At 39.2% G+C, this 144,179-nt stretch overlaps 3 protein-coding genes across 10 annotated transcripts; all 3 read left to right on the forward strand.

Annotated features, from left to right (window-relative positions):
• Nucleotides 1-2,998: 2,998 nt before the first annotated feature.
• On the forward strand, nucleotides 2,999-23,402 carry PDCD4 (programmed cell death 4). Its single transcript, XM_081954283.1, has 12 exons — nucleotides 2,999-3,139; nucleotides 4,232-4,341; nucleotides 5,741-6,040; nucleotides 6,728-6,822; nucleotides 8,820-8,933; nucleotides 9,519-9,740; nucleotides 11,130-11,227; nucleotides 12,183-12,297; nucleotides 14,814-14,921; nucleotides 21,662-21,772; nucleotides 22,172-22,311; nucleotides 22,600-23,402. The coding sequence occupies exons 2-12, from the start codon at nucleotides 4,296-4,298 to the stop codon at nucleotides 22,658-22,660; spliced, it is 1,410 nt and encodes a 469-aa protein (XP_081810409.1). The 5' UTR covers nucleotides 2,999-3,139; nucleotides 4,232-4,295; the 3' UTR covers nucleotides 22,661-23,402.
• A 14,195-nt stretch (nucleotides 23,403-37,597) lies between these two features.
• On the forward strand, nucleotides 37,598-101,491 carry SHOC2 (SHOC2 leucine rich repeat scaffold protein). Of its 5 annotated transcripts, XM_081954797.1 has the most exons (10): nucleotides 38,009-38,123; nucleotides 49,458-49,570; nucleotides 73,330-74,275; nucleotides 81,970-82,107; nucleotides 88,031-88,161; nucleotides 90,412-90,600; nucleotides 91,331-91,453; nucleotides 93,213-93,350; nucleotides 94,167-94,284; nucleotides 95,418-101,491. In XM_081954797.1, the coding sequence occupies exons 3-10, from the start codon at nucleotides 73,579-73,581 to the stop codon at nucleotides 95,624-95,626; spliced, it is 1,743 nt and encodes a 580-aa protein (XP_081810923.1). In that variant the 5' UTR covers nucleotides 38,009-38,123; nucleotides 49,458-49,570; nucleotides 73,330-73,578; the 3' UTR covers nucleotides 95,627-101,491. The 5 variants fall into 5 exon arrangements, with proteins under 5 accessions (XP_081810921.1, XP_081810920.1, XP_081810923.1 ...); XM_081954795.1 differs by lacking the exons at nucleotides 38,009-38,123; nucleotides 49,458-49,570 and adding an exon at nucleotides 37,598-37,989; XM_081954794.1 differs by lacking the exon at nucleotides 49,458-49,570 and having other exon boundaries at nucleotides 37,990-38,123.
• A 37,436-nt stretch (nucleotides 101,492-138,927) lies between these two features.
• ADRA2A (adrenoceptor alpha 2A) lies at nucleotides 138,928-143,815 on the forward strand. 4 transcript variants are annotated; one of them, XM_081953732.1, is made up of 3 exons: nucleotides 138,928-141,259; nucleotides 141,368-141,400; nucleotides 142,315-143,815. In XM_081953732.1, the coding sequence occupies exon 1, from the start codon at nucleotides 139,788-139,790 to the stop codon at nucleotides 141,150-141,152; it is 1,365 nt and encodes a 454-aa protein (XP_081809858.1). In that variant the 5' UTR covers nucleotides 138,928-139,787; the 3' UTR covers nucleotides 141,153-141,259; nucleotides 141,368-141,400; nucleotides 142,315-143,815. The 4 variants fall into 4 exon arrangements, with proteins under 4 accessions (XP_081809858.1, XP_081809856.1, XP_081809857.1 ...); XM_081953730.1 differs by having other exon boundaries at nucleotides 138,928-141,400; XM_081953731.1 differs by having other exon boundaries at nucleotides 141,368-143,815.
• The last annotated feature ends 364 nt before the right edge of the window (nucleotides 143,816-144,179 follow it).

Raw genomic sequence — 144,179 nt, forward strand, 5'->3', positions numbered from 1 at the left:
GGTTGATGTTTTTCAAATCTTCCTGAAATGTTTGGAACCATGGTTTTTTTGGCCTTCCTCATTTTCTCTGAACATCTGGTGGTATCCAATTGATTGCGGACGTTGCTCACTTACGTGGATCACCAGTCCAGAAAAGCAGATTCTACATTCTGTCACTATCCCAGAGAGTCTTCAGAAATTATTTCTTTGTAGAATTTCCTTATTTGTGACATAGTTCCAATATGATATACGAAGAATCCTTCTGAAACAATGTTATTGGAAGATATCTTTTGAATAATTCCTGTAGATTTCCAGGTCTCACTGACATAGATGGCAGTTGGTATGACAATGACACACCACAGGTGTGGTTCAATTGAGCACATTTGTTGGAAGACAGAAGTTGCTTTACCTATTTGGCATTTTACATCTCCTTCCCCCATTTGTATCCATGATGCTACTAAGGTAGTTACATTTTTCCACAAAGTTTTAAGGCCTGTCCTCCTAATGTAAAATACATAGCCAAGATGCTAAACGTTTGCAGCACTTTCAGAGCTGTAAACTGATTATATTTGTTACTGCTAAAAAGAGTGGCAGTATATTTTATGTGCTGTTCAAAGCACTGTAGATGGGAAAATAAACTTTGTTAAATTTAAATTTATGCTTAAATGAGCAAAAGATATGCAGTGGTTCAGTGGTTAGGACACTGTGTCTTACACCATTAAAGGTCTACAGTTCTGTAGTTTGAGACCCAAGTGCTGTGAGATGGACTGAGCTCCTGTTACTTGTCCCAGCTCCTAGCAGTTTGAAAGAATACACATTCAAGTAGATGAATAGGTACCACATATAACCATATGGGAACGTAACAGCGTTCTGTGTTGTGCCATATGCTTTGTGCTGTGGCGGGATGTCATGTAAGCCACATGACTGCAGAAACGTCTCCAGACAATGCTGGCTTTTTGACTTAAGAAACAGAGCACTTCTCTCTAAAGTTGGTCATGAGTAGGAGGGTAAAACCCGCAGGGACACTTTTAACTTTACCCTTTAAAAGAGCAAACTCAAAATATACTGTAAGCCATAGTTTTCTTAATATTTAAAAATGTAGCAGCAAATATGACTTGATTTTAAAATATCAGCCAAATTATATTTTCTTCTTTATTTTATTTTTAAATGTATTTAGCAGGTGCCAGACTTTCCCTATTGGTCTATAATGCTTAGCAGAGATTGAATCTTGTCCTTCCCTTGGTAATAATGCAATATTGGTTTTTCTTCACAATTCGGGCATTGGAATGCCCTGTAAAATAGAACTCACTGCTGTCTAAACTGGTTGCAAAAGTTGATCTTCAAAAGATTTATAATAAGAACATGGTAATCCATTTGTTCCTGTTGCCTTTCCTATTTTAGTTTTTTTTACAGCTTCTAATATCTGCCTAATAGTTATAGGGGTATTCATAATTTGTCTCTAAGATTGTGAAAATTTAGGTAAGTTCTATTTTTAAAATACTCTGCTATCTGTTCCAAGGAAATAGCTTATATGTTATACAAATTGAAACAGAAGTCATGAATTTTTAATCTATATATGCATTATTCAATAATACAGTGCTGGCATCCTGAATTTTCAATTGGCTTTTTCCTTTCTCGATTGATAAGCAAACCATTTCCTTGATTTATTAGCAAACTCAAAATTCTTGTTTTGCATAGTTCAATTTAGTCTATTTTTCTTATATTTAACATAGGTAATTGTCGTAAAATGTTGATCTGATACACAATAATTGAATTTGCCAGTGTTTTTTGTAAACTATTTTTTTAAAAAAAAATCATCCAAAATAGCCTGCAATTTTTCTTGGGACTGCTTTTTCAAATGCATTACATTGAATAAAGTAAGTAACCTCCCAAAAAGGCTTTACTTGTATCCCAATCAATCCTGAAATCAATATCTTTATTTAAACGTTATCAAAAAATATTTTCTTTTTACAGTCATCTACCACTAATTCCTTTTGTAATATCCCTTCATTTTATATCTGTAGATTTTCTCTTAAATATTAAACTAGCAGTTGTAGATTTTCTCTTAAATATTAAACTAACAGTTATGGTTAGAAAAAATTTAGGTAAAATATTCACCTTAGAAATCTTTATTTGAAAAATAAACATATTGTTTAGCAGTACTATTCATCTATCACTAAGTCTCTAACAAAGTCAGATTATTTATTAAATAATTTTAAAAAAGTAATTTTAACTGTTGTCCTTTCTTTTGACATTTTAGTTTTAACTAATTACTATTATTGTCTCTGCAAAAGTCAAATAAAGAAATATAGTGTTACCTCAGTTTAGCTGACCCCAGCGGATTTCATATGCAACAGGTCAAACAATTCAGTGACTAGTACAAATGAGGCAAATACTCCATTTGAATCAGTATAGGTAACGCAAATGATTTAATAATCAAAATAACATATTTTCCATATTTATGTAACATTTGTGAAAAATGGTCACCCTTCTTTTCCAATCAATACAATTCTTTTAGGTGCTGTGATGATGTGTTTATTGAATAACCTATGTATGCTTATACACTATATTTGCTGCACAGATGTTCCTTCAAGTTCAAGGCTTTTAGATTAATGCTTATAAGATCAGTCATAAGTATAAATCTTAGAAATATGTTATTTTTCAGTTTTCAACTCTTAAGCTAGTGGATATTTTTCCTTCCTGTGGGGAGGGGCAGATGCATGCTCATTCCTTATTTTAATAAATAACGTGAACAAGATGTTATTTTCTAAGTTGTTGTGATTATATTTGGGTGTAAAATCTTACTATCAAGCAAGGTTGATAGTCCCCCAGCCTGAGTTTGATTTAACTATTATAACAATGGTGCATTTTGTATAACACACATTCAAGTTAATAAAATTAAACAGTATATAAAAATCATATTGGGTTCACAAAGCACTGTTCTGTTGTTACTGATTTTGCTAGTTAATTGTGTTTTTTCTTTTGCTTTCAAGGAGACTGACTTTATGTAATGGAAGACATTATCAAGAGGAAAGGAATTAATTTTACAAACTAATCAGTTACTTGGACATCTTGAGTTTTTGAAAAAGATCTAAGTGAATTTTTCTAGCAAAAAGAAAATATATCAGCAACCTGTATAACTCGTGCATGATTGGCTGAGGTAATGCAGAAAAACTCCTTGCTGTGAGGTATGAAGTAAGACACCTGATGTCATAATATGAGCCCTTAGCAATACATGGTATTTACTTGTTAAAGGTAGAGGAAGAATGTGGAGAAAGAAGATATATTGGTCAAATATTGACTGAGAATTTTACTGAGATTTCTTAATACATAATAAAAGGTTCCCAGGTAAAATTTAAAATTCTGTTGGGATGGTTGTCTGCTTTTTCTCTGATATATGTATTATTACCATGCTATCTAAACTCAACGTGATTAGAAATAAAACTTTGTCAATGGTTTTAAAGTATTATGTTAAAATTGTCATACAGGCTGAGATTCAAAGTTGACAAGTGAACATAATAGAAATTCCTGAAGTCCAATTATCTACTTTTATGGTAAAATAATGCATACATACAAAATGATATATGTATAATGTTTTGAGAACTACAAAAGAGCCTCATATAGACAAATTAGTTAACCAGTATTGGTCATCAATTTCTATTAAAATAATGGTAATAAAATTCTATTCGAGACATAGAGTTTTCTTATATGTGCTAAACTATACATATATGAGGTACAGAGCCTACAATTGATCTTACTTGTATTGAAGTGCACAAATATGTGCATATATTATATTGGTTTGTTAAAAAGGTTACTCAATTGGTGAAATAAAAATATATTACCAATCCAAGTTTTAAACGGATAACAAGTAGCCAAAGGAATTTTTTTTAAATCATGAGAATGTATTCATCTTGCTAACTCATTGTTAAATAACACTTCAGTTATCTTAATTTAATATTCACTAAGTAGATTTTGTCATTTTGGCAGAGAATATGTTCTCATTAACAAGCATAATTAGGACCAGCCAATTAGGATTGGTCATTAGGCAAAGCAGTCACTAAGTGAAACCCTGACTCTGCTTGTGATCTTACTTAAACGTTTTGTTTATAGACCTGTGAATGCTGTAAATGTGAGGATTGAAAGCGTTACTTTTTCAGCCCCAATTGATGACTACCTGTACAGGATTTTCACAAGTTACTAAAACTGACGGAATTGTGCTAAATTTTTCTTAATTCCCCTTTCCCTTAACTAGGTCAGAAACAAACAAAAAAAAACTTCATTTATATTCAGTGTACTTGAAATACTGTTGAACAACTATGGAAGTAGAAAATGAACAGACAGACATCATCAATACAACAACAGGTAAGAAACTAAAAAAAACACACAGTTAAAAAGCAGAAAATATTATATTCACCTTTTATACAAGTATCTATTAATAAATATATGTTATTGTACATTTTCATAAAAAAATATTCAGGAAAGGAAAAGCATAAAAAAGGGGGAAAGAGTAGGAAAAGTAAAAAAGGGATTCATAAGTACAAAGAAATTAAAGCTTTTCAACATTTCATTAATTAATTGTAACTAAACATATTTTAACATTTAAAAACATGAAAATTGCTCTTAAACTCCACTTAGATTATAAATAATAGGAACAGTAGTCAATACAAAATGAATCATAAAATGAAATTGTAAACTATTATAAATCTTGTCCCTGCTACTAGAAATCTACTTTAATATAAGGCAACCTATAAAACTGAATATTAACATTATATAAAGAGGACTTCATATTTTGGATCTCATTTGTGATACAAATGCATATATAAAATTGTAATCTAGGAAGGGTCTCTAAATTGAATTAAGTTATTCTCCATATAATCGACTGGACATATTTTCTATAGGATTTTTTGATATAACATTTTTTTCCACATTGGCATGCCAGCTGTGTACGAGAAGCTCATAAACATCCAACCCCTCCCCCCCACTCTCCAAGGATTTCAAGAAAAAAAGACATATTTTGACAAGCTCCCTAGCGTAATATATGATTTAGACCTGAAAGTAGTAGATAATGCATGCAGTAGGAATGTCTAAAATTTTTAGAATGCAAAATATTTCATGTATGAAATCCCACATTTTGAATTCAAAGCAATTGCTTTGTTTAAAATTTGGAACAAGTTATTTGAAATGCACACACACATATGCATACAAAATTAAGCATAATTGGCCACCAAATTTTTGAAGAACTAATAGATCCAGAGCAATTGGGATCTATCAGTCGACCATTCTAACTAGTCCTATTGTTGAAACAGCTTTCCATCCTTCCGAGATCAGTAAAATGAGGACCCAGATTGTTGGGGGCAATATGCTGACTCTGTAAACTGCTTAGAGAGGGCTGTAAAGTGGTATATATGTCTATTGCTATTGCATGGATCCAGGGGATCTGTGATCTATAATTTGATGAGGTAGCAATTTCTCTGTGGCAAAATATTGATACTAATGTCCTCCATGTTCAGGTCATGCCTCATCTACATAGAAGTAATGGTCCAAGTATTTAATTTGTTTCAGCTATAACATAAAGTTAAAACCATCAAGAAATTCTAAATTTACAACATAAATAATTTTAAATATACTGTGCTGAATTGTATGCTCCATCATGACTATAATGTACTCCTCAGAACATTATGTGTTTTCAGGTTTGTGTTCTTTTCAAAGGAATAGTTTATGTTGACAGCTAATGTGTGTGTGTGTGTGTTTCTCTTTTTAGAAGTGGATAATCTTAGTGATACTCCTTTTTCTGGTGAGGAGGAAAATGTTGGACCTGATGAAATAAAAGTTGAAATCAATGGCAAATGGATCCCTGCAACATCTATTAATGAAGCTAAAATCAATGCCAGAGCAAAGAGAAGACTGAGAAAAAATTCCTCTAGAGACTCTGGAAGAGGTGACTCAGTGAGTGATACTGGTGAAGCCCTGAAAAGTGGAGTTGTTGTGCCAACAAGTCCAAAGGGAAAATACCTGGATAGGCGGTCTCGTTCTGGAAAGGGAAGGGGCCTACCAAAGAAAGGTGAGTGTTCTTTGGGTGGTTTTTTTTAGCAAATAGCAATAAGAGGGTGGTTTTTATTTTGCTTTTTTCTTCCCGTCAGTCCTTTGTTGCTTTTACTTATTTTAAGTAATAAGAAGATGAGCAGCAAATATATTTGAAAATCTAGAACTCTTAAATTTATTATTTGCCTTAGAATTTTTGAAAAAAAGTTAAGATTCCTAGTTTTAATATTGACAAATATTGATACGGTTAATTTAAATGAAATGGTGATTTAAAACAAGCATGTTTAATGTATTAAAATTATGGAATGTCATCTTGTCCAAAACACTGAAGAATTGTCAGTTAGGCAATGACTTTTGAAGTTTTTATCTATCTATCTATCTATCTATCTATCTATCTATCTATCTATCTATCATCGTCTGTCTGTCTGTCTATCGGTCCCTTCCAACTCTGCTATTGTATTGTATTGTATTGTATTTGTATTGTATTGTATTGTAATCTATCTATCTATCTATCTATCTATCTATCTATCTATCATCTACCTACCTACCTACCTACCTACCTACCTACCTACCTACCTACCTATCAATCATCTTTGAGAAATGGGTTCTGAGGATATTAGAGTGAGATAATAAGAAAATTGCTATGTTCATCATTATAATTTGGTTTTTACATTTGGTCTTAAACTCACCCAATCTATTTGGCCAGGTGGTGCAGGAGGCAAAGGTGTTTGGGGAACACCAGGGCAAGTATATGATTTGGAGGAAGTGGATATTAAAGATCCCAACTATGATGATGATCAGGTAAAAATATGCTTAGTTTGTTACTTGATTGTTCAGAATGAGTTCATATAATCTGCTTCCCTATTATGTGTGATGCTACTGTGACCACTAATTTATGCTTATGCAGAGTTCTTCTGTGATTATTATATGTGTAACTGGCTGTGCAGGGCTTCAGAATTAATTTTCAAGAGATTTTTGGAATGTGCAGGAATAAGAATATATTGTATTTTTTACTTTCTGCTTTGACTGATCCCTTTCTTATCCCCAATTTTTAAAATGTGATGTCATTTTGAGTCTACTCCTAGTAACTTCATGGAAATGCCCCTGTACATGTAGTCTTCCACTTACGACCATTTGTTTATTGACTACTAAAAATTATATTGGTGCTAGACGAAGGGATTTATGACCCAGGCCTGCAGTGTGCCTACACTTAATGTGCATGGGAGTGCTGCAACTCCATCCTTTTCCACAATTACCCGTGAGGCTTTGGTTGTTTAGATCCAGTGATATGCAGAAATCTGACAAGATCTACTGATATGCTGGGCATAACTGACTCAGGAAGGCTTCAGTCGTTAACGCCCAGCAATGTGCGGGCCTTCTCTCTCCCCCCTGGCACTGTTTAGAAATCTGGTCTTTTTGCTGCTGCGCCACTCCTGGAAGGCCCAGTGTTGCACAAGCCGCCTCCTTCCCCTCCCACTGCTCTTGAGAAGGCTCCCTTCTCTTTAATTTCCCGTACCTGAAAAGCTTCAGACATGTAGGCCCAGCAGTACATGAGCCTCTTCCAGGGGTGGGATCCTACGAGTTTAACAACTGGTTCGCTTCGTGCACTAACACATCTAATGTGCCTGATGTGCGCTGTGTGCGCATGCGCAGTTCACAGAAAACAGTTGAGGCACGGCAATCCACTCTTCCTATATCAGCTGGGCTAAAAAACAAGGAAATATAGGTGAGTATAGCCCAGGGACGGACGAGTAGGCCCACCTGAAGGTCGGAGCGAACTGGTTCGCTCTCAGCTGATGTCTGGAGCTACCGGTTCGCTCAAACTGGACTGAGCTGGTAGAAACTTATCCCTGGCCTCCTCCCTCTCCCCTAACTCCTGTTCCAAGCCAACCTTGAGAAAAATTGCTTCTCTAACCTTGAGGAAGTTTGCCTTCGCTATCTTTCTAGCTGAACCTCACATTAGCTGGCTGCACCTATCAGCACCTGCAGAAAAGGGAAGGGAAGTAGACCCATGTTTTAAGGGGCAGGAATAAGGCCGGGCATTTTGGGAGTGGAGGGCAGGGATGAAGCCAACATGTTGCTGTGTCTAACTGGCTGAGGCCTTATGACCTGAGTTGTTTCTATATGTTGATGGGCACTGGTCCTCCAAAGACATCCCTGACCTGCTCAGTCAGTTAATGATTGCAACAGGGAGAGCTGGGATTGTTCGTTGAGCGAGGCAGTTGTGGATATTTCGCTTACAACTACAATGACTTACGACTAAAATTACAGATTCAATTGTCATAAATTGAGGACTAACTATAGTTTTGGGGCAAACATATGAAAATATTTTTCCATTCCCTTGTCCCAGGATGTTTGTTTTGACTTCCCAGTTTAATTTATAGCCTGATATTTGTTGGTTATCTTATATTTAAGTAATATACTGTTGAAGCCTGTTTGATTTTTGAGATCAGCTAAGCAAGGCTATGTGCAATGCCCCAAAACACTTAACAAGTTTGTACAAAGCCTTGACTTCAAAATAATTAAGTACCCTTGTTTTAAAATTCGTATATGTAGCAGGAGAGGTATTCAGCACACTGAGGTTTATAAAGGTCTTTTTCCTGGCCCCAGAATTGTGATAAGTTCAGATATATTTGGTAGTATACCTTCAGGACTTCAACATTTTGTTAATTTGCCATAAGAGATTATGGTAAAGAGAAGCAAAGTGGTGGCAGAAACCGCTAAGTAGTAGCAAAATAAATATTCTTAATATCCAAATATGTTTGTTTAGTAAAGTATTATGTCTTTGTTTGAAATAGGATAACTGTGTGTACGAAACTGTAGTTCCAGCTTTGGATGAAAAAGCATGTGAAAAAACACTAACTCCAATAATTCAAGAATATTTTGAACACGGTGATACTAATGAAGTGGCGGTATGTCTAATTACTTTTCAAAGGAAGATGATGATCAATGAAGTTTAGAATGTCTCTAAAGAATGGAGTCTCTTAGTCACTTAAATTTTACTGTATAATTTTAGTATATGTATTAAGTACTAGTATAAATAAGCTTTTTAAAAGAGTTTTGTCCTGCTGTTCCCAATCCTTTATACTTTAGAACATAGCCATCCAGTTGAATATGTTTGTTGTTACTATTAGATTTGAAATAGTTTATACCTGAAGTTGCACTTCAAGTCCACTTCAAATTCAGGACAATTAATTTATTATGTATTACTAGAGATGGACCAGTCTCATTCTGAGTATCCCAAAGTGTTCTGAACTCAAAAGTGCCATGTTTTTAGTTTAAATCACCTTCTGTTTGTTCCCATCCAAAAGATAAATCTTGAAGTAAAATATTTTCTGTCCACCAAATAAATTGACTCATCAAAAGTTTTTCTGCACAAAATTGTCTAGTAAAAGAGGTAGCCTCATGAACTAATTTATTATGTTGTGTTTATTATGTAGAATATTCAAATTATAACACCCAAAAATAAAATGAGAGTTTATTTTCTACTTTTCTAGGAAATGCTGAAAGACCTCAATCTTGGTGAAATGAAATATAGTGTTCCAGTGTTGGCTGTGTCATTGGCATTGGAGGGAAAGGCTAGTCACAGAGAAATGACTTCAAAACTTCTTTCTGACTTATGTGGGACACTTATCTCCAAACATGATGTGGAAAAGTCATTTGACAGGCTTTTAAAAGACTTGCCAGAATTGGTACTGGACACTCCTAGAGCTCCACAGGTTGGTTTAGTACATCTGTGTTTAACAGCTGCTTCAATCCTAATCTACATTGCTACTTGAAATAAAAGTATTTTAGATGTAAATATGAGCAGTAGAATCTTCTTCAACTAAAGGTTTGGTTTCTGAAATGGATGCCACATCTACCCAGTTTCAGAAGGTAAACTCTAGTGTGTGATCATGGATTGTATCTCAAATTTGTATTTTTTGATATAAATTATACTGAATGTTCATTTCATTCTTACATAGACCACCTGCATTTGAATACTCTCTACTTACAGTATCTCTTTGTCTTAGTATGTTTGGGTTGAAGATGTATTAGCTTGGGCTACCAAACTGACAATTTACATTCTAACCACTCAGAACCATATTTTAGTATTGTAAATATATGCATACCACTTAAAAAAACCATTAGAAAAATTACTTATAACAGAATGAAATGGAATTTGCTATATTTACTTGCAAATTTTTTCTAAATGAAGTTCTAATAATACTTTTAGGTGAAAAAGTGCATGAATTCATTTGAAATGAAAATGTTTTCATTTGGCAACTTGGCTCTTGTTTTACACTGACTTCCCTGTACACATATTTCCTTCTGTTTTGTCTTATACAATTGAATTGGAGGGAAAATCCATGTTGGAATATGATCTGGAGTTAAGAGATGCGAGTAAAAATAAACATATCTTTTTTCCTGTAGCCTGAGCATTTCCAAATGTATGTTAAGCAACATTTTATATACACCTTATATACATTTTATATACACTTTATAGCAGTCATACGATTTGTATTAAGAACATTTTCACCATCTCTCTTTGGTAAATCCCTACTGTCCCTAAATTGTAGATGGAGAGGTGGAAGGGTGTTTACATTTATTTGTGGATCTACTAACATAGAGTTATTATTCATCTTGTACCTCTGTTAAGCTATGACTTGTTTAACACTATAGAATATTGACTAAGTCACAATTGATTAATTGCAGTGATTGAAGTGGTATTCAAGCATGTGTATAAAATAGATGATGGTTTACAAATTATAATATCTGGTTTCAGACAACCTGTTAAGCTCAAACCAAACAAAACCTCATAGTGGCTTCCTTAGATATTTCACCTAGTTTTAAATTAACTGAAAGTAATTTACTTAAAATGTATATATTTAGTTTTTGTTTTGAGAGGATAATGCTGAAAATGGACGGGTTACCTTGAGTGAGAGATGCAAGCTAACATGTTTTCTTTGCTTATGCTGCTGCATATGCCCAGCAAGGAAAACCAGTCTCTGTTTATTAAATTCTCCACCACCACCACCAACCCCACATTTTATGGGTATATTCTTGTTTGGTACAGTATTGTATCTGTCTCAAGTTGGTCTGAAAAAAATGTTCCTTTTTCTTGGTAGTTGGTGGGTCAGTTTATTGCAAGATCAGTTGGAGATGGAATATTATGCAATACTTACATAGATGGTTACAAGGGTACTGTGGATTGTGTTCAGGCTCGGTAAGTGGTCTGCCTTTCATATTTCAGTCATGCATTACATACATTAGTTTTTAAATGCTTTATAATATTAATTACAAAGAAAAAAGGTAGTGATTATTTTTGTGATTTTGCAACAAAGTAAATATTCCAAACAGCAATAGCTAAAAGGACAAGATACAGGGAAAGGCATGAACTTAATGGAAGAGATAATGATAATGGAGTTAAAATCCATTTAGATTTATTAGATTTGTATGAAAATTATGGCAAAAATGTGGTGTAAGATATATTAATATGAAATTGTCAAATGAGAACAGAAAATTCAGAGTACAAAATAAAGTTCTAACCAGGTTCAGACATATTATGCACTATGTTAAATATTTTTATTTTTGCCTTGATTAAAGAATACAGAGTATTTTATCTTAATTTCATTACTACAAAACCCAAACTAAGCTGTTCAAACTTGTACCACAAACTAGTCAGGTTTGGCTTTAATCATGCTTTCTCAAAGCCAAAACCGGATTGGTTTTCACTTAAACAACTTGGAGTTTGTGGGGGTTATGATGTTGATTGGTAGTAGAAAGATTCTAGTTCAAATCCTTACTTGAACTGGAATTCATTAGACATGAACTTGGAACCAGCTATTACTTTTAATTGTATCTTACCTAACAGGATTGTTGTTCTGAAAATAAAGTTGGGGAAAATTCTTATATGATGTCTGTATTTAAACTCTGAGAAGAGACAATGATATTTTGGAAGGCAAATTATACCTAATTTAAAAGCTGGATAAAAAACCCCTTTCTTAATGACTCCTTGCCATATTGCAGTAATGTGTGATACTGAGAAGATTGCTAAACTATACTGTGCCTGACCTAATTGGTAATTTAAGATTTTCAGATAAAATTGTGATTATATTTATTTACAATTGCTTGCTCTGCATATTAAGAAACACATTATATAAAACCAATTTCTTTCATAGGGCTGCTCTGGATCGAGCTACTGTACTGCTGAGCATGAGCAAAGGAGGAAAACGCATAGACAATGTATGGGGCTCAGGTGGTGGGCAGCAGTCTGTGAAACATCTTGTTAAAGAGGTAATTAACACCCAATGGTTTGTAATTGGGCCTATATTTAATCATGGATTCAAGATAATTCTGGCCTCAAGCAACACATTTTTAAGCATTTTCATTCTTCTCCACTCCTTGCCTAGGTTCTTACCTGATCATTCAGATAAAGAAAGTGTCTCCTACAACTTCTCACTTGTCCACTAATTCTTTAGGCAACATTGCTTTGTGCAGTTCTTCCTGCTGCCTCATTCAAAGAAAGTATTAAAAAGCAAAGAAGATAGTAGTTAATTGTTCCACTTCTCTGTTTTTTCAGAGGTTGGACCTTATACAGTACTGTTGCAAAAGTGAAAGTACAAGGGGAAAAGAACAGCAAGATGACATTTTAGGAAGTACAATAGCTGCTGCTTCCTTTTTCTGTATTTAATAAATAATAATAATATTTATTTATTTATTTATTTATAATCAGTAACTTGAACTTGCTGCCCAAAGAGACAAGTCAGGCAGCCTCATTTTTCTTGCATGGTTCTATGGGAAGATCTGTTGAATGTTTTTCTTTTTCTTTTATTAGTTTGCATTACCACAAAACCCATAGTAAACTGAACTTCAAATTTTGGTTGAAGTGTATTAGCTGGCCATAGATATGTGATAATTGTTATTAACAAAATCAGTTGGAGAATTGTTACAGACATTTTATATTTCTTTGTTTTTGTTACATTTTACTGTTTCTGCAGCTTTAAGAAGAAAAACAGTAAGAAGACGCAGCAATAGTTCTGTGCTTCTTGCTGTGAATTGGGTGGTAGGGAAAGAACACAGCATGTATTTGTGATGTTGCATGAAGTAATCTTGTAACTTGTAATGGTGCAACCAATCAAGGAGTAGCACGGTGTGTTTGTGCCTTATTGGTTCCTATATCAAAGTCAGATCTGACAATAGAGAAAAAAACCAGCCCTGTGAAACATATATGCAGTCCCCCATGAAGAACAAGTTCCATTCTCAGTCTATCCTCAAATTTACATTCTATGTAAGTCAAAACTCATACCTAAGAATGGATAACATTCCCTTCCTTGAGATGAGGAACCGCTGAAACTATGCAATTTGTTTATGCACTGCTGAAAACAGGCTTTATATTAAAAATGTGTGGCATATACATACTATATATTTAATGTTGATTATATTTGTTAATTATATATATTTATTGTTATTTAATTATTATACACCACTTAAAGTCAGTGCTTGTTGAGATGGACAGCTATGCAAATTTGATTAATAATTTAAATTTAATATTTGATAAATTATATGCATGCATTTATAGAAAGTATGTTGATAACCTATATACCGTATTTTTCGGAGTATAAGACACACCAGGATTTTGAAGAGGCAAATTAAAAAAAAGTTTTTGAACTCTGCAGACCTCCCAAAAATGGCCCGTTTTTCACGAAAACGGACCTGTTTTGCCAAAAAAAGGGCATCCATAGCCTTTAGGAGGCTTGTAGAGTGCTCCCGGGGACTGAGGGAGGCGGGAGGCAAAAAGAGCAAAAAATAGCCCGGTTTGTCAAAAAAGGGCATGCATAGCCTTTAGGAAGCTTATGGTGTTCCTGGGGGCTGGGGGGAAGCAAAAATTGCCTGTTTTTCACTCATATTTCCCCTCTCCAGCCCCCAGGAGCACTCTGGAAGCCTCCTAAAGGCTATGCACAGCCATTTTTGCAAAGGGAGGCCAGAAATGCTGTATCAAGTGTATAAGGCACACCCAGATTTTCAGCCTCTTTTTTGAGGGAAAAAGGTGCATCATATACTCTGAAAAATTCGGTAAAATTATAATTTTGACTAGAAAATGATTCTTGTAATTTGAACTTCTAGCACCTAGGCATACTGACATTTTAAAAAGAATAAAACACTAACAAGCATGGATTTTTATGACTTCCTATTAATTATATATGGTATATCAAAAATCATGATCTATATATAGACAGTTTATTACATAAAAATACAATAAATGTTTGAATTGATTGCTATTTTCTTCTAAACACATGCTTGTTCATTTAATGCATGAGCTCTGAACATTCCTAAGTACAATAATATTTTATTTGAATGATGTTCATACAATATGTTAATAAAATAATATTAATAAAACATGGTGACTGTCTGTGGGATCTGACTTTTGAACATTCCTAAGTACAATAATATTTTATTTGAATGATGTTCATACAATATATTAATAAAATAATAATAAAACATGGTGACTGTGGGATCTGACTTTTATAAATACGCCCTATATAATTATTTGTTTGCAAGTTGGGAGTGAGAAATTCAAAGAAAATAGAAACCTGCAGCTGAAACATAATAAAAAATATAATTTTATTTGATAGACTGTGTGAAGGTATGTGTATAATAAATGCATAAATATTACTCTGTTGTTTGCATTTTATGGTTCTGTTTTTTTACCTCTTGCTTGTGGAATGGAAATGTAGATTTACATCCTTATAGGTTTTAGAAAAACCCTAGGTTTTTTAGCCTAATATAGTGTTATCTTTTTAATCCAATAGATTGATATGCTGTTGAAGGAGTACCTTCTTTCAGGAGATGTTTCTGAAGCGGAACGTTGTCTTCAAGAGTTAGAAGTACCTCATTTTCACCATGAACTTGTATATGAAGTAAGGCAGGAATAAAACATAAAAATTGGTACCAGAAATTTAATTGTTTAGTAATCAAAAAATACAAACATACAGGAAAGATTATGACTTTTCATGGGTAGTTTAAATAATTATACCATCTCTAATGGTTGTCAAGCTGATACTCCTAAGTGACCTAGGCTACATAATTCTATTTTAAGAGCTTATTTTGATAAACAATACATTTTAAGTAGGTTCATTTTTCCTGTACACCGCTTGGAGAGTCCAAGCAATGGGTTAATTCAGTCTGCTTGCCCTTAGGACTGAGGAACTATTTTTCCTTAAGCCACACCTCCTCCTGGTGTGCTCAATCCCCCAGAATTCTTCCTCAGTCAGCCCGTTTGGACGTATTTAGTTAGAGCTCTGAGCTAAATTGATCTTTTTTTTTTTTGGCTTGGACTCTCTAATTGCGTTTAAAGTTTTTTCTCTAATATTCCCCAACCTCGTGAGACGTTTCTCTCTTCAATTCTGCGACTTTCTTCAATAGAATCTGCACTTGAAGGCCAGGAGGTAAGCTACAAGGTGGTGGGGGGTGCCCCTCAGCCGATCCTCTTGGGACGGCTTCGGAGGCCTGCCGCTTGTCGTTTAAAACGGCGCGGCTGCAGCGGCGAGGTTCCTAAGTCCCCAGGCCCCTCGTTTGTTATTTTCGTCGAAGTTTTTTCGCTCCCCGGCCTGCTAGAGGACCTCTGCCGCAGGGAGGAGTGGGCGATCGTCGCCATTGCGAGGCGCGTTCGCCCCTCGCTCTCCCTTAGCCCCACGCTGTTGCGGCGGCCATTTTTAGGCGCGAAAATAGCGCGCCCAGCCATGGCCGCCATTTTGCATCAGCCTCGTTGTCAGGAGGCCGCTGGAGGTGGCAGGGCCTAGCAAGGGTTTCTCGGGCTAGGATCGCCACCTTCGCCATTTGTCTATTTTTGCGAGCGGCGCTGGTTCCTGTGCCATTCCAACGGTCATCATACCGGCTCAGGGAGGAGGCCTAAGTAAGCGCAGGCCTGAAGATTTTTTCTATAGTCATTCTCCTCCCTGCTTCTCCTGCGGAGCCTTGCACCTCGGTGCAGGCCCCAATCCTACCCCTGGGCCTCCGACTGGTGTGAAACATGGGATGATTTCATAGTATTGATTCGATTAATTGTATATATGGCAATTTTAACGATCATTTCGTTTTGTTTCCCATTACAGCACCCAGTCTATATCTATCCTTCTGCCTTATCATAGCCTTGCTCCATCTTGTGTGGTCATTGACTATGGACCTGCCCAGTCCTCCCGATTCCCAAGACGCTAGGCCGAGCCTCTCGCAGGCCCCTAGCAAGGGTTCCTCCTCTTCGGGGAGTGGGGGTGCGGGCAAGAGTGGTGGGGGTAGCTCTGGGAAACAGCGTTCCAGAACCCCTTCGGTAGCTGAGGCCAAGGATGCTGAAAGGCGCCAGCGGGCCCTTGACAAGCAATTCGAGAAGGCCAGACGCCAGGCAGACAGGGTGCAGTCCCTTTCAGGAGCCCCTCCCTCCCGGGAAGATCTCCAGTCGGTCCTCGCCGAGGAGGTGGAATCCCAGGACCTATCCCCTAATAGGTCATTTGCAGAGCCGGCTTCCCCGGTCCCTTCTTGGGCCTGTGAACAGGTTCCTCCCCCTGGGGATGCTAGCATAGACGATATGCAGGGTGAGGCTTCACCCCCCCTAGAAGAGGGCTTGGATCCCGATTCTGACTCTGAGGAGTTATCGCCCCGCATGCAGGAGCTAATGGCCCGCGCCATTGCCAAGGGCATCACGGAGGCCATGAAATTTAAAAGCCCTACCGCAGCGGCCCCTAGGGGTCCCAAGCCCGATCAGGCAGCTCCGCCCCCAAGCAAGCGTGCTCGCCATCCTTCCCTGGAATCCTCGGTGGTCAGCGAGGCCTCTGCCATTGAGGACCCTGACCCGGAGGTGCTAGGCCTCTCGGACGACGAGGACCTTCCCCCCGAAGCGCCCGCCTTTGCGGGTCTCTTCAAGCCCAGCCTTTTTAAATCGGTCCTTCACAAGGTCAAGGCTGCCACCAGGGTGGGGATCAAGCCCAAGCCGACCGCGCCGGCGGATGATGCCCCTCCGGCTAATCCCAATGCGGTCATGTTTGATGTGCCAGCGCCCCAGCAAGAGCTGGTTCCGGTCCCGGGGCTGTTCCTCGACTTAATCCAGCGCCAGTGGGCTCAGCCAGCCACGCAATCCTCTCCCAGTGGGGTAGATAGGAAGCTTTATACTATGGAGCCAGTGTTGGAGGACCTTCTGGCCCTTCCCACTGTCGACCCGCCCATCGCTGCGCTCACTTCCAACTCCTCGCTACCGGCCGACCTCCTGGAAGGCCTTAAGGCGGAGGACAAGAAGGCGGAAAAGGCGTGCCACAAGACCCATCTGGCGGCTGCCTGGGCCATCAGGGCCTCTTCTTCCGCTTCCTTTTTTAATAGGGCTTCTGTGATCTGGCTGCGCGAGCTCCTAAACAAGCTCCCGGCGGGAGACATCCGTCTCCACCAGGACGTGTCAAAAATAATCGCGGCCTCCCAGTATGCCGCTGACGCGTCCCTCAATGCCACCAAATTTGCCTCCAGGGCCCTCGGTTCTAACATAACTTCCCGTCGACTGATCTGGCTCCGACATTGGCAAGCGGACCAGAAAAACAAATGGAAACTGGCTTCCGCCCCCTTTAAGGGGTCCAAATTGTTTGGCGAGTCCCTGGATCCTCTCCTCATTGAGTCCAAGGACAAGAGGAAGATCCTACCTTCTCTAAATAAAAAGCAGGAACGTAAGGCCGCTCCCTACTCTAGGAGGCAGTCCTTTCGTGCCTCCGAGCCTTCCACCTCTGCCTCTTCCTTCTCTCCCTCTAATAGGTCCTTCGGCCAGCAGGGCGACAGGTCCCAAGACAGAGCGCCCTTTCGGGACAGAGGCAGGCAGCAGTTCGGCTTCCGCAAGTATAACCGCGGTGGGGCCTCCAACAGGCCGTTCCGTAAGTCAAAGTGACTGCCAGGGCTTGGCGCCCATCGGGGGTCGCCTACAGCTGTTCGCCTCCCATTGGGTCCAGAACACCGAGGATGCTTGGGTTCTGCAGACAGTCAGGGAAGGCCTCTCCTTGGAATTCCTGTCCCTTCCCCCTCGGACCTTCATCCGATGCCCTGTCCCGTCCTGCCCCCAAAAGAGGCAGCGTATGGACCAGGAAGTCCGTCATCTCCTGGACATCAGGGCCGTGGAACCAGTTCCCCAAGGCGAAGAGGGGAAGGGGTTTTACTCCATCCTCTTCCTGGTACCAAAGAACTCGGGGGGGTGGAGAGCCATCTTGGACCTCAAGAACCTCAACAGGCATATCGCCTACCGGAGGTTCAAGATGCAGTCTCTGCAGTCCATTCTGGCGGGGATTCGACAGGGAGATCTTCTCACATCTATAGATCTCAAAGAGGCATACCTCCACATCCCCATCCGTCCTCAGCACAGGAAGTTCCTGCGCTTCTATTATGCGGGTCGCCACTTCCAGTACAAAGCTCTTCCATTCGGCCTCTCGTCCGCTCCTCGGACGTTTACCAAAGTGCTGGCGGTAGTGGCGGCTCAGCTAAGACGCAGGCCCATAAGGCTCCAGTGCTACCTGGACGACATCCTGATCCAGTCGTCGTCCAGGCAGCAGGCCCTTCGGGATCTCCAAACCACTATGAGATCCCTCAGAAATCACGGCTTCACTCTAAACATAGAGAAGAGCCATCTCACTCCAACCAACAGACTTGTACACCTGGGGGCGGTGATAGATACCAACTTGTGCAGGGTTTTCCTTTCCCGAGACAGGTTGACCGGTCTAAGGTCCATGACCCACAAGGTGTTGAGCTTGAGGCAGGCTCCAGTGGTCCTTCTGTCGCAGCTGCTGGGAAAAATGATCTCCTGCATTTCCATCGTGCCGTGGGCCCGCCTGCATTCCAGGTCTCTTCAGTGGCTGCTGCTGCCGCACCAGAGGGCATCCAGGAGCAACTCTACCAGGCCGATTCGAGTTCCCCCGGACGTGAAGAGGTCTCTCCGCTGGTGGGTGTCTCCGGCCATCCTCAAGGGCCACCTATTCAAGGAACCCGAGAGGTTGATCATCACCACAGACGCCAGCCTCTCCGGCTGGGGAGCCCACATGGGGTCCCTGGTTGTTCAAGGCAAGTGGTCCCAAGTGGAATCCAGCTACAGCATCAACCTGCTGGAACTGAGAGCTGCTCGCCTGGCCCTGCGACATTTCAGCCGGCCCATCCATCGTCAACATGTGCTTCTGATGACGGACAATGTGGCCACCAAGGCCCACATCAACCGTCAGGGCGGCACCAGATCCAGAGCACTGATGAGAGAGGCGGAGTCCCTGGGACGCTGGGCGGAGCGCCATCTGGAATCCCTTCGCTCCGACCATATCTCCGGAGTGGACAACACACAGGCCGACTGGCTGAGCAGGACGACCATAGATCCTGCGGAGTGGAAACTGGACCCTCGCCTGTTCCACCAGATGTCCGACAGATTCGGGACTCCGGCCGTAGACCTGTTTGCGTCAAGGGACAACAAGCAGCTCGACCGCTTCTACTCCCGGTTCTTCACCCCGGGGGCGGAGGGGACAGACGCACTGCGTTGCAAGTGGCCCCGCGAGCTACTGTATGCCTTCCCTCCCCTGCCTCTCCTTCCTCAATTCATCTCCAAAGTCATCGCAGAGGGAGCAGAGGTCCTTCTCGTGGCCCCGCATTGGCCCCGCAGGTCGTGGTTTGCCGACCTTGTCCACCTGTCGGTGTCTCCTCCGTGGCGCATTCCTCCGGACCAGATCTCCCTCAGCCAGGGGGCCGTGATTCACCCAGAGCCCCAGTGGCTCCAGTTGGCCGTCTGGCACTTGAGGGGGACCAACTAAAAGACCAAGGCCTGTCGGAGGAGGTAGTGAACACCATTCAGGCGGCTAGACGCCCTTCAACCACTAGGATTTATGATGCGTCCTGGGCCGCCTTCGCCAAGTGGTGTGAGGAGCTGCTCATCGAGCCGACGACCGCGCCTGTTCCCAGAGTGCTTGACTTCCTTCAAGCGGGACTCAACAAGGGCCTGGCCCCGAACACCCTTCGACGCCAAGTGGCGGCTTTGTCTACTGTCTGGTCGGGCGACCACCTTTTGCCTCTCAGCAAAATCCCGAAGGTGCGTCTTTTCCTCAAGGGCGCTTCTAACCTTCGCCCTCCCACCGTTCATCGCTATCCTACTTGGCAGCTGTCCGTGGTCCTGCGGGCCCTCTCTGGCCCTCCATTCGAGCCTTTACGCACTACTTCTCTTCGATTCCTGACGCTGAAGACGGCCTTCTTGATTGCCATCACGTCAGCTCGCCGGATTTCGGAGCTGGCGGCTCTCTCTGTTCGCCAGGATCTGTGCGTCATCCACCCTGACAGGGTCATTTTGAGGCTGGACCCGACCTTTACCCCCAAAGTAAACTCATGGTTCCATAGAGCGCAAGACATTGTGTTGCCAAATTTTTGTCCTCATCCGTCGCATCCCAGAGAGCGATCCTGGCACAATCTTGATGTCAGGAGGGCCCTGAAGGTCTACATCGCTCGTACTGCGGAATTCAGGAAATCAGAGGCTCTTTTCCTCTCCTTCCAGCCCGGTTCCCTAGGGAAGAAGGTCACTTCCTCCACAATTGGCAGGTGGCTTCGCGCTTGCATTGCGACTGCCTATGAAAGTCAATCCAAAGCCGTTCCGCGCGGCATCACTGCACACTCCACACGAAGTGCTGCTACTTCAGCGGCCTGGGCCACCCAGGCCTCGATCCTGGACATCTGCAGGGCCGCTACGTGGTCCTCTCCTTCTCCATTTGTGCGACACTATAAACTGGACATTTTCGCCTCGGCTGAGGCGTCTTTCGGCAGGCGTGTGCTCCAGGCGGTTGTGTCAGAGACCGAATCCCGGGAGCCTTCTTCTGCCCACCCAGATGGACAATAACTTTGGTATGTCCCATTGCTTGGACTCTCCAAGCGGTGTACAGGAAAATGACCATTGGCTTACCTGAAGGGTCCTTTTCTGTACACCGCGGGAGAGTCCAACCCACCCTGGCTCTCAAGGCCGGGATTCGGGTTCCTCGTGTCAACAGTACATCATCTTGGACGCTTCGCTCCGTCCGCACGAACTGACTCCTTCAAAGAATTCTGGGGGATTGAGCACACCAGGAGGAGGTGTGGCTTAAGGAAAAATAGTTCCTCAGTCCTAAGGGCAAGCAGACTGAATTAACCCATTGCTTGGACTCTCCCGCGGTGTACAGAAAAGGACCCTTCAGGTAAGCCAATGGTCATTCTGCAATAGTTGATCCTCCAAGCTCATTCATATGTAATGCTCAAACTAATGCTGAATATCCTAGATTTAGCCTCTGGTATCTGCAAGTAAGATGGAAAGACCTACTACCTAAAATCATGGAGGGCAGCTGTCAGTAATGTTGACATATTCTCAGTGCACTGGTGAATATGACACAACAACCTTGCCTGAATTCTTTCATATATTTTAAATGTTTATAAACATTTCATATATGCGTGTATTTTATATACTTGAAGCAATTTTTTTGCCAAAAGTGAACCTGAATAACAAAGTGTGATTGGATAGCACCAGCCTCTTGGACTCTAGTCTCTTTTTGACCCTGATGCAATAGCTAGGGCCCACTCTGTAGTGCAGCAATTTAAAAATAGACATTTTTTTTTACCACTGTAATTAAAAATTAACTTTGAGTTTACATTTTAGGCCGTTGTGATGGTTTTGGAATCAACTGGAGAAACAAACTTTAAAATGATGCTCAGTTTGTTGAAATCCCTCTGGAGATCTGCTGTCATTACTATGGACCAAATGAAAAGAGTAAATGTGCATTATACGTTTCTAAGTATTTTCCATTAATATTTTAATATTAATGTTTGATAGATTGCACTTATTTGTATTCACCAAGTGACATTAATAGCTCTGTTCTAAATTAAGCTAACACAAAATGTTGGTTTTGTTACATAATTTGAAAGGGTACATTAAAAAAATGGAAACTGCTTTGCAGAAGATCAATGTTAGAACATCTAAGTTTATTTTGATTGGGCAGAGATCTTTGCCATTATTTGCTACTTGACCTATTTATTTGAAAATGCTCTGTTTTAGAGCTTTATTTATTTATTGAGGTGAAAATTTAAAGTTAATATGAAGATTTGACTCTTTGTACAGAATCGGTCTGTGATAAATCCTAAATATTTCCACCTAATATTGATGTTGCAGGGTTATGAACGTGTTTATCATGAAATCCCAGACATTAATCTTGATGTTCCACATTCATATTCTGTACTTGAGCGATTTGTAGAGGAATGCTTTAGTGCTGGAATAATTTCAAAACCATTAAGGGATCTCTGTCCTTCCAGGTAAACATTTAAGTATATGTGTATTTGCGTGTATATATTTATGTTCATATGTTTTAGAAATAACTAATAACAAGTAAATTACATAAGGTTCTTATTTAGTTATTCATGTGAATAACCCTTTTAAAGCTAGTATTTATATGTGTATAATGTAGACTTGTTCATATTTTGTTGGTAATACCCAATTTTTATGTCCAAAACTATGTTACTTAAAACTGTCTATAAAACCATTTATAAGACTACCTAAAAGAATAATGGAATTGCTGAAATGTTATCTGCATTTTATTTTAGGGGAAGGAAACGCTTTGTAAGTGAAGGAGATGGAGGACGCCTGAAGTCTGAGAGCTACTGAATATGTGAATGAACTCTTGCAGCTGTAGATGTTTAAAGGGAATATATGTGTATATATTCTATATTAATAGTTGCTTAGCACAGTTCATTTATTTTTAGAAGATGCACTTGTTTGGGGCACTAATAATTTCTGACGGTTATATAAACTTGTGTTCATGCAAGAAATCTTCCAACTTTCATTTGTCTGAACCTATAGTTGGACAAAACAAATAACCACATTTTTATGGAAATTTGCAGAAACAAGGCAATCTTTTATTAAGTGCCATAAATTCAATCCAATCATTCCATGTTTTGCATTAATGCTGCTTGCCGCTCCTTTCTTTTGAGGACAGCGTTTTGTGATAAAATCACTGGTTTATTCAAAGCAATGGGTTATATTAAGCTGTTAGACCTCTATTTTGCTGCTACCAAGACATTAAAAAGTTACTTGTTTTAAAGGAGCTAAGAAATTTAGTATGATCAAAACATATATTTTTCAGGGGAAGATCTTGGTCTTTAGTTCAGCAAATGGTGGCTGGAACATCTATTCTTTTTCTATAAAACTGGAAAAAGGGCAGTTATAGTGTGTATTGTAAAATAAATTTGTGGAGTAGATTCTTAACTTCTAGAAGTACCTGTTGATTTACATTGAAAACGATATCTAAATCTCTCATCTTGGTCCTAAAAGGAGCTACATGTTCGTATATTACTTGATATCATCAGTGAACTAAATTTGGGAATAAACAAGCACAATGCATGTATAATTACATTCTTCCTTTTTTTACATACTTGTATGTTGGGAATATGCTTTAAACTAGGTTCCATTGAGACTACAGTAATGCTATGTAGTCATGATGTCTCTGGTGTTTCTTTTTTCATAAACATTGTTCCCTTTACCTGAAGCTGCAATTTATTAATCTGAGCAATTGTGGACCCATAAAAATTCTTCCAGTAATATGCCAGAAGGGTTGGGGTTGAATGCTTAGAGGTTTAAGGCTGGATCTGGGAAGAGGAAGCCTCTGGAAAGCATACCACTACTCCCTTTTCCACTAATACATTTCAATAGCATTTGAGGTTCCTGCAATGCATTTGCATTTTAGAAATACACTATATTGCCAAAAATATTCGCTCACCTGCCTTTACTCGCATATGAATTTACTGTAAGTGACATCCCATTCCTAATCCATAGGGTTCAATATGATGTCGGTCCACCCTTCACAGCTATAACAGCTTAAACTCTTCTGGGAAGGCTGTCCATAAGGTTTAGGAGTGTGTTTATGGGAATTTTTGACCATTCTTCCAGAAGCGCATTTGTGAGGTCACACACTGATGTTGGACAAGTTTATGTGGCCTACCACTTCGTAGCTGAGTTGTTGTCATTCCCAAACACTTCCATGTTCTTATAATACAGCTGAGAGTTGACTGTGGAATATTTAGGAGCGAGGAAATTTCCTGACTGGATTTGTTGCACAGGTGGCATCCTATCACAGTTCCACGCTGGAATTCACTGAGCTCCTGAGAGCGACCCATTCTTTCATAAATGTTTGTAAAAACAGTCTGCATGCTTAGGTACTTGATTTTATACACCTGTGGCCATGGAAGTGATTGGAACACCTGTTTCTGATTATTTGGATGGGTAAGCAAATACTTTTGGCAATATAGTGTACCTTTATATTGAGACCGGAATGCTGCAAGCCTACTAGCTAAACTAATTTAATTTAATTACAATAATTGTTAAGTAGGGACTGATTAGTTTTTCTAAAGCACCCTCTTACTCCCTTTATGCACAAGAATAGTGTATGTTTGTGTCTTGTGATGACATTCCAGATGAATATTCAATACATCATGAGGCCTCTAATAACAATCATTAGACACTTGAACTTTCTAAATCTGGTTTACACGTTGCACTAAGTCATGATTTAAAAGCTGTATTCATGTAACACATAAAGCCAACATCAAGAAATCACTATGGTTCTGCATATATGAACCTTGGTAGCATAACCGTTTATTCAGAAATTCTACTAATATTACAACAAGATACGCAGCTTGTACAGCAAGAAGCTGAATGTAATTTTGATAGTTTTCCAGATATTTACAAAATTTAACACAAACATGTAGACATTTATCAAAAATGCATTTGATAAAAATACTTCACCTTGCTATCCATAAGTCATTTATATTGTTATGTACACTACTATAGACCAGTAGGAAAATCATGTAGGTTTCTTATTGATCAAGAGCAGATGTTGAACACTGCTGTGCATCTTGTTCCTGTTGTTGAATAATTTCTTGTGCTTCACGTTGCATTTTCTCAAGTTTTTCCAAAGTAACAGATTTTAATGGCAGCAGTTTGGGCTTGCACATCACCATGGTAGTTATGTCTTCTACTGCTAACATCCCTAAAACAATGCAAATAGGATGTCCAATAATGTCAAAGAATAAATTCAGATATATCAATTAAACAGATTCAAATATTACAGTTCCTATTTGGATCCCAATAAAATTATCTGTTTGTATATCAGGTTATACGTAAATACTGAAAAATAGATGATTTTTCACACAAGACAATCTACACAGAGATTTCAAATTTGATACTTTCCAATTTCATTCTCAAAATAGAATACACAGCATTTTAGCTGGCAAAATCTACTTCAGAAGAGCATTATTTAAAAGACAGAAGTCATCTGTAGCACTGGAAAGATTGGTGACTGCTGCTTTAGGACAAAAGGGAAAAATAAGCTTGTTTTTGTAACTGATAAATTGGAAAATAGAAACCATCCAATCTAACTCTTGGCTATCTTTGGTCTAAACCAGGTTCTAGTAGGTGAATCTTGCTATTTGAACAAAATCACTCAGATCTTTAGTCTGAAATAGGCTCCCATCTATCTATGCTATATAGACTCTTTTAAAAGGAAATGGTATTAGTGCCAGGAAGGAAACATTACGAGTGTGTATTTTTCATATAATACAGAATGGTAAATTATACAGATACTAGTTATCTGTAATTTGTTATTATTTATTAAACTAATTTTTATAGCTTCCCAACTCACACAGAGATGATTCCGGACAGTTTACAACATTTAAAAATCTACCACATAATCCCCTACCTTTAATTTAAAGTAAGAATAAGTGCAGAATTCTTACAAAGGACTCTAGAGAACATTAAGGTGGATTTTGCTTTTTTCCCCCCGTTCCTAGTAATAAATGCTGCTTACCGTGCTTGGGCAAAACCTCCCGAAACTTTGATTCAGACATTATGAAGGTGACAAAGGTGTAATATAAATTTCTGATTACAAATAAGAAAATTCCTGTAAAGATAAATTGCATTAATTACTCAATTTAGTATTGAGTATTAAAAATTAAATTACATGATTTGGAACTTTTAAAAAAATGCGCCAATTAATCAATTGGGCCTGGCATCTCATCTGAAAAATTACACAATTCAAATGCCTAGAAACGAGGCTTCAAGCTTACAGCAGCCAGAAACGCAAACACTTGGCCACTTCATATGATCCACGGCTTCTCTGGCTCCGGTTTTTGGGCTCCCTTTTGGCGTGGAAAGCAGGAACCCTCTAGTTCAAAGGTAACAAACTGCTGCCACCCCCCTCCCCTCTCCTCTTTCTTTGTTCTCGCCCCCTTATTATCTTATTCCGCGATTCTTGGTCCGTCTTACTGGCTTTTCCCTACGGGCACCGAGCTTGGCCTTGGAAAGCTTCCCCAAGTTATTAACCGCAGACAGCGATCTCCCTGCTTGCGAATATCCTTGTCTCGCAGCGCTCTCCTTTTTCCTACGGGCTGCTGTCAACGGAATTCCTTGCCCGCCACGGTAACGATAGAGAGCTAGAGCACCGGCGCCCCAAACTCAACCAGGGCGCTGCCATATTGGCCAGAAGCGGAAAAGGCTTGGTTGCTCTTAGCAACAGACGAGCACCGCCGATGACTGAAAGAGAGAGAAGAAAGGAACTGTCACAGCGGCATCGCGAGAAGACGGCAGTTTATCCTACTTTAGAGCGCAGTTGGATTACGATGTCGAGTCCGAGTCCCGCATTACGGATTATAAACGTGGAGAACGGGGAGCCAACTCAGAAAATGCCTACGAAGGCCTACTTAAGGAAGCTGGAAATGTTTATCTTAACCCAGAGGTCTTCAAACTTAGCAACTTTAAGACTTGTGGACTTCAACTCCCAGAATTCTCCAGCCAGCATATCATAGGTGGTTGGAGAATTCTGGGAGTTGAAGTCCACTAATCTTAAAGTTGTCAAGTTTGGGGACCCCCGATCTTAACCAAAGAGAAAGTTGAAGGCAGCATACGATCGCCGTGCTTTGTGCTTTGTATAGTTTGACTTCGATCAGTGTTCTTCAAACTTGGCCCCTGTAAGATAAGTGGACTCAGCAGGCTGGCTGTGGAATTCTGGGAGTTGAAATCCACATATCTTAAAATTGCCAAGTTTAAAAAGAACTGATTTAGATTATCCTCCAGTGCTATTGTTCTATTAGATTGTTCAGTGTTATCTTTCTCCTTTGTTGCTTTTAATTCTGTGCTTGGAAATGGACAGATCTAATGGTCTAACTCTAAACATTTTTAAAGAGCCATTTTGTGACCATGCCTAATTAATGTCATATTAATTTGTTGACATCTTGAAACTCTTTTTAGAATCCATACTTTTCCTTTTCTCACTTTGGAAGGAACAATGAGCAAAGAAGTAGGCTATTCCATAGCTTTCAAGAAGCAAATATTCTAGTACATGTAGAAAAGTAGCTTGAATGAATTGCTGTTTCAATTCAAATGAAACAAAAGTAAGCAATTTTTTTTTCTTCCTATCTGGTATTGTAGGCTTCTTCATGATTTGAAGAATAAAAAAAAAGATTGGGAATAGGCAAAAACAAACACACAATCTTGAACAAAATATATGATATCATGGGAAAGATGGAACTGGGTATCAATGACAGGTACCTATGTATCTCCAAAGCTTCCAAATCTAATTTTGCCCTTTGAATCTGGATCTTTGCAGAGCCTTACAGGCCAATTGTTTTGGGCTACGTTTTGGACAAATTTAAAGCAGAATGCTTGCTCCCTCAACCTTTGTAGTCATTGTTTTTCCTGATATCCTCTTACCAAAGTGTTGAAGGAAAAATACATAGCTGTGAATTTATATAGCTGTCCATCCTGCAATTACAACTCTGACCCTTGATCTTTTCTAGAGGGATAATGGGATAAAGCTAAAGCTTGCAGGTATTTTACTGCATAAGTGCAGCAAAACATGATGTACTTGCTAACGCTGTCAAGCCAGTAATTGCTTTGTGTATGAAAAACTTGTCCTATGCTATATGCATTTTGACTGTTATGTAGTAGGTGAAGCCTTTCAGTCTTATTAAAAGATATAATTAAGAGTTATTTATAAACCATTAGGAATTAATCAGGAGGACCATCATGTAATAACATGAGTATTTTCCCCCTGAAAACATTTGTATAAATAGATCAATTCAAGATATACAAACAGTTCATGTCCAAAATAGCAAAGTTAATATAGTCTCCCTAATTTAGCTCAGAGAGGTATGAATGCCATGATTCTGAATATGTTCCATTTTCAGAAGTCTTAGTTTTACTTAACAACTCCACCTCCTTTTTTGCATACTTGTAAGTATAAGAATAAAAAATGGTAGGCTGAAGTCCTGTGCATATTTGCTTGGGAGAAAGTATTTCTGAACTCAATAGAGATGCACAGATTTATGCTATGAAAAATGTTTCTAGTGTTTGGAAATTGGTTTCTGAAGATCAGTTTATTTCTCATCTTTCCCTATGGGAAAAATATAAAATAATAAAAAATAGTATTAAAATGTTTATACAATCTTTATGAATAGTAATTATCAATTTAAAATTGTTAAAACAACTCCAGTGCGCTATGGGTGAGGTACAAAACTAGACAAAAGACAATATTAAATGAAACATCCCAGACCAAAATATCAGAGAGAGCAACATCAACACAACGAACAAATAAACTATCAAAAAACGGGCTATTGAATAAACAATAGACCTTAATCTGGGCCTGGAACCAAATCCAGGTTTTCAAAAGAAATCTAAAAAGTTCTATTAATTTGCATGGGGTTTTCAATATTTGTATGAGTTATAGAATTTAAAAATCCAGCTCCAAACTAAGAGTCCACATGAATAATTTCATTAACCTCTGTATTTTAGGATAGGGGTTGTGGTTATAAATGCTGCATGATTAGTTCATCAGCCTAAAAATTAAAAGAATGCAGTCTTTCCAGATAAGGAGAAGCTATGGTGGTGATGGTGGCACGGGGAACAGGCAAGTGCAAAAAAACACGTGCTGCCCTTGGGTCTAGCTGTGGTGGTGTCTCGATGCAGGGCCATTCTTCATCTTCCCTGGGGCAGAACCATGCTTTCTTCTTAGCTTGGATCCGTTGGCCTCAGTGACTGATGAACCCAATGAATGTCACAGTGCTGCAATATCTGCCAGTTCCTCTTGCTCAACTATGTTCCCAGAGAGGATCAAGTTTTTGATCATGACAGGCAACCTTCTGTTGTAATTCTGGCAGTTGCTCTCTTGCTAGGTACAATGAGTGGGAGCTCTCTATTGTTCTGGGCCACAGATGATATTCTCCCCTTTCTTCCCTCTTTGTCTCTGTCTAGACCATCTGTCTACTTTGCTCTTGCTTCTCCCTACATCCAGAGAAATGGGTAGGGAGCATGCAACCTCACCAGCCAAGAAAAGTATAGTCCAGAGGGCTTATCTTTCATTGTTGCTTGCCACCAAAATGTCATAAGCTGGATGTGGCGTGCGAGTTTAACATCCCCAACCACACATTCATATTTCACTTCTTTTTATCTTTTGCTTCTGCATATCTTTGCAAAAGGAAACAGCAAAGAAAGACCAGCTGATTACTATATACTATAGAGTAATCCATATTACTGGTAGTCCTCGACTTACAACAGTTCACTTAGTGACTGTTTGAAGTTACAATGGCACTTGAAAAAGTGACTTATGACCATTTTTCACACTTATGACCATTGCAGCACCTCCATGGTCACCTGATTTACATTCGGATGCTTGATAACTGACTCACATTTATGACGGTTGCAGTGTCCAGGGGTCATGTGATCACCTTTTGTGACCTGATAAGCAAAATCAATGGGGAAACCAGATTCACTTAACAACTGTGTTACTAATTTAACAACTGCAGTGATTCACTTAATAAATATGGCAAGAAAAGTTGTAAAATGAGACAAAACTCACTTAACAAATCTCACTCAGCAACCTAAATTTTGGACTCAATTGTGGTCACAAGTTGAAGACTCCCTGTATATAATGTCTTATAAGTGTCACTTGCAGCACAATCCAAATGGTTCTACTTATGATAGATTCAAGTCTGACTAGTGTTTTCTAACAGCTACGAAATAGCTACAGGAAGAGGCAGGCCACAGTTTGAAGCCGACAGCAGATTTATCTATTCTATAGATCCTGGTATATATTTATTTTAAATATGTGCTGTATGTGGATCTCAGTTAAAATAAAAAATACCATATAAACAGATGCACTTACTATAATTACAAATAATAATTTATACAGTTTTTAACCTGACATGTTCATAGTTTAATCACTCTACTTTAAGGTGTACAATAATGGATATGATATAGAAATATGTTAAATTCAACATTCAATATAGGTGTTAAAAGTCGGAGAAGGCAATTGCTTGTAACTTTCATACCTAACATCCTTCTAGCATGCCAGATAATTCTAACCATATCTAGTAAAATCTAGACAATGGCAAGGGAGTGGGAGTGGGAGTGGGGAGAGCTCTTTCAAATGCAGACAGATAGAACCACCCTACAATTCAGTTAAATCCCCTATGTACAGTACTGCAGTAAATTTGTTTTGATCAAATTTACTAAATTTTGCCCAAGAAGCATAGAATTAGCAATAAGCTTCTTAAATAATGAAAGTACTCATTTTTTGTCTTTGGTTAAATGAACCCAACTAAAGGGAGTTCTTTGAAAAGGAATTAACTTGCTGCCAAGCCTTACAATATGCTTGAATGCTGATTAACTGCTTGCCGAATTAAGAACACTCTGATACAGGAAGCTTGCCCAAGAATCCAGCTTGGCTTCTGTCTTATGTTAAAAGTATCCTTTAAATGATACTGCCAGATCCAAAGTAAAATTTAGCGTTCTATTAAAACATGCAGCAAATGCTTATATAATCATCTACAGCACTGTTTCGATCTTAGTATTGATAAATCTTTTTGGTTCTGCAATATCCCAAAAATATTTTGCTATTTCAGTTTGTTTTCGTTTTAATACAAAAATTACACCTTGCCGTCCTATGTAAATTATGGTTTTGTACTATATATGGTGGTGCAGTGGTTAGAGTGGTTGCAGTTGGGCAGTTCGAACGTGACCAGTTCAAAGTTGATTCAACCTTCCATCCCTTCCAAGGTCAGTAAAATGAGGACCCAGATTGTTGGGGCAATATGCTGACTGTAAACTGCTTAGAGACGGTAAAGCACTATGAAGATGTATATAAGTCTCAATGCCATTGCTATATTAAAAAAAAAATCAAGTTAATAATAATTAATAATACATCAGATATTCTTCCATCAGTATTAGATTAAATAGTAATGCCCTAATGCATTTGACACCTGAGCAAAAAAAAATCCAAACATTCAAATTCATATACTCCGGAATACAAATGTAATAAATTAATCAACTCTCTTTTAATATCACTTTTTTGTCTGTTTCTTCAAACAAGTCAATTGATAAGGCTAATGTTAGAAATCTGACTTTCCCTTCCTAGAAGTGTCTATTCCATTCAGAATGATTCCATTTTACTTTTGAAGTTGCCCACAAAATCATTTGTGGCAGTTTTAAGGCAACTTGGAAAAGGGTGAGGTCAAACATTTTATTTCCTGTCTTTGTTCAGTTAATGCTAAACTCAGGGTACACAAGAGAATGTAAAATTAACCAACAGTGCCAACACCCACTTGCTATAAAATTTAAACATTCTTAAAAGTTGTTGCAACAATATTTCTATACTTTAAAAACTATTTATGGCAACGAAAACATAATACTTTAGCTGTCACAGGAACTTCTGGAGATGCCTCTAAATTTTATTGCAATTTCCCCGGTAAGTCATCCCAAAAAGTTTTTTTTTGCTAGTTCTTAACCAAGATTCTTAGGTATATTAGACAATGGTGTTTTAGATCCTGGTGTACAACTTAAAACTCTCAATATTTCCAGCCAACATGTTATCTGCAAACTATTAAGAGTTCAGATACTGTTTATTTGATGCATACCAGACTATATGGAGCCCTAGTAATAGTGGGCAATTTCTTTTTTAAACTAGAACATTGCATTACAGAGTTTCTGAGTAGGCAATAACAGTAAAAATCCTTCTACCAGTCTGTGCAGTAGAGGAAAGGTTGAACTGAGGAGCTAGCTTTTTTTCTTCCACATCCAGAATGGAAATCAAAAGGATTTGTTGAGAAGAAATGCTAAAATCGGTTCCAGTTTCAACAATCAACATTTGTGAGAGGTTCTTTCACATTATCCAAACTAGGTGACTTCATCAGTGCTACTCTGATGATGTTACCTAGATTGGGTAATGAAAAGTCTGCACTAAGCCCCCTCATTTCAACCCTGAGCTACAAATAACCTCCTTTATTGGTACTACTCATGTATAGCATTCTAATCATCTGTGATGTAAGGAACACAGTGGCTCACATAGTTAGAATGCTGGGTAGAGTAGACAATCAACAAATCCGCATTTGAGACCTGAGTGCTGCTGTGTGATGGGGTGAGCTCCCATCACTCACTCCAGCTCCTGCCCACTTAGCAGTTCAAAAGTATGCAAATGTGAGTAGATAAATAGATACCACTTTGGTGGGCACATTAACAGGGACATGAAAGGAGCCCCCAACTGGGAGTCCCGCAGACAACAGTGATGTTACCGGCTAATTCTTTCGATGTGAAACCAACTTCGTGCTTCTGACGTGAACGGGACAGGGATCACCCATGACAATCAGGCTAATTATTAAATATAAGTACATTTTCAGTGCCACTTTTTTATAACTCCAAAGGTCTCTTTTATAACTCTGGTAGCATAAGTGTATTTATAATGCATTTCTATAATGTATTAATTGTACATGTTAATTAAATATTAGTTGGTATTTACCTAGTCACAAACTGAAATATAATCATTAAAGTGAATTTTAGAGGTCCTCTAAATGGGGTAAATGAGTAAATGGGGCCATACATATATCTTTCCAATATTGCAATATCAGTTTAACTATAATAAAGGCATGGAGAGAATTCATTTATGTTACCCAGTTGTCAAATTCCATGTACTAGGTATGTAATTCCAGAAAAGATTTTCTGAAAATTTTAGCTTTTGTCACACAATTCTGTTTTTACTTGTTTCCCTCAAAACCTAGCTAAGTATAGGACATAGCTCCAGATATGGAAAACCAAATCCTCCTTCATTAATTTGGAATTGCGTTTCTGTAAAGTTATTCTCAGAATTAAAGAACCACATAAAATGTTCTAAACAAATAATATATTTTCTGAAAATATTACAATATGAAACCAACAATTTTTAAAAGCAACAGAAACAAAACAAGGCTCATTTAAAAAATAATGGTATTAAGAGAAGAAAATCTAACGGACAATCTTAATCTACAAATGCCTGGGTGAATAGCATATTTTAAGTTATTTTGTTAAAAAAGACGAAACTTTGTCGTCAAGGTTTTTTAAAGAGAGAATTAAATAATAGTACTGTAAAACAAATTTTTTTGTATACATGATGTACAATGACAATAAAGGCTATAGCCGCTATACTATACTATACTGTAACTGCGTTGCATGAATCAGAGAATTGTATGAGAAACGAAGAGCCTTTAGTGAACAGGTGGAGGAAGTGATCTTTTAAGGGATTGGTTGCAAAACCAATAGTATTAATACTTAATAATATTTTAAATTTGCTGATAGCTGATAAAAGATTTTTTCTTGCCATGCAAATACACATAATTCAGGGACATATAAGCATACACAATACACACACACACACACACACACACTCTACACCCAGATCTGCTGAACAACATTGTGGCAATGAACAATAAATTTGTTCTTCCTTGGAGGATAATTGCTGGTTTGTTTGATGCTAGTAAATCAAGGTTTTTTTTCAAATGTAAGGAAAAATGGAATGTTAAAAAAATATATTTTCAGATATCTATCTCTTTGTGCACATTATTTTATTAAAATGAATTTGAGGTAGCTTATTTACATACCCGAATAATAAAAATACATTTCTGTAAAGATTGCTGTTAGTATTTAAATCCATCCATTCTCAAACATCAAGAATTCCCAGAATTAGTAATTGCTTCTGGTTTTATCCAGAGCCCTAATTTGTAAAAAGCTTTCTAACTAACTCTAAATCATTTGATGTACTCTACAGGCAGAAAAACAGTTATTTTACGTTACTTATATATTCCCTACCCCTATATAATAAGAATCGTAATTAAGCTCCAATGTGTATCTATCTATGTAGCCTTTCCTCTTGTGGCCTCAGATACAATAGTTATTTATATTATCACATTGAAGAATAATACAAGTTTTTAAAACAAGCAAATAATCACAAAATAGTATATAATAGGTTGTTTTGTTTTCAACGTTTTCTTTTCATTAAGAATTCCCTCCCTTTTTATTTAAAAACATAAAGCATAAGAATGTTAATAAATGTGCAATTTTATACTAATTTATGTAAGATTAACTTGGCATGCTTTTTAGAAGCGCATTTATAATTGCAGTTTAGCAGTCTTTGCTAATATTGCTTCTACTGTTATGGGATTTATTAAGATTTGTATCTTGCCTAGCTCCAGACATATCAAATAACTCCTAAAATTACCACAAACGTCCCTGCACATTTGCCCATTAAACAACCAAGAGATTACCTAATCTTGTTTATTCCATTCTTCCGAGGTGGATAAAATGAGGACCCAGATTGTTGGGGGCAAAATGCTGACTCTGCAAACTGCTTAGAGTGGGCTGCAAAGCACTGTGAAGTGGTATATAAGTGCTATTGCTATTGCTATCATCAATGAGAATACAACACAGGAAATTTATAATACTGAAACATAGAATGTACATTAAAATTATGCTTTACCATAGGAAGAACATCATTTTCTTAAAACTGGTCTCATCAATAGTGTAAAGCACTGTGAAGCGGTATGTAAGTCTAAATGCTATTGCTATTCCCTGATTGGTTTTGACCATTCACTTAAATATTTCATTTATCCTCACGTTTTACTTCTACCACCTATTGCTTTTGTTGCATCCAACAACCAATGTACAACTCCATCCTTTATTTTGAATTTAGAACAGCATATACAATCCAAGATTATTTGCTGTACTCTGTACTTTCGTAAAATCAATTAAAGTAGAACACATTTCCTTTGCTCCTTTATTTCTTAAAGCCTTGAAGCAGTACACAGTGGTGGTGATTACTCTTACAGTACTAAGAAAATACGGGTATATAAAACATTCATATAGCAAACATTTATGAATATGACAAACCCTAATAAAAACAGTGGTTGTGGCCTTCCTAAATCGCATGTAAAGAGACATGTAGAGACGTACAGGTAGTCATTGACTTAAAACAATTCATTTAGTGACCGCTCAAAGCTACAATGGCATAGGGAAAAGTGACTTGTAACAATTTTTCACAGTTACTATCTTTACAGCATTCCCACAATCATGTGATCAAAATTCAGATGTTTGGAAATTGATTTCATGTTTATGACAGTTGCTGTGTCCCAAGGTAAGGTAGTCATTTTTTGCGACAGGACAAGCAAAGTCAGTGGGAAATCCAGATTCACTTAACAACCAGGTTACTAACTTATCAACCGCAGTGATTCACTTAACAACTTTGGCAAAAAAGATCATAAAATGGGGCAAAATGAACTTAATAAATGTCTCACTGAACATGAGAAATTTGGGGGACTTCTGGTTGATGTCACATTGGGAACGGCTGGAATATAGCGCCGCCCCATCGGGCTCTATGAAATGCAGCTGGCAACTGCTTGCTAGGAGACCCTACGGGATTAAGCTGCCCTAGAGGGGTGGTGAAGAAAGGAGAAGGGCTTTGTTGATTATGAGGAACCTGCAATTTCCCCCTTGATCCAAAGAAAGCTCTCCCGAACGGCAGCAATGACGATGGCCATTTTTGATAAGTCACAAACTGGGACAACCGGGACACTAAGATCTTGTGCTGGAGCGGTATATGGACAGAGCAGTGAAACTGAGTGAGAAAATTTCCAACTGTTGCCTTAGAGATTTAACCTAAATTAAAAGTTCCAAAAAATGATCTCCAAAAGTTAAAAAAGTAGCGATTGGATTTATGGAGAAATATTAAAACTCAAAACTAAAGAGGAAGATTAAAGGTTTAGAAGTAAAAGAAAAACCTAAAGAATGATTTAAAACATAGAAAGCCTGAAAAAGCCAAACAATATTGTGAAAAGTGACTATTGGGAGAAATTGCTTTTCTAAATTCTATCTCCACCCCCACCCCCCACCCCCCACTGGATGACAATCAGCTATGTTTGACTTCTACTCTCTGTGGAACTTTGAATTGGGAACAGGGGAGCCATCTATTGGAGGAAGATTACTGCAATGTGTAAAATTCAAAGGAAAGCAGTGAGAGAAAGTAAATATCTGGAAAGTTACTTGACCTTTACTTTTATCTTAGTAGGCAATTTGGATGCTGGGAAATATTTAATGAGATTTTTGAAAATTTACGAGGCAAATTAAATTAAATCTTTATTGGAACTGTACATTGAAAAGCAGATTTGAAAGATTTGAAGAAACTTGGTAGGCTAAGTTGGATTTGGGTTATCAACATCATGGGGGGGAAAAAGAAAAGATAAATAAGACTTTAAAATCTGGACAACTGGAAAGGTGAGAAATTGGAAATTATAAAGATTGAAAAACACAAATTTATAGCATCTAAGGATTAGGAAATTAGGGGACTTGGAGGAATGACTAGGGGAATCTTATTAACAACTGATTTCTTTTGGAGTTTTAAGATATTGGGATAAGGGGATATTAGAAGTATATTAACTTCTTGTTACAAAGGAGACAATAAAGTTTTATGAAGAAATGTTAGAAATAACGACAAAGAATTATAAGAATTAGATGGGAATATTTAAAGATAAATATGTGAAAATAGAAGGCTCTCAACAAATGGTGGGAAAAGATGAATATAACACAAAGAAGACAGCTAAGAAATTAGAAGGAGTGGTGGAGGGGACAAAATAAATTACAAAAAGATAAAAATAGGTTAAAAACAGATAAAACCACTAAAAAGAAAGCAATAATACTAAAAATCAAACAGGCAATCCCCCAAGAGCGTATAATAGAATAGAGAGAGAAAAAAGGAAGATGTTTCAAAAATAATGAAAGGGTTATTGGATGGATATTCAAAAGATGCAGCAGAAGGAGAGTAAGGATAAGGCAGAGGGAGCAATCAGTCTGTGTAAGAATGCTAGAAAGTCATAGGGTTCTCATGCTTGAGCAGGCGGCTGGACTAGAAGACCTCCAAAGTCCCTTCCAGCTCTATTCTAAAGAATCGAATTGGAAGGGAGAGGTCGTAGGCTCCCCCAAACGGTTTATTTAGGAATCTCGATCCGAGCTGAAGTCGGCAGCTCCACTTCTTTTACGGGCGCTGCTTCGAGATAAAAGCGAATCCGGCACCTAGTCGAAGCGATGCTGTTCGCTCCCCTTAACATGGCGCTTGGGAGCCCCGGCTCGACTCCCTGGTCTTTCCAAACCGGGCGACGAGCACGGGAGGCCGGAGGGCGCCCTGATCTGGCCTTTTCTGGCGCGAGCCGAGGGCGTTTATCCGTCTGCATTTGGCACGACGATCTTCGCGGCGTTGTGCGATAAATGTTCCCTTTTACGGGGACCCGAGAGAGAAAAATTGCAGTCTTTTGGCGTTAGGTTTATCTTCAACTTAAGAGTGGAGAAATATTTTATTATGACTTTCCACTTTGGCCACTTCTTCTGGTGAAAAAGTTTCTTTCACGCATACATTTATCACCTTCCTTTTTCGACGTTTACCCTCAGTAGTCTCCGCAGTTGTGCTCGCCCGTTGCCACAAAGCAACTTACGGTTAAGTCTTTTTCCGCCCCTAACCAATATGGCGGCGCCCGGCTTTCAAATCCGACTCACTGCCCTCCTTCTCTATGGTTCCGTGGAGGTCTGTGGGCAGGGAGTCCCGTGACGAGTGGCTGGGTACGCGATGACGGTGGCCGGCAGGAAAAACCGGAGCCTTCTTGGTAAGGAGGGGTTGGGCAGTGAGAAAGAGGCCTGCGGTAAGAGTGGATGCCGAAGGCAGTAGCTCTTCAGCTGCGGCTGGAATGTGAGGCGACCGAGGCAGGGAGAAAACGCTGGAGAGAAAGCAGTCGGAGGGGTAAGGCTGTTGGAAGGACTGGGATGTATGGAGGGAGGCGGGCGGGCGGGCGGGAGACTGGTGGAGGAGAGGCGAGGCGAGTCTGGCGGATTAACAGCTGGGGGAGGGCGGGAGGCGAGTGTGGGGGACGCCGCCAAACGATCGCAGGAGACGGAGAGGGAGGTTTGGGCCCAGGCGCGGAGCGGAGCGAAGCAATGTCTGTAGCGACCCAGCGGAACCCGAACCAGCGCGGCTGCGAAGGTCGGGCAAGAGAACGAAAGGAAAGGCGCGGGTGCGCGGGGAGCAAGCCATTCCTGTGTGCTGGGAGAGTCTCTGAGGCTGGGCCCGGAGCGAAAGGAGACAATAGGCTCGGCCGTCGGCCGGGCTGGAACGGTTTTTAGACGGACGCGGCTCTGTCTAGGGCCGGGGAGGAAAAAAGCCAAACAAAAGCGGGGCGATCTTCGGGCTGAAAAGGGGGAGAGCGCAAACGAGGCAGGCGGTGCTTAGAGGCGGGGGTAGGGGGGTGGAGAGCAAAGGGACAGCCGGACCCTTCTACTCTCTGCACCTGTGCCCCGAGATGCGAGGCGGCGGTGGTGGTCGTGGAGGAATGTGGTGGGTTCTCTCTCTCCACCCCCACCCCCCCCCCGCGTGCGACCTGCCGTTTTGCGTTCCTGCCTGCTGCAATCCTGTAGGTGGAGAAGCCTCAGATCCAGGCTGGGCTGAGAGGCGGTGGCTGCTGACAACCGAAGGCAGGGGCTGGGCTTCAGAGGCACAGGGCAGAACGAGTAGTAGTAACAACAACAACAACAACAACAATGGAGGAGGTGGCTGCGAGAAGAAGAAGAAGCAGGAAACCCTAAGCGCAGGCTGCCCAGACCGTTGAGAGCTGGATTATTTGCGTTTAAACGGCACCTATGGTATGAGGTACCTTGGTTAGGTTTCTCCATTCCCATCTCCCCAGTTGTGTTGGACCTCTATTAAGTCTCAGGCCCTGCTGCCACCATGCTGGTTGGAGGCCTTGGTGGTTGTAATTCCAGGCTTGACACTAAGAATAGGCAGGTTGGAGCTCAGTGGCAATTTAGGATTTAAGAAAAGACATTGCTACCAAACACCCATGGTCCTTACTGGTCCCGACAAGGTAAAGAGCATGAGGATGTTCTTATTTGACAAAGGGCATATATGAAGACTAGGGCTGGAGGAGAGAAAACTGGGGAGGATGCTAGTGAATAGGTTCCAGGGGTAATCATAGAGACCTTGTGATCAAGGTATCAGATTGAGGAAGGATAGTATACGTTGGTATGTTTATTCTTCAATTGTGGTAAGACATGGTTTAGGCTAGCATTGTTATTCACTATTTTTTTTTGCAAGAGGCAGGCTTATTTTAATTTTCCCTCTAATATTGGACATGTTATTTTTATATTGCATTTTTTCATCAGCTTGATTTTCAATTTCCTAGCAAGCATGTTAATTGGTATACTGGATTTCTGCAACATTTATTGGTTTATTATTGCAGATGCTTTGCTGATGAGTGCACTGTTTCGTAATACATCCACCTTTATTATATATAATTTCAGACACAGATACCGAAGGAAACTATGAGTGATAGTTTGTATCTCATCTTACAGAAAGCTGGAAAAAGAATAAATTATTTTAGGGTTTTTGAATGGCAGTTGTTTAAAGAGAACAGTTTTTAACACCAATTCTTATCCTTTTAGAGATTTAGAATTCTTTTTCAATTTTAATGTAGTTCTTTCATCAGTTTTGCTTGGGATATTTAGTAGTAGTTTTTGACCTCTTTTAAATTTTGAAATGCATGCAGTTATAGACTTAAATAACTAATAATAATTTGAAATAATTAAGCATATATTTATAATATTACACAGATTGCAATGTATGAATGCATACTGTATATATATTTAAAAATAATCATTTGTATGTAAAGTTCAAGTTCCAAAGTTCAGTATAATGTAACTTTCAAAATGTAACTTGAAGTGGACTTTGAAATAATCATTTTTATTAACTTACATACATACATAGCCAATGGTACTTTGCAGAAAATAGTCGTTACAATATATTTTAAATGCACCTCATGGCCTGCTTTAGAAAAAAATATTGATTAAAGATAATTTGGGGACTTCCAGAGTTGAAAATTAGTTCTTTGTAATTTTCAATAGGAAAAAATGTTATTTCTGTTTTGCCTTAATTTTAATCTATATTAAATTCTAATATTAGACATTATACAACGTATTTAGCCCTAGATTAAATATAAATACTTCAATGATACCTGGATTTCTACTGATTTTTTGTCAAGGGCTCAAAAAACATCCTTGCGCTTGTTTTTTAATGAATTTTGAAAATATGTCAGCTAACTACACAACTAAATGTGTTTCTATATCTTGAAGAATAAACATGCAACAAAATAGCTAATACATGTACAGTATGTCAGATGAATTAGTTGGTGGGAGGGGAGGTTGTGACCTTATATTTTGTTCCTATTCTAGACCCTTTAGTTATTTTGGCAAGGTTTTTTGGACATGATTACCATTACCTTTTCCTCCTACAGTTGAGAGTGACTGGGCCAAGGTCACCTCAGCAGATTTGGAGCCTAAAACAGGGCTAGAATTCACTATCTTGGTTTTTAATTGGATGTTTTAACCACTACATTAATATGCAAATTGGTTTTATAAATCTATTGATATTATTTTGATTTAACAAGAGAAATGAACATGTGATCATCTATAAAGAATAGTTTGAAAAGCAACAGCTTTGGGGTAAGACACTGCATTGAGTATTTTGCAATAAAATAAAAACACAAGCATTTTCCAAATTACAAGAATATGTATTTCTTATAGTTTATAAACAGATAATTATTTTTCTCATCTGTGAATCAAGATCAGAAGTAAAGTTTGTTAATATGCTAAGATGCATGTAAAACTACGCCTTGTTATAATTTTTTGATTTTGTAAATGTAGAATAAGAAATATTACGACCTTAAGTTGGTTCTTTATGATTGCAAGTGATCTTCACATAAGCATATAATTTGTGAAACAGTACCTCAAAGCACTAATCTGTGGAAAATTTCTATTTGTGAATATATACAATGTGAGTGTAGCTTTGTTTCATAATCCTTTTACTCTGTCTTTGTATATAATTAATTTGATGGCTTATAGCAGATAAGGTAATTTCCAACAGTTAAAGTACACACTATAATTTTCAACATCCTAAAAAAAGCTATTGGAGAAAATGGGCCCAAATGGATAATCTTGTGAAAAAATCTTGATAATATCATAAATATGGTTCCAGTGTTTGCTCTTAAAATCTAAAATGAGAGGAAAGAATCAGCAGCTCTGCTTTTTTAAAAATGGGAAAATTTCATGTTTTTTAGCTATGTTCCTACATTGAGCTTAATCGTAAAATATTATTGACAAATAGGCTTCTCTTGAACACCTCATGTCACCCTTAGATGGATGAGGAATGAACCTTTGATTTGGAAAATGGCTAAGTATATTATCCATAAGTACAACATTACTACTGCTTTGCTTCAGTACGTAACATGGTTTTTGTAGGTGTATTTAAAGTAAGCTAGATGCAATAACGTTATCATTTTGCAATCTACAAAAATCACTTAGCCCTTGTATCTATAGTACACTTTTCCTAGGCAATACATAATATAGTTATTGCACTTGCATTTTATTATTGAAGAAGTTTTTAATTTTTTTCCTCATGCTTATATTATCAGATTATTCTACTGTGTGAGGGACTACTTAAAATGACAAACATAAACAGATCATTGTTCAGAAATGCCTGAAGGCATATAAATGTATTCTGTTAATTCTGATGGGTTTTCAGATGGTTCACCAGCAGCTCTATTCTTGCAATGAACTTAGTAGGATGTGCAACTTGCACATTTTTATTTGAGATGTGTTTTTGGTGTAGGTGGTTTGTATACTCTGAGGAGGCTTCAAGTGGAATTGTAAGACAACCTGCCAGACAGAGAGCACTAATAATTTCCCCTACAGTGTGCTGGGGTCAGCAGATAATCTTATTGCTGGCACTTACAGGGTTTTCATTTGTCAGTTATGATTCTATCACAATAGACTGCATATTAGCAAGAAATGATGCCTTTGAAAAAGATTCATAGATATTTTGAAATCTCTTCATATTTGTGCCATCATAACATATTAAATCTTTGAGCAAGTTCTCTTTTGTGCTTGTTCTTAGTACTATTTTTTATTGCTTTTAGAGATTTATTATCTTGGGAAGTAACTTTATCATTTTATCCTCCAGCAGAGTGGTGCAGCAATGGAACACAAAGGTGCCTCATAATAAACTCAACTCATTATTAGTTATAGACTAGGAAGTCAAGCTGACTCAACTCCAAATCTAGGTTTAAGTATGAGATTAGGAACAGTTGGTGTTACCAAACCGTACCTCCCAAGTTCTTGTTGCACACCAAGAAAGGCTGAAAGTTTTAGCTGTAACTTATTAATGCTTTTATGTGGTTCATATTTTATAGTATTTTATAGAATATTTTATAATATTCTAGTCTGCCTTTGCTCCTTAATTTTAGGCATTGTACTTTATATTCTATCTGAAACTAAATAGGTAAAAAGCAGTGTTTCTTATGTTTTACCAAAGTTTTATGCAATAATTGAGCATATATTTTGTTTTACAATCTTAAGCCTAGTAGAAATATGGGCAAATTTTCATTCGCTCAAAAAGGCTGGAGGAAAAGATACCGAATTTATACATCAGAGTAGACATACATACTTAGGTTCTGCAGAAGTCAGACATTTTGCTGATATGTGCCTTCTGTCTTTAACAATAAAACAGCAGTGAGCAGGTTCCTAAATTTAGGGTGAAGTACACTATATTGCCAAAAGTATTCGCTCACAACTAAGTCTGATTATGTGGATGGGTGAGCGAATACTTTTGGCAATATAGTGTATGTCAAGAGAGGAGACGTATTGCCACCTGGCATAAACACTTAATGTTTTCAGTACCAATCAAGGTACAGTTTAAATACAATCTCTAATCCAAAATCATTTAGTGAATTTCCTTGTCTGAGTCTGGGTTTTCATGATCACTTTTCAGTATCAGTTGGTTTGAGGGCTTGCACATAATAGCAATCCATAAGGACACTTGTGGGGAAATTGCTTGTGAGTAAAATAATTAGTCCACATCTGTCTTCTAGCAGAAATGTCTTCAAGAGTGATGCTTGAACATCAAAGATGTTTCTAGAAGATTTTGCCATTTACATTGAGAATACTGTGATATTGACTTCATGATTCCATTGATACCAAAGAGGCTGTCCTGAACCATCTTTGGACTATTTCACACATAAGACAAAACAATCTTTTGTCCTTTTACCTGTGTGTAAAGATGGTCTGAAGGTAGAAAAGTTCAAACAATGGTAAGATCATTCCTGATTAAATTTGAATTTAAGGCATCAGTAGTTTTATAATTTGAATTAGGAAGCTCTTCCATAGGAAATATATGGAAACCAGTAAAATCTTAAATGCATTGAGGAATTTTCCAATAATTAGAGCTGTTGATGTCATTCTCCTTAAAGTACAGGTAGTTTTCTACTCATCCAACAAAATTTTGGTAGAGGCATAATGCAACTAGATTTGATTTTACAATGGTTGTAAAGCAAGAAACTGTATTTGTTAAGTGAATCACATGGCGGTTAAGCAAAGCTATTCTTATGAATGGAACTGGCTTCTTCCATTGAAGCTGATTTGTGGGAATGTGTGCTTTGATAGTTTTAACTCACAAAAATCTAGCCAAAACGTCTTAAAACTGTTGAGATTAGGAGTCATGCCAGCCTGCCCCTTTGCAAAGAATAATAAAAAAAGAAAGTTACTTTGTTTTTGGAACCTAGGGTGCTCTGCTTAGCTTTGGAATAGGTGTACTCTTTACAGAGCTTTGGGAAAGTGAGGACACTACAAAGCCAGTTCCAGTGCTCTAGCACCACCCAGGAGCATGGGAAAAGAGGTATTTTAAGACATTGTAGCTGAGTGAGTGGCTTTAGCATTTTTTTTCTTCTTTATAAAAAGCACAAGGTTGGGCAACAGGAGGAAAATGGTGAAGGTCAGTTGATATGGTGCAGGGCAGAGCAGTGAGGGTGGCTGGGATGGAGCTTCCAAGGTGTTTGAGGCTTTGTGGAAAAGGTGATTACTACTCACCATTGGAGTCTCTCAGGAATTTGGAGCTTCTCCCAAGGCAGCTGTTTTGTACCAGTCTATGAAGCTTGAACCTAACCCATTTGAAGTTATTACTGTGCTGAAAACACAAGTTTACGGCTCATTTATGGCCTTTGCAGTATCTCTTAGTCACATAATTGCCATTAGCAGTTAGTGCATGTTGTCCTATGCCTGGATTGTGTTTTTCCCTCCCCCGCCCCCTTGCAGAAAATATTGATTGGAGAGAAAAGGATTATAAGTAAGCAAGCTGTGGGGTCCTTAGTGTTTTATAAGCTTTCTCTTGATTTAACAAGAGAAATGAACATGTGATAATCTATAAAGTATAGTTTGCAAAGCAACAGCTTCAGAATAAGAATCTAAAGAATCTGTGAACTGATTCCAATGCTGTGATGATGTTACCTAGTTTGATAATGAAATGTCTGCAAGAAAACCACAAGCTCAGAGACCACCAAGGATGCCACAGTTTAACCCTGAGCTACAAATATTCTCTTCTAGCAGAGAGTAAGCTGCTTGATCTTCCATATCTAGAGATTGTGCTGATAGCCCATTGGGAGCCATTGGTGAACTATGCAAACAGCTTACTGTATTTGCCTGATATCTCTTTCTTTCCATTATCTCTGTTCTGTGGAGAAGGGGAGAGAAAAAGGCAATTTCTGTAGACAATCTCTCCTTTACCTGGTCTTTTGTGACCTATCTGGTGGCAGGGAATGCTGAACAGGATCCTTTTCTTTTGTTGGTGTGATCACATTGCTCTTGATCCTTTTCTTTTGTTGGTGTGATCACATTGCTCTTGATCCTTTTCTTTTGTTGGTGTGATCACATTGCTCTTGATATACTCTCTTGAAATCTCTTTATGTCCGTTCTTTCTGCTTTGCAGAGAGTTGGGAGGAGGAAAACAAGCAAATTCTATAGGCAAGTCTCTATTTTGACTACTTTGCTGCCTGTTCAGTGGCAGGGAAGCCTTGTTGGCAGCCCTAGGACATTTGGAGTACTTCTAAAAGTTCTGGTTTAGTGTACTTCTAAAAGACCTTGCCTAGCCTTTTCGGAGGCACTAAACTAGTGGTTCTCAACCTTCCTAATGCCGCGACCCTTTAATACAGTTCCTCGTGTTGTGGTGATCCCCAACCATAAAATTGGTGTCTTGGTTCCTAAGACCATCGAAAATATGTGTTTTCCTATGGTCTTAGGCAACCCCTGTGAAAGGGTTGTTTGACCCCCCAAAGGGGTTCCGACCCACAGGTTGAGAACTACTGCACTAAACAAATGGGCATTTTAAGATGTGGCTTTTGCCACACAATCTTACAGATTTTTTTTTAAAATACAGGTTCCATTGAAACAATACTGCTGTAGTACATATTGTGAAGCAATTTTTCTATTTAGTAAGGTTCTTAGTTGGGCGAAAAAGAATGTTTAAGAAAGAATGTGTGGTTTGCCCCTACAAAATCCATACAGTTAAAATTCTTGCGAAGGAATTTCCGTGTACAGTAATAGTTTTTCTGAGCCTTGCTTTCTCCCTTCAGGAAGAGTATCCAGGCCTGTACAATATGCAGCCTGCTGACCACATGCTGTCCACCAAGTGGCCTTCTGTATACTGCCAGCATTTTTTTTTAAAAAAAAATCATGGCCACTAAATATTGCTGCCAGGAAGGATCTGACACCACTCTGAAAAACATGGTGCCAAGATCCTCCAATGGTAGCTGCCAAACAGTTGATTGTTGTGGTAGAGATATGCCTTTGCAGCCCACAATTATTTTTAATTTATCAATGTGGTCCTTTCCCCTTGCAAGTTTTACAGAGCCGAGTTAACTTTTTTTGTGATAGACTGTGAGGTCCAAAGGGTATTTCATAGTAATTCAGCCATAGTAAAAGTGAAGTTCTTTGAAAACTAAAGCTAGCAGTGCTCTTTCTGCAGTCCATAATGTTGGAGGTCTGTTGATTTTCAAGTAATTCATTTAGGCAAAACTTTTAAGTGATATCAAAGTTACTTTACAATCTAATTTAAATGTTTATCATTTGTGGCAGTAATTTGTATATCTAAAGCTATAATGGGTTTAGTGGAAATACTGTTTATATTGAAGGAGGAATAGTATATTTTCTTTCAAAATTTATAAAACATGCTTAGAATTTCTTGAAAAGGACTTTTTTGTCTAATAGTACGGGAACCACTGCAAAATAATACATTTGTTTATAAACAACTTATCACTGATTACATGTCATAAAGTATTCCTGCTGTTACAGAACTATTTCAACTTAGACTAATCTGTAATGAAGAATACAATGTTAATGTTGGATTTTTACCAGCCTGCAGTTGTAATTGTTCATGACACTTTTCTCTTGGAAATATATGTTCTGAAAACAATCGAAAGCAACTTTAAAATATTATAAGTTTTTCAAAACACAGAATTTGATTGCGGATCCTGTGTAACAAAAAATAAATTGATATATGGCTAGCTATAACTTATCTTCAGTTTATAAAGACACTTCCCCTTACTGTTGATTGTAGTAATTAAAAAAAGAGGGGCCAGAGATTCATTTACATCCCAACATCACATTAATAGATTCTGCTAAATGGACGGCGCCAAAACAGTATAATGGACCTTATCTAATATATTGAGCCAATAGTCTTTGTTTGGAAAAAATATGTGAAGCCCAAGGATAACCATTTTTCTTAATGAAATAAATTGGATGTTACTTATGCATAAGCTAAAGAGTTCTCTGTTATTTAAAGAAAAATTCTGAAGATTCTCATTATCAAACTCTGGTTTTCATGACAAAAGATTAATGAAAGTAAATCATACCCCAATTAAAAGAATATTCTAAGGACCTCAGAAAAGGGCTACCAATGTTGATAAATCTGGAATGAGCTTCAACACCATTGCCAAGGTCCATGATCAGGAGAGATGTATACAAATGGTAAAAATGCTTTGTCTCACTAATTCATCTCTCAGTCCCTTAGCAAGTTCTCTCTGAAACCGGTTGATTAGAGGAAGCTTATTCCACCCCATTTTCTGGTATATAATTGAAAATTGTCTATGACATTTGAGATTGTCAAGTTTCAGTTTGCCAATCTCTCAATTTGCTGCTGTTCTTCTAATGGAAATATAAAATGCATCTCTAAATCTCTATGTGAAATTCTGGTGATCATTGCCTTCAATTAAGGACACAGCCCATTTGGCTGTCCCTTCTTTCAGCATGCTAGAACAAGTGACCCCTGGAGCACAATAGGAAATTCTGCTAGCTGACCTAGCATAAGCAATTAACACTGAGTTGTGAAAGTCAGAAAATGATCCTGGACTCTATCTGATTTCTCTGGCAGACTTCCACGAGAGCAAAGAAATATTGGTTTGACTTCAGGCTATTGACCTACCCCTGGCTAAAGCAAATCTTGTTCCAAATGCTGTGCTAGTTGTATCATTAGAATATTTAGGGTTATTATTTGTATATTCACTTGCTGTTGGTATTGCAATAATACTTTAGCAAGTTCCTCTGCTGGCAGTGTGGTGCCTCAAATATTTGATGCCATCTCCATAACCAAAATAAGATTTGATGTCTCTCTGTTTAGAGTCTAGGATGGCTTTCAAGATTAATGTCAATTCTTCAGGGTAGGTCAAGTCAGGAAATCTTGAAAGCTTGTCAGAGTTTCCTTTTACTTCTCTTATACCAAGCAGTATCAAGTTTCTTTCTCCCCCCTATTTCTTCCAAGAGCTAAGTTGACATTTACTTTTAACAATTCTTATGTTCTTTGTTCAAGGTTGTCTCTGTACTTTACCTGTCAGGTTGGCAGGTAAATGTTTTCTCTGGCTGTTAAAATTTCTTGTACTATATTCAACCCCATCAAAAGCCTTCTGCAGTGTGTAAACATGCCTCTAGGGTGCCTGTTCCTCTTCAAGTCTTCACTGAGTCTTTGGATCTTTCCTAGCTCTGCATGTGTCTCTCTCATACCAACAAAACTGTGTATCACTACACTGTTCAGTTTAGGTTTATTAGCCCACAGAGCTAAACAGTTGACTTAAACAGTTCCAGCTTTTGAAGATCAGTAGTTTTAATAAGAATTGAAAGCATTGAGCTTCAAAAGCTGGTCTAGAAATCAAATATGGTGAGCCAACCGAGACAGGCATATCATATTGTGGTTCTGTCCAGTTGGGTGTTCTCTTTGATTATAACTATTGTTTTATTATATGATGGTAAAGGTTTCGCCCTGCACTCATGTCCAACCCATAGGGTTAGGGTTAGGGTTCAGCATTGTCCGAAGACTTTTCCGTGGTCATATGGCCAACATTTATCTACTTGCATTTGCATGCTTTCAAACTACTAGGTGGGCAGGAGCTGGGGAAGCATAACAGGGCGCTCGGGTCTTGAATACAGGCTGACAAGCTCAGCGTCTTTAACCAGTCATGGCTACCTCTGTTTTATTGTATAACATCCTGAAATTTGAATTTGGCAGATAGCATGAAGGCATTTCATCAGTTGTAATTACATTGCATACATTTCAAACCTATAATATCTGAGATTGACTTTCATAGTATGTTGTTTAAAATCGTAATATGTTATTAAAAATAAATCTGAGATTGACTTTTCATTAGTATTTAAAGACTGCTATTACTTAGCACAGTCATGGTGAACCTTTTTCGCCTTGGGTGCCAAAAGCATGTGCGCGTGCGCTATCGCTCATGCTTGCATGCCCACACACATAATTTAATTCCCCTCGTGCCATGCCCCCTCCGCATGTGTGTGTGACCCCCCCCTGCTGCCCCACGCTTGTGCCCTTTTTCCAACTTCCAGTGGGCTCAGTATGTCCGTTTTTGGCCCCCCCAAGGCTCCAGAGGCTTTCTAGGAATGGCCTTCCGGGTTTCCCTTGGGCCATTTTTCTCCCTCCAGAGGCTTTCTACATTCCCATTGTGTTTACTCTAGGGAAGGGCAATTTTATAAATTATGCCCTTAGTATTTTGATTTCCATAAAATTTGAGAATTGCCAATATTCAGGATTATGAAGCTTGTAGACCTAAATAACTGAAGCATCAGATTATCTAAATTCAAAATAGGATTGTTTTCTTGACATAGCAGATGCCAATTTCAGCAGAAATCAGAATCATTTGAAAATAGTATTACATGAATCTAAAAACCATGTGTCTTAATGCCAATACTACAGGGGTGTCAAACTGGTGGCCTGCAGGCCGGATGCATCACATGCAGGCCACACCCACCCCAGCTCAGTGAATGGGAAAAACATTGTGAAATGTCACGTGATGGCAATGTGACATGGTGAGTTTGACACCTGTGCTATATAGTTGAATTAAAACTGAATTATGTTTTGCAATTTGTAAAGTAAATTGATTTGGGCAACTGACAGATTTCACGGTTTGGTTTTCTTCTCTTTTCTTCTCATTCTTTAATAACAGATATTAACTTCTGAGATTTCAAGTTAGTGTCTAGCTCTTGTTTATATAAAAAATTCTGTATTTAGTTTGGAATCTGTTATCCACAAATGTTAGGCTCCAATCCTCTGTATTTTTAACTGGGATTTAGTTTCAATAGAATTTTTCAGTAAACAATTATAAATCAAGTTGAAAGATTCTTGTAAGTAATAACATGTTTTCTCAAAATATATACCCTATTTCCCTGAAAAGAAGACCTTCCTGGATAATAAGCCCAATCGGATTTTTGAGCGCATGCGTTAAAATAAGCTCTCCTCCCAAAAATAAGCCCTCCCTGAAAATATTGCAACACAGCAGCCATGAGGTGACCACGCTTGCCGCCTCCTGCACCTCAAAAATAATAAGACCTCCCCGAAAAGAAGGCCAAGCGCTTATTTCGGGGATCAAAAGAAAACAAGACCCTGTCTTATTTTCGGAGAAACATGGTATTGAGTTGTTAGTCTCTCCCAAGTGTTCTGCAAGTATCTCTTCTGATTCTGCAGTCTCCTTAAGATGTACTTTTAAAAGATACTTTTGATACTATTTATAAAGACTGCATCAGCAACATGGGAAACGAACCTGGGAACAAATAGAACAATTTGTAAATAAAGGCCAGATGCAGTGTGAAAATGGAAAGTAAGCAGTCTGTTATAAAAAGTTGGGAAAAGCAAAATTTGACTTTATGAGAATTCAAATATATGACGCTAGATTTTTAGTTTACATTGGAAGCTACTCTTCAGTCTGTTGAGACCAATTGTATGTCTAATGAAGAGTCATGTATTAGCATTGTACTTAACATTGTAATGGGTAGGTTCCATTATGGCCATAAGTTGAGGACTATCTGTATATTGAAAACTATAAAACAACAGAAACTTTTTGAAAAAGCAGTCGCTTTGCTGGGTAAACAAAATAGCTTTTAACTGGGCATCTATTATTAATTTGCCACTTAAGTTCCTTCCCCATGTCCTATCATATGTACATCTATATAGTTTTGGTTATCTGATGTTTTGGATGAAAGCCATAATTATGTGTTTTTAGTTTTTACTGCATTCTGTCCAATAGCATCATTACTTTAGTTCAAATTTTTTATCACATGTACAATTTCTGTGCCTGATTAAGCAAGTATCAAATCCAATGTTTTGATGCTATTTATACAGGCTATCGTAGAAGCATTGCATAACACATGATGACTTCATCCTCTCTTAGGTGGTATTTGTGTTAGCTACAATTTTTCTTCAACAGTACTTGTGTAACTACTACTGGTACATGTAGCTTTTGAAGACAACTCTCCAGCTCTTTTCTCCATAGTGAGGGGAGGAGTATCCAGGATGGGTTGACCTTGATTGGACTGAGTCAGATAAGCTCTTTTAGCCATGCCTTGGTCACCAGGCTCCACCCAGTTATCGACTCAGTCCATCAACGGACGGCTGTGTTCATCCTAGATCCTGAAGAAACTTAAAGGAAAAATTTTAAATTGCTGCAAAAGCGATCGCAATTGCCTCCACGCTGCCTGATCAATCACTAGAGGCTGAGGAAACCCCCAGCGGGGGTAGAAAGCCCGCGTAGCAACTGCTAAGGCAGCACATAGCCCAGGTCACAGAGCAAGACCCAGGGCACTAAGTGAGGACTCTCACCAAAGACAGGCAAGCGAGCTCCGCAGAGGCCTCTGCAGCAAAGGCAACGCCCAAGGAGGCTCTAAGGGCGCCGGAGCGCTCCACTGCTCACTTCAGGGGTTGAGCGACAAAGCGTGGTGTTTTAAAACGCCCCGGAGTGCCCACGCTGGCAGCGATAACCAGAGAACAAGGTGAGAGTCGGAGAGGCTCAGAAAGAGCTGCGGGAGGCAGGGGGAGGTGAGAGAGAGCCCCCAGCGGCAAAGGAAGCCACGTGGCAGCCTGCAAAGGCACAAGCCGCTTCCACGTGCTCCCAGGAAGAGGAGCTTTTTGAATTTGGAGCTGGGAGCCATTTTGAAACCACGTGGTCCAAGATGGTGGCTCCCAGCAGCTCAGAGGACGCCGGCAGGATCCAAGCACTCAGCCCTGCAGCCAGCAACCACCAGAGGCACTGAGGAGCCTTTAAAAGGGTTAGAAACCATCTTGAAGGCATCAGCCAAGGGCGGGGGAGGCAAGGTAAAGGCCAAAAAGGAAGCATATCTCTACCAAGAGGGCTAAAGAGGCAGGCTGTGGATTCAAACCTCCCAAGCCTAGCTCCAAATATGAAAGGTAGAGGCACCAAGTTTGGAGTGCATTGGTCACAAGGTCAGCAGCAGGAAGCTCCCCCTCCGGCCTGGAAACTGAGGAAAGATTATCAGGTTTCTCTTTACCTGGCAGGGCTGCAGAAGGGAACCCCTCCCAGGTGAGGATTCCCTTCGACACCTCGGGCTTTGTCATACTGTGTTCCAGCAACCTTGCTATCACGATTTATGCAAGCCCTATTCAATCCTTTTTTGAGTGCCTGACTAGCCGGAGAAGCCCAGACAGGGCAAAGAGGCTCAGATCGCTGCTGAGGCTTTCCCTTTAAAGAAGGTCTTCCCTTTAAGGAAAAACTTACCCTTTACGGAAGAGAAAGGAAAGCAGCTGGAGGAGCGGGCGGCATGTCTCTCAGTTAGCTGCTGTTAACAGCAGGAGGCCAAAGGAGAGAGCATGGCAGTTCTTAGTAGCACAAGCCGTTTTTTCAAAGCCCTGACCGGCGGAGCTATTGTATTTGCTGCGCAGCACCATTTGAAAAGAAGGGGGAGGAGAGTCCCCAAGTGGCCCAAGATGGCAGCCTTCTGCAGCTCGGAGGACACAGGCAGGAATCAAGTCCTTGTTTCTAAAGCCAGCAGCCCCACTGGAAGGGCAGAAGAGCCTCCAATCAGGTTAGAGATTACCTCTGAAGGTTTATCCAAGGGTGGGGGCGGGAAGGCAAAGAGCAAAATGAAGCACACCTCCTCCAGGGCAGCTAAAGAGGCAAGCTCCGGCTCCAAGCCTCTCAAACCTGCCTCTAAATATGAAAGGCAGAGGCATAAAGCCCTAGGGTGCATCTGCCATGTGGCCATCAGCAAGAAGGCTCCCCCTAGTCTGGAGCCTGATGCGATCACAGGAGGATCCCTCCCAGCAAGTGAGGATTCCCATTGATACCTCAGGCATCTGGGGCTCTATCCAGGGATGGCAGTCTCCCTCACTACGGGGCATTCTCCTCAAGCCTCCCTTCTACCTCTGCAGGCATGGGGGTGGGGCAACCACCCGAGGCAGAACAGTGGAAAGATGAGGTTATTTTGAGCTCCCCTCGAGTAAAAGGGACATTGAAGTTGAATCCCAAACTCTGTTTGTAGTCTAACTGAAATCAGCTGCCGGGATTTTCCTCACCCCCTCTTGGAGCAAAGAGGAACATCCCGTTTCAGTGAGAGAGGCTGATTATCTCTCCTGCGATGAAGGACTCTGTTGTGATTAAGAAAATATGTTAAAAAGGGGCCAAGAGTTGCATGATAAATGCAGCATCTACCACCTAGCTGATTCAATCTGCTCTGTTTTTGTTCTTCTCTGATACACTGAGAAAGCAGATCCTGCAAAGTTAGAAAAGCATGTTTCCTCTCTCTCCTTGTTTGAAAGCAAGATCGACCTTGTTTCCATCTAATTGAGCTCCAGGGGAAGGGATCCAGGAATCACATGATAAAGCAACCCCACCCCTTCCCAACCTATGTAATCTGATTTGCTGTTATTAAGGCCAAACAATGTGGCCTAACAAAGAAAGAGAAACCTGATGCAGATTCCATGCCTTACTCCTTAAGTGGTTGTAAAAGCCTTGTGGAAAGATCTCCATGGAAATGAAACTTGAATGAGAAAGAGGTCAGCTAGCCCAGACCTGATCTCCCAAATCTTTTGAACTTTAATGATAAATTGTCCTGACAACGAGGTGCAATAAAGACATCCCAACCATCCCAACATCAGCTTACTTTGTGTGTGCAAAGCCTTCGGGCAGCCAAAGGGCCAAAAGGCAGATGTAGTTCAGCTGAAGAGATTGTTATGCTCTTGTGGATTGGTTACTATTGTTTATGAATTATTTGGGAAGGGCTCAACCCCTATAGAAGGTACCAAACTAGCCAGGTTCAAGACGGGTTCTGAGTTTGGGTAAAGACCCTTAGGAATTCCAAAATTGGAAGTCAGTTTGACAAATTTAGCCAGCAGAATTTACCTTGGCAACTAGAGCCGAGGTGGCACAGGGGTTAGAGTGCAGTACTGCAGGCTACTTTAGCTGACTGCTAGCTGCAGTTTGGCAGTTCAAATCTCATTGGCTCAAGATTGACTCAGCCTTCCGTCCTTTAACAGCAAGGGAGGTGCCATTACCAATCACTCCAAACAGTAGGCACAAGCAGCGCCCACTAGTGGCTCCTCTACAAACTGCAATCCAGTATTTCAGGCCTACACTTGCAACGTCTAGTGGCCGACAAGTGATGTGTGCCTGCATCTACAAAGCACTGCATCGTCCCCTAATGGCCAACTCGTGAACTGCGCCTGCATCTCCAAAGCCCTGCAGCGCACTCTAATGGCTGACCAGTGAACTGCGTCCACGCCTACTGAGTTTTGCAACGCACTCTAGTGGCTGACACGTGAACTGCACCAAAGTCTGTCAACACACTCTAGTGGCTGACAAGTGAACTGCGCCTGCATCTTCAAAGTCCTGCAAGGCACTCTAGTGGCTGACAAGTAAACTGTGTCTGCATCTAGAGGTTTTGCAGTGCACTCTAGTGGCTGACACTTGAACTACGCCTGCATCTACAAAGTCTTGCAACGCACCCTAGTGGCCGACAAGTTTGTTTGTTTTGTTTGTTTTGTTTTATTTTGTTTACAGCGCTAGAGGGTGGGCTTTTTCAACATGGTGCCTCTCTAGGGCTGCGATCCGGTCTGGGCCACTGTTGCACAAGTTCTGGACTTCCTTCAGTCAGGGCTGGACAGAGGGTTGGTCCCCAACACAATTAAGAGACAGGTCTCGGCCATTTCATCGGTACTCCTGTGCGGTAGATCTCAGATATTGACTCACCATCCGATGGTCAGGCGGTTCCTCAAGGGGGCCTCCAATCTTAAACCGCCCACGGTGCACAGGTACCCTTCCTGGGACTTACACAAGGTGTTGAACGCTCTGACAGGCCCTCCGTTCAAACCATTACGTACTGTCTCTCTGAAGTTCCTGACATTTAAGGTGGCCTTTTTGGTGGCCATCACCTCCGCCAGGAGGATATCCGAACTGCAGACTCTGTCTACCAGGGAAGATCTCTGCTTGTTCCACCAGGACAGGGTAGTGCTAAGGTTGGACCCCTCCTTCATACCCAAGGTGTGCTCTTGCTTCCATCGCTCGTAGGAGCTGATATTGCCCAATTTCTGCCCAGACCCTTCTCACCATTAGAGAGGAAGTGGCACACCTTGGACGTGAGGAGGGCTCTGAGAATTTACCTCAGAAGAACCAGGCCAAACAGGAAGTCAGAAGCCCTATTTGTTTCCTTCCAGCCGGGGTCCCTGGGGAACAAGTTGACTTCCACCACGAAAGGCAGGTGGTTAAGAACCTGTATTGCTTCTGCCTATCAGGCACGGGGTCTGCAAACACCAAGCTCTATTACAGCACATTCTACACGAAGCGTGACCACTTTTGCGGCCTGGGCCATGTAGGCCTCGCTGTCTAAGATCTGTAGGGCAGCCACGGGGTCTCCCCCCTCCCCATTCATGAGGAATTGCAAGTTGGCCTCATTCGGACGTAGGGTGTTGCAGGCGGTTCACAGGGCGGGACACGCCTCACCAGGCATAAGTTTGGGCATATACTCAAATGTGTAACCCTCCTTAGGGACGTGTAGGCTTTGGTACGTCCCATCCTGGATACTGCTGCCCTCACTATGGAGAAAGGGCATTGGTACTTACCTGATACGCCTCTTCTCATAGTGGGGGAGGAGTATCCAGCCCCTCCCTGATATGGGTATGTTGCAAAATTGTTATGTTGTTTATTGAACTGTTCTGTTGAAGTAATAAATAAAGATTTGAAACTAAAAGTCTAGAGTGGATGACACACGAGTTGGATAGAGTTCTTCGCCGATAACTGGGTGGAGCCTGGTGACCAAGGCATGGCTAAAAGAGCTTATCTGACTCAGTCCAATCAAGGGAGGACAAAGTCAACCCATCCTGGATACTCCTCCCGCACTATGAGAAGAGGCGTATCAGGTACGTACCAATGCCCTTTTTCCCTGGTAATATTTTTGAGTAAAAACTGTGGCTGTATAGATGCAAACATGAAATAATGATTATAGTGAGGTCTTCCTAAAGTGGACGAAAATAATATTGTAATCCAATTTATAAAAATAACTGGATTTTTCTTGTTACATATCTATAAACGTTGATAAGAATTCTTTAAAAAAATATAGATTGTCAATTTTTTCATTACATTGGATTCATTCAGGTGATGTTGTGGGACCTTTTTAGTTGAAATTACTGTCAAAATACTTGTGCGTTCCTGGCATGCAGATGGTACAGAATTTTCATTCTTTTCTACATCAGTCAAAATCTGAAATTAGCACTAAGAATAACATAGTGTGAATAATACAAACTTAATTTATGAATATACTTCATAATAATAATAATTTGAATTTATTAGCCGCTCCCTTTCCAGACAGGACTCGGGGCGGCGTACAATGGAGCATATAGAACATAAAACATGAGTACAAACACATAAACATACATATATACAAAGACACACATGCACTGTCTGCACTCCTATTCAATATCTACATGATATTGCCATTGGGTAAGATCATCCATCACCATGGACTGAGATATCAATATGTTGATGATTCTCATCTGTATCTGTCAGCCTGGGGTGAGTTAAGCATTAGCATGACACCTCCCTCTCAGTGCCTGGAGGCTGTTAGCGGCTGGATTGAGAGTTATGGGTTGAAACTGAACCATGGCAAGACCAAGTAGCTTTGGGTTTGGAGTTCTTTGGTCCATGGAGAATTGCCATCTTTGGTTTTGGTGGGTGGCACTGCCCCAAATAGACCCAGTGTGTAGTCTGGGGGTTGTTCTGGACTTGTGACTCATGTTTGAAGAGCAGGTGGCTGTTGTGGCCAGGAGGGCCTTTCTGCAACTGCAGATTGCAGTTATGCTCTTTCCTGGACCAACAATCCCTACTCGGTCACCCATGCAATAGTCACCTCCCGTCTTGACTATTGCAACACGCTCTACATGGGGCTGCCCTTGAAAAGCACCTGAAAGCTCCAGTTGTGCAAAATGCAGTGGTCTGCATGATTTTGTGCAGACTTCGTTGTGCATACCTGTCACCTGTCCTGCGGGAGCTACATTGGTTGCCAATTTGTTTCCAGGTGCAATTCAAAGTGTTGGTTGTCAACTTTAAAATTCTTCCTTTGTGGCTTGGGACTAGGTTATCTGAGGGATCATCTCTTGCCAGTCATATCTATCCAACCCACTAGAGCAGGGAGGGAAGAAATGTTGCAGGTCCCGTCCCCTAAGGAGATACATCTAGCGGGACCCAGAAGAAGGACCTTCTCCATGATGGCTTTCTCCCTCTGGAACATAATCCCTTTGAAAATTAGACTGGCCCCCATTCTAACACTCTTTTGAAAGGTCCTGAAGATGTTCTGCTAATGGGCATGGGAAACCCAGAGTGGAATGGAGCCTATTAAATTACTGATATAAATGTCTGTTGTTGGGGGTGGTAGTGGTGGGGTATTATTAATATTATTATTATTTTATTGTGTTTTTATGTCCTATAAGCCGCCTTGCATCACCATGTGCAGGTAGGTGGCAATATAATTTTTCTAAATAAATAAAATAAATAAATAAATAACTGGAAGAGGGACAATCCATTTTGCTGGCGGACATTGTTCCATCTGCAGAATGAGACCATTAAATGTAACCCATTATTATGTCTGTGAAAAACTTAATATTAATTATAGCCTTCATAATACTTGATTAAATTTAAGCAAAGGATTTTTATATCTTAATATTGGCAGAATTTCTAGACAATGACTTTATTGCTCTCAATAATAAGGGTTTGAGGGTTTTTTTTGCAATTTAATACCTACATAAACTATTGAAACAAAATACATTTGGAAAGAATAGTTAACTTGCTAAAGTGGAATTGTTCTGGGATTTTAATAATTCTGTTTTAGGTTTTTAGTAGGGATCTGCCAAATGTACCATGTATGAACTGTTTGGTGTGCTAGTAAGGTGTGACATCAACAACAAATGAAAAGAGTGGCTCACAATGGTTAAGTAGAACCCATAAAATATTATTGTTTTGTTCCAGGCTTGAATTTTCTTAGCTTGCGCATAGTTATTTTCTCATGTTCACACAAACAAAACTTTATGTTCATTTTTTTTGTCCCCCCTATGTCTAATATTACTGTTTTCATTTTATTCAATTAACATAGCATACTTCTTGAAATCTCAGACATATGTTCCTGATATAGTTTGTGTCCATATCTCCCCTTATTCATTCCCATAATATATTGCTGCAGAAAAACTATGTTCTGTTATAAATAAGAATTGCTTATTTTATTGAGAATCACTATCTTTATATCACTATTTTGTTAGGTTTGATTTTTAATATGTTTGTGCTGTTTGTATACAGTGGGATATTTTTCAGTGGTATATTTCTCCCCCCAGTATTTTAACTTTTCCTAACTTTTATTTTTAAGAGAACAGTCATAAAAACTAAATTTTAAACAAACAGTAGCCTGGTAATGATCAAGATGATTAAAAAAAACCCAGTGTACAAACTTTATATCTGAAAATTGCAAAAACTGAATAAATCCAACGTTATAACACCAAAGAAAGTTGCTTGATTTCCATAACACAGCTCTATTATTATGCTCCTGGCTACCACATTCATTTGTTTATTCAGCAAGAGCTCGTATGGCTATGTTTGAAAAGAAAAGAATGTCTGCTATGCATATTCAATATATAAACAATTCAGAATTATGCTTACCAGGATATGAGATGGCAGCGTTACACAGTATTAATGTTTGTTGCCCCCTATCTGAACCCTTGCTATGCCGTGTGAGAATAGGTCAGTCAACTTTATCCCTTCCCTGACCCTTGGAATAACCAACCAGAATCTATTCATCCAGTGACCTTCTTGGCTGAATAAGAAATATAACCTTCAGTATTTCCAACTTACAGTTTTCTCGTGTGCCTTCACAGTGATGGCATGTGGGGTGCAAAACATTGGTTTGTAAGGTAGCCTTTTGTTTAAAGATTCTAATTTGCACGGAACACAGAGAACATGCTTGAGGTAAAACTACACTTTTGTTGAGCTTGTGCTGTACTGGCCAAAATGTGCCCAAATTGACAGGACTGTTTATTTTCTTTTGATGCCATGATCTCTGTCTCTCTATCTTCTCTATTCAAAGTCAGGCGTGGGTGGCAAGCACTTGGGGGGTAGAGTGATGGAAAAAAAAAAAACCTATCCATGCCTTCAATCCCCCTTCCCTCTTCCTCCCTCTCTCTTTAAAACTAATATTCTGATAATGTTCATTTCTACTAATACAAAAGAGCTGAACACTTTTTCACAAAAAATGTGTGTGTTGTTCTGTTTGTAAATTGTTCCCTCCTTACTCCCCAGTTAACAAGATTTGACCAGCTATGACATCCAGCGTGACCAATCTCTTAGTTTCTTTTTGATGAAAACTTTCCCTTGACTGTTTGACAAGGACATTCACTGCGTTTAATCAGAGGTACTGCAAAATAATTATGGTTGAGAAAATTGAAGGCTAACTAAAGTTCTTAGATTTGGTTGCCAATGAAAAGAAGGCACCACATACTGGCCAACACCCAGCTTCCCAGGTTCATCTCCTGCTTCCCAGCTCAGGGAGCAGAGGACATGGACGTACTGTGCCGCCGGTGGCTGGAGGGCCTCCTTTACGCATTTCCACCCATTACCCTTATTCCCGGGGTCCTGAGGAAGGTGGAAACAGAGAGAGCGGAGGTAGTTATGGTAGCACCCTTTTGGCCCCGCAGACCATGTTTTGCAGATCTATTGGACCTCTCAATATCCCCCCACTGGAGAATTCCCAAGGAGGAGGTCGTCTTGTGTCAGGGGGTCCTATTTCATCAGGAGTCGCAGTGGCTCCAGTTGACTGCCTGGCACTTGAGTGGGAACAACTTAGGGCAGCCAATTTCTCCAGTAGGGTAATTGGAACAATTGAGGCATCACATAGGCGGTCCACCATGCGTGTCTATAACGCCATGTGGTCCACCTTCAGGAACTGGTGCAGGGGAGCGCACGTGGTCCCTGCCTCGTTCTCGGCCCTCAGATATTAGCGTTCCTGCAGGATAGGTTGGAGAAAGGCCTTTCTTACAATACCATTCGTAGGCAGATGGTGGCTCTCACCACAGTACTAAGGGGTGAGGGAAACAGGCCTCTTGCTCAATATCAAGTAATCAAAGGTTTCTCAAGGGGGCCGCTAATCTCAGGCCACTGGCAGTCCACAGGTTCCTTACATGGGATCTGTTTCTGGTGCTGCTGGCCCTTATGGAGGAACCCTTTGAGCTTTTGAGGACAGTTAATACACAGTACCTCACACTCAAGGTGGTCTTCCTAGTGGCAGCCACCACCGCCAGATGCATCTCGAAATTGAGTGCCTTTTCTTCAAGAGTTGATCTCTGTGTTTTTCATATGAATTGGGTTGTTCTTCGTTTAGACCCTTCCTTTTTGCCAAAATTAATTTGCCCTTTCACAGGGTGCAGGAAGTGCTGCTGCTGGATTTCTGCCTGGCCCCTTCAAGGGACAGGGAACGTTCTTGGCATAGATTGGATGTCAGGCAGTGCTGTGCATTTGTCTTAGGTGTACCGCTTCATTCTGCAAACGGAGACGCTGTTTGTCTCCTTTCCTCCTTCCTCCTTAAGGGCTAGGGTCACCCCATCAACCATTGGAAGTTGGATCAGGTCAGCTATTTCCAATGCCTATCAGACACGGGGCATTCCGGTTCCGGCTTGCATAACTGCGCACTCTATAAGGAACGCTGTAACTTTGGCTGCCTGGTCTTCCCAGGCTCAGTTTGAGGACATCAGCCGGGCGGCTACTTGGACTTGGCCCTCGCCATTCATTAAGCACCATCAGCTTGATGCCTATGCCTCAGCCGAAGCCTCATTCAGTCGGAGGGTTTTGCAAAGGGTTTTGAAAGCCCTGCCTTCTGCTTCTTAGTTCGCTCCCTTGGTAGGCAGCTTTGGCATCTCCCAATCCTGGACTGTTCCACAAGCTCCTACGGAGAATAGCAGTTGGTCTTACCTGAACTGTATTTCTCGTAGGCTTGTGGAAGGGTAAAGGTCCCACCCTGATGTAGCTTCTGTAGGACCTGGGGTAGTGAGTGAGACTGGGGATGTAGAGGCCTTTCCCTTCTGCCTTGTTTACAGGTTTTCCATGGAACTGCGACCTTTGTCTAAAGTGGAGCCAGGCCCAGGAAGCAGAGAGGCGTGGCTTCAAATTTAACTCAGTCTCTGGGCAGATTGGACGTGAGAATAACCCAATCCTAGACCCTTCCAGAAGCCTACGAGAAATACAATTCATATAAGACCAACTGCTATTTTAGTCCAGAAATAACTGGACATGCAGTTACAAGCACATATTTATTTTGCCATGATGATTCTGTGGAGTTTTCCTTTTTGAAATTGGTTAGTTAGAATATAATTGAAAATATATAAAAATGCTGCTTTTAGTTCAGTGTATGTCACAGAGGTCTGATGGGAACATAAGAAACTGTGCAAAGGTCTCCATGGTGATACGCATCTTTGCCCACTTAGTTAAAATATCTATGTATGATGTTGTTAGTTTCTTGAATTCTGCATGGATAACATCTTTTAAAAAAGCTGTAAATGCAAAAGATTTTGTTTGAAAAATATTAGTTCTTTAGAATTTTTGACAAGAAACGGAATTGAAATAAAAGAGATGTGAAAGAAACATATGAAATGCAAAATGTGGAAGATTATTGCCAAACATCAATGTATATTTATCATAGATAAATATATTTATGATATTGGTTGAAGTTATGGAATTTTAAGGATTACTAAGAACTTGCATACAGATATAGGTAGTTCCTCCACTTACAACCACAATTGGACTGAAACAACCACAGTCTTGGTTGTTAAATGAAGCAGTTGTTAAATGAGATGCCACATGACCACTTTGCTCAAGAGTTGCCATCCTGACTGCACCAGTTGCAGTCATTCAGCAGGCTAATTCTCCCCTACTGGGGAGAATTATCACAAGAACCTTGCTGTTAGTTAGCATTTTCGCCAGATTTAAGGTCTCTTTCAGGATGTGGAAGGATTTATCCTCCCTGCATGGAGGACAGGGGACATCTCTTGAAGTGCTGGAGGAATGGACCTCAAATTCAGTATCCCCTTTACTTGCAACTTTCCCTTATGGCTTCTTGACTTTCTGAGGAAGGTGGCAGAGAAAATTGCAATTGGTGATCACATGATCATAGGGCACTTGGCAACTGGTTGTAAATGCAAACAGATTGCCAAGTGCCCAAAATGCAATCATGTGGCGGGCACCCTCAGCGTGAGATTTTATGGTGGCTAGTAAAGCACCCATTCCAAGGCTATAGCGATTACAAATGACCATTAAATGACTGGCGATAAGTCACAAACTACCTGTAATGTCTTTTAGGTTTGATATAAATGTTAAACACTAAAGAAAAAAAAGAATATTGTCAGATTTTTATTATTAAATTTATGTGCAACTCATCTCGCAATTCAAGGGAACTCTCAGAATATGAAAGCAATAGCAGTAGCACTTAGACTTATATACCACTCCACAGTGCTTTACAGCACTCTAAGCGGTTTACAAATGTCAGCATATTGCATCCAACAATCTGGATCCTTATTTTACTGATCTTGAAAGGATAGGAAGACTGAATCAACCTTGAGCCTGATAAGATCGAACTGGGCAGACTTAGCCTGCAATACTTCATTTTAACTGCTGCACCCCCAAGACTCCGCCCTATGAAACTTCTAAAAAAAAGAAATTTTGGTTATACTCTTAATTTTAAAGTAATGTTTTTTAGAAATTGAATCACACTTTTTACTGTTCAGCTTCATTACAAACAAATTGTATTTGTTGGAGACAAATACAATTTGTCTCATTCTTGATGGCTTGTGGAACAGGAATCTAGCTTCTAATTCAGTGCCATTGTTCTGTCTGTGTTCCTATGTTATTTGGAGACAGCAAGAATTGCCCTAGGAACTTACATTATGTGGAAGAAATACATGAAATGAACTTGGCTTGAGACAGTTATTTAGCAATTTGTGCTGGTAATGCTGTGGGGAAGCACGTTGTGGTGTGCTTTAGTTGAAAAACCTGTGATAAAATATACATTTATGCAAGTCATGAAATTCCAAGGACTGAAATACATTTCAGACAAGATACGAATCTTAATCTCTTTTTGTACCTAATGGAAATTATGTTGACATAGTGAAAATATAGCTTTTGAAGTATGCTTGGGTGTTTTTCTATGAAAATATACAAATTATAGTTAAATGTCTAAGTACAAAGAATGAAAATATGGTAATGTTCAAATACACCTACTTATGAGAAAGTACAAAGATACAAATCTGTTTAATTGCAAATGAATTTTTGCTGTTAAGTTAGTGATTACAATCACTGACTTGTTTAATTTTGTTTTAGTTTCTGAATAATAGTAAGAAGATCTGGAAGTTTCATACCCTCCTCCAGTAAACTTGGTGCTTCTTTTCAATTAGTGTGGGATATAGTAGAGTGAGGGAATTTGATTTTATGAGTTTTAAAAATGTAGTCAATGAGCATGGGTTCTGTAGCCCTTTTCTATATTACAGGAGTTAGTTTTCGGTGTCTGAACAAGGATCTTCTTAAAAGCCAAATGATTCTCTAGTAAAAGAATTATATTTTTAAAAAACTTTTTATTAAATTAAATGTTGACCTCATATGTAGTTCTGCCAGGGCATGATGGGAGCAGTCGGATCCACATCATCAACTAGTTATTAGGTACATCAGTGAGAGGGGATGTTGCAATAGTTAAGGAAGCTATCTCTATGCAACAGGTGTTCTTCAAATTGTTGTTGGCACATTCATGTTTGACTATCTTGATAGATGTAGTTCAGGATCTCATAGCTTCCAAAGGCTTTTCTTGGACTATTTTGGTACCCACCCATGAGGCACACCATACAGATCATTTTTGAACGTGATCTTCCTTTAGTGGCTGTTCAAATTTCAAAGAGTGATAATGATGAGGGAAAGTTTGTGAACCCTTTGTATTTCTCTCATCACTATATCTTGCTGATAGACAGATATATGACAGAATTCTGACCCTTTTACATAATTAATTTCCAACATGCTGTTGACTTGTAGAGAATAAAAATAGAGAGAACTAAGTGTGATTGAAGAAAATTGATTCTGTGCCATTGAGCAGCTGTATTCACTGGGTGCTCATTAATGGACCAAACTGCTAACAAGTCTCAGTGCTATATACTATTCTGCCTTAAGCCTCTACTGTTAAAAATTGTTATAAATGCTTTTGATTCCATTTTAGGGAAAAAAAAACACCAGGAGACCCAAAGCTGGATGGAATCAACATGTCTGCAATTTCTCCAGAGCAGTGTTTCTCAAACTTGGCGACTTTAAGTCCTGTGGACTTCAACTCCCAGAATCCCCCAGCCAGCATAGCTGGCTGGGGAATTCTGGGAGTTGAAGTCCACAGGACTTAAAGTCGCCAAGTTTGAGAAACACTGGTCCAGAGGAACACATAGAAGGAGAAATGTGCAGATATGCATAATAAAGGATAAAGGAGTCTGACTTGGTGACAGTAAATAAGAAAATGATCTAAGAATCTTAAAAGAAATGGCAGGAAACTAATTTTCAGTTAAACGCTGGAAGAGATATCCTTAGAGCAGTGGTTCTCAACCTGTGGGTCAGAACCCCTTTAGGGGGTCGAACGACCCTTTCACAGGGATCGCCTAATAGGAAAACACATATTTTCGATGGTCTTAGGAACCGAGACAACAATTTTATGGTTGGGGGTCACCACAACATGAGGAACTGTATTAAAGGGTCGCGGCATTGGGAAGGTTGAGAAACACTGCCTTAGAGTAAGAGCTGTTTGAACAAGTGAAAGGACAGGAGGCAGCATGCCATCAAGACCTGGATGGACACCTGTCAGCAACCTTGTATTTATTACATCTTTCATTGCTTAACCATTATTAATGATTGAGAAAGGTTAGATTATTTGCTAGATACCTTCAGAGTTCTTTTGATTGCAGAATATTAACATTTAACATATATAATATTAAATTTATATTAAAAGAAAGACTAAGGGTTTGTTTCCCAATGACCCTACCTTTAAAATATCTGAAGAATCTAAATTCACTGAGATACAGAAAAGCGGGCAAATAGGTTTTGGTAAGAGTTGGAAACAAAAATGGTTTCATATGCATGTTTGTCTTAATTTCAGGTAAATACATTGTTTGTTTATTTCAGAATGATGCAACTGAAATTAAGAATCATTGTTAAATTGTTATTTAACCTTTTCTTTTAAAAAAAAACCCTTTTGGTTCCCTATTCCTGCATCCCTCCCCCTTAAAAGTGATGTGCAAGTCTGTCTTAGCCCAACTCATCTCACAGGCTTGTTGTGGGGAGAATAAGAGGAAAGTGTGTTGAATATGTCTGCCGCCCTGAGCTATTTGTAAAATTAATAATAAATTTAAATAAAAAATAAAAACTTTAAATAAAAAATAAAAACTTTAAATAAAAATAAAAAATTTGTAAAAATAAAAAATTTGTAAAAATAAAAAATTTGTAAAAATAAATACATGACATTTTCTTTGGTTCTGTAATCCACATAATTTAAACTCTTTGTCATTTAAGACCTGTGGCTCTTCTAAAGTCTTCTTATTTGGTTTCCACAGATGCCAGACATTATTTTATAAACACCAGATACAGGTAGTCTTTGACATTCACTTAATGATCTTTGAAGTTACAATAGCATAGAAAATAGTGACTTATGACTTCACACTTATGACCATCGCAGCATCCCAATGGTCATGTGATTTACAGTCAGATGTTTGTTAACTGGTTCATATTTATGATGGTTACAGTGACCTGGGGTCATGTGATCCCCTTTTGCAATCTTCTGATGAGCAAAGTCAATGGGGAAACCACATTCGCTTAACAACTGTGTTACTAATTTAACAACTGCAGTGATTCACTTACCAAATGTGGCAAGAAAAATTGTAAAATGGGGCAAAATTCATTTAATAAATTTCTCACTTAGCAACATAAATCTTGGGCTCAATTGTGGTCATAAGTTGAGAACTGCCTGAAGAAAATGGCAAGTAAAGTAAGGAAAATTCTATTACAAAAGGAACATACTGAAGCTGATTGGAATTTTTAAATGTGGCATTATAATACTCAGTATTCAAGTTTTTAAAATATCATTACCAACACTCCTTGTTTAGTGTACTAACAGTGTCCCTTCTCATGTACAGTGGAACCTCCGGTCATGACCATAATCCGTTCAGGACTTCGGTCGCAACCCAATTTGTTTGTGACTTGAAGCGAGACTGACTGTGCATGTGCAACCCCTCAAAAATTGGTGCGTAATGTAAAATTGCCACGGCAGGGAAAATTGCTGCAGCTGTGTTTGATCGCCCGCACCCCAAGGATGTGTTCATGACCAGAATGAAACATTTAGCGGATTTTATGGTCGGCACCCGATTTGGTCATGGTTGGAAGTGTTCGTGACCCGAGGTTCTACTGTATCTTCATTTTTTGGATAGGTTTATTTAAAACAATTCATTCTGCAGGTTTTTTTATCCAGGGAAACAAATATAAGTTGAATTTGTAGCTGAATTTGCATCTTTTTCACTCTCACCCTTTCATGTAGTAATAAATTTAATTACATAATAAAAAGCCTGCAAGCACATGCTTGCTTCAATTATATTCAAATTTTATTGTGTTCAGTATTTTTGTAAGGAAGAGCTATTTATTTATAAACAAATGGCTAGCATCTCTCTATTTACAATATCTCTTATAAAGTTGTGATTTTTCTCATGGTCTTTGTATCTTTACATAGCAAAATTATGTAGTCAGGAATTCAAATCTTGCACTTTTGTATGTTGCAATCTTATTTTTTTAAAATGAAATCTAAATTCTAAATTTTAAATGACAGCAATTGGCAGAATGCATGTCTGTTTATGTGTATTTTAAATGTCTGTCGCTGATTGAATATGTTTTTACTGTAAAGGGATTTTAACTGTGTGTGTTATTTATATAACAGTTTTAGATCAGCATCATTTTGGAGCACTTTATATATTGTTCTGTGCTTTTTAAAAACATTTCTCAACCTGACAAATAGTAACAGAATTTACTTGGGCATTTATATATTAAAATTGCCTCTATAACAATACTGGAAAAATATCTATGACTTCATGCGACAATAATAATGTTTTCCAAGTTTTATATGTTCTTTAATTCTGCACAGTGTCTAACATAACTGTCTCTCTACAATGTATATGTATCATACACGGAGGAATAGTAGCATGTAGATCACAGGTTGAATATCTGTGCTGTAAGATGCACATTTTCAAATAATGCTTAATAGTTGCTATATGCTATAGGCTCTTTTTTCTCTTGACATTTGTCCATTCCTTGTTGTGATGCATATCAACATTTTAACATTTCTATTATTCACCATTACTGCTGTGTAAAATAAACAGTTAGAAAGAATACAGATTTTATAATTTTATAATTTTGTTTTGTTTTTATTCTTTTGATTCTTATAAACAATATTTCTTCTGCAATTTAGTTAGTTATTTTTTTCTCAAAAATGATAGTTATGTTGGTTTATTGTAGCAAAAATTTAATAGCGTGTGTAAAAACCATGCTTTATTACAGATTATGATCCAAAAATTTCCTAGTAAGAAAATTCTACAGGATTTTTTACTAATTTATGTTTCTATATAAACTGTCCTTTTTTTGAAAAAGTATATTTTGCATATACCTGAATAGGCACAACTGTTAATTGTGTATCAGTCTAGGTACTTGGCTGTATGTTAATAGAAGGATATTGTCTCCCTTTCAGATTTGAATTGGAGGGTCTTTCTTGTTTCTTGAAATAAAATCAATCTGTTTTCAGATTCTTTAGCAGTTATGGATAGAATTTGTGAAGTGATGAAAGTATGAAATTTTACATTGCTGAGGGGGCTGATCTGACATGCGTTAAAAGCACTTTTTCACTGAAGCAGACAAATGGTAGCCAGTCAGCTAGAAAGGCAGTTAAGGTGATTGATTACAGCACAGTCCTATGCATGTGCATGCATCTAAGATATAAATCTCAATTTGCTGAGCTTCACAGTAAGGTGCTGACTTGTGTGATTTTGTGGAAGTCTGAAGACAGAAACATTCCATTTCACTTTTGGCATCCATGATAATGGATTATAATTGGTTTGTTGCACTAGACTAAATGGCTACTGTTCAAGAAATGGTATTTCATCAACTTTTTTCTAATGTGTCATGACTTACTGAAACATGCTTCATGATATATTATCAACTCCTAAAACATCTCATAGTAACTTTATACAACTACTGTCAGTCTTCAACCTTTCCTTTTCTAGGAAAGGTTCAGAAAGGTGAGACGCCAACCATAGAACATCCTGAAAGAAGTGGCGTATTTGCATCTTTACCAGAATTCAGGCATGGGAATGGAAAGAGCTTTGGTTGCACAGTGGATAATCTTTGTAGACTTGGATTGGAGAAGTGCATCTATCCTGTTTCTTTTAGGCACTAAAAGATATTAAATTGTGGCCTTTAGAAGCATTGCTCATGGTAACTTTTTAGACCAACTTGGGGTTGAGAAGATTGGAGACAATTTCTGCAGTGACATTGTTCCTTCCTCAATGGAAGGTTCCCATCAATTGGCGTAGGAGAGGAGAAATTGGCTTGGACGCAGTTTCCTTGTTCGATGCAAAAGGATGCAGTCTTCTTTTCCCCCTGTTTAATAAATACACGATGCCATTGAGAATGGTTACCTGGCAGTTCAGGGTTTGATTCCATCAGTTTGCTACTTGTTAAATTATTAATCTAGACCAAACTGGTGGCGTTGTGGCCCTGCCCTTGTGCCTGGATGCTGAGAGTGGATTGGAGAAGACAGACTAAAATTCAATTCTATCAAGAAAGAGTTACTGGTTGTTCATTTTAGGGTTTCTTGGTGGCTCCAATGGTATCTTTGGATAGGTAAGCATTATCCCTGAAACATGAAATCCACGACTTCAGGGTCTTCTTGAAACAGTTGGCAGAAGCTGTTTGTCTTTTGTCTTTGCCTCAACTAGCGTGCCAGTTGCAACTCCACCTGGGATGATACAACCTTGCTACAATGATTCATGCCTTGATTTATCATCAGGCACCTGGATTATTGCAACACAATCCACATGGCAATGCCTTTAAAGATAACTTGGAACCCTAACTTGCAAGTGCTTCATGTAACATATTGGTCGAAAAGAAAGCAAGAGTTCATTGTGGTGTTCATTCCTTATTTTGTGGGCTTAATAGAGATACCTGGTGTTAACTAATTAACTAAAGAATATTGTGCTGGATAAGTCTTTGCTCCGAACTAGCTTGGCTTTTTAAATATTTATCTCATTGGAATAAAGAGAGAAATGAAATCAACTGTGCTGTAACCAGGAATCTAGAAATGCATATTAAGGAAGAAGTCTCTTTGTGTGAGTCAGTTTTTCATTTTGCTAATCATATTCTTGAATGTGTCTGCTTTAAAAAACTCAAATTGGTGCAACTTGGCTTCTAGTCAACCTTTTCATGTACTCCCTTCCATCAACAAATATGTCACTAGTGCTAGCATTTTTGTAATGTGGGTGTTATCAGATGGTAGATAAGACCATCACTCATAGCAATTTATGGCTTTCAAGATTTAACAGATTATGCAAAATTGTAATGCAGCACAAATTACCATGACAACTGTGATAAAGAACTCAAAATGGTACGTGCTGAGAAACCACATGGGATGGTGTACAAACTCTTTCCAACTGTTGGAAACGAGGTGATGCAGAATAAAAGGATTGCTCTCTAAATACTTCACAGACTAGTTCCTAAGTCTAAACTGGAAATAATTTTTTAGGACCAGACTGAATACCTCCTTCTGTGACACATTCACTAAAACCAAAGACATACCTGCAGGTGCCCAGGGTACCTGCGAGACCACCTACTGCCACCAGTAGCCTCCCACCGTCCAGTACGATCCCACAGGGTTGGCCTCCTCAGGGTGCCGTTGGCCAGACAATGTCGGCTGGTGACCCCCGGGGGAGAGCCTTCTCTGTGGGAGCGCCTTCCTTCTGGAATGAGCTGCCCCCGGAGCTTCGCATAATCCCTGACCTCCGGTTCTTCTGACGCGCCCTAAAAAGTTGGCTTTTCCAGCAAGCCGGCCTGGCCTGTTAATTTTATCTAATTTTAAAAATGTTATTGTCATATTAATAGGATTTGGTTTTTTGGATATTTATCTAATCTCCTTTTAACTTTTGTGATATGTGTTTTTTAATGTTGTACGCCGCCCTGAGTCTTTTGGGAGAAGGGCTGCATATAAATCCAATAAAACAAACAAACAAACAAACAATACCATATTTTAAAGATTATTTTTAAGAGTATAAGATGCTCCGAAGTATAATACGCACCTAGCTTTTTGAGGAGGAAAACAAGGGAAAAATATCTGACTCTGCCTCCCAGCAATATTCCTCCTTGCAACAAACAGCAAACAGTACAGACAATATACACTGTTTGTAGTGTTACATTTCAGACTATACTTGTACAGATGCTGTTAAAATTGATGTGCTTTCTGGAAGTACAGTTATTCTCTGCTATTAAAAGAAGATGCAATCGGAGCCTCTGCAGATCAAGTATTTATTTTAAAAGGCTTCTTCATTTTGTTAAGCTGTCTAGAACAATAATCTCCACCTCTTGGGCATTTTTAATTATTAATTTTAATTTTAAATTTTAACTGTTATTGGGATTTTAATTGTTTCTAAGCACTGTAATTTATTTATTTATTTTCTACCTCCTCCATATTATATTGTTATGATGTTGCTGTTGTACGTCGCCCCGAGTCCCTGGGGGGAGAGGGGGCGACTAAGAAGTCAAATTAAATAAATAAATAAATAAATAATAAATAAATAAATAAATAAATAAATAAATAAATAAATAATAATAAATAAACCAGTCTTTAAAAAATAAGTCTAATAATTTGAACAGTCTATAGGCATTTATAGTTACTGACTTAGCTCCTTGCAGCAAACAGCCTGATTAGCACAAGAAAAAAATATCTGCCTCTGCCTCCCAGCAATTTGCCTTATGGAACAAACAACAAGTTTCACTTTCAATTTCTCCCAATCATCAGCTGTTTCAGGCTGCAGGGATTGCTATAGCCCAGTGATGGCGAACCTTTTTTGGCTCGCGTGCCACAAATGGGGGGAGCGCAGGGGGGTCGAGGGTGGGCGTGCCGCACCGATAATGCAACGCGCGACCCCCCAGTGCGTATGCGCGCACAACGCGCGATCCCCCATTTTTACATTTTTTTTGCCCTCCCCAGGCTCCAGGGGCTTTATAGGAGCCTGGGGAGGGCGAAAAGAGCCTCCCCCGCCCCCTGGAGGCTTCAGGGACCGTCCCTGAAGCCTTCGGAGCGCTTAAAACGACCCTCCGAGCAAACCGGAAGTGACTTCCGGGTTGCTCGGAGGGTGGTTTTAAGCGCTCCGAAGGCTTCAGGGACCGTCCGAGACTTCCCTGATGCCTTCGGAGCGCTTAAAACGACCCACCGAGCAACCCGGAAGTCACTTCCGGTTTGCTCGGAGGGTCGTTTTAAGCGCTCCGAAGGCTTCAGGGACCGTCCGAGGCTTCCCTGATGCCTTCGGAGCGCTTAAAACGACCCTCTGAGCAACCCGGAAGTCACTTCCAGGTTGCTCGGAGGGTGGTTTTAAGTGTTCCGAAGGCCTCAGGGACGGTCCCTGAAGCCTCCGGGGGGGAAGGCTCTTTTCGCCCTCCCCAGGCTCCTATAAAGCCTCTGGAGCCTGGGGAAGGCGAAAAATAGCTTTTAAAAAGGTGAACTCAGCTGGCCAGCGCGCGCATGCGCGCTGGCCAGCTGACAGGGCAGCGCCTCGCATGCCCTGACAAATGGCTCCGCGTGCCACTTGTGGCACGTGTGCCATAGGTTCACCATCACGGCTATAGCCTATTGCCGCTTCCGCAAGCCCCTGTTTGCTGCAAGGAGGTAAATTGCTGGGAGGCAGAGACAAAAGAGTAGGGGGCCAGTGGGTGGATGGGGCAACATTCAATGTATAAGATGCACCCAAATTTTCAGCCTCTTTTAGGGGGGAAAAGTTGTGTCTTATACTCCGAAAAATATGGTAACTGTTTGTATTAAGTTTAAGTTTGGAATTGCAAATTCAGAAACAGAATTTGGACTATAGTATTTTGTGTAGCATGTATTAATTTAGTGATCTGACCAGTTTATTGTAGATGAAGAATAACTTGTTATATTCTAAAAAAAAAAGTACCAGGAAAAATCTTGCATTTTATGTTAAAAACACAGAATGTGCTATCAGCCTTTACATTGTAATGTCTAAATATATCTATTAGTAATATGGTTTTGTCTTTTTGTCTTCTAGAAATTCTGGTCTGTATCTTTTTATTTGTGTCTTTATATTTTAAAAATAAAGAAAAATCTTCTTCAAGTTGAGCTACTCTTCTGATGGGTGTTTCTCATACTGTAGGAGCTTACAGTGTCATACATCCCTACAAAGCTTTGAGATGAATACAAGACTATGATATCTGAAGCAATTCTATGGTAGCTCACAAAAGAACCTCCCTCAGAGATGATCACATAGATCATCTGCTTTTCTAATCTGATTTTCTAACTTTTGTTATTCATTGCTTGGGTGTAGACCTCACTAAATATTATATCCAGTTCTATTTATCATATATATAAGAACCCACATCCTTGCTTGTGATTTGAAATAATAGAAAATAATTATTGTTCTCCTGCCATGTCTTTTTCAGATACATTACTTACTGAAATTGTACTTGAATTAAAATATTTTCAACAAGAAATGCACCAGTTTAAAACCTAAGTGGGATTAGGGAATGCTAAATTGTCAAAAGTATATTTAAAATAACATTTTTTTAAGCTTTATAAATTTTCCATGCTTTTTTAATTACAAGAGTTATTGTGGGACCCCAAATCTGCATTACTCTTCCAGATTTTCAACTTACGGTACTTTTAAAGTGATTGTTGTATAGCTACATTCCAGAATATCAGAGTATTCTATCAAGTAAGACCAGTTTAGAGCAAGGCAGGGGAGCCTCATTGAAATATCTTGTCAGCTATTACTTATGTTAAGATTTTTAGTTTTTATGCAATTAAAATAGCAATTCTAACTTATATTAGTGCAGTTTTGGGAAATATATATTTCATTCCTTATAAACAATTAAAGAAGAATTGTTATGAACTGTGATTTTATATCCTTTTTTTGCAGAGCAAATCAATATGTGGTTTTGAGAGCATCTATGCATTAATGTCTCTTTTCTCTTCTTATGTTACAGAACTTCTAATGAAGATTTTTTTTGACTGTCTAACCAACAATAGCCGAGTTTTCTGATATTGAAGCTGTCTGGATCCAACATGTAGCAAATAAATACTATGCTGCCACACTTCTTACTTCTATACCACACTTTTGTCTTTTAAACCTCCTTGTATAACAACAGTGAATGAATCATCTTAATTCCTTTTTTGGATTTTGTTAACTAAAATTCAAGTTGGATTTCAAGTGGTATTAATTAAACTGAGGAACAATGAGTAGTAGTCTTGGAAAAGAAAAAGATTGTAAGGAGAAAGATCCCAAAGTGTCTTCAGCAAAAGAAAGGGAGAAAGAGGCCAAGGCCTCTGGTGGATTTGGGAAAGAAAGTAGAGAAGCTAAGACCAAAGGGAAGGAAGCCAAAGATGGGAAGAAGGACACTAGTAGTGCACAGCCAGGTGTGGCTTTTTCAGTAGACAACACAATAAAACGGCCCAACCCAGCTCCAGGTGCCCGTAAAAAATCCAGTAATGCTGAGGTGATCAAAGAGCTAAACAAATGTCGGGAAGAAAATTCAGTACGTTTGGACTTGGCTAAGAGGTCTATACATCTGCTCCCATCATCTATCAAAGAGTTAACCCAGTTGACGGAACTTTATTTATATGGAAATAAGTTACAGTCACTACCTGCTGAGGTAGGCTGTCTTGTGAATCTGGAAACTTTGGCCTTAAGTGAGAACTCACTCACTAGCCTTCCAGACTCTCTTGGTAACTTGAAACAGCTTCGTATGGTTGATCTACGGCATAACAAATTGAGAGAGATTCCTCCTGTGGTGTATAGGCTAACTTCCCTTACTACACTTTATCTGCGCTTTAATCGTATCACTTCAGTGGAAAAGGATATCAAGAACTTGTCCAATCTCACCATGCTAAGCATACGGGAGAACAAAATCAAACAACTCCCTGCAGAAATTGGTAAGACTTCTTAAAATCCTGTATGAAATGCTTATTTATTGTCTACATTGTTGTTATTGTATGTCTGCTATTAATGAAAAAAAGTTGTAGCAATTAAAACATATTGATAATAATTAAGCCTTAGTGGTACAGTGGTTGGAATGCAGTATTGCAAGCTAACTCTGCCACCACACGAGATCGTCCTGATGGGGCTTGAGATTGAGTCAGCCTTCCATCCTTCTGAGATTGGTAAAATTTACCGCATATTCAATATTTTATTTATAATGAATGGCAATTTTTAACCACTGTCTTATAAATTTATTTCACTTGAAATAACACATAAAAAGGTAAAAGGTAAAGGTTTCCACCGTCCAGTTGTATCCGATTCTAGGGAACCAACATGGTTTCTTGGCCAAGGAAGCCAGCATTGTCCGTAGACATTCTGTGGCCATGTGCCAGTGCGATTATACATTGATGTGCATGGAATGCCGTTACCTTCCAATCAAAGTGATACCTATTTATTTACTTGCATTTATATGCTTTCGAACTGCTGGGTGGGCAGATGCTGGAGAATTAACAGAAACTAACCCCGTTGTGTGATACTCAAGTCTTGAACCCAGGTTGTCAGCTTTCCAGTTGACAAGCTCAGTATCTTTAACCACTGAGCCAATACGTGGACATGATACATATCCATTTTAAAAAAATTGATTTTGAAGCTAATGTTTACTTTAGGATTGAATGACATGAATTAAAACTCCGGGATATTTTTGGGATTTGTATCATTGCCATATATGGAGGAAGCGCACACTGAGGGGTTTTTTAATTAATTGTTTTTTAAAAATTGTAAGGGGTTCCAGGGGTGGGGGGGGGGAACAGGTCAGGAGGGATGGGAGAGCCAGGCACCTAGGTGTGGTCGAAGGAGGAGGGAGCGGAGTGGGGGAGGAGAGGGAAGATAGCATTCCTGTGCAGGGCTCCTTGATACCAACGGTCGTGGGGAGGGGCAGGTGCGAGGACAGATCAAGAGCGCGTAGTCGGTTGGGAGACCGGGGTTTTTGGTCATTCCCGGTCGTTTGTACCAACCCCTGCATACTAGGTGGTCAGGATCTACAGACCCAAGGCCTGAGACTGCTGTTATGCAACGCGAGGTCCGTTGTCAATAAGGCCCCCCTCATCCACGATCTAATTTTGGAGGGGAGCCGGACCTCGCAGGAATAACCGAGACCTGGTTGGGCCATGAGGGTGGTTTACCCCTCGTGGAAATGTGCCCGCCAGGTTATCGAGCATTTCACCAGCCTCGGGCCCAGGGAAGGGGCGGCGGGGTAGCAGTGATTATCCGGGAAGACTTAGAGCCGAGAGAGTTCACTGTGCCACAGACATCCGGGTGTGAGTCCCTTGTCGTGAGATGGGGCCCAGGGAGGCAGTTGGGCCTGCTGATAGTATACCTGGCTCCTCGCTATACGTCAGCGGCCCTGCCTGAACTCCTCGAGCTGATCTCATCGGTGGCGGTTGAGACCCCCAAACTTTTAGTGATGGGGGATTTTAATCTGCCGTCGATGGGAGAAGCGTCTGAGGGGGTTTGGGAGTTCATGGCTTCCATGACAGCCATGGACCTGACCCAGTTAATTCAGGGCCCTACTCACGAGGGAGGCCACACGTTGGACCTTGTCTTTGTCTCTGGCCAGTGGACGAGTGATCTGGGAATAGGGGACCTAGCCATTATTCCCCTGTCATGGTCGGATCACTCACTTCTCCGGCTTGACTTCCCTGGTGCTACCCCCCACCGCGAGGAGGCGGAACCGGAAGGCATTAGATGGTTCCGCCCCAAACGCCTGATGGAACCAGATAGGTTCCAGACGGAGCTTGGGCCACCTCCTGTGGACCTGACCCGCCCCCGAGTAGAGGACCTGGTGGACGCATGGAATAGTGCGACCACCGGGGCCCTAGACTGGGTGGCGCCTTTGCGGCCTCTCCTGCGGCGACGAACCACCCTGGCCCCTTGGTTTACTGAGGAGCTAAGGGTGATGAAACGCCACAAGAGACGCCTAGAGAGTCGTTGGAGATCCTCCCGTTCCGAATTTGACCGAGCACAGGCACGAGCCTATTTGAGGACGTACCTTGTGGCATTAAGAGCGGCCAAACCTCAACATTGTGCCGCTCTTATTGCGTCTGCAGATAACCGCCCTGCCGCCCTGTTTCGGGTGACCCGCTCCCTCTTGTTTGAGAGACCGCGGGAAGCCCCTTTACAGGGCAGAGCAGAGGAGTTTGGGAAATATCTACAAGACAAAGTCGCTCAAATCCGGATGGGATGGGCCCCTTTCAGTGGTCCAGTAGAGACGCCCGTGGCGAGTCTTGAGGGACCGCTTTGGGAGGAGTTTGACTCGGTTGCCATCGAGGATTTGGACAGGTTGCGTGGACGCCTGCGACCCACCACATGTTTATTGGACCCGTGTCCCTCCTGGCTTGTACTGGCATCCTGGGAGGTTACGCGCGACTGGCTCCTGGTCCTAGTGAACGCCTCGTTGGGTGAGGGGTCTCTACCGGCCGCCTTGAAAGAGGCGGTGGTGAGGCCCCTGCTCAAGAAGCCTTCCCTGGACCCAACGGACCTAGTCAATTATCGTCCAGTCTCCAACCTTCCTTTTTTAGCGAAGGTTGTAGAGAGTGTGGTGGCACAGCAGTTCCCACGTCACCTGGAGGAAAATGATTATCTAGACCCGCGCCAGTCCGGCTTCCGACCCGGGCACAGCACGGAGACGGCCTTGGTCGCATTGGTTGATGATCTCTGGAGGGCCAGAGATAGGGGTTGCTCCTCTATCCTGGTCCTATTAGATCTCTCGGCGGCGTTCGATACCATTGACCATGGTATCTTGTTGCACCGGCTAGAGGGGCTGGGAGTCAGGGGCACCGTTTTACGGTGGTTTGGCTCCTACCTCTCTGACCGGACGCAACGTGTGTTGGCAGGGGAGCAGAGTTCGACCCGGAGGTCACTCACATGTGGAGTGCCACAGGGATCGGTGCTCTCGCCTCTCCTGTTCAACACATACATGAAACCGCTGGGCGAGATCATCCGTGGTTTTGGGGTGGGATATCATCTGTATGCTGATGATACTCAGCTATACATTTCCACCCCGAACCACCCCAATGAGGCCGTCGAAATGATGTCCCGGTGTTTGGAGGCCGTACGGGTCTGGATGGATGGCAACCGACTAAAACTCAACCCTTCCAAGACGGAGTGGCTGTGGCTTCCGGCCCCCCGGTTCAACCAGGTGCTTCCATCCCTGGCCATTGGGGGCATGCAATTAGCCCCCATGGAACAGGTGCGCAATTTGGGCGTCCTCCTAGATGCCCGGCTGTCCATGGATGACCATGTAACAGCCGTGGCAAGGGGGGCGTTCCATCAGGTTCGCCTGATGCGCCAATTGCGCCCCTTATTGGACCGGGATGCCCTACGCACAGTCACCCATGCGCTAGTGACATCTCGCCTGGACTACTGCAATGCTCTCTACATGGGGCTTCCCTTGAGATGCACTCGGAGACTACAGTTGGTCCAGAACGTGGCCGCGCGGGTGATTATGGGGAGGACTAGATACTCCCCTGTAACACCTCTCCTGCGCGAGCTGCACTGGCTTCCTGTGGTCTACCGAGTGCGTTTCAAGGTTTTGATTATGATCTTTAAAGCGCTTCATGGCACAGGACCTAGTTACATGCAGGATCGCATCCTGCCCCACACATCCCTACGACCAATTCGCTCACACAGAGAGGGACTTCTCCGGGTGCCGTCCGCCAAACAGTGTCAGGGGGCGACACCCAGGAGCAGAGCCTTCTCTGTGATGGGCCCAGCCCTGTGGAATGACCTCCCCCATGACATCAGGATTATTTCCGATCTCCGCTCCTTCCGTGTACAGTTGAAGACCCACCTCTTTCAATTATCTGGCCTGGCTCAACCGTAATTTTTCGTATTCCTCCTGACTGTCTTTTTTAAATTTTAAATTTTTATTGTATATTGGGTTTTTACTATTGGGGTATGTTAATGGTTTTTTAACTGTCTAAATGTTGAAATTTGTTACCTCCTCCGTGCATGTATGTCTTTGTATATATGTATGTTTATGTGTTTGTACACTCGTGTTATGTTTTATATGTTCTAGTGTACGCCGCCCCAAGTCCTACCTGGAAAGGGAGCGGCTAATAAATTCAAATTTTTATTATTATTATTATTATTATTATTATTATTATTATTATTATTATTATTATTATTATTATTATTATTATTATTATTATTATTATTATTATTATTATTATTATTATGATGATGTAGTTCTTTTTGAAAATACTTATTTCTTTAGCTCAGAAGTCAGCAATGCTATGCCCATAAACACAGGTCTGTTCTTATACACATCTTCAGCCTTCAGGTGACCCAACTTACCCTGATAAGTAAAAGAAAATCATTGCAATGGGTTTGTTTCAAAGTGCAACTATGATTTCTAGTCATAGTTGCACTTTGCCATTGTAAGATGCCATAGCCATCTTACGTTTGCACAGTGTGTTTGGGAATAGAGTGGAACTCGTCAAAGCTTTAGAAGCACCAGGGAAAAAATTGTGCTGGAAGCAGGGTGCAGTTTGGGAAAAGATTGCAGTGAACTAAGGAAATCTAGGTAGGTGGAGAAGAGTAATATTTCACACAGGTAGACTATTTGGTTGAGAAATAAAGAAACCATTCTTAAAAACCATAACACATTCTTATTGTATTAGCCAACTGCATGCAAGATAAGTTGCATATCTTGAGATTGCTTGAGTAGTTTTGCTGCTGCTTTTGGAAAAATAGATTTCATACTACCTAGCTAATTGTACTGACTAACATATTTGATGGCATAGGTAGCATAATTTTTCTCTTCTATGTATAGTTTGGAAAATAGTTTAAAATTAAAAATCCTGACAATAGGTTACAATAAAAATTATGGCTTCTTTTAAGAAAAAAATGGACAAAATTTCCCTCTTTTAAGATCTAATGTTTTCTATATTTGTGTATGAAATTTTCTATTACGTTGAAACAGCAAAAATGAAGAGTGGAATAGAATAATAATAATTGATAGCGAATAACAGACCAAGCATGAAAAAATAAGAAAGAAATATAGGTTTATTCAGTGTATGTTCAGAGCGATAAGGGAGCGAGCCCCGGGCTTGCATTCCTGCTTCTTTCCTCTGAGAGCCAGCTTGGGGGACAGCCAGCCTTCCCCGCTGCTACACTCTTTTCTCACCATCCATGTGGAGCCTCTGCTGGTGGGGTGCCACCCCACCAGCTGCAACCCAGGGCCCACCTGGTCAGCTAGGCGGCTGACTGGGAAAGTGATGGGCAAGCGGGCAGTGGTAAGGGAAGCGGGTCTTGGGAGAGACTTTCCCTTCCCCTCCAGAAGGCCTGTGCAGGGAGAGAGGAGCTGGCTGGTTTGGAGAGAGGAGCAGGCTGGTTTGAACACCGGGGGGGGCAGTTTGTGGCTGGGTGCGTCCTTCACTAGTTGGGGCGCTCCCCTTTGCCCTTAGTGGCGGGGGCTGCTTTATTGCGCACCTCCTTCCTTACTCAGCTGCTATCGCCGGGGTGCCACCAGGGCAAGCGAGGGAAGGAGAGGGGACTGAAAAAGGAGGTGCGTGATAGCACAGGACAAAGGTGCTCCCCTTCGCCCTTGGTGGTGGGGTCTGCTTTATCGCGCACCTCCTTCCTCGCTCAGCTGCTATCTCCAGGGTGCCACCAGGGCAAGCTAGAGAAGGAGAGGGGCTGGAGAAAGTAAGGACGCACGCAATAGCACAGGGCAAAGGCGCTCCCCTTCGCCCTTGGTAGCTAGGGCTGCTTTATCACGTGCCTCCTTTCTTTCTCCGGTCCCTCTCCTTCCCTCACTTGCCCTCGATAGCAGATAGCATGAGTGATGTCAGGTTGGCCACGCCCACTCAGTCACATGTCCCCCACCGAACCCATAGTAAAACATTTTGAAACCCACCCTTGGGCCTTGATCATTATTACCAGGAATAGCAAATTAATATAATACCTGGTGTTAAAACTTTAAGGCTGTAAAAGTATTTCTGCTAATTTCTAATCCTAATGTATTATGGAAAAATAGTTTCTGGTTTTTCCAGTCATTGTTGTGAAACTAATACACTTGGCTTAATTTCATATGTTTTTCTGTCTACTTCAAGTTTGTTTGTGTTCACTTCTTTTGCTTCCCAAAACAGTCTGTTTTTTCCCTATATGATTTAGTACAGGCTTTATCATGAGAAACATTAAAATGTCAATCTGGTTAAAAATTTTAAAATTACAGACAAACCAAGACTATTGGCTATTTTATATATTGTTTATGAAGTTTTGAATTATTTTCCATCAAATAAACTGCTGCATGAAGAAATTCTGTCTGAGAAGTGGATTTGTGTGGGGTGAATGTGAGAAAATGGGCACCAAGAGAAAAAGAGGAAGAGGAAGTAAATCGAGGCAAAATAAGAGCTAGTGACATGGAGAAGATTTCAGGTTCCAGAGTTCACTTTCCATTACCTTTCCATTATCTCAGCCTTTATTCAACTTGGATGGATCACTTATTAGACTTAGTGTTTACTTTGGATCAGATGGTGCATGATCTGAAAATGAGGAACAATATAATTAGTCCCTTGCCATAAGTGTCAAATTGCACATTATTTTCATTCCTGACTTGGCTTATCCTGGACATCTGATGGATTCCAGCTAATTGGCCAATTGTTCTGTTACATACAATTCTTACTGGTTTTCTGCAGAACAATTTTAAAAAGGCTAAATTATCAGGTATTGCCAAGTGATTATTAGTTTTTGTGTTTAATAGCTGACACAGGATTTCTGTTTATTTTATTGATGCTTGGTATAGCTGAATATAAGTTGGTGTATATCATTTCTAATTATATAACTTGTTTGTACTCTTGTTTGGATATCTTTTTTAAGAATACTTTTTTGGGATCTGAATTCTTCAAGCAATCCTTCAAAAGAAAAGAACACTGCAAGATGCTTCTTTTTCAACTGCTATTGTCTTAGTTGTTCTTTTTAAAATCTTAAATGATAAAAAAATACACAATATAAAATACAATAATAATATTTAACATAAAATAAGGCAGGTATTTTTTTTGGTTTTATGCCATTAATATGAATTACTTTAATTTTTAAAATTATACATTTAAAAGTGGAATATAAGTTGAACATGGCAGCATTTCTAGAAATGTTAATTTTATTTATTTGTATACAACTTCCTCATTATTACAAGAATTTATGAAACTATGGAGATATATCTTAGAACTTCAGGACACAATAACATGTCTTTTCCTACAAAAGTTCTCTGTAGTACAGAGTTTTAAAACTCAGTTGAAGTGTTTGGGTTCGAACAACAACCTCTGTTGCATTGGATTTTTAAAAATAAATTCTAGTAATTCCTAATTATTTTATTTATTTAATTCTAATAAAAATGAGCAAGCAATAAACATACAATGGAATGGGATGTGAAAAGCAAGCAATAATATTCAAGAATGTTAAAAAAATTGTATTACTTAATGTTTGTCTTTATATTGTTTGTGTTTTCTTAATCTTAGCCATAATCCTTTATGATGTATCAGATGAAATGACAATATTAAACACTTAAGTTTATTTATTTAAATAATGAAAAAGCTTCTATCCCGTTTTATTACAAAATGTCAAGCAATGTGACTTTGTTCATTGTCAGGTGAGCTGTGTAACCTCATAACGCTGGATGTAGCCCACAATCAGCTTGAACATCTTCCAAAGGAGATTGGCAATTGCACACAGATCACCAAACTTGATCTACAGCACAATGAACTTTTGGACCTTCCAGACACTATAGGTAAGTAAAAATATCAGTAATTCATTTATTAGATTTATATTCTGCCTTTATTTTTACAACTCAAGGCATACTTCTCCCTTTTCCTATTTTCTAACAACAACCCTGAGTTGGTTTAGGCTAAGAAAGCGACTGAAAATTACACAGTGGATTTCTATGCCTTGAGATAGACTAGAACTCACCATTGCCTGGTTTCTACATCAATATCTTAACTACACCAAACTGGCTCTTTTCTAGGTTTAAAATTTATATAAACAAATTAACAATTCATATATGCCTATAATTATGTAAATGACCAGTTTGATCATATGTGTCCTGTTGATCATTTGCAATAAGTTCATTTAAAATGTAGTTATTGTAGACATGCATGGATTTGCATTGTAAGATCCATTTAAAATATTGCAGTTTTCATATATGAAAAAGCAGTTAATGTAGGCAAATCTATAAATTATATAGTAAGATGGAGTGATTGCAAAATAGGATTGGAAAATACTATTAGCTTCAATTCTCAATTTCTGGATATTTTTTCTGTACTTAAAATATTTTCATTTCATTTTCATATGAGGTTGATGGAGTATTTTTGTTTCTTTTGAGGAAACAATAATATGCACATTTATATAAAATATTTCCAAATAGATTCATTTCTTGCCAATGGTGAGGAATGGAGAATTTATATCTCAGTCTTTTCAAACTAGTGAATACAAAACAATTCATTGTTTTTGTTTGAAGTTTGGCCTGGACATAGATGTTTTTAGCAGCTCTGTATGCGAATTGTAATATCAGAAGCAATGCAGTGTTAGTTTTAGTATTCAAAGAAGGTTCCTAGGAATTCGGACTTTCGGCAGAAGTAAGACCTGGAAAAACATTCCCAAAAATGGTTGAAGGCAAAACTGTTGCCTTATATGTCAAGAAAACATGTAGTTCAGTCACAAGGAGTTGAGCCTGATTCCAAATTATATTTACCTCGAATCTTTTAAGTAAAAAAAAAAAGCATGACAAAAGAGCTCTTTATTTCAGAACAAATCTAGGCCAAATAGAAAAGAGATACCTCTTAAACCACTTGAGCACAATGTTGCTTTGGCCTCATTGTTATTACTGTTAGGGGGGAGGGGGGAAAAAACCAGAAAATCCTGATATTGGCAGGATAGTCATAACAAACAAGCTAAGCTACTACTGAAGACAAGGAATTGCTCATACAAAATTAAAAATTGTATTTGGCTTAGCTTGTTTGTTATGACTATCCTGCCAATATCAGGATTTTCTGGTTTTTCTCCCCTCCCCCCTAAATCCTAAAACAATACAGAGGATAGATAGGTCACAGGTATTTTCCCTTTAAATAATACTTTGCCTGAGTATTCCTAGAAAATAACGATATGAAAAAAATATTTTCAGCAACATGCTGAGATTTGGAAACCAGTTGACAAGGATTTACATTTCTTTTTCAGCAGCAAACATTTATAATCATAGCAAGAATGCTTCAGGCTCTGATTCTCAAAGTATCCATAATATGACAAACAAGACCAGACTCGACAGATAGTTGCTGAGTCTGTAAAAGTAGAAGTGGCTAGTTTTTGTGTTTGAAGAGCTATTTAATGTGAAAAATTGTTACGCTTGTATATAAAGATAGATAAGCAACATGTACAGGTAGTCCTTGAGTTAACAACAGTTCATTTAGTGACTTTTCAAAGTTACAACAGCACTGACGAAAGTGACTTAACAGATCATCTGTTGCGACCTGACAAACCAAGTCAATGGGGAAGCCAGATCCACTTAAGAACCAGGTTATTAACTTAACAGCTACACTGATTCACCTCACTAACTGTGGCAAGAAAGGTTGTAAAATGGGGCAAAACTCACTTAACAAATGTCTCACTTAACAACCAAAATGTTGGGCTCAATTGTGGCTGTAAGTCGAGGACTACCTGTACTGCTTGCTATATTTTAACGAACGATAAGCCATTTCGCAGCCTTAGTGAAGTTATCACAGATAGTATGTAGTAAACATAAGGCATTGAGAAGCAAGTAGCATGAAAAATCATTTACGCACCCTCTCTTTTTTTTCAATATAGAAGGATTGTTTTATTGGTTAGAATTGCTAAATTCAGATATACCAAAGTTAGGATTTGGGTATATAAGTTAGGGTGATATTACTCACTTTTTAAAGTATTATTTCTCTGGTGTTTTGTTTTGCTTGTTTTGTTCTAGATACTTACCTGTTTTATACTTTATCATTTCCTCCTTTCATTCTGAACAAGAATCAATTTAGTTTTGTATTTATGATAAATATATAGATCCAGTATTCATTCCCATGTATTGCAAATATAATAGTTGATACAGTTAATATGGTAATAGTAATAAAATTACTTGATATTTTATGTAAATGATTTTGAAATTGTAATATTACTTGTATTTTTAAATACGTCTCTCTTCTTTGAGGTAGAAACTTTTCCTTGGTGATGGCTTCTTTGTAATTATGTTAAGACTTTAGTGAAGGAAATATTAGTTTTCATGAGCAGAAAAACATATGCTTCCAGGAAAGTGAGATGTCCAACTCAAAAAGTGATTTTACTTATGTATTGTTTTTTTTAAAAACAGCCTAAAAACTGATGCTCTCTGATTGGTTTACAATGAAACACACTAAAAATGCAATCTGAATGAAATCATAAAAGTAAAATAAAATAAAAACACATAAAACATACAGTATTTTTTGGAGTATAAGATGCACCAGAGTATAAGATGCAGCAAGATTTTGAAGAGACAAACTGTTTTTTAAAAAATTGCACTCTGCAGACCTCCCCAAAACGACCCATTTTTTGCAACCCCCCCTTTTTCTTTTTAAAAAAAGGGCATGCATAGGGGCGGGGGGGGGAACATGCAAAAAATGGAGCATTTTTTGCAAAAACTGTTTTTTTGTCAAAAAAAGGGTATGCATAGCCTTTAGGAGGCCTATAGAGTGCTCCAGAGGGGAAGGGAAAGGCCGTTTTTCACTCATTTGTGCTCTCCCCAGTTCCCAGGAGCACTCTGGAAGCCTCCTAAAGGCTATGCATGGCCATTTTTATAAAGGGAGGTGGGGTTTTGGGAGGCCAAAATGCTGTATTCAGTATATAAGATGCACTCAGATTTTCAGCAAAAGGTGTGTCTTATACTCTGAAAAATACGATAACTGGGAAGGTTCCTTGGACATATCTCCTGAAGAATGGGGCCTCACAAAATGACTGTCTATTGGCTTACTTTGAACAAGAATATACTACATGGGGTAGATGATCTTAAAGGTGCCCAAGAACTAAACCTTCTAGTTGCTCTCATTTTTCACCTTTTATATATAACTTTCAAATATGTACTTTCAACTATACTATATTTCTCTTTCAAAAAAAATTCTTTCTCACTTTCATACATTTGTCACAAACAGCAATGACTACAAAAACCTGATCTGTATATTCCTCCATAGAATAAGGCTTCAATGAATTTTCCAAATTGTTGCTTGTTGTTAGGTCTCATAGATTTTTGGTGAAAATTCTACAAAATACCTTCCTTAGCACATACAAGACTAATTCGTCTGTAAGTTCTCTGTTCTGTTATTATCTTTTTCTTTGTATAAGAGAACAGTAATTATATTCTTCCCATTCCAGGCATAGGAGAAGGCTTTACAATCCTGTTAAACAAGCATCACAATGACTATAAACAAACCACATTCATATTTTAACATTTTGCCCGGTAGCCCATCTATAGCTGCAACTTTAGCATTTTTCAGGGTTTTAGCAGCATTTCTAACTTCCTTTTTATAAAGGACAGCAACTTTGATTTTGTTTTATTTTGATTCCCATTCTGCAAATCATCCTTTTATGCAAATCTCTACAATACTCTTTCCAGCATTTCCTCATATCAGTGTAACCCCAAGTCATCTCATAATTTTTATTTGTCATTCCATTCATTCTATTGGAGCCTTCTTATTTGGCTGTTTTCCTCCATTTCTGAAACTTTTAAAACTCCCATCAAACTTTCTCAGTATTGTTGTGCCTTTTAAAATTGTTCCTTGTTCTTTGACTACATTCGTTGCACTTATCTTTTTCTCTGTATACATAGCATAGAATATCTTTCATCATACTTTTGCAACAGTTTTTTTACATGGAGTTATCCCTGTGGCTGTTCTTTTTCACTCTTGTTTCTTTCACTTTTCTTTGTCCGAATCTATCCTTCATTCAGAAATTAACATCACTCTTGTATTTTCCACTGAATCTTTTCATCAAGAGTGTGTTTATCAGTCCACTAGATCTGAACATTGTTGGTTATATCCTCCTTTTTTTTAATTTCTCAAGCTACGACATAACTGCATTTCTTTCAGTATAGATTAATTAATTAATTCAATCATGCATGCATGAATTCATTCATTTTAGCATTTACTTCTCTTACATTCTAAATAGGTTTCCCATTTATTTATGGGCCCATAAATATTGATCATTGTGGCCATCATTGTTTGGTGAATTAAATCATTCAGAGTTAGTAAAATAACTCTGTAAAAGAAGGAAAACCTTCTATACTTGCTTTAATTTTTAATTTTAATTTACTACCCATATTCTCTGTAGCATTCCCTGTTAACAGAAAGGGTAAGATAAGTTAGTTCAGGCATAAACAATGTAACAAAATGTTGATTTAGCAGACCTTCTCATGCACTGGACCAGGTTATGGCATTTGGGTGATTATTTCATTGTGCAAATAATTAAAAGGATACCATTTGAATATTGTATTTAACAGATGTAAGTTGCTGCAATGATGACATTTCATATTTAGTGCACATTTATGAACAACAAACCATTCCTCCCCATTAGTCTGTTAAAATGAAGTTCCACTGTATACACGTATATGTGGTTTAGTTCATTTGTGTTTTAGACTTTTATCTGTGATCTTGGTAGACAATCCAGTCATAAATAGTCAAAGTAAGCCAGGTCGGTCCAATGTGTCATAAACATCTTTTTGTTAAGATTCTGAGTGTATTTTTCCTTTGCTTGTCCTTTCTCAACTCCCCCTTTTTTTTTGGGGGGGGGGAATTTACCGATATGTATTCTGTTTAATTCTGAAGTTACCTCAAAGGACAGATCTGTGCTTTAGTCCAGCTTTTATCTGCAGACATCTTTTAAAGTTAGAGTTGTGCTATGAGCTGGTAGGTCTGATTTTTTTTGTCCTAATTTTAGCTGTGCTTTCAGAATTTACCCTTTTTTTAGGTAGTGTGTCTAAATGTACCCGGCATTAGTACACTTTTTAAAACCGATTAATACCTTAAGTTTTTATTACCTGAGTCACATGAGTGAAACTAAGGTTTTTGTACATAAAATAGTTTACTTTGACAGTGTTTCCCCAGGAGTCATTATTGCACTAAATAATATCTATACACTCAGAAGCCATTTTCTGTGTATGCAAAAATTTTCAGGAGACAACGGAAGATCTTTTATTCATTAGCTTTTGGCATGAAGTTCACTTGCAAGATTTTTTGTCTCACTGCTTTTGAAAGCTATTAATGTTGCCCCTCCTCTCATAAGGAAATGCTTATCTTGTAATCTGAAAATGTGTAAATTGCTCTAAAGTATTGTGGTGATGACAGCCAGTAATGATTAAAAAGAAACAAAGCATTTAGATTTACGCATTTAAAGTATTGCTGGGAAGCCGGAAATGAAAGCAAAGCACAATGATGGAAAATTATCTTTACTAATGGAATATTGTTGAAATACTGATGAATTTGCTAGAGTTGTATATTTATATGTTGGAAAATTATCCTAGTGCTCAAGATGTTAATATATTTGTGTGAAAAGTGTATGCCTTGTCTAATAAACAGTAATAAAAGAAAAAGAGGGACTTATCCTTACCCAAGAATAAATACAGCTAGTAGGAGTTTCCAAACATAAGATTCTTAAATATGTTGTTTTGTTTTCAGGAAATCTATCTACTTTGAAAAGCCTTGGTCTGAGATATAACCGTCTCTCGGCAATACCCAGGACTCTTGCACAGTGCAGTAAACTTGATGAGTTAAATTTGGAAAATAACATTATTTCAACTTTGCCAGAGGTAAGACACTTGAGAAGTAGGAGTTCCTGTAATAAAAATATTTTTTTCAATTTGAGTAAAGTAAAGTAAGAAAAGCTTCTTCATCATAAATTTTATAATACTAAATTAAGGTCTTGAGACAGAATTTGCTTTTATTCTGGCTTCATTATGTTAGCTTAATCTTGAAAAGTAAACAGCAGCGTGTGAGAAAGAAAGAAGCTTTTGATTTATTTAACATTGCCAAAAGACATTGAATGATTGAGATCTAAAGATTTATACTGCTTAAGGTTTCTATGTTAGGAAGATGGGTAGTTTCTAAATGTGATAAATGAAGCTAAATCAAATTTACAAAAATTTTCAAATTTAGTAGCCATTATAATCATCTTCATGAGTTGACCTCAACTTCATGCAGATTTCTTGACAATGTACAAATTGCATTAAAAACATTTTAAAAAGGCAATATTAAATGCTTGTTAAAATAAACCAAGCTAATCAGCAAATACTTCCAAATTATAAACCAAGATTTGGAATATTATTATTCCAAATTAGTTTTTGGAATATTATTACAAATAATACAGCTTTATTCAGGAGATTGGAGATGTCCCCATCATCTTCACTTCAAAGCACTTCTCATATTAATCTTTTTTTAAAAAAATACATCAATAAAAATAATAATTATATATAAAACAAGAATTCACTAGGTTATTCTGCAAATGTGTTGTTGACCCTAGATATAATTTTTTGTTTCTTAGTTACAAACATATGATTCTTTGAGTAGAACTGGTAATTGTTCAGTTTATGGGTGTTCAGTTGCACAGAATCAGAAAGTACAGATATGTGAATTTACTTATTTGCATTCAATTTCCACAAAACATAATGTGAAGGAAGAAATCTGACATGACGATTGTAAAGTTACTTACACATCTGTATGATGCAAATGAATATGGATTAATATTTCAGTTTAAAGTGATATATAATGTTGATATGAATGATTGGAATTGGCTTTGAATAAGAAATGATCTAGAAATAAGGCACTGAAATCCATCAAATATCATATACATTATTAATACTAAAACTGATTGGGAATGAGTAAATATTGCTTGTAGACTTTGCTAATGGGAGAAAGTTGCTTAGTAATTAATCTCCCCTTCCAAGAACATTATGGAAGTTACTTAAGTGTATGTAATTAAACATACAAAAGAAACTGACTGGAAATCAGATTGCTTTATAAATGGGCTCCCAGTCTAAAACACCCTTAACAAATAGAATTGTGCATTTTTAAGTGCTGATCTGTATATAATTTATAACTGTCGCTGAAAAGAGCCACTTATTAGTGAAGTAGTGTAATCCATTAAAGCATATCACTTTGGCGCAAGAAGAAAGAAAATGCATTTCTAAAGAAAACTGCAGAATTGCAAAAAACACTAAGTTTTTAATGATGAAATGCCCATCGAGTAAACATGTCTTAAAATATTAGCTGGAAAAAGTGGTTGTCCAACTCTATTCATAAATTGTTTATATTGGGATTCTTTTAACAATAATACATTTAACGAAATACTTGTGCATTTCAAAATGGTATGATAGCCTTGAGCTATTTTTGGGAAACATTCAAGATCTCCTGAAAAGTCAGCTAAGCAAAGTCTTCACTGTAGTTTTGGAATGAACAGCTGGATATTCTACCCTGGATTTAGAGTGAATAATATTTTCTCCTTAAAAATGACATAAATAAGTGATAGGTATTTCATATGCTTAATATCTCTGCACCCTTTATAATTATACATTTTAAAATTCAAGCAAGGATAATCTGTTTACCTTGGCTAAAGGTTTAAATCTTCCCTAATAGCCTCAGATTTCTTAGAATTGGAACAAGAATCCTGTGACAATATGGCAATTAAAAAGAGTGGCATGTTTGTCTGTCACCTCTTCATTTTTTATATGGGACATTGAAGCTTAATTTTTCCCCCTGGAGAATAACTTAATTTTTGTTTCATAAAACTTTACCTGTCTGCAAGGGGATAAAGTAAACTCAGAGATTGAGCTGTCTTCTTAAATACTTAACAAATGGCTAACATATGGTATGTCTTGTCAGAAATGCAAACATTACAGCTATTAAAAGTATTTTCAAAAGCAGACAGCATCACTCTTAAAGACATTTCTTTTTGAACAGATTATGATAGCTAGGCTGCACATAAGAGAAAAGTATCTATTCAAGTACAAGGAGATTAGAGTACATAAAGTATATAATTTGATTTGTTCACTTTGCTCTCGCAGGGTCTCTTATCCAGTCTTGTGAATCTGACTAGTCTAACTCTGGCAAGGAACTGTTTTCAATCTTACCCTGTGGGTGGCCCTTCACAGTTCTCTACTATCTACGCTCTCAATATGGAACATAACCGCATTAACAAAATTCCTTTTGGAATTTTTTCTAGAGCAAAAGTATTAAGTAAGCTGAACATGAAGGTGAGGCTTTGTTTCATGAATATGAATTTTCTAGTGTAAAGTAAAATATTATATGAAAGTGCAGCCAAAGAAAATTGTTCCAGATACCATGTATACCTGATATTGTAGGATAACTTTCCTAGGATTGTTTATAAAACTAGTATCAAGGCTTTCTTATGTAGTAACGTAAGTGATAAATGATGTTGAAATTAGGGAGTTGCAAATATAGAGGAGTATTTTCCATAATAGTACAAAGCTTAGATTGCCCTTTTGGAAAATATATGTTGGTTAAAACTAAAAACAAATAAATTAAACATTAAAGTGCTATTTAGGTTATTTATTAGTTAAATCTAGCTAAAAGTTGTTGCAGCACATATTTAATTTAAATTGTTGATGGTTGAAAATAGAAAAGCTAACATAGACAACTCGCAGTTATATGGGTGATAAGACTACAATTATACTAAACTGGTTCTTTTCTCAGAATCAGTAGGACATTCAATTAATATTGATACTCTGCATGCCTTCTTTTTTGAAGATGTAGAATGCATACTCTTCTTGGCTAAATTGCATTGCGAATGTTTCTTTAAAAAACAACTCCAAGCTCTTGTAATGATTATTTCTTTGTGAGAATAGTGACATTTATGTTCTTTATCTATTTAACTGAATATCATTTACAATTTATTATCCTTAATTTTTTTTAAAAAAACCAAATCTTAAACTTTATTTATTGTGTTATTATGTTAAATTGCAGGACAATCAGCTGACATCACTTCCCCTGGATTTTGGAACATGGACCAGTATGGTGGAACTCAATTTAGCTACAAATCAGCTCAACAAAATTCCTGAGGATGTATCTGGACTTGTTTCTCTTGAGGTGGTAAAAAGTAGAATATAAAAGACCAGCTAATAAACCTGACCAATCTTGATATATTTATTGATAATTAAACTAACAAATATACTCTGAAACAACCTAATTTTGGAAGGATCATTTAAACAAACTTTATACCAGATTTGTCTCACATCAGAGTTGTTATGCTGTGCACATTATGACTTAGTTTTATGTTAGGACAGAGACGATATAGCTATTATATTATCTTAACCTACAAGTTCAGTAATCCACCCCCCCCCCCCCCCGTGTGTGTGTGTGTAATATGGGAGGGAGCTCACTACTCCCGCTTTCTGTCCTTCGGCTCATTACAGCAGACCATACAGGCAGAAAACCATATTTTTATTTTTAATGTTGCCTTTTTATATTTGTGTTGTATTTGTGCTGATAAATATGTATGGTCTGCTGTAATGAGCCGAAGGACAGAAAGAGGGAGTAGTGAGCTCCCTCCCATATTTGGGCATACCAGGGGTTGTAACACAAATACATACCTATTTCCCTGGCTCAGCTGATAAGGAGGAGAGCCTTTGGCTTAGTGGCTAATACAACTGCCTAATATGTAATACAGCCCTGGTTCGAATCCCAGTAAGGGTATGGCTAGCTGATGAGAGCTAAATAGCTTGAAATAGATCTATACTAGTCTCCCTTTATTTATTTATCAGCACAAATACAACACACACACACACACACACACACACATATATGTGTGTGCGTGTGTGTCTATGGCCTGGTTTTTTTGGCCGTTTTCAGCCATTTTCAGGCCATTTTGGATGTTCAGTAGTGGTGGATAAATAAGAGGGAAATTGAATCAAAGGGCTCAACAAGGTACAATTTCCAGGCACCAAGAAAGATCCAGCATGATGAGCAGAGACCAACCTCTATCTGGGAGTGGAGATCGACAGCACACACACCACTTTGGACATGCAGACATGCACTACGAAGATATAGCCAGCCCTGGTCGAATGCTGAGGAGCCTGGCAGAATTACCACAAGCTATAATAGATATGAACAATGAGGAACGAACCGGGCCAGTTCCAAGATCACAGGCAAAACAACAAATGAAGCTGGTTAATATATCAGATGTGCCTGTGAGAACAGAAGAAGAGGGAGGAAGTATGGGAGGAAGCCAGAGAGAATGCTGTTAAATCAACATCAGACAGCTCAGTGTTATTTCCTGGGGAGGAACAGCCTAAGCTATGTTCGATAAGGGAGGAAGGAATAGGAGAATCGATTAACCTGCCTGATGTAGAAATAGCAAAGCTAATTACAGGTGGGAGGTGGGTGGATGGGCCTATCACACGCACAATGGCCAAATTGATTAACATTGTATAAAGGCAGGTATCTCTTTAATGGCTTTTACACTCTGACAATGCTACCAGTGGCTAACATTTTAAAGTTCCGGAGATCACAATGTCTGTTTCTTTTGTTTGTGTGTGTGTGTGTGTGTGTACGTGTACATGTGTATATGTGTGTGTGTGTGTGTGTGTGAATCTGTTGACAGGAATGTAAAAATCTAGACTTTTCCACAGATCTTGTATAGTTTCCCAAAAAATGTTTTCTTCATTCTTGCCCAATAAAGAATATGTATTTACTTCACAAGTCATATTTGCTGAAGCCAATGTGGCATTAAAGTTTAATAGTGAACAGTCTCTAGCTCTTTTTATTTTTTTAAAAATAGTTAGCTAATTCTGCCATTACTTAATGTATAGCTGTCAGTTCATTAAATGTTCTGTTACTTTTATTTTAGGTTCTTGTTTTGTCAAATAATCTTCTAAGAAACCTCCCACATGGCATTGGAAATTTGAGGAAACTGAGAGAATTGGATCTAGAGGAAAATAAGCTGGAATTGTTGCCAAATGAAATAGCATACCTTAGGGATCTACAGGTAAAATAATTACATGATATAGCATGTTTTGTCAATTCAAAGTGTATATAAATACCTTCCTGCCTTCTTGATTGATTGATTGATTGATTGCCTTTTGTGTCAATTTTTTTTAGCCTGGTGTCTTTGGCCACTAGACCATACTGGATTTCATGTATTTTTTAAAAAAACTGTCATGTATAAATTAGTTGCCATTTGGATGCTGAGCACACTCTGTTGTGTTATGTGGGAATGCCTACTGACACATAAGAGAATTAAGAAAGATGCTCTCTAGCTATAGAATATATTAAATGCAGTAGGTATTAAATACCTACTGACACATAAGTAAGAGAATTAAGAAAGATGCTCTCTAGCTATAGAATATATTAAATGCATTTAACGTATAAATGTAAAAAAATACTTTTAAAAATAGAATGGCATAAAATGTAATCCCAGACTTTCAGCCTTACAAAAGAAATTAAAGCCTTTCTCTTCAGTCAGAACTTTTAGCAGGTTTTTCTAATTTCTGTTACTTTCATGTTTAGTGCTTTTGTAAACTTAGCCACTTTGAGTGCCCTATAGTTGAAAAATTGAGAATTTATACCGAGTAATAAATAACGTAATAAATAAAAAATGAGAAAGATTACTTTACAGAACGTTTAACAGTTCTGGTTCATATGTCATGTTCAATAATATTTTGGAGTAATGCAGCCCCAAGCCATTATTTGTTGACAGTTAGAGAAAAAGGCTGTTGTGTTAATGATAAAAAGATACCTGCTTTTGTTAATTCTTTGGTGGAATGTATTAATTTTATGATTACATTATATATTCCTTAAACAGAGGCTGATCCTAACAAATAATCAATTGAGCACTCTTCCTAGAGGAATTGGTCACCTTATCAATCTGACACATCTTGGGCTGGGAGAAAACTTTCTTACACAACTTCCTGAGGAAATTGGTAAGATCCATAAATCCATAGGCTGGTATTCTGATATGGTGTTTCTCAACCTCAGCAGCTTTAAGCTGTGTGGACTTCAGCTGTCAGAATTCCCCAGTGAACACTGGGTGATGGTTAGGGAATCCTGAGAATTGAAATCCACGGTTGCTGAGGTTGAGATGTTGCTGAAATATACCAATGAGATATTTAAGGTAAATCAGCACCTGACAGTATTTATTATATTTAAGTTATTTTCCACTCATAAGATCAATCTTAGGAATGTAAGAACTACAAAGGTAGTATTTTAAAGTTCTACCATACCTGCCAAGCTGTTTATTTCCACTTTGCTATATGAGTTATGACTACTACTTATCATTTGTAGTAGTCTTCAGAGGAAAAAAACCCATTGGTATTGCCAGACTTCTAGCCTCATCATGCATCATCAATTAACAGTCCTTGAAAAAAATTTGCACTTCCCACACAGAATGGGAAATAATCATGATATTTAAGATTCATTTAATATCAGTTCTGACATTTAGCACAGCATAATATACTCAAGTTTCCCAAACGCAGGCATGATTTTGTTTCATTGCAATGTTATGAAAATGTAAGTTAGAATTTGCAAGTCTGTGAAAATTTTTGTCATTTGTCCTAATGTGGTGTATTAAAGTAAGGTTTCAAAGTTGGGATGTCAGTAAGGAAAGAAATATACTTTTCTAGTGGAAAGTGGCCTTAGGTTGTTGAAGAAATGTAATAAGAGTTCATTGGTATTGTTGCACTGTGCCACTAACTGTGAAACAACTGATCTGCACACTAGGTGTTATAGCTCACATCTGCTGTCAAGTGTTTTGCAAATTCCCCAAAATTTAACAATCTGTTCTCATAAGCCAGTATAAGCCAGCTCCAGCCCACCATTGGCTTTATCCCTTCTAAATTCATATTAATTTCTCTTTTCATGCCAGCATTAAAAACTGCTGTTCTGCAAACTTAGAAATGTGCTTTGAATTCAGTGAACTTGTTTAGATGCAAAGGATGATATGTTTGCTGTTCTTGGTAACGGACAGAAGAACAACAAGCCAGTATTAATTTCTTTGTCACTTATTGTTATTTTATGATTAATAAATTTGGTTTCAAAAATGCTCATTATTTTGCAGGTACACTGGAGAATCTGGAAGAACTGTATCTAAATGATAATCCACATCTAAACAGCCTTCCTTTTGAACTGGCTCTTTGCAGCAAATTATCTATAATGAGCATTGAGAACTGTCCGCTCAGTACCCTTCCAGCTCAGATTGTTGCAGGTGGACCTTCCTTTATCATCCAGTTTCTCAAAATGCAAGGACCATATCGAGCCATGGTCTGACTGATAACTTCCCCGATGATGTACAAAATATAAATGGCTTTTGTGGTGTCATTATGTATATAGTATCTAGGCTACATGGTGCCCAGTGTGGATAAAAAATGGATTGTCCCATACACTCTACTAAATGCAAACTGCGCTGTTAGTATTGTGTATGTGTGTATATATAATATAATATATAGATTGTATATTATATTATAAAACATAAATAATATAAAACAGGCAAATTTCAGACCATACGTATGTGTTCCTGCTCATAGAGGAAACATAGCCATTAAGATTTTGTTTCATTATAAATGCTTGTTAAAGTTTTCTTTAGTGAATTTGATGGTTATCTGGATAATTTGGGGTACCAGTTCACTGAAAATAATGTCAATTAACTGCTGATCAATTTAAGGGAAAATATTTTTAAACCAAGCCTTTTCCTGTTGGATAAAAAACAACTTAGTCACACAAATTATTTTGTCATTCCTTGTGGATCATATTTTGTGAAAAAAAAATATTGGAATTATTTGTATTTTCCTTTATTCTGGAAAGTCCTTTAACTTATTTTAAGTTTTAAAACAAATGGTCTTGTATGTTTACAGTCAGGGTATGTCACTGGATTGGGGTGGGGTGGGATTTACTCTGTTTTATTGAATCTACAAGTTGTATTCTTCTGCTGAGGGCTTTTTATTGACTGATTCGTATTATTGCAAAAATATAAGCAATTAGTGGAAAAAAAATAAGTCCAACAGAAGCTTGAGTTCCTTTGAATTCATCAGTTATAAGCATATCATACTGAAGAAGCAATTATTTTATGGTTGTCTCATTTAGCATAAGCAACATTTTTCACTTAAAGAAGTGACAAATTTGTAAAAAAATATCATGTTCTGTTAAGATTTAGTATTGCGTCAATGATGGATCTGAAATGCAACAGATAATTGTAAGGGTTTTTCCTGGTCTTTGTGCAATTAATGAATGTGTCTTTTTTTGAAACCCTGCAGTATACGTAAAATTTATGGTCGGTTGACAATGTTACTCTGGTTTTATATCTTGCCTTGCCTTGTACATCCTCCCATTATTCTGGAGTGTCTGCGTCAAAGCACAATATCTTCATGCTGTGCTGTTTTGCTGCTGAACTAAATGCACTTTTCCCTGTAAAGATGGGACACTTGCTTCAAAATAATCAGTTCAGTACCATGATTTATTCTTTTAACCTCATACTATCAATCTCAGTATTAAAGACTGGTCTGTTTGGAAAAAAAGGACACCTTTTCATTTGTATTTAGAATGTGATTGCTCAGTAGAAAACCATTAAGTGATTGAATAGAAAACATGCGGTTTATTGTCTTTTTCAGGGCTGTACAAAGGGTTAATGATGTTGCAGTGATTTTTGCTCCTGCACTTGATTGCTACTGCCATTTCGAATTGGATGCTCACATAGCAATTACATTTGAGATAAATTTATTTTCAGTGTCAATTGATTATGATGGGTTTGCTTAAGGGATACTAGAATTAAAAAGGGGACGTTCTTTAAATTATACATCATAGATGTCAGAGAATTTTTTCATCTATGGAAAAAGGTTTTGTATTTTTTATTTTGATATTAATGTCTATTTGATAGGCACACTCCAGAGATCATTAGATATACTTCCTTATCCTTTTGAAATCAACACAATTCACTGAAGGTTTCGCTCATAAACACCTATAAGCTTTGAGTAAGTATTTCTCAAGATTGTTTTGTAAGAGCCATTGATTTTAGTGGTTGTGGATGTTCCTTTAGATTGAATCGGCATAACTTATACCTTCATCTGTGACATTAATTTTAGCATTCATTAATTTGACTATGGCAAGGAAGAAATCTTTAAGAAAGGCAGGTACAGATATAAAACCTTAAAGGGCTATTTTAGATGTCAGCAGATTTGCAAAATATTGGGTTGGATCCAGACTAAACACATATCTAATTGGGCTGATAGAAGCAGGCTTAAAAGGATCTCATCAAGGGAATTGCTGAATTTGACAAGTCTTTGGGATAGTTTGCTAAAAAAAAGATAATTGATAACAGTGTCTTTCATAAGAGTGTCCTTTTTTGTCTCTCAGATATTGGGAAACTCCGTGGAGAAACTCAGACCATAGGTCAACAGGAAACTAATGTGGAAAAAGAAATCCAATCTTATCAGTTCTATTAACCAGTATAGCTGAATTCATACCATTGATTTTCCACCACTTATTTTAAAGTAAATATATGAATATATAATTAACCTAGATACTTGTTAATAATGATGTATAGTTGCAGCTGACTATAAGTAATCTGTCTGAATACTGAAGTGTTAAAATACAAAGATGCTTATAGTGGTGGTTAAAAGATTAAAATCTACTTTTTGCTGAAGCTGTAAACTTGTTCCATTTTATTTAGTATGTGTATATTTAATATGTTGCCCACATGCACTTTTATTTTAGGTGGAAATAACCTTCTTCCCATGAATTGCTTCTTTTACTTTTTAAAGTCAGAGTTTAGCCATGTGTTAAAATATTGTTCTAGGAAAGATAGAAGATATTTCAGTAAATTTTTACCGAGTTAAAGTAGGATAGTACACTCATAGTAGGCAGGATTCACCTACCACTTAGTGGAATTGTGGCAGATTAAATATATAATTTAATCTGTAAATATATTGATGTAATTGTTCATGTTGAAAGGCTTACTATTTTTCTTTTAAAAAATCACTTGCATGTTAGAAATTATTTTTACTTGTTCACTCATTTTTTTTTAAAAAAAGACTGAAATCAGCTTATAAAACCAGTGAAACTGGAAAAACCTGCTTCAGCATAGTATAATTGATTAATATCAATCATATGTTAGAATATATTGTGAAATGTATTCTGATAGTTGGAACAGAAATCATAATACTCCCAATTCATGCTTAGATTTAGTTTTTGTTAAAGGAGAATAAATTTACAAGAAAATATAATTATTGGCTAAATAGCATTATATATATTGCAAAAAAATAATAATTTTTACTTTAAAAATTGAATTTATGATTCCTGAAAAGTATGTATCTTCTTGATTTTTACTGAAACATTTAAGGCTATATCTGTAGAGAATTTTATTTTCCCTTGTTTACTATACAGGTAGTCCTCAATTTACAACCACAATAGGGAATTTGAAAATGTGCTGTTAAGCAGTACAGTTGTTAAGTGAAGTATCGCACGACTGCAACCAATTTCTGATTTTTTGCTGCAGTTGTTAAACAAATTACTTGTATTCATTAAGCAAGACATCATATGACCATAACTTACAACCTCCATCCACGTATCCCATTGATTTTGGTTGTCATAGACCAGATAAGAAGCTCACAAATGGTGATCACATGATTGCAAGATGCTGTTACTATGGTAAATGTGTGACTGTTGCTAAGCACCTGATTAATGATCATGTAACAGAGAGATTCTGCAATGGTTATAAGTGTGACAACTAATCATCACTTTTTCCCTTGTAACTTTGAACAGTCATTAAATGAATGGTCGTAAAGCAGGGACTACCTGTAGATTTTGTAATAATACTCGTCCACCCTTTGGTAAAACATTAGGATGTATTCAATTAAGTCTTTCTGAAAGATTCTGATAGCAGACAATACATATCTTCCAATAATGAAGATTAGTTCAACTTTTTAAATAAGGTTTGTATATAATAATAAGCTTTATAGCTGGATTTAATTTTTGGTTTAGTAAATCCAACTCAGTTAAGAAACAGTAACTTTCTTTTTCCACAAAATACAATTCGAAATTGAACTTGAGTTTAAAGTTCACACTTCCTACGGCTTGTCTTTTTTTTTTGCAGTTTACCCATTTTTCTGGTTATTGGAAAGAAGTTGGCAAAAAGAAATCAACTGGACTCATAAAATAGCGACTATGTTTTGTCTCTGTTCAACAACCCCTAATCCAAATAAATCATGGTTCATATTTATGAAAACAGCCATACATTTATTCAGAATGTCTAACTAAATTTCTTAAATATCAGGAAAAATTCTCAACCCTGTTTCAACAGTTGCTATTAAATTTTAATATTGCAGAAGGAGGTTATTAAATATATGAGAAATGATCATATCAAAAATCTTTAAATATATTAAATCAAAGTTTTGTTTTGGCTTCAGTGTCTTCCACATAAAGGTCAAGTACAGCTCTTAGATTAAAATAAGGTTCCACACCTTTCTACACCTATGGAACAAAATGAGTCTCACCTAATTGCATGTAATTGCATAGTTGTCAATATCCTATACAGTACTTTGTTGGATGAGTCTTAAGTTGGGGTGCTATAGTAGCTAATAGGATTTTAATGGCAAATAGAACAGAAAGGAAATGTCAATTTCACTTGCACTATTGCAGTAGCCTATTATAATTATAATATAATAGCTATATTACAATACAATACAATACAATAGCAGAGTTGGAAGGGACCTTGGAGGTCTTCTAGTCCAACCCCCGGCCTATATCGTTCCAGACAAATGGCTATCCAACATCATCTTAAAGACTTCCAGTGTTGGGGCATTCACAACTTCTGGAGTCAAACTGTTCCACTGATTAATTGTTCTAACTGTCAGGAAATTTCTCCTCAGTTCAAAGTTGCTTCTCTCCTTGATTAGTTTCTACCCATTGCTTCTTGTTCTACCCTCAGGTGCCTTGGAGAATAGTTTGACTCCCTATTATAGCTATTATAATATATATTATAGCTATTATATTTTCTTCATGATACTTTGAGAAATAAAAATTCAGTCTACTACCTAGGAATAAATTAGAACACTGAAATACTAATTGGAACTATATGTCTTTTCAAAATGAGTTTATTATCTCTTTGTTGTAGATCATATTTAGAATTTTAATAAAAACTAATAGGCTACATTCAGGAACAAGTTAAAGAAAAAGAATTAAACAGTGTCATTGTCTTAAAAGGTTTCCTCAACTTCCTTGATGGCTATTTAAGCATTTGGTTAATCATTTGAAGTTCTTAAAATTTATCTTTGCAAATCTGATACTGTATGATTATGAATGAATTTTTGCTGGAAAAGCAGGATTTTCTCCACTGCTGTTGGCAATCTCCACCAGAACTCCCATTGCTCCTCTGGAGTGCATCCCCATCTCGGGGCATTTTGACTATGAGGTGAGATCTTCAAGGTAATTAATAATTCTCCCCTAATTCTGGAGGACAGCCATCAGCAGAAAAACAGCATTGAATTCCACCACAGGTATTGGAAGAGAATTTTGCACCCTAAAATAGTTTGCCAGACATATCTAAGAAGAGAGATCTACTTGCAATCAAGACAAGCAAAATTTAAAATCAAATCTTTCATTTGGGCAATTTTTGAAACTGAACCTTGTAATGGTTTTATATTATTCACATATCTGGGGGGAGGGGGGACACATGGGACTTTTTTCTGATTATTTAAAATCCTGAATGCAAAAGACCATTTATAAAGCCTATATTGCACTAGCTTTGTATCTTTAGTCAGCATGTCAGAACTTGCTTTTAATTAGGTATACACTTGGCAGTAATTTGCACACTATACCAACATTAAAAGGCACACACGGGACAATTGCTAATGATAATATCTTCAAGAAAAACCTGATGGCTTTTTTATTCAGTAAAGATCTGAAAAATGTGTTTATTATTTCAATGTTGCAGTCTTAAGCAGAACGATACATAATTCTGCCTGATTCTGAGTCCACAATAATTTGTGAATTGAATAATAAAAGCGTGTAAAACAGCCGGCACAAATGTACTTTCTGAATTATTGTAATGTTGATTGTTATGTCTATAAAATATTGCCTTGCTTTTTTAAATAAGTCATTCTGTATCAATGTATTCATTATAAATAGTATGTTTGTAAAGGAGCCACTCCTGAGTATTTTGGACATTTTATACCAATCAAGTCTAATTTTGTCTCTAAAAATTGCAGCACTGCACTTGATTGATACTTTGAATTTAGAGTCATTTTTTTCAGAATTCTTTGTAACCTGCAAACTTTTCCTTCTTGTCTGAAATAAGCACGAGAGATAAAAAGCTGAACTTTTATAAAGGAACTCTTGGTTTGAAACCTTTACTTCCTGTTTTCTCTCCCTCTCCCCTCCACACAAAGTCTACTGGTGGATTAAAAGCATGCCAACAATGGATTGCAATATTTGATAGATGGAATAATACTTTTGTTATCTCGCTCATACTGCATTTTATATTTCATATGCTGCAAATATGGGGCAACTTTTCCTGGAGGTATCTAAGCATATTATAAAAAAAAACATACAAAACTCCCCCCCCCCATGCATTGTATATTATATGCATTCTAAGCTATTTGAGTGAAATATATGTTACATTTTGGAGGTTTTATTTTGTAATAGAAAATAATTGATACCTTTAAAGTGCTTAACCTTACTTAAAGGTTAAATAAGAACATGATAGAATATAGTACAATTTATTTGAACAATTTTTCCAGTATTATAGATATATAAATAAGCCCTTCACTCCTTTTCTTGCAACGCTTTCTGAGTATTAAAAAGTTTATTTGCTTTTTAGATAGTATCTTCATTTACTTCTCATGGTCACTTCCAAATGCAGACTAGTTTTAACTTTTATAGCTGCTAAAGTATAAAATAAGAATACCTGCCGTTAATTATGATATTTTTATTTCTATACTATTCCAGTTCTGGATGGTACCTTCTGCCCTATGGCAACTTAATTCTTTAACATTTTCTACTGTTACTGATATAAAGGTAACACGGGAATACTGTGGGGATTTATTAAAGTGTGATGAAGTCTGGTAAGAGTGCTAAATGCAAAGGAATTAGGATTAGAAAATATATAATTGGATAAAAATGAGAAATCAGCTTATTTTTTCATGATTAAATTAGTTATAAATTATATTACTTTGGCCAGCATTCTGCTTTTAATGTGATAATTGAAGAAGCTAAGAGAAATCTAAATTTAGTTTCTTGTTTCCAAGAATTTTTATCAAGAGTTGAAGCTTTTAGCACTGTAGTTCAACAGTTCCTTTCTTTTACTCTGTTCCAGTTTATACTTAGATAAATACCTTAATATGAACTATTCTGCATGATGCTGCAAATTTGGTTTGGAGTGAAATAATTAATGTTCCAAACTCTGGAGGTTTTGTTTGTGAATGATAACAGACTTTGTACATGATATCCTGGCTAGTATTATAGACCTTGAATAATTTGTGGCAAAGTTTAATATCTACATTCCTTCAAAGTCTAGCTGTTAGATAAGAATAAGGTAGGAACAAGGAACTTATTGTTCCTACCATGGGAGATTGATTTGCAAGTTTCAGCCCCATTGAGAGTTGTTTCAGACCTGAACAAAAAATCCTAATTATCTCTCATTTCTAAGTTTCAAATATACAGCATTTGAAAAGAAGTCTGTACGTACTGTAAGTGTTTTTTATCACCATTGGAAGGGAATAAATATAATTTTGTGATGGTTCCCTTGAATGTCATGCAGATCATTCTCCTTGCATCTACATTTTTATGGAGTTCTTTGGGATAGCAATCTGCAAGTAGCTACCTGTACGTGCAAATTTCCTCACTGTTGAAATCATGCTGAGGCATACATTCATTTATGGTTTTTGTTATCATTTAATAGTTAATGTGCTTAACCTGGTGCCATTAGGAGAAAGTAATTGGTATTTATTTTAGGGCTTAATATGTTAGCTGAATGTGAGAAATGTGATCTTAACCGTCAGCTATTGACCCTCAGAAAACAGCTATGACTTTATGATTTTGGTCGATGCTGAATATATTCACTTTTCTTAGAAAGCAATAGTGAACGTAACACATGAACCTATGGTATGGAAAAAATATTGAAAAATTCTGATGTGAAACACGAAGGACTGCCTTTCTCTGCTTACATAAGTCCACCCCATCTGATCTGGCAGAGAAGGCATGCTGTGGCTTCAGCTAAGGATTTAATTGGTCCCAGAAGATGTGCCTTCTTCGTTACTGTGCTTCCTTGTGGAATATTCTTCCTCTCCAAAAGTTAGATTTGATTCCTCCTATTCCTTTTTATATTCTTAAGGCCCTTTAGACCTATTGATGTGACCAGCTGTGTTGCTGCTATAGAACTAGAGACCTATATAGATGACTACATGGGGGGGGGGTTTGTTAAAAGAAAAAAGAAACATTGGACATGGTGAAACCATCTTGGCGATCTCTCAGCCAGACAGAGTATAACACAGATCTCTTGTGTATTCAATATCGGTTACTATTTATATATACATACTTAACCTCTTTTACATGATTGCAATTACAGTTACAATTACATAATATATTACCTATATTGCCTCTAATTTCAATCTCTGCATCCTTGTTCTTATTCATTCCGGCTTCCCTTCTTTAAATCCAACCACTGATAAAATCTTTCCCAAATCTCATAGTACTCTTGTCTCCTTTATTTTTCAGTTCTACCGTCAGTCTATCACATTCTGCACAGTCAAGTATTTTCTTTCTTTTTTCTCTTCCTTTAGGTATGTTTCCACTCTTCCATTGCTGGGCATAACTATTCTTGCAGCTGTTAAGATATGTAGTGTTAAATATGTTAACCTTTTGCTTAAATCCTCTGATAATTCCTAATAGGAATATTTCTGATTTGAGTTCCAATCTCTGTCCAGTAATTTCTTCGACTCCTTTGCCAATATTCTTTTGCTTTGCTACATGACCACCACATGTGGTAGTAGGTGCCTGGACTTTGATCACATTTCCAGCATTTAGGTGATAAATTTTTATACATTTTGGCTAGCCTGGCTGGAAGTAGGTGCCACCTATTGAACATTCTATATAGGTTCTCTTTGTACGATGTGGCCAAAGTTTCCTGTTCTTATCCCACAATTTTTCCCATTTTTCTAATTTGATATGGTACCAAGGTTCTTTGCCCATACCACCATCATTTTTTAACACACTCTTCCTCCATTTTGTATTCTAGTAAAAATTTATACATTGCTTTGATCATTTTCTCCTCTGTCCCCAATAGACGTTTATCTAATTCTGGTAAATTCCTATTGATGTCCCATTTTCTCATATTTTTCATATAACTTGACTGAATTTGTATGACCACCACTCTAATTCCAATCTTTGTTCTTCCAGTTGCAGTCTCGATTTTAATCCACCCTGAACATCTAATATAACTTTATATGTTACAATTTCCCTCCAGTTTATAAGATTTTGATATACCACTGCTTCTAGGTGGTATATGACGCTTCTTGGTAGATGACGCCATTGTTGAGGGTACCATTTTATGGCTTTATACGGTTTGTATTTCCGTGTTTCAGGATATTTATTATTATTATTGTTATTATTAATATATTGTTTTTATATTCTTGCTTTTTATTTATTCTGTGCTAGGTGAGATGAGTGGCTATATAAATTTGATTAACAAATAAATAAAGCAATATATCATGGGTAATTAATATTCATAACCTATCTATCCACCCACCAACCTTGTATTTTATCATTTAAATGTATTATGTTGGAAACTAAAAGGACAAATAATCTTTAAAAATCTGAAGTTTTCTTATTCTCTCTATCTCCTTCACCATTTCACTATATAATGAGGTGAAATGAATATGCAGCAAACGGGATGAGGGGTTTTAAGTTGCACCCTGACTGCAAAGCAGAATGTTATTTCAATAGAAATGTCAATAGAAAGAATAGGACACTACAGATTCAGAAGTACCTGTTTCTATTTGTAACTATATTTCTTCCCTTTCATCTATCTTTATCCTTTATCTATCCAAACAAATCCAATTTTTCACAGTGGCCAATAGGCTTCCTGAAAATATTCTGAGAAACAGTTTAATCATTTGTTTCCTTACCTGTTTTCTACTTCTATGCTGTCATATCAAAATAAACCTTTCTGCCATTGATTCACCAACACTGAAATCTAAAGTCTGCTGAAGATATTAGCTAGCCTTGTAATGAAACGTTCAGAAACCAATCCACAAGCTCAGAATGAACCTTCACCCTCATCTTACACCCTAGGTACTGATATTCACCACTATTGCATAACTACAATTTCTATACTAAGCAAGCAATGCATTTGGGTATAGGAGTACAAAATAGCAATAGCACTTAGACTTATATGCCACTTCACGGGGCTTCACAGCCCTCTCCAAGTGGTTTACAGAGTCAGCATATTGCCCCCAACAATCTGGGTCCTCATTTTACCGACTTCGGAAAGATGGAAGACTGTGTCAACCTTGTGTCAGTGAGAACTGAACTGCCAAACTGCTGGCAGTCAGCAGAAGTAGCCTGCAGTACTGCATTCTAACCTCTGCACCACTGTGCTAGCACTGGCATTCTTTGAATGTATAGTATATGAGGAAATGTCATATTTTAAAATCTCTTCCCTTTTCGTTCTTTCTTATTTTTAGCTTTATCAGGTATGCTTGTGTACCTACCATTCCCCAGGCCAAAAAGGTGGAATGGTGCCAGCAGTCTGGCTGAATCAGGAAGTATGTTTCTAACGCTGCTTAATTTAAAATTACACGTTGCTGGAAAAATTATACGTTAGGGCTGAAAGGATTCTGGAATGTTTAATAAGTTTGAGAAAAGAAAACGGTACATCACCAGGAGTATATAAATGGCTAACTTCTTGTAGTGGCAAGATCAAATGAATAATTTAATTATTGTGACCTTTGTTCTCCCTGGAAGGACAAGTTCCGTGCATCCCTTACACAGTCATAACCTATAAATCATATCAAATCATATATTTTAAATCAAGTATATTTATATATATTACTATCATCATACCTCAACCTTCATTTGACTATAATTGTTTTTACGTCCTTTTATATATAATATTCCAGATTTAAAGCAAAACCACATAATGGCATTCCATTAGCTCTTCCCAATATTAATCAGTAACATTACATCTTTATAACATGTTCTATATAAAAATTGGTTATATTTAATAACAGAGTTTCTAAACCTTTCGTAGTCACCATTTGCAATTTATATCAAATTTCCTCTTATCAAATATATATATGTATATGCATTATTATTATCAATCAATTATTTAACTGTATTATCACTTCATTTTATACATAAGGCTCTAAATTTAACTAAATTTGACTTAATTACGTTACATCTTTATAACATGTTCTAATTAAAAATTGGTTATATTTAATAACAGAGTTTCTAAACCTCCTTTTATAGTCACCATTTGCAATTTATATCAAATTTCCTCTTATCAAACCAACACACAAACACATATATATATGTGTTATCATTATTAATCAATTAATGTATCCATTATCACTTCATTTTATACATAATGCTCTAAATTTAACTAAATCTGACTTAATTTTTTATTATTTTTTATCAATTTTCTTGTCTGTTTATTTTTTCCTTCAGTTTTTAGAACTCTGACCTCCACTTTCTTCATTTGATGAACATCCTCAATTTTTCCATCAAATTTTACTGTACTAGGATCTATGTTCTCCAATCTCTTCTCAATTTTCTGTTATTTCTAATAATTTTTAAATTTTAAACATAATCTTTTGCAATGTTAAGGTTTCTTTTTCATGTTGCACCATTCTTGTAAACACTGTCACTCTGGCATTCAAAACTTTTTATTAAATTTAAAGCAAGTTCATTTATAATCTTTCAAGATAAGACTTTGTTTTCACTCCACTCCAGCTGCCAATGAAGCTCCCGAAAAGCACCTGTATAAACAACCCATGCTCTTCTCACTATCATTCTCTGTAAACAAGCTGAAGAACCTTGAAATGCAAAATCAAATTATCAAAGAGAAAAAAGAATAGACAATATTTCCAAGCTTTCTAAGCCTCCAGCTTTCAAGTGGCTATGTTACTTCCTTTTCCTCTGTTATTACGGCCCTCTTTGTATTCCTTTTATATCTTCTTTATATTCCGGGTTTAAAGAAAACAAAATTCTTAAATGGAGCAAAAAAACCCAAAACCATCAAATCTAGCATAAAAATAAGGAAAAAGATTTTAATCCATAGGTATAAAAATAAAAATATATATAAAGTAGTAGAAGAAAAACGAATCTGTTCAATTTAAAGAATAGGAAACATTTGCAAAAGTTCCATCTGTAAAAGAATTTTTTTTAAAAAGGATAACACATTGTCTAATGTAGCTTAATTTTGCTGCTTGTTCTCTTCTGTTTTCAAATTTAATTTAGCTTTATTTTTTTGGGGGGGTAGTCTCTTTTATAATAATAAGATTTCCTCACCAGATCTTTCCGTTTCCTCCCGTTCTGGAGCTGTCCCAACTTCAGCAGCTTCAATGGCTGCGCTTCTGTCGCCAGCAAAAAGGGATCAATCAGGGACTTTGTGGTGTCCCTGAGATCAGCAGGATGTACTCTTCCCTGTCACCATCTCTTCGGGACAGTTTAGGTCCAAAAGTACAGTCCACCAGCAAAAGTAGCGACTGTGATCTTGGAGCTCCAAGATCTCATGTCGTGTCGTTGCGACGTCAGCTCCTCCTCCAACCTTTGCATGTGACTCTTGATTTTTAACTCATCAATTTGCTGAACATAATTCAAACTTACTTTCTTGTGTCTCAAAGATTTCTTCAAGACAAGGCTTTAAGAAATATTTTGTAAATCAAATGTAAATGTTTGCCTGTCATTTTTTATATCTTGACATTATTTGTATTTCCAGTTTGACTGTCATCTCTGTCTTATAGTCCACAATTTCTTTGTTTTTCTGGTATTTCTACATCAACTGGAATTTATTTCACCTTTCACCATCAGTCTACTAAACACATGTTTGGATATCATTTCAGAGATATTTCCTTGCCTAAACAGACTTTTGTCAGTGGTGGGTTTCAAAGTGGGTTTACCTATTCTGTAGGTGTGGCCTGTTTGTGGGAGTGGCTTGGTGATGTGACTGGGTGGGAGTAGCTTGGAAGTCATGTGACTGAGTGGGAGTGGCTTGGCAGTTATGTGACCGGGTGGAAGTAGCTTGGCAGTCATGTGACCGGGTGGGAGTGGCCAAGTCGATGTCACTGAATTCTTTGCCCCAAAGAATGACCTACAAAAAGAACATATAAAAGGAAATTTATTATTTTGTGAGCTTACTACTTAAATAAGAATAAAATAACACAAAACAATAAAACAGCTACTTAGAGAGGAAATATGGCTGTCCTTGCCGGTCTTCAACATTACTGACCACCTTACATACACACTTCCAGCCCCTCTGACTCTTCCCTCTTCCTGGATTCATTTTTAAAACTCACAGCCTGTGCACAGCACACACTCTTCCAGCCCCTCTGCCTCTTCCCTCTTCATGGATTCACTTAGACATTTTTAAAACTCACAGCCTGTGCAGACGCACACACTTCCAGCTCCTCTGCTACTTCCCTCTTCCTGTATTCATTTAGATGTTTTTAAAACTCACAGCCTGTGCACAACACACACACTTCCAGCCCCTCTTCCTGGATTCACTCAGACGTTTTTTAAAACCCACAGTCTGTGCACATGCACACACTCTTCTAGCAGCCCTTCTGCCTCTTCCCTCTTCCCCAACATCCTCCCTCCCCACCTGTTGTTCTTCTGAGAACTTTTCGGCAGCATGGTGCGGATGGGCGGAGCAAGTGAAAGAGCGAATGAGGGGAGGGAGCATTCCAGTATGGTGCCTCCTGACCAATGGAAGGCACACTAAATTTCACCATCTGGTACGGCCACACCGGTTGAAACCCATTCCTGTTGTAAGTCCACCAATTTTGAATGAATTAGATGGAGAACCCCACAAATGTGCCATTGATGCATATTTTTGAAAATATTTTTGATAGAATTAGATTTTGCTTCTGAGTTAATGATGGAAGAAGAGTGCTATTTCAGAATCCAGTTGTCTTTATGTTCAGAAATATCTTCCTATTGATTTGTGCCCTTGTGAAGCAATAAACATTTTAAGGGATTCATATTTTCAGCCAAGCCCAAAGCAGTGACTCAGCCACTAATGCTCCTTATGAGAGAAAATGCTGTGGTAAAGCTGACATTATTCTTTCCTACATAAGTGTGAACACTTTCTATATTCAATGTCCTGAATGGGGAATATATCTGCTATTTGTAGGGAATTAATAGGAAGGGTCATTCATATTTCCCCCCTAATTAGCAGTGATTGGTGTTGCTCACATCTAATGCAAATGCTACATTCACTTGGACTAAACCAAGAGTGAACATTATGCATTACCTCATCATCTAGAAATGAAAAGACTATTGTAATATTTGTATTATAATATAATATAAATAATGTAGTATTTTAATAACAGAATAACAAAACAGAATAATAATGTTATTGGAAGGGACCTTGAAAGTCTTCTAGTCCAACTTTGCTCAGGCAGGAAACCCTAAAGCATTTCAGACAAATGGTTGTCTCTTCTTAAAAACTTCCAGTGTTGAAGCATTCACAACTTCTGAATGCAAGTTGTTCCACTGATTAATTGTTCTCACTGTCAGGAAATTTCTTCTTAGTTCTAGATTGCTTTTCTCCTGGATTAGTTTTCATCCATTGCTTTTTTGTCATACTTTCAGATGCTTTGGAGAATAGTGTTTCTAGGTTCTTTATTTTTGGGACAAGGGGAAAGCAAACATGTTTTCTGTTTGGCAACTTCTTTTTTTTAATATTTTTTTTATTTTTTATTTTCAAAACAAACACAACACAAAGAATCTTCCTTCTTTACATACTGTAGAAAGTGTATCAGTCAGTTACAAAAGACTTCTGTGCATCTCTTCCACAGTCATCAACCATAATTCATATTAACTCAAGACTTTAAACTCAGATATTTACCATCATCATACCTCCATTTTCATTTCACTATAATTATTTCAATGCCCTTCATCATAAAATATACCAAGATTTAACACATAACCACATACTGAGATTTCATTTACTATTACTAAAATCCTGCAATAACACTGAATTCTTATGTCCTATTCTAGTTAAACATCCATAATATTTAGTAACAAATTTTCCTAATCCTCCTTTCCAAATCACTGTTAACAATTTACATCCAGTTTCCTTATGTTGTACCCATACATATATATGTTGTTATCATTATCCCTCCTTTATTGGACTATATCCTGTATCATAACATTCCCCCCCTAATAATCAAGACTTAACTGTGTCTAACTTAATTCTTTTTTTATTAACCTTTATATATAATCAAAAAGATTTCTAATCTTCCTTTCATGGGTACCATTCAATATTCATATCCAATTATTACTTATCATAACACTACACATGTATACATCATCATCATTATCAATTATTTATTTGACTATATCTATTGTCACTAAATTTCACTAAGTTTAACTAGTTTTAAATTATTCACTTCCATCTATCAACCTGTATCTTTCCAGTAGCAAAACAGTCTCATATCTTCTGCCATTTGTGGTGTCAGTCCTCTAATCATCTCCTTAATCAAATTTGTATGGACTCCTCTTAGCAACTCATTGCTTATAAAATCTCTCATGTAATTTTGATGCCCTTCTTCTGTTTCCTTAATCAGCTTATATTTAATTGTCAGAAGTGTTATCAATGATGCTGCTAATAAAATTCATCTCTTTAAATCCATAAATTCTTTTGTTTTTCTTCTTCTGTATCTTGCCATCTGGGGTAGAGTTCCCCTCCATTTAATTCCTCTTTCAGTATTCCACACTTTCCATTTCCAGACACAAACCAATCACCATAAATATCAGCAGATTTAATTTCTTTATGGTCATTTTCCTCTTCAGTTTTTAGGATTCTAACCTCCACTTTTTCTACTTGATAAACATCTCCAACTTCTTCATCATATTTTACTGTTAGATGCTCTAAGTCTTCCAACTTCTTCTCCGTCCTCTCAAATGTGTTTGATAATTTCTGAATTTCTAAGAATATCTTTTGCAGGCTTAAAGTTTCTTTCTGCTGTTGAAGTTGTGCTGTTATCTCCAGCTAACAAACACTGCTGCTCTGGCTTAGAAGGTTTTTACAAGATTAAGCATAAATTCACAATAAAGTTTTATTTTCACTTTTCTCTGGTTAAAGATATACTTCAAAGGGACATCTGTATGCTTTTCTTCTTATCACCCTCTATAAACAAGCAGTGAGACCTTGGAGTGCCAAGCCAGGATAATCAGTAAGGAAAGGGTTAGGGTTAGGGTTAGGGTTAGGGTTAGGGTTAGGGTTCATTTCCAATACACAAACCTCCAGCCTCCAAGTAGCAGTGTTATTGTTACAATTTTCTTTGTTTCTTTTTGTATCATTTTTATATTCCAAGTTAAAAAAAAGGTCCAATTCTTGAATGAGTTAGAAAAACACCCACAGTAATGAAAGAGGAGAATTTTAGTCCATAGGTTACAAAGAATAATAAAAGAAAAAAATAGAAGAAGAAAACTTAATCCATTCGTTTTAAAAGGCTTGCATAAATTCCATTCATGAACATAGCATTTAAAAAGTAAGATAACCCACTGTACAAAACCATTTAAAGCTTAATTCCGCTGCTTATTTCTTCTATTCTCCAATTTAAATTAATTATAAGTTTTTTATAGGCAGTCTCTTTTAAAATGTTAAAAATTCCTCACCAGCTGGAAACACTTTCTCTTTCCGTATCCTTCCATTTTGGAGCCGCCCTGACTTCATCAGCCTTGGCTGGATTTTTTGTCACCGACTTGAAGAGCTTCTCTTGCATCGATCAGGGACTTTGCGATGTCCCTGAGATCAGCAAGATGTATTCCTTCTGTTCACCGTCTCTGTGGGACAGTTTAGGTCCGATTGGATGACCCAGCGGCAAAAGTATTGACTGCGGTCTCGGAGTATCAAGACCGCACATCTGTATCATCGTGATGTTGGCTCCTCCTCCCTGTTTGGCAACTTCTTGTGTGAGAGTAATGCTGTGTCTGCCCTCTTCAAGGTCAAAATGTATCATCTATGTATTAACGACCTTCATGAATATTATTGTGTACCTTCAAGTCAGTTTTGGCTCCTGGCAACTGCATGGAGAAGTCCCTGCAATTGTCTTGGTAAACTTTCCAGAAGTGGCATGCCACTGCCTTCTTCTTAGGTGAGAGAAAGTGCCTGGCTGAAAGTCATCCAGCTGGCTTTGTGCCTAAAACAGGACTAAAATGTACTGCTCCCTAATTTCTGGCCCATTGCCTTCAACCATTACAGCGTTTTATGCATAAATGGGAGTTGCAGCTGTAAAGCCATCATGAACTTTCTCCACAATTGTAACAATATGAGAAGCAAATCTAAAGTAGACTTTAGGCTCTGCCCCAAATCTATTTAAAATATTTTCCTATTAGATCTAAAGAGAAGAAAGATCCAAAAACAAGATTTTTATGATATCTCAGCTCTATTTTGCAGAGTGAGGCTGCATCTACAGATCCATGTGTACAAATGGGAAAATAACAATCAAGGTTCCAGAATGGAAGGCAGAAATTATTTTAATTTCATTAGTTTTACTACTAGGTGATGAAATCAATAATAACTAAGTACTCTGAAACTAGTTGCAACATGCTGTTGTATCATCCATTTGATTTCTAAAATGGCTTCACAATGCATCTGTTAGATCTCTTTTAATCATAAAATTGCAGATACTAATGTGAGGATATTTAAATAATACTACATTGCAAAATGTCAAGGTTGGAAACACTAAAAAGAAACACCAGAAAACGTGACTCACAACTAAACAACAGCTATATATATTAAATACATACTGCCTGGCTGTTGTTTTTTATTTCATGACAAAAGATGCACGTGCAATTTATCCTGAATTTCTCATGCCATTTTAAATAAATCCTTTTAGCTACCCATAGGTATTAAAAAAGAGACAGAGTGCTCATGCCTTTTAAAAATCAAAGACACAAATGAAATTAATTTCCTACACATACAGTATACTGTATATATTTTAAATTGACACACTCACAAACACACCAGTATAAAATAATTGTATGAAGCTAATGAGTAAATTTAAAGTCCATCCCTGGACCATGTTTTTGATCAAGTTCAGTCTCTTGCACAATTATAATAGTGTTTCTCAATCCCAGTGACTTTAAGATGTATGGATGTTCAATCCTGTTCCTACAGTTCTTTCACCAGATAGGCACAAGCTGGCTGGAGAATTCTGGGAACTGAAAACAAGGCATCTTAAATTTGCTGAGGTTGAGAAATACAGTACTAGAGAGACCTATAGTTATATAATTATACCATTAGCTTATGCTTTCTTTTTTAGGCTTTAGCTTAAAAAAAACTAAAGCATTTACTTTGCGTCAGCAACCTAGTCCAAAAAACTCTGGATGTAAACCATCCATAAAGAATATTAGTATGTGTGCTGTTTTTTTATTATTTAAATTTATTATAGCTGTCCAAATACAATGGAGTCTGGCTGGTGAATATGTGTTGCATTGGGATGTGTATTTGAATAAGTAAGATTTTCTCCATGGCAGCCATTTTGTTTATGCGCCCATGGTGTGCTAGCAAAAGCCTGATTGTAGCTATGAGCCGCAAAGATCAGCAAGCCCTATTTTATCTCTCATCAAGGAGCTGTGAACATTTGTTCTGAGAGTTAGGTTCTGGCAGTGATGTGCAATAAGGTTTATGACTGGTGAGGCACTGACCCAGTGGTGGGCTTCAAATTGTTTTAGACTTGTGGACTTCAACTCCCAGAATTCCACAGCCAGGCATGCTCAGTTCTGATTTAAAGCAACAGCATTTGTTTCTTTCCTTTGCAGAAGAAGATTCCTTCTTTCATTTTTTTTCTTCTCCCTTCCTGTTAGATATTAACACAGGCTACTGTGGTTTCCACTCGAGTCCTCTGTTTAGGCGGGAACAGATGTTCAATCTGATTGGTTGAGAGGTCTGACAGCTCCCTATAAAAGGAGAGCTGTCAGACCTAACAGTTGCTGGATTGTACATACTTGACTATTGTAATAAAGAGCTGTTGTTGCGTTTAACCTGAGTCTGCCCTATCTAACACTGGCGATGAAGGTGGGATTGAGAGGCAGATAAGGCGAAGAACGAACGAGTCAATCCAGCAAGTGAATCCAGCCCGGAGCATCAGCGCGGCATTGAGCAGCCATTTTAAGCGGCAAATCACTCCACGTCAAAATGGCCATGCACACCCCGCCAACTCCATACGACCCAGTGGCTGAACACTGGGAATCCTATATGCGGAGGTTGGAATGCTTTCTCGAGGCAAACAGCCTCATGGGGGTTCTAGACTCCCGAAAGAAAAACCTTTTCCTGGGCTACTGCGGCCGAGAGGTCTTCGAGACTGCTAAAGACCTATAGGAGCCAACTCCGATCCAAGCAGTTACGTGGGCAGCCCTGCAACAGACTCTAAGAACGCACTACGCACCCAAACCTTCAAGACATGTTCGCCGCCATGAATTCAACGTGTGGAACCAGAAAGAAGATGAATCCATCAACCAGTAGGTTGCAGCTCTGCGAAAGGCAGCAACGTACTGTGACTTCCATGACCTGGACGACCAAATCCTAGATTGCCTGATCTGCGGAGTGTGGGACATCTATCTGCAGAGACGCCTGCTCGCAAAATCAAACATGTCTCTGCAGATCGCACTCGACGAAGCCAGAGCGTCGGAGTCGGCCGACAAGTCAACAGAAGCCTTGCAGTGCCAGCGCAACGTGCCACAACCCATTTTGAATCAGGCACGCATCCACCACGAGGCCGCAGACCGAGAAACCTCTGACAGCGAATGCGATGACTGCTACTGCATGCGCAGTAGCTGCACGAAGCCGGTGCGAAAATTTGACTCCCGTTTGCCGCCCTGCGCAAGCTGCGGAGGGAACCATGCCCGGTCTACTTTCAGATTCCGGGACGCAACCTGTCAGCGTTGCGATAAAAAAGGGCACATCACAAAGGTGTGCCGGAGCGAAGTCCCTGCCACCACTTGGCAGCCAAACTCAAACCACCAACAGAGGCCCAACCCAAGGGCCTGGCGATCATCTCCTGGTCGACCCTGAAGCAAGCCATCCCAAGCCTAAAAAAGCGGCAGCTTCGCACGCCAGACATCATACTGCGCGACTACCAGGGGAACCGAGTCCCCATCGTGGGCCAGGGCACGTTCCGAGTCCAGTTCAAGTGCATCACCACCAGGCTGCCCGTGACTGTGGCCAGCAGACCGCTACAAAGCCTCCTGGGGCTAGACTGGTTGGAAGCCCTGGGCTTGGAAGTCACCGGCATCAATGCCATCGCAAATGGCGGCGCCGAGGTGATATTTAAGGAGTTCGAGGACGTCTTCAGCTCTGGCCTCGGTAAGTATGTGGGGACGCCAATTTCTTTTAATTTGGACCCCAACGTCGTGCCTATCAGGCTAAAACCCAGGAGAGTGCCTTTCGTCCTCCGCCCTAAAATTGATAGGGAAATTGACAAACTGGTGAGCCAGGGGATCCTAGAACCAGTCGACCATGCTCGCTGGGAGACCCCAAAGTGACCCCAGTCAAGCCGGATGGGTCAGTCCGCATCTGCGCGGACTATAAATGTACAATTAATAACGCGCTGCATCAAAGCGCCTACCCTGTGCCCATTGCACAGCACCTACTACATTTGCTAGGGCCAGGAATTTTTTTTGCGAAATTAGATATGGCGCAGGCATACCAGCAGTTGCATGTAGATGATGCCACAGCGGAGGCTCAAACCATTGTGACGCACAGGGGTGCATTCAAATGCAACCACCTGCAATTCGGAGTTAGTATCGCCCCTGGACTATTCCAAAGCATCATGGAACGGCTTTTGCAGGGGATACCAGGAGTTGTCCCCTATTTCGACGACATTTTGGTATCGGCTGCAAACGAGGCACAACTTTTAAAAAGAGTTAGGGCTGTTTTGACCAGAATTCGCGAAAAGGGCCTCTGACTTAAAAAAGAAAAATGCAAAATTAATGTGCCCAGGGTAGAATTCCTAGGGTACATGATTGATGGTTCTGAGATCCACCTGACATCCCAAAAAGTTAAAGCAATCCAGAACGCCCCTACACCTCGCAATCAGACCGAGCTGCAAGATTTCCTCGGGCTCCTTAACTTCTATAGCATCTTTCTCAAACAGAAAGCTACCGTCGCTGAGCCCTTGCATCGCCTCCTGGCTAAAAATGCCAAATGGACCTGGGGCCGAGCCAAGGCCGCCGCATTCGCCGGAGTGAAACGCCTGCTCACAGCCGACTCCCTGCTGGTCCAGTACAGCCAAACCCTGCCACTGGTTCTAACATGCAACGCTTCTCCCTTTGGCGTCGGCGCTGTCCTCAGCCACCACATGCCCAACGGAATGGAAGCCCCCATTGCTTTCTACTTGCAAACCTTGTCTCCCGCTGAACGGAACTATAGCCAACTGGACAGAGAGGCTTTGGCTGCAGTAACGGGAGTCAAGCGTTTTCACGAGTATCTCTGGCTGGGGACCGACCTACCCGGGTTTCCCTGTCTCCGCGCATGACCAGGTGGACTATTTTCCTGGCTGCCTACTCGTACAGACTTATCCACCGCCCTGGCTCCACGTTGGGACACGCCGATGTGTTAAGCCGCTGTCCCCTACCAGAACTGTTGGCCGACCCCACTCCTGAGACACCGGTCCTTCTTATTGACTGCCTGGACTCTGGACCTGTCTCTTCCACTGACGTTGCCCGCTTCTCCGCAAAGGACAATATAATCAAGCAGGTTCTTAACTGGGTGTGGAGGGGGTGGCCCAAGGGGCCTGTTGGGGCCGATTTTAAAATGTTTTTTACAAAACATGATGAGCTGTCGGTTGTCAAGGGCTGTTTACTGTGGGGGGACCGGGTAGTTGTTCCAAACAAACTGCGAAAAGCAGTATTGGAGGCATTACATACGGGGCATCCTGGCATCATCATGATGAAGGCATTGGCTAGGAGCTACGTCTGGTGGCCTAACATGGACAGGGAGATAGAAGAGTGGGTGGCTACCTGCGCTCCGTGTCAGGAATCAAGACCAGCTCCCCAGAGGTGCCCGCTAAGGAGTGGGAGCGCCCTCAGGCACCCTGGTCTAGGGTGCACATAGATTTTGCAGGCTCCGTTCATGGCCAAACGTTCTTCATAGTTGTGGACGCATATTCAAAATGGCTAGAGGTAGCCCTGATGACCTCTACCACGGCAGAGGCGGTCATCAAGGTGCTACGGAGACTTTTTTCCACGAACGGCCTGCCCGACATCTTGGTCTCTGACAATGGGCCCCAATTCACGGCCATGCAATTTGAGACCTACTTAGCTAGCCAGGGAATTCGGCATGCCCTGGTCGCGCCATTCCACCCGGCTTCCAATGGTCAGGCAGAGAGAATGGTGCGATGTGCAAAAGAGGCCCTCGCCAGAATGGGCCTGGGTGATTGGCAAACACGGGTTGATCACTATTTGCTAATCCAACATATTACGCCAAGCGCCACCACAGGGAGAAGCCCCTCCGAGCTTCTCATGGGTCGCCGACTAAGGTCCCACCTAGACCGGCTACACCCAAACTACTCTGCCACATCGCCCCCAGACTTCACAAGCAAGATTCAGAACTTTAGCATAGGGGATTCAGTATACGCCCACAACTATGCCGGGGAAACTGTGGATTCCTGTACAGTGATAGGCATCACCGGGCCTCGCTCTTACTTACTAGAGCTGGAAGATGGTAGAAATTGGAGGAGGCACATTGACCAACTCCGTGGTTGCCTCTCCCACTCCAATCTTAGAGTACCAGATGAAACTCTAAAACCAAATGGCCAAGGCCCTACCCAAAAGGAGCAAACATTCACTCCTTTCATAGACTACTCAAACCTGAGATATCCAGCAGACTTATCTGAGTTTGTTGCAAGCCCACAGCGAGCCCCGAGCAAGCAAACTCAAAGGACTCCAGCCGCGGCCTGGGGTAAGTTCCAGCAGCTTCCACAAAGCAGAGCTGGAGAGCACACAGGTCCATCCGACCTGCCTGAAGAGCCAGTTCCAAATGAACTGCGCAGGTCTGCCAGGGTGAAACAAAGACCCGCCTATTTAAAAGACTAAGTCACAAATTGGAACATTCCAACCAAGAGGGGAGGGGTGTTAGATATTAACACAGGCTACTGTGGTTTCCACTCCAGTCCTCTGTTTAGGCGGGAACAGAGATTCAATCTGATTGGTTGAGAGGGCTGATAGCTCCCTATAAAAGGAGAGCTGTCAGACCTAATGGTTGCTGGATTGTACATACTTGACTGTTGTAATAAAGAGCTGTTGTTGCGTTTAACCTGAGTCTGCCTTCTCATTGCCCTATCTAACACTTCCCCTCCTTCCTCCCTCCCTCCCTCCCCCCTCTCTCAAACACACATACACACACACACACACACACACACACATGTTGGATTGGACTACACACACTTTTCCCCAGCCCCGGAAGGATCCAGCTTCCGAGGACTGATTACTTCACTGATTACAGGTTTGAAAAGGCAACATGGCTCTGCCTGCAATCAAACTACACTTTGAAGTTTGAATTTCTCCCCCTCCCTCTGGCACACACGTACCTTTTCCAGCTGTTTCAGAGAGGATTTCAACTCTGCTGTTGCCTCGGGTCCTCTGAAGAAGCCCCGCCCAAATGAGCGCCCTCTACTATGAGGCAGGAGAACTGTGTGCCTCACCTGCATCAGGAATTTATAGGCTTTTAACCCTTGCTTAACTCTGCTCGAGTGATCATAAAATGCCTAAAGTCAGACTAGATGAGGCATGCAGGTCTCCTGCCTCATAGTAGGGGGCGCTTTTTTAGAGGCTTTTTTTAAACAGTTAAGCAGAGTCATCCACGGTGAGGCAGCGACTAGCTCAGTCTGACCTCAGCTCTCACCTTTTTCCTTTTACATTTTTTTTCTTTTCATGATGACAGTGGTGAGGCTGTGCCTCCCCTGCCTCCACTGACTGCACGTCACTGGGTTCTGGGTACACGTGAAGAAGTTGTTTTATTGGTTTGGTTCAATTTACATAACTGAACATATAAATACAAAGTAAAACAGGTCTTATTTTATCTCTATATGTACCTATTCATTCAAGTTGAACTCCATATGATTCTCAGAGTGTAACTACAGTAGGGGTAACATTAAAAAAAACTTGGAACAAGTACAAAAGTAACTTGTAAAATATACACACACAAAACTTAGACGTACACCACATTTACACAATACAATACGAACAGGAATTTCCTGTTCTTTCTAATAGAAATTGCCAATCAATATCGCTCACCTTATATTGTTTCCCCTTCTATTATATTTCATTTGCATTTCACCATTCTTAACCCTCTTATCTTATTCATCTGCTATATTGGCTGATTATCTCTAGTAAATTTAAACCACTTGGATACATATATATGTGTTAATTCTCCTTAACTACTATTTTTGGGCTTTGTTGTCTTCCTTCATTGATCCTTGTTTCTTTCCTCCATCTACCTATACCATTTATCCCATATCTGGTAGTATTCTGTTTCTTCTTTTCCCTGGATTTATTTTGTTAATTTGTCCATTTCAGCACAGTCCTTAACCTTTCTTATTATTTCATCTTCGCTTGGAATTAAAATAATAATTTAATTCCAAGTGAAGTCGTTCGCCCCTGGGGCTGTGCCAGGTTCTTTGGGAGCCCGCTCGCAAGAGAGCAGCTGCCTGGCAATCTCCCTCTCCAGCTGGGCACAGTGCCAGTCACCAACCTAGCGGTATCCTGAAGGCGCCAAGCAACACGAACACTTTTGCCCCCTGGTTCCCGTGGCTTGGCGCCTTCGAGATACCGCTTGGTCAGTGACTGGTGCTGTGCCTGGCCGGAGAGAGGGTTGTCCAAGGAGCTTATTTTCAGGGAAGGGCTTATATTTTTGCCCACCTGAAAAATATGGCATGGCCTTATTTTCAGGACATGTCATATTTTTGGGGAAACACGGTAATATGGACATTTTTCTGCTGCTTCTTACTAACTTGCTTTACTTTACTTATTGTACTTCTCAATTAAAGCTTTCTGACTGCCTAGCAAGAAATGTATGATCCTCCAAATTAACACATAAAATCCAATTCTGCAGGCAACTGGAGGACTGCTAAAGGCATTTCCCCTGTATACAAGTGAATGCAAATTTATTTTCCTTGCTTCACATTACCAGGTGTGACAACAAAAGGATGAGACTAGCCCTCTGTATTTTTCACTGCGTGCACTGAAAAGCTTTTGTGAACTAGAATATCTGTATAGGAAGAAAAGGGCTACACTTTAGAAAAAACATCATTAAAAGATTAACATTTCACAATAACCATTGTACAAATGTGAATTGCCAAGGTTTAAGGATTTTGCTCAATGTCAGAACTGCAGTTGCTTGTGTGGGTTATTAACGTGCTATCATTTTTTTTTATTACTAAAGACTTAATTACACTTAAGTGGAGACTTATATTTTGTTTAAAGGCAACTTTATTCACCTTTCATGTGCTGGGAATAATCCCCTTGGTTGTAATAATTGATGGAGCAGAAAAAAGCCTCACTTACAAGAATTAAGCCATGAAAATAAAAAGAGTGACATATATAGGGGTCACTTTTCAGATTAAAAGGGATGGCATATACATGTAATCAATTTATCAATCAATCTATCAAATTTTTCTGTGTGTATGTCTCAGGATGGTGAGTGGAAAAGATAAATTGCTTCCATCCTTTGCAATGATAAGGGTATAAGCTTCAAATTTTGTTTTGATCATGCTTTCATTGTACCAGCAAATCTATTACAGGCTGTCTGTTGACTGTATTGAATGAAATGAGATAGCACTCTTTTTTCATTGTGTTTGTAATTAAAGCATGCCGCAGCTATCAATACTCATTTAAGAAATATCTTCATGAAAGAAGCACCTGCACGGCAATGTTTATTATTTTACTGCTGCTTTCCGCTCTGACTTTAAAAGGCTATGTACACAAATGTGGAAACAAGACTGACAAGCTTTGCTAACAGAAATAAAAGAAGGGTGTGGCTTTCAGTTAAAAGGTTTCATTTTGAAATGTTTTGGGTTTGGGTTAAGGAGAATCTTCTTGTTGTAGCATATTCTCTGATGTCTTAGGTCAAAGAGAAGTTTTTGAGCGTCTCTATTTTTTCTCTCCAAAGCCTCCATTTATTGCTTCTGGAAAATCAAAGTTTAAATGTGCATGCTTATAAAATAGGAATGTGTTGGTGTCTGTGTGCATGCAAAATGTTTAATAGATTTAGACACTGCATTGAGGCTTCTTGGATCTTTGATGCCTTTGAAATCAGTGGCACCGAGAACATCAAAAGACATGGGAGCAATACTTAGTCCCAGTTCTCTATGTATAAAAACATGGAAAATCAGAAGCAGGGAAATATCAGTAGATGAAAGGGCAGAAAATTGAATGTTCCTCTCAAGCATTTTTTCCCCTCTAGATTCCTTATTCTGCTTTCCTTCCCTGTTGCTAGATTTGATTCCCATCTCAGACATTCTATGGAAGAAAGAGATAGGAAAATAGTATAAAGTATTTAAAAATGACATAAAAAAATATTTGGAGAATAAAGTGGATGAGAGGGATTTCCATTGAACAAATCGCTTTTTGAATATTCACATTCATAGCACAAGTGGAAAAAAGCTGTAATTTATAATACTAGTCTTACGTGTTCAAAATCATGCAATTTATTAGCTCTCAGATGTTGAGAACTTTCATGTACTTTCATCTGAGATACACATTTTGGAAATCAAATGGTTTGATAATTAAATAAGAAGCTCAAAGTGAGAATGTAAACAAATCGCCATTTGAAACTATTGAAAAAGAAATGCTGTTAATTAGACTTCACTAGACAATTTTTTAAATTCGATATACTGTGGGTTAAATTATTTCATTCAATTTTATTTCAAGTCTATAACATTCACTATATCTGTTAAACTAATGTAAAAATGAATACTAATATTTGTGAGCAAATGTTTCCTTTTCCTTTGACGTATGGCCATGTAACCCTTTTGTAAAATTCTAATTGATCTAGATTTTTAAAAAGACTCGTGGCCTAAAAAAAACAATAACTACAAGGAAGGTTCAGTGTGATTTATAGTCTTTTGTTGCTCAGCTCAGTATTCAAGTGGACTAAAATTTTCTAAGATTATTTTTTTTAAAAATACACTAAAACAAAAAATAAAAAATATCCCAAAACCAAGAGGTGATTGTAGGATTATTAAAAGACATGACAGTCAAAATTGTACAAAGTCCAACATCATTTGGCATCTATTATGAACACACTGGAGACAGAGGAAAAGAATGGCACTGGATAATATGAAATGACCTCAGAAGGACCAGTTGGAGGAGTGCACCAAGCCCCTATGAGTGCATGAAAAATGATCATATTTTTTCTTGTGTTGGGGCTTCCACTGAAAGTAAGTCTCTCCAGAGTAATAGCTGGTGAATGGTTGTTTTGTCTTTTGTTTAAGGCACAAGGCTAGAAAGCATGAGGGTGTGAGTTCAGCTCCTCTCTTAGCCATAAAAATCAGCTGGGTGACTTTGGCTAATCATTCTCTCTGAGCCCAATTCAACTCACAGAGTTGTTGTGGGAAAAAGAAGGTGTTGGACATTTTCAGCACTTTTGGTTATTCGTAAAAATAAAAAAGGTAGCACTCATGCACACACACACACACACACACACATTTTGCTTTCTCTTGTAGGGTACATTGAAATATTTGAATCAAAAGAAGCAGTGAAGCACCATCTTTGAAAGAACATCATTTGTCTTGACTAAGGTTGTTCTAGAAAAGTTGTGTGCAACTTCCAACTGGATTGGATGAGCCAATCCAAAGTCATGGTGTAGTGTCCCCTCTGCAGCCAATCAGTTGCAGATTTTTGTGTGATTTTTTTTTAAAAAAAGAGTTAAAGTAAGTGGCATGAAAAACACAACAAAAGAATTCCAAATGGGAGATCATAGGCAAATTCTCTTGGCCATAAAATTCCATAAATATGGCAGGGATCTTTCCTGTTTAGAATCTGGCTGAAACCATCCTTTCTTCAGTGCTCTCCAATAAAGATTTTGCAGACCTTTAAACTATTAAGGTGGTTAAGGAACCATTAAGGCTGAAAGTCCTTTATTAATTCTCTATCAGGGATCATTTTGTGAATACAGGTTGCATTTACTTTTATATGTTCAGGCAACCAAAGTACTTAAGCTTCAATTCTAGCTCAAGATTCTGTATTGCCTAAAATTATTTATCATCTAAGGCTTTCAAATGGAGCTATATATTTAAAAAATAATGCATTTTTGCTCTTATCACATTAAACCTGCCGATTGCTGTCAGCCTGCTTTTAAGAAACATAAAGAAATACTGACTGTAAATTATTACCTCCATATGATGAGACTGTCAGTTACCCTTAGCTGCAGATGGATGTAACAGGATCTCTATGTACTCACCACAACACAAGCAGCAAGATCAGAATTTCTTTTTCCAAAGGGTAGCAAACTGACTTGCAGTAACTTGACACAGTCACTAGGTGTCGTTGTATACTTAGTCTCATCATTGTTCTTTCCAATTTTTAAAAAAAATTTCTTCAGATTTGACACTGGCTAACAACGGGAGGAAAAGTTCTTTAGCAACAAATGCTCAAGCACTGATTGATGATAGCACAGATTATGGGTGCTGAACAATCTCTGAAGAGACTTCAATTTATTCAATCTGATATAAGAAAGTCTCTTGCTGATGGTATAGATGGTAAATTGGGACAGTAGTAATTTCTAATCCTGTATTTTTTTCCTGGGAAAATGCTTCCATTTAATTAAATAAGACTGACTTTTCTTCAATATACCTGAACAGTAAGCAACTTCAAATAAGCAGAAAACTGCAGCAGGCAACCAGGGAAGCAAACATATCTTAATCAAGGAATCATAACGGAGGCAAATCACACCTCAACCACAACTAGCAAAGCAAGCACTGAACATAAAGAGCCATCAAAACCCAGTCCCCTTTATATATTTCATATTATCTCATCTGGTTATGAAATGTCTGCAAGACAACAACCAAGCCTAGAGAATATAAGAACTCAAGAAAAATGGACAGGTAGAGCTGTGGTGGCGGAGTGGTTAAAATGCAACATTGCAGATTAACTCATTGCTCACTCCAGGAATTTGATTCTGAGCAGTTCAAGCCTTCCATCCTTCTGAGGTCAGTAAGATGAGGACCCTGATTGTTTGGGGAAATATGCTGACTGCTTAAAGAGGGCTGTAAATTGCTGTGAAGCAGTCTAAGTGCTATTGCTATATTTGTGGATATATTCAGGAAAGAATTAAATCTTGTTGAGGTTGAGGTTGTTATTGATGATGATTGGAATTGGCTGAAGGACTTAAAATGCTCTTCTAGCTTTGTGGTTTCTATAATTGTTACGTTATGTTCTAGGCAACAGAAGAATTACTTAAGTAGTAAAACCTCCAAGATATTTGGCAAAGTAACTGATGAAGGGAAAAGAAGGGAACGGAAATATAAACATACTACTCAATATAGATAGATTCTTTTGAACAGAGATTTCTGGGATTCAGGTTTAATCTGAGGCTATGTCTAGGAAGTGCTCTCTGAGTTTGAGAGCATCAAGGACTCCACAATTCAATCCTCAGCTAGATATGTTCTCTTCCATTGATTATGTCTCTAAATAACATGGAAGAAAATGCTAATTTTTGAGGATAGTGGTCAGGAATTGGGTGAAGGCGAGAATGCTTAGTAACGAAGTCTAAATTGGAACTTGGAAAGTCTGTCTAGAATGACCCTCCTTGAAATTATGGTGTACTAGCATATATTTTAGGACTAAGGTGAAGAGCTGCTTGCTATACACCATTTGTAGATATGTGGAAATAAGTAATGAAAATGCCATAACTTTCAAATAATCTAAAGAGACAGAGCTCTGCATTAGGTATTCATCCTTTGAGTTTTCATCACTTAAAAAAATAATTGTAGGTTCAAAATGGTAAAAACTGCATTAGGAAAATCATTGTTATCCTCATGGTCCTTTATGAAGTGTTGTAATTAATATTCAAGTGTTACCATAAATAGTGCACTGTGCACACTAAGAAAACAATTTGGAAGAATTGTTTTGGAACTTGTATGAATACAGCAGGTCTCTGCTCTTCATTAAAGCAGAATGGTTTGTTGGACTTCCACAAAAGCTCGAAAAAAATGGTGCTGCCGCTATAAAACTCTCATAATGATTTGATTCATTCTAGTGGCAGCATTGTTTTTCAGGCTTATGTGAGATACAAAACACTTCATCTGAAACGTTGTCACTGTACACAGCTCTAGTGATTAGTCATTATATTTTATTATCAAAATAATACCTAATGCCATCTGTATGCTAGATGGCTATAAAAGTGTCACTGTGCTTCCTCCAAAGGTCTCTGCTTACTTACCTCTAAAAGGGAGTCAAGTGGAATTAGGAGAAGATACAAGGTGCTATGATCTGGTTTACTTAATCATTTAGATGGGGAGAACTGAAGCTAATGACTTCTCGTTTATAAAAACCAATTAATGGGATAGAGTTGAAATGGAACTGAATGCTTTTCAGTTTCTGGTACTTGAAATGCAAGAGTGAAAACTACACTACTGTTTAAAATTGGGCTGTTTTTCTATCTTAACACTGTTAATAAAGTTTTGCATTCCAAATGAAAGAGAATTATGATTATGGATGTTTTCAATGTCTATTCTAACTTTATATCCACATGACAAACAAAGTGACTAGCGCCTTAAAAGACAATTCAAACTAAGTGAAAACCAATGTAAAATCATTATTAATGCCACTCAAAAGCCAAGTTTGAAAATAAAACCCTTGAATTTGTAAATACAGCTTCTGAGTGACTGCATCTCATACCTTGGAAAATGATGTTAAATATGTTCAGAAGGTTATGAATGTTTTGCTTACAATGTATTGGTTGTTATACACAGATGACTTGCTAAATCCATTAAGCACATGATTTAGAAAATGAAACCGGCTTTAGCTGTGACTTCTGATTTTAGTGCTGCTTCTTGTGGTTACGACTGATAGTGTAGAAAGAGGTTTGAGCATATCTGTTCTGACTGGCAGAGAAAGTAAACAACTAATGCTAATGGACAGATAAATATGCTGACAGCATTCACCGTGGAGCTTAGAGCAGGCGCAAAAGGTAAGGTAATTATTGCTAATATGTATATGCTATACATAATGCTTGAAAAAAGCATCCAGAAGGACCCTCTTTCATGATGAAAATATGCACTACTTTGAGTAACTGGAAATTTTTCAACGATGCATATGGGAAAAGACATATAAGTACATTTTGATGGTTACCACTTGGTAGATCATAGACAGATTCTCAAAATAATAGTTTAAACATTTGAAACCAAATTCCCCTAGCTTTCTATTTGAGAGAATGCTTGTTTGAGAAGATAGAACATTTCATCCTATTGCAAACAATCCTGGCAAACAGACTTCTTTCAGGAACATCAACAAGACACTTCTTGAATTTACTTTATCTTCCTGAAGATCAAACAAATAACTAAAATAACTTGCTTACCACTCCTTTCTTCCTCTTCCTCTTCCATAGAAAGTTACAGAAATTCGATTTGTTCTTTTAGTCATCCCACCTTATAGATTTTAGAGTCACAAATGACCATACTTAGTTTTTAAGCAGATGCATTAGAAAACTTAATTGTTTTTAATTTCAAGATTGTATGCAGAGGATCATTCATGGACAGTTTGGCAAATTTCCATCCATATACTGTATGTCCCCTTTCCTATTCTATATTGTATGTGTGATTACAATGCCAACATTTGAAATAGCAACTGGAGGGTTATAGATTGGGAAAAGTTAATCTATTTTTTTTGAATGTGGTCAATTTTCTACTACCCCATGCATATGTGTTTATGTGATGATGATGTATCACATAAAAATAATTTGGATCATTTTTTTAAAAAAATGTTTTTAATTTTATTTCAGTTTGAAGGAATTACAATATTCTAAAGCCAACAATATCTACCTGCTACATATTACGTGTACACACATATAGGTATTGAAGGTATTTGAGCCAAAGTTTCAAAGCATGAAGAGTTGGGATATTGAACAAACCCCGTATTACAATCTGTCTCTAGTTAGGCAATGATAAAGCAGAATTCCTTGCTCCAAAGGCTATTGCAAAATAATAATAATAATTTTGACTTTAAAGTCATAAGCCTTAGTTTCTCTTTTTCTCTCTCTCTCACACACATACAGGGCTTGTGATGAAAAGAAGATCTTTTAGCAAACGTATATACCACCATGGCCCAAAGCATATTTCTGGAAGTAAGAATTAGCACTCAGACTGAAAACTGTTAGATCGGGTAATGGAAAGGCACACTCAGGCTAAAGGCAACAACAGCTCTTTATTGTAACAGAACACGTATGTACAATCCAGCGAAGGTTGAGTCTGACAGCAGCCTTTTTATAGGGAGCTGTCAGACCCTTCGACCAATGAGATTAAACCTCTGTTCCCACCGGAACAGAGGATCTTGGTGGAAACAATTATAACTGTAGCTAGTATCTAACACCCCTCCCCTCTTAGATGGAATCATCCTACTGGTAACGTAGTCACGCAGGTAGGCGGGCTTTTTGGTAGCTTTGTCAGACCTGTGCAGTTCAGTAGGAGGGTGTTCTTTGGACAGGTCGGACGGACCTGTTTGCTCTGCAGCTCTGCTTGGTGGAAGCTTCTGGAACCTTTCACAGGCCGCAGCTGGAGCTTCTAGAGTCGGTTCACTCGGAGCTTGCTGCGGGCCTGTAACACAAGTAGCTAAGTATCCCGGTGTCTTCTGGTTTGAGCTGGCTGTGGAAGGAGTGACTTCGTGCTCCTTTTGGGTAGGGGTTTGGCTAACTCGAGCAGGAATTACCTCTGGATGCCTAAGAGTGGAGTTGGAGAGGCGGCCATGGAGCTGGTCAACGTGCTTCTCCAATTCTGACCATCCTCGAGCTCTACGAGATAAGAGCGAGGCCCAGTGATGCCTATCACTGTGGCAGAAATCCACAGAGTTTCCCCGGCGTAGTTGTGGGCGTAAACTGAATCCCCAACAGTAAAATTCTGGATTTTGCTTGTGGAGTCTGGGGGCGATGCCGCAGTATAATTTGGGTGTAGCTGGTCTAAGTGGGACCTTAGCTGGTGACCCATGAGATGCTCGAAGGGGCTTCTCCCTGTAGTGGCACTTGGCGTGATGTGTTGAATTAGAAGATAATGGTCAACCCATGTTTGCTAATCTCCCGGGCCCATCCTAGAGAGGGCCTCTTTTGCAGATCTCACCATTCTCTCCACCTGACCATTGGAGGCTGGATGGAATGGCGCGACCAGGGCATATCTGATTCCCTGTGCTGCTAAGAAGGTCTCAAATTGCATGGCTGTAAATTGGGGCCCGTTGTCCGAGACCAGGACATCGGCAGGCCGTATGTGGAGAAAAGTGTCCATAGTACCTTGATGACTGCTTCTGCCGTAGTGGAGGTCATCAGGACTACCTCTAGCCATTTCGAGTAGGTGTCCACAACTACGAAGAATGTCTGGCCATGAACTGGGCCAGCAAAATCATTGTGCACCCTAGACCACGGTGCTTCAGGTTGCCCCCACTCCTTAGTGGGCGCCTCTGGGGAAGCTGGTCTGGACTTCTGGCACAGTGTGCTGGTAGCCACCCATTCTTCGATCTCCCTGTCCATGTTAGGCCACCACACGTAACTCCTGGCCAAAGACTTCATCCTGACAATTCCAGGATGCCCTACCTGTAAAGTCTCCAATACTACAATGTGTAGTTTGGGTGGAACAACGACCTGGTCCCCACACAGCAAGCAGCCATTAACAGCAGACAATTCATCTCTCTTGCAATAGTACATTTTGAAATCAGACCCAACAGGCCCCTTGGGCCACCCCCTCCACACCCAGTTCAAAATTTGTTTGATGGTGGAGTCTTTTGCAGAGTGGCGGGCAACGTCACTAGATGAGACAGGACCAGTCTCTAAGCAGTCAATAAGCAGGACTGGTGTCTCGGGGGTACGGTCTGCAAGAAGTTCTGGCAGTGGGCAGTGACTCAAAGCATCGGCATGCCCCAAAGTGGAGCCTGGTCGGTGGACAAGACAATAGGTGTAGGCTGCTAGGAAAATAGTCCATCTGATCATCTGCGGCAATAATGATACAGGAGTAGGTTGGTCCCCAGCCAGCAAGCCCAGTAGCGGTTTGTGGTCCATAATTAGTTTGAAATCATGGCTATAGAGGTACTCATGGAACCTTTTTACACCGGCCACTGCAGCCAAAGCCTCACGGTCTAGCTGGCTGTAGTTCCGCTCGGCAGCGGACAAGGTCCTTGAATAATAGGCTATGGGAGCCTCGGTTCCATTGGGCATGCAGTGGCTGAGGATGGCTCCGACGCCAAACGGGGAAGTGTCACAAGTCAACACCAGTGGCAGGGTCTGGCTGTACTGCACCAGGAACATGTCTGCTGACAGAAGTCTTTTTACTGCGGCAAATGCGGCTGCCTCGGCTCTGCCTCAGGACCACTTCGTGTTCTTTGCCAGGAGACGATGTAAGGGCTCAGCAATGGTGGCTTTCTGTTTAAGAAAGACGCTGTAGAAATTAAGGAGCCCGAGGAACGCCTGCAGCTCGGTTTGATTGTGAGGTGTAGGGGTGTCCTGGATTGCTTGAATTTTTTTAGTGGTCGGGTGAATCCCAGAGCCGTCGATTAGGTACCCTAAGAATTCAACCCCTGGCACATTAATTTGGCATTTTTCTTTTTTTGAGATGGAGCCTTTGTTTGGAATTCTGGTCAAAACAGTTCGCAAACATTTGAAATGTTGCGCCTCATTTGCATCTGATACTAAGATGTCATCAAAATAGGGGATGACTCCTGGAATCCCCTGCAAAAGCTGTTCCATGATGCTTTGGAACAGTCCAGGGACGATACTAACTCCAAATTGCAGGTGGTGACATTTGAATGCACCCCTGTGCATCACAATGGTTTGGGCCTCTGCCGTAGCGCCGTCTACAGTCAATTGTTGGTATGCCTGCGCCATGTCCAATTTAGCGAATCCTTTGCTGGGGCATAAAGAGTGTAATAAATGCTGTACAATGGGTACAGGGTAAGCGCTTTGTTGTAATGCTTTATTGATTGTGCATTTGTAGTCGCGCAGATGCCGACAGACCCATCAGATTTGACAGGTGTCACTATAGGGGTCTCCCAGCATGTGTGATCAACCGGCTCTAGGATTCCCTAGCCTACGAGCTTGTCAATTTCCAGATTAATTTTGGGGCGGAGAGCAAAAGGTACTCTCCTGGGTTTTAGCCTTATGGGGGCTATGTTGGGGTCCAAATTAAAAGAGATTGGACATACTTACCCAGACCGGTGCCGAAGATGTCCTCGAACTCCTTAAAAATTGCTTCGGCGCTCTCGTCTTTCAAGGCGTTGATACCGGTCACTTCTAGGCCCAGGGCTTTGAACCAGTCAAGCCCCAGGAGGCTCTGCAGGTCACCGCTAACCACCGTCACTTGGAGCTGGCTGCTGTAGTTTTTGAATTGCACCCAGAAGGTGCCCTGGCCCACGATGGGGACGATTCCCCTGGTAATCGCGAAGGCAGATGGCAGGGGCGCATAGATGCTGCTTCTTCAGGCTAGGGATAGCCCGCTTGAGTGTAGACCATGGCATGATGGTCAGTGATGACCCCGTGTCAATCTCCATCTTGCATGGAGAGCCTTCAATGAGGACTGTGACCTTCAGCCTTTTTGGCTGCCTAGTTGGCCAATTGAGGTGTGGTAGGTGACTCTGGTGTCACCCTCTGAGCACCGTGGTGGCTTCTGCCATGCTCCTTGGTTGGGCTTCTGCTGGTGGTTAGGTTGGCTTCTTGGCTGCCAGGTCGTTGTGGGGTGCTCGCTTCTGCAAACCTTGGCGATGTGCCCCTTTCGCTCGCAGTGCTGGCAGATAGCGTCGTGGAAACGGCAAGATGATCTGGCATGGTCTTCTCCACAGCTTGTGCAAGGTGGAAAATGTGGTTTGAATTTGCGCGCCAGCTTGGCACGGCTACTGCGCATGCGGCAGCTGTCATCTTCTTCTTCGCTCTCGGCTCTGCAGCTTCGCGATGTACGCGTGTGCTCTTTTGCGCGTCTTGTGGAGTGCTTTGGTGCTGCAGGATTTCTGTAGACTTGACGGCCGATTCTGATGCCCTAGCTTCGTCCAAGGCAATTTGTAGAGTGAGGTTAGATTTTGCAAGTAACCTCCTCTGTAAATTAATGTCCCGCACACCGCATATGATGCGGTCTAGTATAAATTTGTCTAGGTCTCGGAACTCGCAATACGCTGCGGCCTTTTGTAGTGCCGCAACATACTCATTGATCAACTTGCATTCCTTTTGATTACGAATATTAAATTTGTGCTTAGACGGCTTGGGAGCGTAGTTTGTCCTCAGTGTCTGTTGGAGCACTGACCAAGTGACTGATTGTAGTGGTGTTGGCTCAAGGAGGTCTTTGGCTGTTTCGAACACTTCCCGTCCACAGTAACCAAGGAACATGTTTTTCTTGCGGCCTTCAGAAAGGCCCATGAGGTCGTTGGCTTCGAGGAAGCAGTCAAACCTCAGCATATGAGTCCCACTGCTCAGTGATTGCGTCGTATGGAATCGGTGGGGCGTGCATGGCCATTTTGTGTTCTGAAGGCGTTTTTGAGTTTGCCGCTCAAAAATGGCTGCTCGAAGCTGCGCTGAGCACTGGGCTTGATTTACTTGCTGGATTGCTATGCTCTTTTGGTTCGCCTAGTTGCCTTCCAATCCCACCCTCGTCGCCAGTGTTAGATCGGGTAATGGAAAGGCACATAAGGCTAAAGGCAACAGCTCTTTATTGTAACAGAAAAAGTATGTACAATCCAGCGAAGGTTGAGTCTGACAGCAGCCCTTTTATAGGGAGCTGTCAGACTCTTCAACCAATGAGATTAAATCTCTGTTCCCGCCGGAACAGAAGACCTTGGTGGAAACCATTATAACTGTAGCTAGTATCTAACAAAAACCAATGAAGCTTTAACTGAAATCATATTTATTGTTGTGTTTGGGTTCAATAATTGGAATCTAAACTTAGTCATGTTTAAGAGCAGGACCAATATTAACAAGGGGATAACACATAAAAACAGTCTGTGCTGCTTTATTTTGCTCATACAAAAGAAAATGTGTGGAGATAAAGCAAACTCCATCTCTGACATACATGGAGAGGTTTTGCTGATCCCCAAGTATGTAAACAGCTCTTCGCATCTTCTAAAAAAAAAAGATAATCGAAATGCCAAAAAGGGATTCATTATGTGAAGCAGAGCAATAAATGGTTTGAAAATCATGATGTATATATTTCATAGTTGGATTTACTGTTTTTAAAAGATCAACTGTTTTTCAGACATTTCAGTCATAATGTACCCAAATAACTTCCCTATTTCCAAGAAATCAACAAATAACCCTTTGCTTTTCTGTGAAGGGTATGGGAGTGCAACTCTATGATGATTTGCAGAATATACTGCAGCATCTGGTAAAGGCTAAAGTTAGCCAATGGGAAAGATGTAAATGATTAGGCAATAATGAGGTTTTCAAGTTGTATTATTATTCTGAAACACTACCATAGGCAATATGTGAAAATATTTTACAGACAATCTTTTTTTTCTGAAGACCAAAGACAGTATCTGAGGCTTTGGGAAAATAATATATAAATAGAAAGGACCAAGACATTAACAAGGAATTTTAAAGTAGTACTAAAATGTAACAGTCAAACAAACTATTGGCACCTGAGAAGGATTGCACTGACTTAAATCACTGCAGGTCATAAAACAGCCAGTGAGCCTGGCATGCGGGTTCTTCCCTGTAATGCAGGGGTGTCCAAACTTGCTGTAATGCAACAAAACTGAAATTGCACAGTAGCAAAGTAATTTGCCTTCCTCTCATATGTAGAAAGTGTGAAAAAGGGTAACATTATATCAACCAGAGTCTTCGTTTTCTTTGAAGCAGCTCTTACTTAGGTCTACGATTTTCAGTCTTTGCAAAGTCAGTTTTGGTTAAACCCAGCAGTTCTAATAATACACAATTGTTCAAGCTCATTGCACTTTGCAACCTCAACTGTGCAATAAACGGAGAACCCCACCGAGTTTACTGAAGCTTGCTCCTAGAAAACTGCCTGGGAATGGAGTCTGTATTGTAAACACAGATGCTCTCATGTATGCATACACATGGATATGCTTAGATAACTGTATTTGGACATATTAAACTTATTGGACATGGTGAATTTTACTATGGCATCTCATAGGATTAAACAGGAGCTGCTAGATTCTAATTTAAAGAAATATCCCTATGTTACTATTATGACTTGAATGTACATTAACTATCTGTAAGTACTTTCCTTGAAGATACTATATCAAGTTTGCCTAATGATAGTACTATTACCCCTTAAATATATTTTTATCACATAAAAGGAATCAAAATTAGAAGCTGACTCACAGTACAAAAACAGTTGGTTGTTAACCATGTTAGCTGGAATTTCTCTGGCTTGCAGTCCCAATATGTCCATCTAAAGGGCTCCAGCGGTTTGGGAGGCCAAAAACAGATCCGTATCCTTCATCTGTGCAATCTCTACCCTGGTTTGTCTCTCACTGGGTGTTCACATATCTGGCACAGACCCAGGATTTTCTAGGACAACGTAACAATCGCTATAGCAAGTCTAAGTGTTCTTAGACTTACATACCACTTTATATGCTTGATAGCAGTTTCTGAGCAGTTTACAATGTCAGCATATTTTGTCCCCAACAATCTGGATCTTCATTTTACTTGACCTCAGAAGGATGAAAGGCTGAGTCAACCTTGAACCGGTCAGGATTGAACATCCAACATAAGGATATGGTATAAATGCAGAATTATATAGGGGTACAGGCAGGCAGTCCTTGATTTGCAACCACATTTGAGCCTAAAATTTCTTTTGCTAAGTGAGACAGTTGTTAAGCTATTTTTTCCCCATTTTATGATCTTTCTTTTCACAGTTGTTAAGTGAATTCAACTCAACCTCTCAACGATGATAATCTGGTTCAAAACAAAACTCTGTGATTTTACAATACTAGTAAAATTTTCAATCAACTGCACTGTGCTCATATGTGCATAAAAATGTTTTGATCTTATTATTGAAGTATGATTTGCCTATACATTCAGAGATCTTGTTAATGTGAGAATATATATACATACCTATACCTATACTGATATCTATACATAAACATACACACACACATACAGAATATATGTATGTATGTATGTATGTATACACACACACACACACACACACACACACATATATATATATATATATGTGTGTGTGTGTGTGTGTGTGTGTGTGTGTGTGTGTGTTGTATTTGTGCTGATAAATAAATAAAGGGAGACTAGTATGGATCCATTTCAAGCTATTTAGCTCTCATCAGCTAGCCATACCCTTACTGGGATTCGAACCAGGGCTGTATTGCATATTAGGCCAATGTAATTGCCACTAAGCCACAGGCTCTTCTCCTTTATCAGCTAAGCCAGGGAAATAGGTATGTATTTGTGTTACAACCCCTGGTATGGCCAAATATGGGAGGGAGCTCACTACTCCCTCTTTCTGTCATTCGGCTCATCACAGAAAACCATCCAGACAGAAACCCATATTTTTATAATAAAAATATGGGTTTCTGTACCTATTTCTGTACCTATTTTATGCGTTTCTGTACAGAAAGAGGGAGTAGTGAGCTCCCTCCCATATTTGGGCATACCAGGGGTTGTAACACAAATACATACCTATTTCCCTGGCTTAGCTGATAAGGGAGGAGAGCCTGTGGCTTAGTGGCAATTACATCGGCCTAATAAGCAATACAGCCCTGGTTCGAATCCCAGTAAGGGTATGGCTAGCTAATGAGAGCTAAATAGCTTGAAATAGATCAATACTAGTCTCCCTTTATTTATTTATCAGCACAAATTTATTTATTTATCAGCACAAATACAACACAAATATAAAAAGGCAACATTAAAAATAAAAATATGGGTTTCTGTCTGGATGGTTTTCTGTGATGAGCCGAATGACAGAAAGAGGGAGTAGTGAGCTCCCTCCCATATTTGGGCATACCAGGGGTTGTAACACAAATACACACACACACACACACACACACACACACAATATGTAATATATGTGTACTGGCTCAGCTGATAAGGAGGAGAGCCTGTGGCTTAGTGGCTAATACATCTGCCTAATATGTAATACAGCCCAGGTTTAATCCCAGTATGGCTAGCTGATGAGAGCTAAATAGCTTGAAATAGATCTATACTAGTCTCCCTTTATTTATTTATCAGCACAAATACAACACAAATATAAAAAGGCAACATTAAAAATATGCTTTTCTGCCTGGATGGTCTCCTGCAGTGAGCTGATAGACAGAAAGGGGGAATAGTGAATTCTCTCCCATATTTGGGCATACCAGGGGTTGCAACACAAATATATATATATACAGAAATGAGGAATCATTAATGCCCTCCGAGCAGGATTGTTTGCTAGCATATGTTTCATTAGTTGACTATGGTTAGAGTTAGGGTTCAGGTTATTGAGTGTGAGGTTTGCTCCTTTTTTACATAAAATAGCTTGCCCTGCCAGAATAATTATTCTGAGAATGTTAAATTATGGTCCATTTCCTTGGTACTGGCTGCAATGAATCAAAACATTTCGTCGAAAGAAATAAGGAGTCATATACTATACAGTGCAAGCAATCTTTTGAGGGAGCATACTTACCGTGCATTATCCTGGTGAAGTACAATCCACAGCTGATGATTGATGGAATTACTGGCAAGATGCCTCATAGCTCAATCTTGCACATCTCCTCAGGCCAGTCCCAATGAATACTGTAGTGATGCATCGGGAAATATATGTTACTAGAGAGATCAACCTGTTCGACGATTGAAGAAAAAGATGCAAACACTGAAATCAATAGCGTCCAACTCATGCATATATGAACACAAAAGTATCTGTGCAATTACACCCTTAATTCATGTTATTAACCTAAAGTGCTTAGAACCTCTTTCTTCGACATAAAAGTTTTCTAGTGTGATTTGCCCGGAAAGGAAACAACTTCTTATCTTTAAGTGTTAAAATATGTGAACATAACTTGTTAGATTGGGTAATGGATAGGTACACACAGGCTTAACGGTAACAACAGCTCTTTATTAAGTACAAGAAGTGAGAACAATCCAGCGAAGGTTGAATCTGACAGCAGCCCTTTTATAGGGAGCTGTAAGATCCTTCGACCAATAGGATTAAAACTCTGTTCCTGCCGGAACAGAGGACCTTGGTGGAAACCACTGTAGTTAGAACAAGTATCTAACACTCCTCCCCTCTTGGATGGAACAATCCTACTTGTTACGTAGTCACACAGGTAGGCGGGCTTTTGGGTAGCTCTGCCTGACCTGCACAGTTCAGTAGGAGGGGTTTCCTTGGACAGGTGGGATGGACCTTTTTGCTCCAAAGCTCCGCTTGGTGGAAGCTCCTGGAACCTTTCACAGGCCGCGGCTGGAGCTTCTACAGCTGGTTCGCTCAGAGCTCGCTGCAGGCCTACAACAAAACCAGATAAGTTTCCCGGTACTCTCGGGCTTGAGCTGGCCATGGAAGGAGTGAGTGTTTGCTCCATTTGGATAGGGCTTTGGCTAACTTGTGCAGGAGTTACCTCTGGTTGTCTAAGAGTGGAATTGGAGAGGCGGCCACAGAGTTGGTCAATAGGCCTTCTCCAATTCCTACCATCCTAGAGCTCTAGGACATAAGAACGAGGGCCGGTGATGCCTATCACTGTGGCAGCAATCCACAGAAGTCCGCCGGTGTAGTTGTGGACGTATACCGAATCCCCTACGCTAAATGTCCTAATCTTGCTTGTGGAGTCTGGGGAAGATGAGGCAGAATAATTGGGGTGTAGCCGGTCTAAGTGGGACCTTAGCCGGCGACCCATGAGAAGCTCGGAGGGGCTTCTCCCTGTAGTGGCACTGGGTGTGATGTGCTGAATTAACAAATAGTGGTCAACCCGTGTTTGCAAGTCTCCCGGGCCCATCCTTGGGAGGGCCTCTTTTGCAGATCTCACCATTCTCTCCACCTGACCATTGGAGGCCAGATGGAATGGTGTGACCAGTGCATGCCTGATTCCATGAGCTGCTAAGAAGGTCTCAAATTGTATGGCCATGAATTGGGGCCCATTGTCCGAGACCAAGACATTGGGCAGGCCATGCATGGAGAAAAGTCTCTATAGCACCTTGATGACCGCTTCTGCCATAGTGGAGGTCATCAGGACTACCTCTAACCATTTCAAGAAATGTCTGGCTGTGAACTGGGCCAGCAAAGTCAATGTGCACCCTAGACCATGGTGCTTGAGGTTGCTCCCACTCCTTCCCGGCCACAGTATCCGAGGAACATGTTCTTGCGGCCTTCAGAAAGGTCCATGAGGTCGTTTGCCTTGAGGAAGCAATCAAATCGTAGCATGTGCGAGTCCCAGTGCTCAGTGACTGGGTCATACAGAGTCGGTGGGGTGTGCATGGCCATTTTGTGTTCAGAGGGCATTTTGAGTTTGCCGCTCAAAAATGGCTGCTCGAAACCGCACTGAGCTCCGGGCTGGATGTACTTGCTGGATTGCTACGCTCTTTCGGTTCGCCTAGTTGCCTTCCAACCCCACCTTCGTCACCAGGGTAAGGTTGGGTAATGGATAGGCACACATAGGCTTAATGGTAACAACAGCTCTTTATTAAGTACAACAAGTGAGGACAATCCAGTGAAGGTTGAGTCTGACAGCAGCCCTTTTATAGGGAGCTGTTAGACCCTTCGACCAATAGGATTAAACCTTGAGGACCTTGGTGGAAACCACTGTAGTTAGAACTGATATGTTAAAACGTATGTAGCACAACTAAAATAAAATTCGGGGGGGGGGGGAGAGAAGAAGAGGATGGCGATAGATGCGATGCACCTTATGCCCGATTAATGGGCGGACGCGTGTACAATGTTCAAACACAGCTAGCAAAGTACAGTCCAGGGTTCAACTGCTTGCCCAGACGCCTTCCCGCTTCGGTACTAACTGGGCTTTGACTTCCATGTCTGGAAGCGGGTCGAGCAGAGAGGAAAAGGCTTGGTGTAAATACCGGGAAGGAGGCTCAGAGAAATTGCGTATGTGCAGCTCGACCCCCATCCAGCGAGGGCGGGCGGGCGGAAGGGAGGGAGGGAGGCGTGCCGTGTTAGGTGGAGGTACGAGCGAGCGAGCCGTTTGAGAAGTTGGCGGGTGGGCGTGTGCACCACGCAGGGCTTCTCCCCGGGGGACGCTGAGTGGGGGGACGGCTGCTTTCGGGGAAAAGAAAAAAAAACAACCCAAAAACTGAGCCTCAAGCGACCGGCTGAAAAGCTCCTCTCCGCCGGAGGAGCGGCTGCGAGACAGAGGCGGGGAAGAGCGCCGGGGGCTGTTCCCCACGTGGCGCTGACGCTGAGCCACTGAATCGCCGAGCCGATCGCGGGCTATAAAGTGAACCGGGAGCCCAGAAGGGCTGAGCTTCAGCCAGAGAGCCAGCGCTGCCTTTCTGGAAGAGGAGGAGGAGACTTTGCATCCCGTTCCCAACCCTGAGCCCCAAACCGTCTCCGTTTGCGGCCGTTTGCATCGGTAGAGCAGCGGCGCCCGGTTGAGAGTGTGCGGCGGGGAGCCTCCGCTGCCTCCTGGCGTTTCTTGGCGCGGTTAATTAGCTAAAAACGGAGCTCTTCGTCGCCCCCATGCAGGAGCTGCTCCGCCGGGAGAAGCCAGGCTCCCTCTCCGCCGCCTGCCTTCCCCGGAGGTCCTGTCCGCACCTTCCCTGTCGCGGAGTGAAGGTAAGAAGCAACTTTTGACTCCCGCTCCGCCTGCTGCGAATGGCCTCTTGAGGACCCCACCCCCTCGTCTCGGCTGGACTTTGTAGGGAAAATCTGGGGCAGTCGGGGAAGAAAGGAAAGAAAGGAAGAAAAGAAAGAAAAGAAAGAGAAAGGGAGAGACCCGGTCGCCCTGCCGGTCGGCGATGACTGAAACGGAGGCGGGGGGCGGTAATGGAAGCTGAGCCAAGCCGCTTCTCTTGCTTCTGATTGGAATCGGTGGCTTTCCGGTGCCTGCAGAAAGCACCAGCTCCGCTGAAGACAGGTTCGGGATCTCCTCCTCCTCTTCGCAGGGTGTGCCTGTCTTAAGTGACGTCCATGAAGCTGGGTTGATGTTGAAGCTGAAGAGCCCGTACCCAGAGCAAGGGGGATTAGCTTCTCTGGCCCAGCTGCCCACTTTCCAGCTGGAACACAGCTACCCACAGCACATGGATGGCAATGGGAGCCTGAATGGAAGTGAGGGCGGGCAGAAAGAGGGCCTTCCTTACCCCTTGCCCACTACCTTAGCCCTCATCTTCCTGGCCACACTGCTCATGATCTTCACCATCTTTGGCAACGTATTAGTCATTATTGCTGTCTTCACCAGCCGGATGCTGAAGGCCCCTCAGAACCTCTTTTTGGTTTCCTTGGCCTCAGCAGACATCCTGGTGGCCACCTTGGTCATTCCCTTCTCTCTTGCCAATGAGGTGATGGGCCAGTGGTATTTTGGGAAGGTGTGGTGTGAGATCTATCTGGCTTTGGATGTACTCTTCTGCACCTCTTCCATTGTGCATCTCTGTGCCATCAGCTTGGATCGCTACTGGTCCATTTCACAGGCCATTGAATACAACCTCAAGCGCACACCACGCCGCATCAAAAGCATCATCTTCCTGGTTTGGGTCATCTCCGCTGTCATCTCTTTCCCACCACTTATCTCCATTATGAAGCAGGGCGAGCCCGAGGGTCAGCTCCATGAACAAACAGAATTGAAACCTGAGAACAAATTGCCCAGCTGCAGTATCAATAAGATGACCTGGTACATCATCTGTTCCAGCATTGGCTCCTTCTTTGCTCCTTGCCTTATCATGATCCTGGTCTACATCCGTATCTACCAGATTGCAAAAAGGAGGTCTCGAGTGCCTCTCAACAAGCAAGGGGAGACTGTAGAGAGCAGACAGAATGGGTTGGATAACAAAGATGATACGGCTGCGATAACCAAGCTCAATGGGGGAAAGACAATATTGGCAAGAGGAAGCCAGGAAACAGAAGTCAATGGTATGGACCTGGAGGACACGTCTTCTTCAGAACACAATGACACTCCTCAGTCTAGGAAAGCAGAAAGGCTCCCCAGAAGTAAGGGCAAAACCAAACTCTGCCAGATTAAGCCTGGGGACCATTTGCCTAATCAAGTAGAAGAGGAAAGGAATGCCAAAGCTTCACGATGGAGGGGGAGACAGAACCGAGAAAAGCGCTTCACCTTCGTACTTGCAGTAGTGATTGGAGTTTTTGTTGTCTGCTGGTTTCCTTTCTTCTTCACTTACACATTGACTGCTATTTGTAGCAGCTGCTATGTTCCTGATACCCTCTTCAAGTTCTTCTTCTGGTTTGGTTATTGCAATAGTTCCCTGAATCCTGTCATCTATACTATCTTCAATCATGACTTTAGGAGGTCCTTTAAAAAAATTCTCTGCAGAATAAACCGGAAAAGAATTGGGTGAAGCGGGGATCTGTTTGCAAGACAAGTCTTAGGTTCAGCTGTGGTGGGATATTGGAAGTGGGTGGCACCTTGTCTGATTACTGAGCATTGACTCTTCAAAGGATTCAGGTGAGATAAAACAATTAAAATATTAGTGCACAACCAGAACCCAAGAGGATATGTGCCCAGGGATGGATCAAAAGTCTTATTTTAGTGTGTTCTTTCTATGTATTTCAGCACATTGAACAAATGAGGCTGGGAAAGGAAAATGTAAGTCATATCTTTCAGAAGCACTTTCTTTCTATTTTCCATCAAAGGTCCCTGACGTTGTTATGATATTGCATCTTTGAGATCTGTGCATCTTTAACTTTTGTAGGAAAATTAGCTTTAAACTGTTTTAAATATTTCTTGAGGACACACATTCTATATGAAAAGCAAAAGAAAGATACACATTTGAGTGGACCCCTACTGCCATCTCATCGATTTCAAATATTATAGTATTAAATTCCAAAATGTCCAATATGGTTGTGGATGTTGGGATATAACAACTGGTAATATAAGCTTTGACACAATGGCCAGTGTTTGATTGTATTCACTATCTATATTTGTTTCCCCCCCAAAAAATCATGTTTGTCTTGTCTTTTTAAAATGCAGTATTGTTAAAAGACCGTATCTCTTATTCTGTACCAATTGAGAGAATCAAATATGAAGGATTTCACACTTAGAAAAGGAACTGTGAAAAAAGCTGAGCTTTCTAAGACCTCAGTGGTTTAAGAGAAAGTATTCTTTCTTTGTGATCCTTTCAGTGAGATATGTTCAATGCAACTTACTTCTTTCTCTAGTTGTAAATAGATACCATAGATGAAATTCTCTGTTTACTTTACAATGCTATTTGATTCACACTGATTTTTTTTATATTTTCATTTGTGCTAGCTCTCCTGTACAAAAACATATTTTCATGTACAAGTTCATTTCCCCCCTTTTACTGAATATGAAACCAAACAAATCTTTTCTTCCAACTACAAAATTGGATTATAGAACTCTTTTGATTAATCACATAATGAATGTTATACATGAGTATAAAGGAGAAAGAAAATGAACAGAATAATTGTAATATGTAAAAAAATCATGTTGGCATAGGATAAAATATCTTTGTTAACTATCTTCCTTGTTTGTTTTCCCAGAAATACCTATTGCAAGCTAACTTTCTCAGCTCATCAAATAAATATACTGAGTACTATTAAAAGGGAAGCGGAAAACATCATAGTTTTATTTTCAATATTATGACAACATATTATTAAATGTACAATCTGATTAAGTACTTTCTATCTGATGATGCTGTAAAACCTTTTCCTTTTAAAGCTGTAAATTCGATACATTCTTTATGTGAAAATTTTTATATGGATGACAGGGCCTTCTTTAAAAAATACCACCCTACTCTATGGAACACCATGGATATCCAGTCTTCAGACTTGAATGCCTTCATTTTGTAATTAAATAATTTTTAAAAAATGAATCTGATACTCCTAGTCAGTCTAAAACTAGAATGCTAATCGAGAAGGGAAAAGAAAATAAGTTATTAGCAACAAAGATATTACTTGTCTAAAAGCTCATTTTTAAAAAAGGTTAAAGTTAATTGCAAATGTTTGCATAAAGTGTTTTTAACCCAGACTTTAAAATTTCTTTTTTTAAAGACTCATTTTCCAGTGCAAGGAAATTCATACTATTTATATGGAGCTGTTTCTAAAATGTGTATTAGTATCCAAGGGCTCAAACAATGGGGGTGTGATGGGGACATGGGGATAAATACACCAGCACACAGTCAAAAATAATGCTGCCATTATAAGTCTATTGCAAAGGTATTGCAATTTAGCAGGATTGAGGCCAGGCCTTATATATGAATCAGGCTGCTTGGTCAATAAACAGTTTTTCCTTGCATTCCGTTTAAAATGAGAGAGTCACTTTCTCCCTGTTGCAAGATAATAAAAGTGCAAAGCCTGTGTGACTTCCCCTATTTGTTGTAATTGGCATTTGAAATGCTGGAATTTTAATACCCACTTCTTACCAGAAAAAAAAATCAGGACACATAGATAAGGAGGAATTTTTCTTTTGATGGAGGCAATCTGTCTGCATTGTGTTGTATCTTGTATGTCCCCAATTTCATGTTTTCCTGCTATATTTGGACTGAAATTTGCAGAGTTGTTCATGATGGCTGGGAATTCCAGAGATAAGCCAACACATTTGGAGACCGCAATTTGGGGAAGGTTGAAGTATTTCTAATGCCTTGAAGGAGCGGAATAAGAGATTTCAGTTAGAAACACCGCAAACCGTTTGTCTTTTCCAGCCTTACAGATTGATCCTATGGTTTGTAACAAGGAATTCAACTGCTAAATTATTTTAGATAGTAAACAGGTAGCAGAGTTCCAAATTTACATAGGAAATTAAGAACCATGTTTTCAATATGTTTCCAAATAATACTTTTGCAATGGTCTATCCACAATAGGAAAGGAAATATTTTGAAATGGCTTCCTTATGATATAAAAAGAATAGCTTAGAATTCAGGCCAGACTGAAAGGCCAGAATCAATGGCTTAAAACTACAAGGAACTACAGTAGGTTCAGTTTAGATGTCAGGTGATCGTCCTCTCTACTGTTTCCCTGAAAATAAGACAGGGTCTTATTTTCTTTTGACCCCTAAAATAAGCACGGCCTTATTTTCGGGGAAGTCTTATTATTTTTGAGGTGCAGGAGGCAGCAAGAGTGGTCATCTCATGGCGGCTGCTGTGTTGCAATATTTTTGGGGAGGATTTATTTTTGGGGAGGGCTTATTTGAGTCCATGCGCTCAAAAGCCTGCTTGGGCTTATTATCCAGGGAGGTCTTATTTTCAGGGAAACAGGGTATATGAGCTGTAAGTGAGTGGAGTAAGATGCATGGAAAGTGATAGAATGTGGTAGATAAACAGGATGGCCTTGAATGACAAAAGGAAGATCTTCAGGTAAATGAAACTTGAGCCCAGACCAAGAAAGTACTTTGAGAAAGTGTCTCAGAT

Source organism: Natrix helvetica (genome assembly GCF_964273705.1).
Source record: "Natrix helvetica genome assembly, chromosome: 5".
In the NCBI taxonomy this organism is placed as follows: domain Eukaryota; kingdom Metazoa; phylum Chordata; class Lepidosauria; order Squamata; family Natricidae; genus Natrix; species Natrix helvetica.

Bases quoted from the DNA above. Each gene is read 5' to 3' on its own strand.
- SHOC2 (XM_081954795.1), top strand. From the start codon at position 73,579: ATGAGTAGTAGTCTTGGAAAAGAAAAAGATTGTAAGGAGAAAGATCCC. The intron at 88,162-90,411 runs GTAAGACACTTG...TTGCTCTCGCAG, and splicing joins TTATTTCAACTTTGCCAGAG to GGTCTCTTATCCAGTCTTGT. The intron at 94,285-95,417 runs GTAAGATCCATA...ATTATTTTGCAG, and splicing joins ACAACTTCCTGAGGAAATTG to GTACACTGGAGAATCTGGAA.
- ADRA2A (XM_081953730.1), top strand. From the start codon at position 139,788: ATGTTGAAGCTGAAGAGCCCGTACCCAGAGCAAGGGGGATTAGCTTCT.
- PDCD4 (XM_081954283.1), top strand. From the start codon at position 4,296: ATGGAAGTAGAAAATGAACAGACAGACATCATCAATACAACAACAG. The intron at 8,934-9,518 runs GTATGTCTAATT...CTACTTTTCTAG, and splicing joins GTGATACTAATGAAGTGGCG to GAAATGCTGAAAGACCTCAA. The intron at 9,741-11,129 runs GTTGGTTTAGTA...TTTTCTTGGTAG, and splicing joins ACACTCCTAGAGCTCCACAG to TTGGTGGGTCAGTTTATTGC.